The sequence below is a fragment of the Tyto alba genome, unplaced genomic scaffold (assembly GCF_018691265.1).
Source record: "Tyto alba isolate M040663 unplaced genomic scaffold, T.alba_DEE_v4.0 Super-Scaffold_16, whole genome shotgun sequence".
NCBI classification, from domain to species: Eukaryota; Metazoa; Chordata; class Aves; order Strigiformes; family Tytonidae; genus Tyto; species Tyto alba.
In genome coordinates, this window is record NW_024881278.1 from 34,802,317 (window position 1) to 34,941,954 (window position 139,638).

The 139,638-nt window shown below is 46.0% G+C and overlaps 5 protein-coding genes and 4 long non-coding RNA genes across 22 annotated transcripts; 8 read left to right on the plus strand and 1 right to left on the minus strand.

The window, feature by feature from the left end:
- Positions 1 to 10,406: 10,406 nt before the first annotated feature.
- LOC104356726 (protein PET117 homolog, mitochondrial) lies at positions 10,407 to 15,813 on the plus strand. Its single transcript, XM_032994042.2, has 2 exons — positions 10,407 to 10,559; positions 15,640 to 15,813. The coding sequence occupies exons 1-2, from the start codon at positions 10,464 to 10,466 to the stop codon at positions 15,799 to 15,801; spliced, it is 258 nt and encodes an 85-aa protein (XP_032849933.2). The 5' UTR covers positions 10,407 to 10,463; the 3' UTR covers positions 15,802 to 15,813.
- An 18-nt stretch (positions 15,814 to 15,831) lies between these two features.
- KAT14 (lysine acetyltransferase 14) lies at positions 15,832 to 35,603 on the plus strand. 2 transcript variants are annotated; one of them, XM_009963048.3, is made up of 10 exons: positions 15,832 to 16,296; positions 18,785 to 18,903; positions 20,995 to 21,116; positions 23,658 to 23,839; positions 24,364 to 24,783; positions 25,792 to 26,363; positions 26,900 to 27,036; positions 27,552 to 27,727; positions 30,896 to 31,086; positions 33,757 to 35,603. In XM_009963048.3, exons 1-10 carry the CDS (start codon positions 16,023 to 16,025, stop codon positions 33,928 to 33,930), a joined length of 2,367 nt encoding a protein of 788 aa, XP_009961350.2. In that variant the 5' UTR covers positions 15,832 to 16,022; the 3' UTR covers positions 33,931 to 35,603. The 2 variants fall into 2 exon arrangements, with proteins under 2 accessions (XP_009961350.2, XP_032849932.1); XM_032994041.2 differs by having other exon boundaries at positions 24,367 to 24,783.
- A 2,753-nt stretch (positions 35,604 to 38,356) lies between these two features.
- BIRC5 (baculoviral IAP repeat containing 5) lies at positions 38,357 to 39,938 on the plus strand. The gene is made up of 4 exons (XM_032994053.2): positions 38,357 to 38,511; positions 38,604 to 38,713; positions 38,898 to 39,015; positions 39,273 to 39,938. The coding sequence occupies exons 1-4, from the start codon at positions 38,392 to 38,394 to the stop codon at positions 39,354 to 39,356; spliced, it is 432 nt and encodes a 143-aa protein (XP_032849944.1). The 5' UTR covers positions 38,357 to 38,391; the 3' UTR covers positions 39,357 to 39,938.
- On the minus strand, positions 39,623 to 66,234 carry DZANK1 (double zinc ribbon and ankyrin repeat domains 1). 11 transcript variants are annotated; one of them, XM_042789760.1, is made up of 20 exons: positions 66,195 to 66,234; positions 64,711 to 64,885; positions 63,993 to 64,117; positions 63,182 to 63,335; positions 61,644 to 61,761; positions 61,180 to 61,276; positions 60,305 to 60,429; positions 59,645 to 59,727; positions 58,830 to 58,947; positions 57,750 to 57,863; positions 55,321 to 55,413; positions 53,272 to 53,394; positions 52,090 to 52,254; positions 51,222 to 51,450; positions 47,746 to 47,849; positions 45,602 to 45,676; positions 44,597 to 44,693; positions 43,292 to 43,380; positions 41,289 to 41,416; positions 39,623 to 40,802 (listed from the first exon to the last, which is right to left on the minus strand). In XM_042789760.1, exons 3-20 carry the CDS (start codon positions 64,099 to 64,101, stop codon positions 40,739 to 40,741), a joined length of 2,085 nt encoding a protein of 694 aa, XP_042645694.1. In that variant the 5' UTR covers positions 64,102 to 64,117; positions 64,711 to 64,885; positions 66,195 to 66,234; the 3' UTR covers positions 39,623 to 40,738. The 11 variants fall into 11 exon arrangements, 10 of the variants coding, with proteins under 10 accessions (XP_042645694.1, XP_042645693.1, XP_032849935.1 ...); XM_042789759.1 differs by having other exon boundaries at positions 64,711 to 65,152; positions 66,195 to 66,230; XM_032994044.1 differs by lacking the exon at positions 66,195 to 66,234 and adding an exon at positions 65,038 to 65,185.
- A 100-nt stretch (positions 66,235 to 66,334) lies between these two features.
- On the plus strand, positions 66,335 to 78,556 carry POLR3F (RNA polymerase III subunit F). The gene is made up of 9 exons (XM_032994073.2): positions 66,335 to 66,433; positions 68,404 to 68,521; positions 70,605 to 70,672; positions 71,681 to 71,748; positions 72,532 to 72,644; positions 74,414 to 74,557; positions 75,308 to 75,415; positions 77,150 to 77,341; positions 77,908 to 78,556. Exons 1-9 carry the CDS (start codon positions 66,378 to 66,380, stop codon positions 77,983 to 77,985), a joined length of 945 nt encoding a protein of 314 aa, XP_032849964.2. The 5' UTR covers positions 66,335 to 66,377; the 3' UTR covers positions 77,986 to 78,556.
- A 44,690-nt stretch (positions 78,557 to 123,246) lies between these two features.
- LOC122153189 lies at positions 123,247 to 124,368 on the plus strand. Its single transcript, XR_006165048.1, has 5 exons — positions 123,247 to 123,444; positions 123,557 to 123,609; positions 123,707 to 123,769; positions 123,849 to 123,914; positions 123,998 to 124,368. It is a non-coding gene; the product is annotated as an uncharacterized LOC122153189 (long non-coding RNA).
- A 3,730-nt stretch (positions 124,369 to 128,098) lies between these two features.
- On the plus strand, positions 128,099 to 129,242 carry LOC122153203. The gene is made up of 5 exons (XR_006165069.1): positions 128,099 to 128,302; positions 128,400 to 128,462; positions 128,554 to 128,609; positions 128,693 to 128,850; positions 128,967 to 129,242. It is a non-coding gene; the product is annotated as an uncharacterized LOC122153203 (long non-coding RNA).
- Positions 129,243 to 133,095: 3,853 nt separating this feature from the next.
- LOC122153204 lies at positions 133,096 to 133,739 on the plus strand. Of its 2 annotated transcripts, none has more exons than XR_006165070.1 (4): positions 133,096 to 133,160; positions 133,252 to 133,307; positions 133,391 to 133,557; positions 133,674 to 133,739. It is a non-coding gene; the product is annotated as an uncharacterized LOC122153204 (long non-coding RNA). The 2 variants fall into 2 exon arrangements; XR_006165071.1 differs by having other exon boundaries at positions 133,134 to 133,160; positions 133,242 to 133,307; positions 133,674 to 133,722.
- A 4,069-nt stretch (positions 133,740 to 137,808) lies between these two features.
- On the plus strand, positions 137,809 to 138,448 carry LOC122153208. Of its 2 annotated transcripts, none has more exons than XR_006165076.1 (4): positions 137,809 to 137,869; positions 137,961 to 138,016; positions 138,100 to 138,266; positions 138,383 to 138,448. It is a non-coding gene; the product is annotated as an uncharacterized LOC122153208 (long non-coding RNA). The 2 variants fall into 2 exon arrangements; XR_006165077.1 differs by having other exon boundaries at positions 137,843 to 137,869; positions 137,951 to 138,016; positions 138,383 to 138,431.
- Positions 138,449 to 139,638: the final 1,190 nt, after the last annotated feature.

Genomic DNA, 139,638 nt, shown 5'->3' on the forward strand with positions numbered 1-139,638 from the left:
CTCCGGGCTGGCTGTTGAACCCTGGCCACCCACCCACGGGCAAGGCCCTGGGAGCGACGGTGAGAGCTGGGGGTACCCACTCGCTCCCCCTACTCCTCTGGGGAGTTCAGAGGCTCTGCAGGTACCAGGTGAGGAGCCACCTCAGCACACCTTCGGGCAATACCTCAGCAATACCACAGGTAAAACCTTCTCTTTCTTTCTTTCTCTTTAAGGCTATGTAATTTCTCTGTTATGTCTGAGATTTCGCTCCAGGTCAAAATGCAGCTACATGGGTTTTAATTGATTTTTTGCAAGGCTTTCAACTTGAGGTTTCTTTTATTTTAACCACTCCTTGTCTTTTAAAGCCAAAAGAGGTAGCAAACGACATTAATCACAACACTCCCGAATCAAGAGCTTGCTGTGACTACTTTAATGTCGTCTGGGCTTTTTCAAATCCTGCTTTGAGGTTCCCATTTAGCAAGGTCCCGGAGCACCCACTTCACTCTAATCGGGTGCTCCAAGTCAGACGTGCACTTACAAGCACAGCTGAACAAGGAACTAAATTATTTATTATTATTATTATTATTATTATTATTATTATTATTATTATTATTATTATTATCATCATCATCATCATCATCATCATCATCATCATCATCATCATCATCATTATCAGCAGCAGCAGCTCTGGAGCCCTAACACGAGTGGTCAGGGCTGTGGTGTGCCCTGCGCCATCAGAGGCACAGGGTGGAGAGAAAGTCCTGGAGCCCTGGCAAGGCAAGAGGAGCTGGATGGAGAGCCACCATCAAGTAGAGCATCCCAGCAACGGTGGGCTGCCTTCCCCTTCTGCTAGCAGGTGGAAACACAGACTGTTGGCCAAGCCTTGATGCTGCCTGTCTACAGCCCAGAAGAAGACCACGCTGCCTTTCCTAAAAATACTATTCCTCGGTGGTTTTTACCCCAGAAGAGCCTCAGGGAGCTTGCTCACAGCACGGCCCCACCAACAGCACTGCAGGGAGCCAGGCAGCGTCCTTGGGGCCACGCCGTGTCCCGCTGGGCAGCCCACAGACACGTCACCAGGCGGCCGGCATCCTTCTTCATGCGCTGCAGCAACGCTGCACGTACAGCCCAAGCGCTGTAATTGCTCAATAAGTAACAACGCTAACGAGATAATGGCACACAAACCTCTCTGTAGGATCTTGTTTGATTTTCAGCATTAGCTGGGTGTGGGAGAAAATCCAGTATGTTAAATTAACGTTTTGGGTGTAAATCAAATTAAATGTACAAAATGCCCCGTAGGGTCAAAGCACAACGGGGACCCACCCTTACAGATTTGACTACAGAAGTATGTTTCATTTGACTCCAATCACTTGGGAGTGAGGAGGGAGAGATTGGATCAAGCAATGAATCAGCCATGTGTCACTGTCGCAATCACCCCCCTGCTCCTTCCCAAACAAACCCTGAGCAGGGGGTGGATCGCTGGCCGTGCGTGGGGGGCACAGGGGGCTCGTCCCTTCTGGAGGACTCCCCCTCACTGCCAGCCTCGCCCCAGTTGACACAGCACCTAGAAAGGAGTGGGGAAAGCATGCCTGGGGGCGGGGACCTGGGTGGAGAGAGCAAGGCAAGGAGCTAGACTTGAAAAGAGCAGAGGGAGAGATGCTTGGTAAAGGTGTGAGCAAAGGCACATGTCCACTGCTTAGGCAACAAGAGCTCAGTTTTACCCATGAACAGGGAGTATTTCAGAATATATCACCCCTCCTATGCAGAAGTGGAAGGATGCTCGCAATACATCCACAGAGGCTGTGATGGGGATGCTCTGCCTCCAAGGCTAAGAGCACAGTCACCCAGTGCCCTTTTTCTGGCAATTCCTCATGATTTGGAGCCAAGCCAGGATGCACAGAGATGAGACCCTGGCTGGTGCAGTAGCCCAGCCATGCAACAGTGCAGCCTTCGGTCTCTGGCTCCCAGCAGAGCTCCGATGGGAGGATTTATGCAAGTGTACTGACATGCAAGAGAGGTCACAGCTTCACATCCTTGGGAAGATGAACCTTCATCTTCTGGAGTCTGTGATGTGCCTGAAACACCAGGGCTGGGGCATCTGGGCTGCTTTAAGCCACCTAAACACCCAGCTGACACCCTCGTGCTGCTCCCAGAGGCATTTTGGGAGAGACGGGGGGAACCTGGGTGTCGAAACCTTGCCCGGTCGCCTGCGAGAGGCATCCTGGTGTGACACCGTTTCCCTGAAACACTCCACGTTTCCCCATGTGAGGTGGGATGGTGAGCATGGAGCCTGCGCCAGCACCCGGGAATGGGTGCCATGAGGCCACCCTCCCAGCCACCTTACAGGGAGAGGTTTGCAGGAGGGAGACGCTCCCATTGAAGCCAAGGACAAGATGAGGACAAGGGAAGGTATCTCTCCTGCAGCCTTTCCCAGCCCACTGCCTCCCTGGATTATCCAGTGGAGGTCCAACATGCCATAGGGTCTTCCCAGAAGGATTGTAGGGGCCTCTGAGAACAAAGGCAGATCCTCACCCAAAGCATGGCATCTCCTGTGCTGCCAGCCACGGGGCCAAGCCTGGCCACTGGAAAGCTCTGCTTCCAAGCTGGGTTTTGGCAGCTCCCCCGGTTAGATGAAGAACCACTTTGCCACAGTGGATGGAGCCAGGGTGGCTCCGTGCCAGTGTTATCTCGGAAGGAGGGAGCAGCGGCTCTGCAAGCCACCCTGGCTGGGAGGGTGATCTGCTTTCCTTGGCTGAGCAGGGAAGGAGGGATGGAGAAGGTGCCAGAGGGGGAAGATGGCTCCCCAGGCTGTGGCAGAACCAGCCCTGCCTGTGCTTCCTTGCTGGGTTTCAAAGCACCCCACCAGGCTGACTCACCAGGCTCCCGTCTCCCTGCCTCCCACGGACCCTGCCACTCCCAGCGTCTCCCTGTCTTTCTCCACCGATACCTCCGCTTCCATCCCGCTCCCCACTGCTGGCTCGGCGCTGTCTCCCTGGCCAGCTCCTTGCCGCGTCTCCGCACCCTCGGCGCGCCTGGCATCACCCCAGGTTGCCCGGCTGCTCCCTGCTGAGCCTCCAAGTCCCGCTCCCCATGGAAATGGCACCTGGCCACCCGCCGTGAAGCCCGGGCCGGGTGTCAGACACCAGCAGCATCCCCTGAGCATCCTCCCTGGTGGCACCCACAGCCCCAAGGCTCGGGGGAAGAGGCTGCCAGTGGACCCATGCCCCTCCATGTCCCCCACAGGTGGTCCAGCACCGCTCTGGGAGAAAGGGGTGACCCGCTTGGAGAGGTGTCTGCTCTCACAAGGTGGTCGGTAGACCCCTGGGCTTGCAGGCTCCACTGCAGAAACAGAACTGTGGGAGCATATGTCTTTGGAGGTTCTCCTGAAGCCCCTTCCCCAGCTTCGCCTCCGCTGCCTAACTTTTTTTGTTGTTGCCTGGTTTCCTGCAATCCCACTGTCTGCCCAGTGTTTCCTCCCTGGGAACTTTGGTGCGTTCCAACCAAGCCTGACACAGCAGCAGAGGTTGCAAAAGCAGTGAAATCCCACGAGTTTCCTGCAAATCAGTAGCTAAACAGAGGACAGAAAGCTACTCCCTCTTAACGTCCCCGTTGTGCTTAAAAATACATCACGGGCACCTTTATTAGGCACCAGGAAATCCACAGGGGCTTTAACCTCCAAAAGCCAAATTCACACAAGTCAGAGCCCCTGCAGCTCCTCCAGCAACCAGTTGCTGGTGGTGGTGGTCCCCAGTCCCCAGGGTTTCTCTGGTGTTTTCACAAACAGACGTCTCTCTACCAAACCCAACCGCTGTGTGAAGAGCAAAGGAACGGGGTGGCAGCCGCTCGTCCTTTTTGACTGGTGGTTTGGATTTTGGGATCTCTCTGGAAGAAGGTCACAGAAAGCTTTGGCCAGCGGGGTCCAGCCAGAGCAGGTGTTGATCCTCACGAAGACGAGCAGCTTCCCTGCCTGAGCCCAACTCCACCTCCCAAGGGGGCCCCAGCTACTGCTTGAATGCAGCGGGAAGGCTGCCGCGGGCGGTCTGCCGAAACACCACGCCCTGGATTTATCCTTGAGAGAGATGTTCTCCCTCCCTGCGTTACACTTGACTCTCAGCATCACCACGTCTCCGTGTTCCCGTTTTGCTGCCTGGCTTCAGTGGGGTGACCCATGCAAACAGGAGGCGTTGCCCTGGAAAAGACATTTTCCCTGCCATCAGGATGCACTGCATGCGAAAATGTTCTGCTGGCGGGACGTGCTGCACGTTGGGACGCACTCCACATCAGGATGTGCTGCACGTGCCTGAGAGGTCACGCAAGGAGCGCGCAAAGCCTGGGTCAAGGCCAGCCTGTCCCGTTACCTGACTGGGACCACAACCTTTTATCACCAGTTAGGGAGCCAGCAGTTTCCCAGTTGGGAAAGCTCTCCCTGAAAATGCAGGCATCGACTGGTGCTGGCGGAAAAAAGCTGGATGAGCCTCGAGCGGGGTCTGACCCAGTTGGTCCCCCCTCCCAGATTCCTAAAAATAAAGAGAGCACTTTCGGCTTTCGAAACGCCTTTAAAATCCCCACTTCCTGCAGCTGGCGGCGGCTGATAAACTGCCGTATTGCCCAGGGTGCTGCGCTTCCCCCTCTGCCACACGCCCTGCCAGCTCTGCCATCCCTCTCCAAGCTCAAACCGCGGTGGGAGAAAATCCCCTGCCCACTCCCCAAGGACAAACGGCACCTCTGGGGCCCCCGAGACTTCCTCATTCCTGCCAGATGACTGCCATAAACCCCATTGTATGCGTATGGGGTTTATGCATTTCTTTACCATTTCAAAAACCTCCAAGAGGGGCCAGCTGGGTGGTAGGTGCTGTCCCTGCCATCCCTCTCCTCTTTGGGGGTGGAGTGGGAAGATTACTAGCATGATGGACCAGTGATAAGGGCATACAGGGTCAGTGATGGGCTGGAGGAAGGAGAAACTGTCTTGGGTTGGGTGCTCCGGGATGGTCCTGCCGCTGCCATCCCTGGCCCAGCACCCTTGCAGTGCATCTCCCTGGGCTTTGGCAGCAGTAGGAAGAGAAGATTAAGTACATCTGGACTCTTCTCAGCTTCTCTCCGACAAGGAGGACCGCCAGGACAGCCTCGGCCGTCAGCACTGCCAATGCCAAGCACAAGCCTGCTCCAAGCTGGGCCAGGGTACAGGTCCTAAGCTCTATTCAAAGGCTGCCTTCCTGTCCTGGTGCCGTGGGCGCACAGGCAGGGCTCGCTCCCAGCGGGGCTCCAGGACCGCTGCCGGAGAGTCCCTGCCCGTCCCGCCTGCGCTGAGGCAGAGCGCGTGCTCCAACACGCCCAGGATGAGTTAAGCATCGGGGTACATGCCCGCTGCCTACTGAAATCACCCCGGGAGCTCAGCGGTGCTGCTTCCAGCTGGACTCCTTTCCCTGCAGCTGTGGTTTGGCAGCCGGGAGCGGGGAGGGGACTCGGTGCCCACTGCAGCACCTATGGGTGCCTCTGCCCCCTCCCCACCCACCCAGCCAGCCGAGGCCAAGCCCTGACATTACCCCTCCTCTCCGTGCTCCCTGCGTGGCTGCACTGCCACAGCCCAAGAAGCCCTCCTCCTCCCAGGGCTTCCCCTGGGAGGTTGGGTGCTGGGAGGGCATCACCCTGCTTTGGGGGCCGGGGACCCCCCACACCTCCCTGCCTTGCAGCGGCCCCAGTGCTGGGTCAGGCTTATCTTTGTCACGCAAGCTCGGAGGTGATTGCTTGCAGAATTTACTCCGCCAACATTTTTTTTTTTTTTTTTTTTTGCACGAGGGTTTTTATCTCCCAGTACCTTTTACAATGTTTGCCAGGAGAAAAAAACAAAACAAAACAAAAAAAAAACCAACATAACCAAGCCCATGCCCATAAGCGTCTCTGCCCTCGGCTCCCAACAGTGCTGCCGCAATACCGGCCTCCAGCTACCTGCGGGCAAGGGTCTGTGCGACTGCTGCCAATATAATTACAAAGTGCGGGGTTTACATCCTCCTCTTGCTGCGGCACAGGTAGACTTTGGCCTCTACCTGCATTTGAACCGCCCATCCCCGCTCTGGAGGGGTGGAAGCGTGTGTAAGAGAGGGAGCTGGGGTGCAGCTCCCTGCGTAGGGTGCAGGCTGTGGCACCCCAAAACCAAGGGGTGTGGACGAGCTGTGGGGTGGGAGAAGCGGGATGAGATACAGGGGAGGGGAGAGGCAGCACCCAGACCGCCCTCTTCGCTTCTCCCCGCCCCAGCGATGCCGGGGAAGGAGCAGGGGGTCACGAGGGAGCCCCTTCACACCCTCCGGCCGAGGCAAAACAAGGCGCCCACACCTTAGTTTATTTACCTGGAGGTGACCCGCCGGCCCCGCGGCTGGCTGGCTAACGTATAACCACCCATCGCCCGGGCATAAAACCCGCAGGGCTCGTGTAGCAGCTGCCCCTGGCTTTCCGCCCTCCCTGCTGGACCGAGCGAGTGCGTGGGGAAATTAAAATCAAAAATAAATTTTTTGCAGGCTGCCCTTCAAAGGGATGGAAAGCTTCCTTGCAAGGGAGTAAAAGAAGGGTTCCCCTCCCCAGTTTTCTCTTTTCTCCATCATTAAAATTTCAGAAGGATTGGAGTGACTTCCCTCCGGCTCCCTGAGATCTCTCAGCGGCACAGGGCTCATCTGCACGGGACAAGGAGCAGAATTCATCTGAATCTATGGTGTGAGAAGGTCAGAGGCATGCAAAGCCCCCACACAAACATCGGGGGGATGCGCTACGGTGGCTTTTGCTTCGTTCGTGCCCAGCAGAAAATAAAACTCGCACAAGTCAGGCATACCTCTGCCTGCCTGGAGAGGAGGCTAACCCCGTTGAAATAAGGCATTTTTAACACATTCATTTTATTCATTTGATTTATTGTTTTGAGTCTATGTGCACAAATAAGCCCCCCGTGACCCCACCTCTCAATGACAGAGGAGGGACACAAAAACATTGAAGACATTTCCATTTTTCCCACTGCATTTTTCAAGGTTTTGAACGCTAACAGCATGACCCCCCACCACCGTCAAGCAAACTTTTACTGCCTGGCCAGGGTGGCTGCCCCTGGGTGAGCGATGAGCCTGTGCCCGTTTCTCAAAGTGGAAAAGGCATCCCAGTGACAAAAAAGTGCCTACAACATAGAGGTGATTTTTTTTTTTTTTTTTTTTTTGCCACTAATTAGCTCTGCCATAAGAAGAAAATTGGTGCTTGCAGTGGCAGGCAGCGGGATCTTCTTTTCAACTGAGGCAGCCAAGCCCTTGCATCTCAGGGGAGCACTCCAGGTGAAAAAAAAAAAACTGGAAAAAAAAACTTGAAAGCTGTATGAAAACACACCTTTGGGATTTTTTTTCTTTTTTTCTTTTTTTTTTCTTCGTTTTATTTGTTTGCAGTTTGATAAGAGAGATTGGTTCTTTGCATTACACAGGAGAAATGGAGTGGGAGAGGGGCTGCAGTTCACGCTGTGAAGCTGGAAATGGGCTCAGTTCAAACTGTATCTATCTCCATCCCTTGTCCTACTTTGCAGGGTTTTCCTTAGGCTTTAGCACTACTGGTGATGCGTTAACGCAGGCCACAACTGAGTGCCCTGTTTTGCGGAACCTCTGGCAGATAATACAGGGGTGAGCTGACTCTGCCACTCCTTCCCTCCATGGGATGTTCCTCTGCTCGGTGTAACCATCCATCGCACAAAGCTGAGCCAGAACTCTTCCACATCCGTCATAACATTTGGAATGGGCAAATAAATGTGGAAGTTTTACTGAGAGCGGAGCTGCAGTGAGTAGGCTGGCAGATACCCGTGTAAGAGCACAGAGGGGAGGGAGGGGGCGGATGAGGTACAGAGGTTGCACAAGCTTCATTTTCTTTGGAAACCTGGGTAAAAATGCCCCCTAAGCATTGACTTAAGATGCATTATGCAAGATCATCACAGAGATCTGAGCTGTTTGCCCAGGGGAAAAATGGCCTTCAGGTTTTCACAGTCTCCTTCACTTGTGAGTCAACTGACTGGTGCTCAACCCAACCTCCACTAGAGGAGTGGGCCACTACACCCTGGCCAGCAAAGGAGGAGCCAAGACACAGGACTGGGGTGGTCAGGGTTGTGTTCCTTGGGGGGAATTCTGCAATCTCCTTCTCTCTTGTCCAACTAACCACCAGCTAACTCGGCTTTCCCCAGCGGTATCACTGCTGGGTGCTCCTGCCTCCTGCCTCCATCACTCCCCCACTTCCCTGCCGCTGCAGTGTGCCTCTGGCTAGGCTTGCCCCATCCAGCTGGAAAAGTGTCTCAGGAGAAGGAAAATGGGCTTTTCCACAGCGCTGCTGCAGGGTTTTAGGCCAGACCCAGCTGCTACGCTGGCCCACAGCTGGGCTTTCCAGGAGGTTGCCTCCCTGCACAAGCTTGCCCCAAGCATGGGAACGGGGCAACCCCCTGGAGCAGAACAGGGCCACAGCAGGGAAGGCAAGCACTTCGGCAAGACGCAGCCCTTGGGAGGGAAGGGAGGAGAGCAGCAATGCCTGAACTACCAGGGAAGAAACTCGGGCGGTGAAAACGCAGCCTGAATGCTCCCCGCCTGGGGTTTTTGCCCGCCTTGAGTGACTAATGCCAGGCTTGGGTAGAGGTGCTCAGCTTCCAGACAGCATGAGCTGCGCCCTTCCACAATGCCAAGGGTGCCGCGCTGGCTCACATCCACCCTGCATCTGGTCCGACCCTGTTCTTGGCACTCTAGCGGTGTTGGACACGTTACAAGCACTTATGCCTAAGTCTTAATAACAGTAAACACACCAATGCACACAAAACTATGAGGCTCAATTGAAATACGATCATTCCCGCTAATTTTGCCTTTCATTTTAATCATATTAATTCGGCAGACAGATGAAAAAGATTATAATGAGGAAGGACTGGCTCCACACATTTGGTTTTCCGCTTCCACTCCGGACGGGGCTGGGGATGCGCGCCTGCCATCCCCTTGCAGAAACTGCTCTGTAACTCCTCTAAGCTCTGCCTGGAATTATCCGAGCCTGGCTTTGAGACAGGGCCTGTGGTACCTGCGGAGGTTCAGATTCCTTGTGCCCCACCACCCTGCCTGACGGTGAGCGGTGGCAAGATGCTCGGAGAAAAAAAGGACGAAAAGGAGTCAGGGAAAAAGCCTACACCTTTTGCAATAAACCTCCCACCTTCCCGTTCATTGGTGGTTTCAGGGGTTCATGAGACAAAAGGAGCATCCAGACATCACGGGCGCTCCGGGAACTTGTGCGCTTCCTTTCTGAGTCCACAGGGGTAAGCTCAGCTTCTGTAGTACCGGGGACAAAGACCTCCCCAACTCACTCACATGTGGCGAGACCTTCTTTTCTCTTGGTTTAAGCTCGCTACCCACACCCCCACTAGTTACCTCTGGACTGTGAGAAATGGCAAAGGATTGCTCGTTGATGTCCTTCAGGGTTTTATAGACCTTGTGGTATATCCCGCCTCCCCACTAGACGTCCTTTTCTTCGATCCATTCCCAAGAGTTACTCTGCTGCACCTCTAGATGTGCCTGTTTGGGTGGCAGCGCGGCAGGTCGCGGCTGCTGACGAGCTCCCCGGTTTCCGGGGGTGCAACCTGAAGCCTCTGCCCGCTCCACAGCGCCCGGGGGGGAAGTCAGCGATAAAGTGTTACGGGGTGAAAGTGCCTCGAAAAGGCTGAAGCCCTCCGGTTGGAGCCTAAAGCGCATCTAAAGATGGTGGCTCAAAGTTCTTCGCGATAGGCATCTGTTGCCCTCACACAGGAGCTCTGGGAACATAATATTTTCTCTCTGTAGAGCACTCAGATACTCTTGTGAGGAGGTGCCAGGGAAAAGCCCTCAGGGAGAGGAATAATGCTGTCTTCGGACCACAGAAAACCGCCAAGCACCAGGCCTAAGGCCACACACAGAACAATGAGAAGAAACCAAACAATTGAAGGGCCGCTTTCCCCAGCTGCTTGTCCTATACAGTTTGGGTTTTCTGGGTGAGGAAAGCACGGGACTGGAGGTCTTTCACGCCATAAAAGCTATAAATCTTTCTTGACCTCAGGGGAAACCTCCCTCTCGTTTACTTTTCAGAGCCGCCACCGCGCTGGCAACGCCAGCGCAGGCCCGCGGGAAAAAAAAACATAACCACCTCAGCCCCGCGCTCTGCTCCCCGCCGTGGGGCGCGGGCCGGCCCCTCAGGCGTGGGGACACCCCAATCCCCGCGGGAAAAGCCGAGGTGCCCCGGGTGGGGGGGATGCTGCTACAGGGACGGGGAAATATGCCCCCCCCCCCTTCAGCGCTGGGGAGGGGGATGGGGAGGGGGGAGGTCGGCTCCAACCCATCGGCGCTCTGCTGCTCTGGCCTGGCTCGACACGCTCGGCACTCGGCTGGGGGCGGGGCGCAGCTCCCCCCCCTCCCCCCCCCCCCGCCCCGCTCCCCGCGGCGAGCAGGCGGCTCCGGTACAGGCCGCCTGCCCCGCCGGCGATGTCGGGGAGCTCCCGGGCGGTCCTGGCCGTCTCCGCGCTGCTCTCCGCCGCCACCGTAGTGGCCGTGCACGTCCAGCAGCGGCGGGAGCGGGAGGTGAGTGCCCCGGTGCGGCGGCGGGGCGGGGGGTGGGAGTGCGTGGGGGGGTGTGGGTGAGGGGAAGGCGGCCCCCTCAGCCCGCGGGCCCCGCCCACCGGCGGGACAAGCCACGCCCCAGCGCCCCCAGCCACGCCCCCTCACCCGGTGGTCTGGCTCGAGGTGTTTGGCCACGCCCCCCGGGCCCAAGCCACGCCCCCCGCCCGGCTCCCCGCAACCTCACCACGCGTGTCCGCCGCCAGCGACCCCTTCGCGACCTTTTCCTGCCTTGGCACCTCGTAGCTGCGCCCACCCCCTTTACCCCCATCCTGGGCGTTTTCCCTTCAGGGGCCGAGTCGCAGCGGGGAGCCGCGGCAGGCTCGGTGGAAGCGGTTTCCTCCTCCTCGCCAGCAGCCGGGGGAGTTGGGTGGGTGCGTGATGAGGGGTGCAGCGTGACACCGAGGGCGCTGCCCTGGCAGCACTCCCGGGGCTCCCCCGTGTCCAGCAGTGCAGTCCTGCTGGCTCTCGTCCCTCCGGCACTGCACGGGCTCTGCCCTTCCCGAGCTCCTCCGCAGATTGCCCCGTGGCCGAAGGGCAGACTGCGCAGTTCTGCGCCCAGCAGCCTGCCCCAGCTGCCTTCTTCTTTCTGACAGGACAGGCAGAGCGCAAGCTAACGGAAACACCATGCGATAATTAAACAGGGAAGTTTTCTGCACTACATTTACAAAAAAATGAGGTAATTCTCAGCAGGCGCTGCGTGTGCAAGAGCGCCCCACAGCCAAAAGTGTCACGTCAAGACGATGGTGAGGCCTTATACAAAGGAATTCTGCCCAGGACTAGAAGTCCTGCAGTTGAAGAAGGGATACGTTACGTGTGACAGAAGTTTAGGCAATGAGTGTGCAGGTTTAGACCCTGCTGATGGGTCAAATGGGTACTGATATGCGAGCACACATCAGATTTACTCCCCTCCTCCGCCTTTACTTACAGAAAAATCTAGTAAATGCACACAATAGAAAGCTTATGTTAAATGGCTGTCATTAAAGGCCTGAAGCAGTCAGAAGTTACAAAACGTCAGAGTTGAAGTTGCTGGTCCATACCCCAGCTCAGTTCCCTGTTGCATGGGCTTTACAATGCAGTCTGTAGTTACAGGATTACATTTTTTTTTTCCCCCTCAAGAGACCGTCTCTGTCAGTGCTTGAGAATGATGGATCTTGGAGGATGAGAGTAATGTGGGTAAGGAAAGAGGCAGGTTATTTTACTGCAGAAGTTGGAAAGCACACTGAATGGCACAGGCAGTAGCAAGAAGAGTAAGGCTGGTTCCTTGGGGTGGCAATGTATCATGGCTCTGCATTTGCCAGAGCTGACATATGCTGGGTGGATTGCTTAAGATCAGATTTTTGTAGGTGGTTGCTAGCCAATTCAGTTTGCCTGCCTCGAGCCATCAGGAATCTGTGCTAAATGCTCGTAAACTACAGTTGCACTAAGTGGGAGCTGTACTTTGAGCACGTGCAGCAGGACAACACACGCTCTGAAAAAAAAAAAAAAATCACTCCTGAAGTGTTTCAGTGAGACACCTTAACTCAGTGGATGGTTTTGACTTTAATCTTTAGTTAATTTTGGCTCTTTCATCTCAGAGAGAGACTGTGAAAATAGATTAACGTTTACCAAAAAAATCGTATCCCATAGGGGTAACAGGCATAAAACAGTCTACAGGTAAATGAGCAATGCCACTGACAGAGTGGGATCTGTGTATCTTGAAGTAAGTAATGCCTCAGGCAGCAGGCTGAGCAAGGAATGTGAAACTAACCACTGAGTACCCTGCCAGGATCGCGCTGAGCAAAGCGGCTGTCCCCTGGTGTGTACAGACCATGTTGTAACTCACGTGCAAAACACAGGTGAAGCAAGGGCACAACTGCAAGTTTACGATGTGCATTCCACCCGTGTAGGAAATAAGTCTCCAGGTCAAGGAGTGAGTGAGCTGCCACAGTTCATGTCCTCTGGTTGCTTCATATATTTCTAATGATACCAGGAAAACGGAGACCTGCTGCCCTTTGCCTGTTCCTGTTGCTCTATGCTGTAGTGGTTGCTTGGTTTGCGAAGTCATGTTAAATTGCTTTGGCTGTTACACCCGAGGTCGATGCTGCAAGCTTCTGCCTGGGGAGATCCAAGGTTTCCCAAGTGAGGCAGCAGTGGGCAGCTTGCTCCCAATGGGTCTGTTTTAACTTATTTTTCCAGAACTGGAAGCAACCTGTGCTCTGGAGAGGGGATCAGTGTCATTTCTGTCAGACTGCCAGCAGATGGGCAGTTATGCTGAGTGCCCTGGAGATGCAGGGCTCAAAGGATCCAGTTGGTCAGCGACAAAACCTTTTGGGGTTCTGGGGAGACAGATCCAGTGTTTATTCTTTGCTGTCCTTTGCGGGACAGATACTTCTTTGCTGTCCTTCCTAACACGCAGGCATGGGCAGAGCCTGTGAACTCTGTGTAGGGAACTCATGACCAGAGGTGCCTGACCTGTACCTGTGGGGAGGGGTTCAGAAACCAATCCTCTAGAATTAGAATTGATCTCCCTGAAAGCTGGATTTGGTGCTAATCTGAATATTGGCATTCCTCAAGATGCTGCTGCTGCAGAAGTGAAGCCAATATGCTCAATTCTTTTCTTCCCGCAATCAGTTTAACTTAATTTTAAATTGCTATACAGAAGCACTAAAGCTCAAAGCTTATCTTTTATAAATGAAATCTGAGATTTTCTCTTTGTAATTCTTCATGTTAAAGCCAGGGAATAATGGTTTAAGGAACCTGGTATTTAGATAATGTAATGGAAGTAAGTAATGTGGATATTTTGCAGTCTTGATGTAGGAATTACTTCAGATTTATCTTTATGCAAATTAATAAATTTTTGACTTTCATAAATTGATGTGCTAGGCACAAAGTGATTTGAACTTGCACACATTAATCTTCTCACCTTCTTCTCAGAAGTTTAGATAAACCTTTTCATAGCTCTTTGTCACTTGTGATACTCAAATTATAAAGGTATCTTTTGCAAACTGTGTATTTTCAAAGTAAATGCATTCACCCTCTGAAGGATTGTAGAATAGCTGTGTTTTGTGAAGGAAAACCAATTACATTCTTGATGTAACTGTTAAATCACATTGCATCTCCCCACATCTTTTCTTTCTTGTTGTTAACGATTAGTAATGAAATAATACGTTTATGAACTTTGTCTTTAGCGATTACTAATTTGAAACCTGAGTTCAGCTGAAGGAAGCTGATGAGAAGGAACAGTTTTTATTAGATTAATTTCCAGAGAGAGTTTTGATTATTGGCTGATGTGTCTGTGCATCTTCTTAACAAGATAAAATATTTCTTAAACAAAATCTTTCTATTTTAATCCTGACAGGAGAAATAATTGCCTTTGAAATGTGCAGTTATTGGCATTCTAGATGAGGAATAAAACCCTGTGAGAGCTGGCTTTCAAATAAAGTATTTGTAGGTGCGTTTTGGCATAATTCAAACAGATCAAATAAATTATTCATTTTTTTTTTACCATTAGGCTAAATAATTTATTCATATTTCCAGGATCCAGGAGCTAACCTTGGTACCTGTGAAACTTTCTCACTCTTGAGTCCCACCTGAGCATGAGTTGCTAAATGAGGCAGGCGGATGATGCTTTAACTAAACTTCAGTTCTCATCTTTAGTTGGGCTAAAACATGACTGCGATCACACAGCTTGATTTAGATGTGAGACAGGGCTGGGTCCCAACAATCGTGTCATGTTTTTACTCATTTACAATATTTCTGTCCTTGTGTATCATATTTTCGGAGAAGCTTATGACTACTGCTTTGAAATCTATTAACTGAATATCTAAAAGCATATTGCCTGCCCAGGGAGCTCAAGCCAAACCTCCAAAGTGGGCTGGGCACCCATGTTCTCCTTTGCATTGGCACTTGTCTTTAGTTAGCCAGCTAAGGGAGTGAAATCAGCAGAGTATGACTTGCTTTGCAAAGGGAAAAAAGAGTTGTTTTCTGCTGGCTGAGCTGTTGGACCCTGGGGTGGAATGAGCAGCATGGGGCGGGAAGTACAGCAGCAGCACCGGCTTTGGTCAGTTGAAGTTGCCAGGGAACTGTATCTCAGCTGTATGCCACGTGCACAGCTGATTAAACGCTTTGTGTGGTCCCTGTTTCCTTCCACAGTTAGTGTGAGCCTTCCCATCTCCTCCATCCCGTGCCTGATCTCATCACCCCTCCGCTGCCTCCTCGCCTCTCTCCAGAACTGCACATCTGGAGTAGAGCAGCTGGTTCCCAGCTGGTCCTTCCCCTCCTTTTCCCCACCACAATCCGTGTCAACAGGTTTCATTGCACTTATTTTGCATTCCCCTTGTGAGAGGTAAATGTCCAGGTAGCAGAGAGAGAGAGAGAGAGAAGAGCGTATGGAGGAAACAAAGAGCACCTGGGGTTTTTACGCTCATTGAGAGGCTTACTGACCAGTTTGAAAAGTGCTGGTCTGTTGCACATGTTATTTATAATGAACATTTTAAGTAAAGGGGATATTTTTTGAACGAATGCCGTGATTTTTTCAAGAGCTTGGCATAAGCAGGATGTGGGACTTCTATCAGCTTTGCAGCAAGAAGTTACAAAGTGTTTTTCTGAGAGTAAGACATGAGCAGAAACAAGCAGATGAAGACATACGGCAGTTTTTCTTAAAGTCGTTTCCAATTTGCCACCAAGTTCTCTCCAAGCAGAGGAGTTTTGGGGAGATTAGTTCGATTTGGTAAAGATTTAGGGCAGAGGTAACAGGATTTTATAGATCATGTCCATCCTGCCTGGCGTGGGAATAGCATTTATTTGTTCGGTAACTTTACTGCTTAGTAAACTCACTCATCTGAAGCGAGTACAAATAAAGCACTTCTTGGTGTAGTACTTTTAGCTTATCGATATTGGATATTAGCTCCTGTAGTTTTCGATTCGAGCCATGTTAAGTGGCGGAGGACTTGCAAAGGCAGCATGGTGAGCAGCCCTGCAGGAGGGGTTAGAGCCTGGGCGGGGGGTTAATTGCATCCAGCATCCAGCAGGCTGTGATAAACCCTGTCTCTTGTGTTTTCAGAGGCTGCACAGTGGAGTTCTCAGAGATCTTGAGCGCCAAAGTCAGAAAAAGGAGAATATTCGCCTGCTAGAAGAGCAAATTGCTTTGACAAAGCAGCTTATGGAAGAAAGAGACAAGGCGCTAATGGAAAAAGGGTCCCAGCAGTCCAAGGCACAGTCCTGAGTGGTTGGAGGTTTGATTAAAGATGTTTAGAGATCATCGGTACCTAACTACTTGTGAGTGTTTCAGCAAACAGAGGTAATCTGTGGAAGGCTGTCTTTTGTAGAGGTTATAATCCAGTCCCAAAAGCTACAGGGCGGACACAAACATTTCCCCTGTCATCTGCCCTTGGACTGTGAAGGCTTGGCTGGCACGTTCAGTGTGGGGAGGAGCAGCTCCTTGTTATGCAAACACCGTCTAGGATGGCGAATAACGTTCATATGAGCGGGCTGCTGAGCCGCCATGATGACGAAGCCACCAGGACCTCCACGTCAGAGGGCCTGGAGGAGGGTGAGGTGGAAGGGGAGACCCTCCTGATTGTTGAGTCCGAGGACCAGGCTTCGGTGGATTTATCCCATGACCAGAGCGGGGACTCTCTGAACAGCGATGAAGGCGATGCGTCCTGGATGGAGGAGATGTCCTATTACTGCGAGAAGTGCCAGAAGTGGATTCCAGCAAGTAAGCCTGTCACTTGTGCCGCGTCTCTCTTCCGTCGCTGTGGGGGTTTGTTTGCAGGGCCGTTACGCTGTCCCGATTTACGGGGCAGCCCCCGCTCGGCTGAATCCCGTCCCGTGTGGTAGGAGAGGGGCTGTCCTGGCCTCGCACGGAGCCCCGCAGCCTGATGCCGGCGGTCTGCATTAGGCCCTTCGACCCAAGGACTGTACGGGTGTCCGGAGCTTTTCCCTGTAGAGAAATGAGTCTGTCCTCTTCAGTAGAGGACAAGGGTGTGACCTCAGAAACATGCACACCCTCCTGCATCTTGCTGCTGGCGTGCCGAGGGGACTTTGGCCAAGCAGCTTGGCCTCTCTGCTCACTCAGATAAAGATAATGACCCTCGCTGTAGAGCTCTGTGGAGAAAAAGGGCTTTGGGGTGGTGTTACTTTTTTTTATTGTATTTTATTTTACTTTATTTTATTTTTCTGGTCAGTTTGTCACATCTGTGGAGCAAATGGCTAAATCTCAACCTTAACGCTTTCCTGATAATGTGAATTTAAGTTAACTTTCACAGAAGCATGTCCAGCCTGTAGCTGCTGGCTTTGGGAGGCGTTTGGAGCAAGCTGCAGAACTTGATTCCTCTGCTACTTCGGCTTGACATAAGATACGTGCTGTTAATGATGTAACAGGCTAGACTTTACTTTCTAAATTCTGGATTATTGGATGTATTATTAGATCCAAAAGCTAGATACTGCTAACCATGTGTTGTTTTCTTGTTTGATTGGTTGGGTTTTTAAAATTTTTGGTGTTCTGTTTTTTTTGTTTGGTTGTTTTGTTTTGTTTTTTTTTTTTTTTTTTTGTGACTAGAAATAGATACCTCAGAGCTGCCCTTTTTGCCATTTTAGAATTTGCTTAAAGTTACAGTGTAGAAATATCCTCTCAAGGTGTCATAGTGTTTTGATGTTAATGTAATGGAACCAGCGTTGTACTATTAAGGTAGTATGCAGTTAAAGGGAAGTATTATCTTGAAACATATTAATAAAAAAAAAACGGAGCAGAGTTAAAGGTAGCATGAGATATCTCATCTCAGAGCACTTGATTTAACACTCAAATTCTTTTATTTTGCAAAGATGTTCCTGTCTCTGGTTGCTGTGGAACAAATCCAGAGAGCAGAAAAAGCCAATCACAGAGCAACAGTAACTAGATACAAATGTGCAAAGTAAACGAGCTGGGAAAGGGAAATAGTGTTCTCTTTGCTAATTGTTCAGTTATACGGATATCAGTTGTCACTTGTGAAAATCACCAGCATGCTCAGACAAATGATTGTTTTTTACATTGAATTGCCATGTAGAAATTCTGCTCATCCACTAAGTGTGAGGTTTTTTTCCCCCATCAGACATAGGTGAAACTTTAATAATTAGATTCGGCAATAGGCTATGGAAGCAGAGCATCCATGTATTACAAGTGCTTGATCTGGTGGTGTTATACGGTAAAAGAGATGTCATACATTTAGAGAAAGACCCTTCATGTGTGAATTTTCAGAAATGCTGTTGTCTTAACTGTTTCCCTGTCCTGTGATTTTATTTTTAAATTTTTCATATTTGTGTAAATTAACCCCTGGCAAGCTTAGAAGTCCCAATTCATATGATGTGGTCTGTTCTTTTTTTCTCTGCTGCAGAAACATTGAATTAGAGCCTGTAACTCTGGGTGCATGGGGTTTTACAGTTGGCTCTACCCCACCAGATCGCTTCTGTTCAGACAAACTTTTATGCAGGATTAGCTTTACACAGCAAAGCATATGCTGAAGTGCTTTGCTGATCTAGGATCTCTTGTATCAAGTGCAGTGAAGAATTGTTTTCTAGTAATATGGTGCTGTTCTTTTGCCTCTCAGTCTCAAGTGAAGATCTTCTCCTGATAGGAAAAATAAATACCTTAAAGCTTCACACTGTGTCTGCTGCAGTGCATCCTGGAGGCTGCTGTAAACAAACAGGGACTGGCAACGTTATTAACAGTTTGTGGACAGGGAAAGCGAGAGCTGTAAAGACTTGTAGCAGTGAGTAGAAAGATGACCTGGAGGAGAATGCTTGTATATTCTGATAGCCTTTGCAGTAGCATACCTTTTTAACAGGTCAGCTTCTTTTTTTTAGGTAGAGTGGGAAAACAGTTATTTATTGAAGTGTATAGGTTATCCTACAGCAAGAAGGAATGAGAAATGCAAGGGAAACAAGGAAATCCTTGGGTTTGTACCTGCATTCACATGTTAAGTAGAACACCCCCTTTTTTTTTTTTTATGCTCGTGCTTTTCAGCTGGTCACTGCTGGCTGCTGCAACTGTGAAATAAATCTGCGCCTTCCGTGGCAGCAAGTTCTGATGCTTCCTGGGAACCGTCTGGGTCTCTGGTAAAAAGGCAAAAAGTAATCTTCTGCCTGATGTTGTAGGAAATCCAAATCTCCTTTGCAGCACTTTTTCCTATAAAAGGACCAAGAAATTGATTTTTGCCTGTTCATTTTAGGTCAACTGAGAGAACAGCTCAGCTACCTCAAAGGAGATAATTTTTTCAGATTTACTTGCTCTGATTGCTCAGAAGATGGGAAGGAACAATTTGAACGGCTGAGATTAACATGGCAACAAGTAGGTAAAGCGTTCGTGCCAGCAGAACAACCACAAGACTTTCTAAAATTGTTTGTTGTGTATGTGCTACCTAGAAAAGGAGGATCAGGTATAGGTAACAGAGACATATGCATGAACTTCAGAAATTAATTAGCTAAGGATTGCCTGCATATTAGAACTTGGGCATTTGGCAGGTAAACTGAAAGATAATCATACAAACCGCATTCCTTTTATTTATTTATTTATTTATTTTTTTCCCTTCCCCTTGTGTTACTCATGAATTCATGGCTCCAGGCAGGTTTAGAAAAGCAAAATGAATGCAATTTTGCTGCTAGGCATGAACAGTTTTTGTGTATATGAGCACATGTAAATCTAGTGAGGTGGCAACATACAAATAGAAAGCTTGCCAGCTCCCTGAACGCAAAGCTCCTGGCTGCTTACTCAGTAGCAACAGTGCTTGCTGGAATTTGCTATTTCAGTCACTTGCACATCTGAGCAATCAACATAATTTGCATTATACAGCAACCACCGTATGGGTAGACTGATGCACATCATCTTGCTCTAAGCAGGGCGCTGTAGGGACAGGCAGGCAGTGCTGGCTGCCTCTGTATAAAATGAATTTGATCAGGCAGTAGCTCTTGCTCAGTATTAAGTGCTTCCACATGCTGAGCATCGGGCAGTGTGTACAAGACCTCTAGTCTCATCCTTTGGGACAGTAGTGGTGTGTTGTCTCGTAACAGATCATTCAAAACATCAGTTGTAACTCCTGCAGTGCTTTCACATGGTGCCCAGCGCAGGGCAAAAGGTTGGTGTAGCAGCCTGTGGCTAGCAGACTGGCAGGGTTTCAGCAGGTTACAGGTATGGAGAGCAAAGGCTGCTAGCATTACATCCGGGTCTCTTTAGAGTGGCAAGGAGAAGAGACAGACAAAATCAAAACAGGTGAGGAAGAAGGTTGGCTAGTGAAGAGATTATCTCCCTAGGCTTTCAGCAGCCAGAGCTGCTGCTGCTTCTGGGTGAGTTCAGGGAAGTGGACAAATCAATTTATCTGAAGTAGGAAAAATGTGGTTGGTGATTTCTGGATTTTTTTTCGGAGTATGTGGCCTCAACAGATCCTTATCATTAGTCAGCTGAAAAGAGAATTGGTTTTGAAGTCTTGAGACACTGTCTCACTTGACTTAAAAAACACAAAATCCTAGATAAATAGTTATCAAACTAAGATGGGTTGTGAGGCACAAATGGGGTACAGATGACATTAAAGCTGTCTGTATTTCCTCATTTTGAGGAAATGCATTCCAGAAAGCTATGGCCCACTGCAAGGAGACCCATCTCTTTACGAAAAATACGTTCCAAACTTCTCTGACGGTGAAGAGTAAGTCCCAATGGGAAGTAGTATCCAACTGAGGCTGTGGGATTGTTGAAAGATGGTCCCAGCCCAGCTGATTTTAGCTGTATAAATTGGGTAAATGTAATTTACAGTTGGTCACATAGGATTTACTTACAAAGATGTGTGATATTTTTCAAACCTGCCCTTTAGTTTAGATATGTAATAGGTCAGACTGAATTTGGTTGTGAAGCACATGAATGAGCCCTCAATGGATTGTGTTTAATGAAGATCACCTGGAGACAAATCTAATTCTTGCATACCCAGAACAATTAGTAGATACATAATTTTACAGAGTTTACAGTCTGTTCAGTTTGAAATGTAACAGCAATGATCATTCTAGATACTGTTACATTTCTGATGGATTATATAGGGGGATTACTTGTGACCATACCTCTACACTATATTCAGACCCCAGTTGTGATATAATTCATTTATACAGCCACTGCAAAAGCTTGTAATCTCAGCATAAACCTGTGTAACTAGGCAGCTTGTTATTCCCCTGGAATGGAGAAATCTCAGGGAGAATTTGCGTCTAACAATAGAAAGATGAGAACGGCCATCATGAAAGCAGGAAGAAGATGGATTGCAGAGGTTGCCTATGAGATGTTGCAAACCCAAGATATTTATGAGGGAGCAAAGATTTGTGTGTGTGTGTGCGGTGGCTGTGGGGGGCATAAAAGCAGTTGAAGCAGAAGGGATTCACTTGCATCCAACACTTTCTGTTCCAGGTTGTCATGCTGGCGATGTACAATTTGTCTCTGGAAGGAACGGGCCGTCAGGGGTACTTCAGATGGAAAGAAGATATTTGTGCTTTTATTGAGAAACACTGGACTTTCTTATTAGGGAACAGGTAAAGACACGATGCTTCCCTGAAGGTTTGGTTGGTGAGCCAAAGGAATTAAAACCTGTTATACAGATGGACAAGAATCCTGACTAAGTTGGTGATATCTCTGTTGAGCCTCAGTAGTGAGAAAATCAGAGGATTTAACATTGAGAACCTGAATGTAGGCATGAGGGGTACTCTTGAGAAAGAATAAAGATTTCTTAGTGGGGAAGAAGAACCCCAAGAATGTCACACAAAAGCAGTGTAAATGCATAAATTTTGGATTATTTCTTATATTCCTTTAAGTAGTGTATGAACCTGCAAAGCCTTTGAGTCTTTCTGAATAGTCACAATGGATGGGCTAGTCCTGATGTCATTAAGCTTTAAAGAAAAAAAAGAGATTCAGTAAAGTATCATGTTACTCAGCTATAAAGCTTGCAAGCTTGCATGGACCAAGTTCTCCAAAAAGGAAAATTGGACCTAATCTTTTAGATTGTTTTGAATCTTAAGAAAGTAGCTTTTACACAGCAGGTGTTACAAACCACTGAAATGTTTGTTAGTGTGTGTAAAGGAAGAAGCTGTCAGAGTAAGAACTCTTCTCATAAAGGACAGGTTTCGTGGCACGATGAGTTGTGTGCTGTATAGGCAAACAACACATTTTTTCTGAGCTGTCAAACCCAAATCTCACTGTTAATGCATGTGCTATGGAGGCAGGAAAGGAACTGAGCAAGCCTTTGAAATTGTATGTTTGGTTGACTTCACAGCTTCTTTTCTTCCCCAGGGATTTCTCTGTTGTAAAATCTGGTCTTTCTCCCTAAGCAGATTTACTCTTTGGCTTTGCTTTCATTGCTTGTCTGTTCCTCCTTGCTCTGTTCTCAGAAATGTTAGTATTTGTCCCCTCTGGAAATCACGGGGACCCTAACAGGAAGGCAACTGATGAGCCATCACCTCCAGGGTTTGCTGCTGCCTTTTGAGACCTGCCCTGGGAACTGGGCACTCCTTGCTCTGATTAAAATTCAGATGAAGTGATTACTGGCCTCAGACATAGTCTCCCCACTTGCCTGGACAAGCCACTGATGGAGCAGGGACAGCTGAACCATATGTGTAGTGGTTCAAGGTGTGCAATGCTTGACTTCCTTGGCATATTAAAGTACAACTTACCCAGACTTACTGTAACACTGCAGACTGTTCTGGGGCACCTGAGTTTAATCACCCACATTTGAGGGTCAGTATGCCAAGGTGTGTAATTGCAACACTTGGACAGCAGCAAATACCTGCTCGGCCAAGCCTAGCCCGAGTATTGAAGTTTTTGCCAGCGGAGGTGTGCAAAGGCAAGAAGGAATCCTGACATCCTGTGCAAGTACAGGTTTAGACTCTACATCATGAACCTGATTCTTCAGTATCCAAGGGATTACCTTGGTTATTGGCTACAGGGGCAATTTTTAAATGTTTCTTCTTACTTCTTCCCTAAACGACATCTTGGTTAGCCCTGTGACCTCTTCTTAGAGGAACAAAAAGTGCTCAGATTCCCAGTAGAGTACATGGCCCTGCAGAGGGGAAGGCTTAAATGCAGTTCCCTGCCTCCAAGGGGCCAAAATGTGCTTCAAAAGTAGTTCAGTGTGTTCAGCAGACAGATATGTTGAATACTAGGGATCTTCTTGCCCAAGCTGTAGGAGAGGTTTTATGACAGAAAATCCTAAGCTGGGATAGGGATCCAAGTATATATCGCATGCCTGTGTCTGTGGAACAAGCATATGGACTCTGCTACCTTGCTGCTTCCTGCAGCTCTGTTGTCCTTGGTGATTTATTTCTCAGACTCCTAACTCTGCTTCTCTGCAGTGCCTGACAAAGCTGCAGCCATGGAGGGCAGAGTGGTCAGATCCCAACTCCCTCTGTGAATTCAGCTTTAGGGACCCTGGTCTACAGCTCTGGGAGCGTGCTTTGCTAAACGAAATCTCGAAGTAGTCAAGGCAGGCTTTTAAATTAAGTTCATCTTTCCTTCTGCATGAAGTGATGCTTTTATCACTATCTTTTCCTTGCCTCTTCCATCCTGGACACCCACAGTCCTGTTTGCCATCTTCAGAAATGGAATATGGCCCTGCCATGTCAGGTCAACACAGCTATCACTGGGATCCTGTTCCCATTCTCGTATCGTGAAATTGTTAACGAAGGTAGCAATGTCAGCACCGGGAAGCTGGGAGTTCCAGTGGCAGGGTAGAGCTCTCACCTGTAGTCTTGGCATATGGTGGCTCATTGACAAAAGAAAAATTGCGTCTCACCGTGCTGCATTTGCATGGCATTTACAGAGCGTATGTACACAGCACTGTGCGTCAGAGCCCACTAGTACATCGTAGCTTGCCCTTCAGACCGGTTCTCTCTTTGAGAAGAAATGAATTAATCTTTAGCCTCTTTGAGGATGGGGGGGGGGTGTGTGTGTCATCTCCCTGCATTGGTGCCAGTGGCAGAAGCACTCTGCCCTTTCCATCTTGGTGGAGGGAGGAGGCTTCAGGATGAAAGCACAGCTGGTAAGTGGGGACCTAACGCTTCTTTTCCCTACTCCCACTGCAGGAAAAAGACCTCAACATGGTGGAGCACAGTTGCTGGCTGTCTCTCTGTGGGGAGCCCCTTGTTTTTCCGTTCAGGGGCACAGGAATTTGGAGAACCGGGGTGGTGGAAACTGGTTCATAATAAACCCCCAACAATGAAACCTGAAGGAGAGAAGCTGTCTGCATCTGCACTGAAGGCAAAAGGTAACTTTTCCCAATGTTCTGTAGGTTCCTAGCTAGGGCCAGAGCTGGAAGACATGAGACAAGTTAACTTCAAACAGTGTGTTTGTGTGTATGGACAGTTCAAGGCATGATTTTTTTTTTTTTTCTTAGTTTAGCTCTGCTGTAATGCTTGATCTTAAATCAAGAGGACTATGTTGCATGTGCTGTAGTATATGAGTCCTGTTCTATTTTATTGCCTTTTTGCATCGTGCTAACTAATTTAAAGGCTTCTGATATTTGTTCAGATTTTTTGTAGCTGAAATCTACAATTTCTCTGCTCCTCTTTACGCTGGGGAGGGTTTTTGTATGTTTTGTCCACACTAGCAAACTCCCTTCTGTGCAGAGGAGCAAAATTGGGGCCTAAATGAGGCTTTAGTGATGTATTGGCTACCTGTCCCAGAGTTAATTTCATGTCTATTTTAAAAATACATTTTATAGTCAATGTGTTTTTCTGACTGTATAATATGGAGCTAGTGTCTGTCAGAATAAGCAAACTGCTTCTTTAGCAGCTTCAAAGCCACCTCTGGATCCCATTATTACTGTGGAAGGACTCAGGAAGCGGGTAAGCCGCAATCCAGTCGAATCGGCCATGGAGCTGAAGGAGAAGAGATCTCGCACTCAGGAAGCCAAGGATATTCGGAGAGCCCAGAAGGAGGCAGCTGGCTTCCTGGACCGGAGTACTTCCTCCACTCCTGTTAAATTCACCAGTCGGGGCCGTCGTCCTGATATTGTCCTTGAGAAGGGAGAGGTGATTGACTTCTCCTCCTTGAGCTCTTCAGATCGCACTCCTCTGACAAGTCCTTCTCCCTCCCCATCTCTGGACTTCTCTGCTCCTGGCACTCCAGCCTCACATTCAGCTACTCCCAGCCTTCTCTCAGAAGCAGATCTCATCCCAGATGTAATGCCACCACAGGCTCTGTTTCATGGTAAGAGATGCTGTGTTTTTTCTTTAATAATAAGCCATACATAGTTGTCAAGGAAGATTTTAAAAAAAAAAAAAAAAAAAAAAAAGAAACTTCCAAACTTCCAATGAGCTGCAGGATCTGTTCAAGATAAGATGGAGAGTAGCTGGTAAAATTCTGTTCATCTTAGTTGTATGTAAATCTTGATTAGTTTTCCATAGTTGTATTGCCAGCTCCTAAGGCCAGAAGGAACCACCATTATCATCTTCTGAGGGATCCTGAATAAACAGTGAGTAGAAGAGTTTACCTAGCAACTGCTATACCACTCAGCATAAGCATTTCACTGCAACACAGATTACACTGTTAGATAACAACTCTAATTTTGTCTCATCTGATTCTTAAATGGGAGAAATTTAATTCTCATGGTAACGTTCCAGTAGTTCTAGAAGTTCAAGCATCCCCAATTAACAAATGTTACATTTCAGTCAGGTTGCAAAGCAGTGATGCAAGCCGAATGCTTTTAGTTCCTTAAGGAGTCAGTCCTCAATCTAATTGGGGAAGCGGAGAATAAAGCACTTCTCATTGGAAGGAAGGATAATCAGGTTCTGTAAAGGGATAAATCCTGTGCTTTCCTGTGACTCCTAACTGTTCCCTCAGCTTCAACAGAACTTCTGCAGGGTTTGCTAGCTGAAGATATAGCTCACCAGCTTGACCATTTTGATCCCCAGTCTTCAGGAATTTTCAGCAATGTTAACACTTGTCAAAGAGCATGAATTTGCAGCTCATGAGTGCCATGTTTTTGGACACCAAACTGCAAGACGCCTTAGGAGCAGGATTGATTCTGTGTCCCGAAATTGGATTCCTTACTGTGTCTCCTGTCCAAAATCAGGAGGTCCACAAGTACATAGAAAATGAAGTGGGTTGGGTAAACCTGCATTATTTTTCCTTAGCAGAAAAGTCCTGTGACGACCTTCTGAAATGGGGCTTTGATGCTTATGTTTCTTTCTTGGATTATTTTGATCTGTTGAATAGATGATGAGGAGATGGAAGGAGATGGAGTCATAGACCCAGGAATAGAGTATGTGCCCCCTCCCAGCGGGACAGCCGGTGCTGGCACTGTGATAGCAAGTAGAAAAAAAGTGAAGACAGCTGAGCAGATCAAGCAAGAGGTGGAGAGTGAAGAAGAAAAAACAGAAAGGATGGAAGGTGACAGTGAAGATCCCGAAGAGTCAAATGCATCGCTGCAGGTGAGGGGGCGAGACAAGAGGAAGCCACAGCTGGAGAAGGATGCTAAACCCAGAGCTCCCAAGCATACCTCTGTCAGCATCTATGAGGAAAAGCTGCTGCTGAAGAGACTGGAAGCCTGTCCCAACGCCATGAGCATGACCCCAGAGGCCAGGAGACTGAGGCGCAAGCTGATTGTCAGGCAGGCCAAGCGGGAAAGAGGACTGCCGCTCTTCGACTTAGATCAAGTTGTGAACGCTGCGCTGCTCTTGGTTGATGGGATTTACGGAGGCAAAGAAGGAGGTGTTTCCAGGTCCCCAGTAGGGCAAGCAACATACAGAACTACTAGCCAGGACTTCAGGATCTTGGACAGATACCAGGTGAGTGTTTCCAAATCTACGTGAGCTCTTGGCACTGGTTATTTTAGAGCTTATGCCGCAGACAGCGGTGTCACCTTGAGGTTATCTGAGTCCCAAAGTGAGAAGGATTATGTGGACAAGACTCATTTTGACTTGAGGCTCTGTCCCCGCCAGTGCTTTCACAAGCCCCTTCCTTCTTGGGACATGCTTGTACAGCACAGCTGCCTACCAGTGTCAGCACCACAAATGTCTACGTATTTCTTCTCCAGCCCTGCCCAAACACAGATGGTAGAGGCCAAATAGGCAGTTGCTCTTTCACGCGACGTAGGAGAGAGATCACTTGCAGCACTTTTCTGAGTGATGTGTGCGGCTCATGGGTCTGGGCGCTAAATCTGAGAGTGCACAGCAGAGTCCTCTGAGGTGGGACTGTCACCCTGTGGGTCCAGTCCATCCTGTCAGATTGAAAGGCCCTTATTCTCCCTCTGCTGACGTGATTCCCCTGTGTTAAGTCATTGACTAATCTTCCTGAAATATTCTGCATTTTTTGGTACGTATAGACAATGCTGCCTTCCATGAAGGGATATCGACATCAGACAACGAAGTTTCTGTATCGACTGGTAGGCTCAGAAGACCTGCTGACAGACCACAGTATTGTCAGTCCTTACACATCCCGTGTCCTGAAACCTTACATCAGGTACAGATGGTCAGAGGTTGAATTTGCTCTTGGCTTGTGAACTGACAGCCCACGGAGAGGACACCTTTCTTGGGCAGTGCTCCTCACTCATCCTTGAAGTACAACCCAGTATACTATGGTAACCCTGAGAGGATAGTGTTTTATTAAGCTGAGTAGTTAAACTGGCTCTGCATTGGGAAGGGGAATCTCCAAGAGAGGGCAGGGCAGACAGGGAATCACTGTAGTCATTCAGTGCAGGTTGCGCCTGCTCTTGGGTCACAGCTGTGATTTCCTTGCTCCTGCTGTAAGGAGAGGTTGGCTTGGTGTGCTGTGGATCTGGGAAGTGTCCTAGCCTCTGACACACAGGTGTTTTTGCTGAGCTGGGTGCTGGTTTTCCCACATGAACGGAAGACGATTCTGCTCTTTTGTTCCAAGTTGAACATGTCAGAAAATATTTAATGGGCAGTACCCGTTCAGCTGCAGTGGCAGTTATTGTTGCTCACTCGCCTTTTGTGTTTGCTTCATGTTACTGGTAGGCGCGATTATGAGACAAAGCCCCCAAAACTCAGGCTGCTGGCAGAAATCCGAGCGTATCCACACAGGAATGATCTCAACTGGAAGGCGGAGCCAGAAGCACCCGTTGATTACTGCTACGTTCGCCCTAATCACATCCCCACTATAAACTCCATGTGCCATGAATTCTTCTGGCCTGGTAAGATTCCTTCAGCACTTGGTTTTCTAAGAAGGAAGTGGTTTTGTTCAGAAAAAAATATTCTTGGGCTAAATTTTTCTTCAGTTGGTGTCTGGCTGGGTTCTTAGAAAACCATTATCTGATGTCATAGGAATGCAGTTCAGATGGAGACATGTGTTTGGTGTCTTTGTCTTTTGAGATCATTTAGAACTGGGCAATTAGGCCCTAATTAGCACAGCACTTAAAGAAATAGGTTGTTTTGGGTAACACCATTGATGCCAATAGGAGTAGTCGGGTTACTAAAATTAAGCATCCAGTGAAAAATTTTGCAGAACTAGGGGCTGAAGGAAACAGAGATCTACTGCTCATTAGCTTCGTGAGAAAGTTCCTTCCTAGCAGCTGTAAGCTGGGTACGATGGAGTAAAATTTGAGAATTGCACTTAAAACTGCAAGCTTCACTGTGATGCCCTTTATTTCATCAAGCCTCAGTATTTGCAAGGCATGGGAAAGCTTGGGCATCGATTTTTATGTGTCATTCCTCAAACTGTAGGCTCTTTGGAGACAGTGGCTGCCCTTTATGGGGGAAGTTATGAGCCTGTAGTCTTTAGTTCTGAAATAATAACAGTGGTGTTCATCTACTGCGTGGACCAGCTTCTGATCAGCAAACAATGCAGCAGAGTAATTTAGAAAAGCCCAGTACAAACAGTACACACCTTTATTCCAAGTAACTGTTTGCTTTATGTTTTGATTTGCAGATAGTGATTCAACAGGGTTTGTCGTTCAGCGTGCTCATAAGCTGCAGTCAGGATCGGAGCTCTTTGTGCTACTTGTTGTCCAAATTGTACAATCTGGGGGGGAGATAACATGGCATACCTTCCCTTTCACAAGTTGTTTTGGAGCTCGTGAGAGACACTTGCAATCCCAACGGAGGCTGAACCCCTTTGTCATAGTCTCTCCTCTTCTGATCATGCGTTTGAAGATCTGGCCAAGTTGGGTCGCAGCTTCATTAAGTTCTTCAGGACTCACCCTGTTCTATTTAACATAAGGAGCGTGGGTGTGTTCCACCCGACTGTGAACTGTTCATCATTAAATCAGAAAGCTGACACTCCCATCTGTCTCCAAACTGGAATCAAAATCTCTTTCATAGTGTAAATTTTCTGAGGCTGGGATTGTATGATTTATTGCACTTTGGTCCTGTTTTAGGAGGGGAGGTAAGCAAGGAGGTGATACTTGAGGAGATAAAGCACAGTCTCTTTGTGGACATGAAGTGTTGAGCTTCACAATGGGTTGGTACAACTGAGGAGGGGGTGGGATATGCAGCTGGGAGGGCATCATTAAGCTAGCAGTGTTGTTCAGAGAAATAGCTGTAATTCTGCCTGAGTTCAGACATACGAAGCTTGCGTGCTTGGGGGATGCTAGCATCAGCAATGATATCGTGGGTGTGCTCAGTTGCCTTCTAATAGTGATGCTCTCATTGACTGAATTCTGAAGTTTTAGGCACTTCACCAAGTAGGGTGAGCCCAGGCCTTAGTTCTTCCACCTCTCCTAATCCTCCCTGTCAGAGCTCTTCTTTCTCACAAGGCAGAAACAAGTTTGCAGTTACCGCAAATGAGCTGATGTGAAGCAAGATTCCCCCGTGTTGTCTCTCACGGTATCTTGTGTCTTCATGCCCTACTGGGAAACATCTTCCGAGCAGATGAGCGGTAAACCATACTGAGCTAAGCATCTTCCTACAGGAATCACTGCGTGCCGAGGGGACGGCACCATTTCATAGACGCCAGTGTGCTCAGGGCAATGTAGCGTTCCTGTGCAGACATGCTGTAAGGCACTTCACAGTCAACTGCAGCCCTGAGATAATTAACGCGGCTCCCTATTGCCAATCGATTCCTCCCACGTCTTACTCCACCCAGCTTACTCTCGAGCAAGAAAATAATTCACCCGCTTGTTTGTGCCTGGTGCCTTATGAAGTCTTGCATTTCATCAAGAGTGATAAACATTACTGGAAAACTTACTATGCTATTCTGTTATCCCACGTTCCAAATATATCTGTGATTGCCAATTTGAGGCTGAAACTAACCCCTGTGGCACAGCTCTGCTATGTCTTGCACCTCATTTAGGGCCTGTCCACACAAATTACCGAGCAGTCTTCTGTGCCTTGAACTGCCCTGCTTGGTCCCAACATGCTCGTAGGCTGCAGCAGCAGCAGCAGCAGCAGCGTGATGAGCAAGGTAACAAACCACTCGGAAGTCAGCAGCCTCAGGTGTTTCTGTCCAGCCTCTGACTCACAGAAGCACCACTGCCTGAGAGGTGGTTTCACGCCCCAGATTAGGGAATTTGCATGCTAAAAGCAAACGTTTTGATAGCGTTGAAAGCTGTGGTCAGGTTCATAGTGCAGCTCCACAAGCAGCTGAGTATGCATAAGAGGAAGGAGCTCAAGGCCAGGTGGAGAAAAGAGATAGGAACCTTAGGCAGGTGATGCTACCAAAGCTGGAGTTTCATGTCTAGAGAGAGTTTGCAGGAAGAACAAGATGGTTCACCCAGTGTATTGGGCTGATACACTAAACTGCCCCCTTTTGCTTGTCTGCAGGCAGGTTCTCGGCATTTGCCAACTGGAATAGGAGTGCTGTATGCCAGTTTGGTGCTGGCCCGGCCCAGCCCAGGTCAAATGAAGGAGCAAACCCTTATCCATTAGTGTTACTGCAGCCATTGGGAGTCGTGGGCAAGGGGCGCAAACTTACTAGGACCCAATCCAGCAACCATTTGCACATGGAAGTATCTTTATCCACATGCATATTTAAAACCGGGTCCTTAGCAGAGTCTGCTAATACAGCTCAGAGTACAAACCAAGGAAAGATTAGTTGGGTGCTGAGATCATGTGATTTTTAATTTTTTTTTTTCTTTAACCAGCTGGTCTTAATGAATATGCTTTTTGAGTTTTAGTTTCATCGTCATTTGGGAGGAAATCAGCTTTATTAATATCTCTGTGCAAGAATCCCCATTAGTAAGCAGGTCTTGTTTTGTCTGTGTGTTTTGTTGAAGCATCTCGATGTCAGAGCTTTGAAATAAAGGTAAAAGGAAGCGATCAAGTCGGTGTTTCTGAAAGGCCTTAAACCCCTAAATTTCTGGGCAAGCGTGACACTTTTCTGTTGGTTTTCAATGCTTTCAACTGCTGTTTCCCTCTTTCTGTAGGAATTGATTTGTCAGAATGCCTGCAGTATCCAGACTTCAGCGTTGTTGTCCTTTACAAGAAGGTTATAATTGCCTTTGGCTTTATGGTGCCAGACGTGAAATACAATGAAGCTTACATCTCTTTTCTGTTAGTTCACCCTGAGTGGAGAAGAGCTGGGATAGCAACCTTCATGATTTACCATCTTATCCAGGTAATGAAAAAAATCTGTCTCTGCCAAAGAACTAGCTCTCCCTTCTTGTGAGCACACATGCAAATATTAGAACATAAGTAGTGCTGTGTTCCTCCTTTCAGTCTCTTTCCCATTGCTCTTTCTTTGTGTCACAGATTATCTGCAGCCTGTGTGAACATTCATGGGGGGAAATCACTTCAAAAGCAGAAACTAAAGTGTATTTAGAAGAATAACCACACTGGTCAGGTCCTCAGAATTAGTGAGATGCTGTAGACTTAAGACTATCTTGGGATTAACTTTGTGTTCTTTGGTGGTCAATAGTTCATGTAACAGTAATACTGTAAATTTGGGGTTTAAAGGAGAAAATGAGATTATAGTGGGGAGGTTCTGTAGGAAGCTATTGCAGCTTTTCTTGGCTACACCTGGAGGTTTATTCTGACCAGGGCCGTTGCATTAAATCACTGATCTTAATCATTCTCTTTCACTTCTAATATACTGGTTGAAATCTGGCTGAACTGAAGATAAAGTGTTTGCAACCTCATTCAAATTTGTTCAGACTAGCTTGTACTGGGCTTTGTTCCACATGGACACTTGGGAAGATTAATCTGAGCGAACTAAACAGGTAGTATTAAAGTAGCTAAACTTCATTAAATCTCTGAATGAATACTGTTATTCAGGTGGCCATAATTCCATTCACTTTCTTGAATTAAATTGTAGGAAAGATAGCTTAATTTGGTGGAAGGAAGTAGTCAGATGGCATTTTCAGAGCACAGCTGTGCCTCTTTAGGGCCCACAGTTTTACCACTCCCTGAACTCTGGGCACAGCTGCAGATGTGAAACATTCCTTGGCTTGCTAGTGCAGCTCATCTTCACTGAAACAAAAACTTGCCATTGAAACTGGTTTTTTTCCTCATGCTCATTTGGCTGAAGAGAGGTAGGGAGTGCTGGCAGAGCCTTGGGAGCAGTGATCTTTACCTGGGAAAAGCGGTTTCCACTCAGGGTAGCTCTTCTGGGCCACCTGAGGGTAACTCTTCTGCCTACACAGCTCTCTGCAGTGTCCACCTCTCCCTGCTCTGCATGTTGATACAGGCCACTAACCCATCTACTTTAAATTCACCCCGTACGTTCCCTGAGCGTCCCTGTGTTTAAAGTGTTTAAGTAAATTGCCCTCAACTGTAGTCTGTTGACATGGGATGTCAACGCCTAGTGAGAACAGGCGTGAGCAGTGAGCCAAGGTTTGCAGGGATCCAGCAGCGGGACTCGTGTCTCCAGCAGAGTTGGGATGTGTTGGCAAGCCAGCTGTAGAAAATCATCACAGCTTTTTGTAGGATGTATCACAGCCAATTAACCTAATTCTGCTTGCAGGTAGACTAGCATAGAATTATCATGTTGAGGAAAGCCAGGCAGGTTTGTGTCTGATTAGGCTTGCTAGCAATGAGAGATCACCGTTCTGTGTTCAGTTCACATTACATTTATTTTTCCATTGCTGACTATTTATCGGTAGTAGAAAGCATCTAGTCATGTATGAGAAGAAATGGTGGTTGTGACCTCCTGTTCCTCAATCACCAGATCGTACGTGCTGCTTCACAGCCTCCTTGGGCTGGCACCGGGATCTGCTCTCTGGCTACAGCCACTTTCATACACTGTTTGGATTAAGAATAATTCTCTGCCTCTTGGATCAGTGTTCTGAGTTTGGGGATGAATTCTTGGGAACAATATAATCTAACAGAAAATGTGTTGATGCAAATGGTGCCTTGATGATGGGTTTGTTGTCAGAAGTTAGCCTCTAATGCATCCGGCTCAGAGAACCAAACTGCATGTTCTTAATGATCTAATTTCAACTCCCTTTCCCAAAAATGGCTCCCAACTATATATTTTTTTTTTTTCTTTTTTTCCCTCCCTTAAATCCCTGCAAGAGTTTTCCCTTTGAACGATTTACCTTGGAAATTTCCTAAAGGGTGTTACTGTTCATTAGTTACAATACATTCAGTATACATAGAATGCTATTAAAACACTAGATGAAAGCAGGAAAAAATTATTCTATCACCATCTTTATCAGAGAACTGATGGTTAAAATAATCTGAGATCTTTAAGGTAACTTCAGCTATGCCATTTGCTGTCTGAACTGAATTCCCTGCCTTCTCCGGAGGAGGCGAGCGCTGTGCCCTGAAGGATGGGAGAGGAGCTGGGTGGGATAGGCAGGAATTCCAGCGTGACAGCCCAGAGGTGCTCTGCGGCTGGTAGCGAGGTCCCAGAGAGCTCAGCTCTGTTTGCTGACGGGGAGGAGTGCGGCGCCTGATCCCTTGGCAGGTTTTGTCTTTTCTTCAGGCCATTGTTAATAAGTATTTGAGATCGGTGCTGTACACCAAGATTATTTTTAATTAACAATTACTTAGCAATTGACAATGGAAAGATGACAAATTATAATCCAAAACCTGCTTTCATTGTCAGAGAGTCCATCTTTCCCAGAAACAGAGGCTCAGAGGAACAGCAGCGTTCCTTTCGCCTTGCAGCTGTTGCTATGTGTGGTAACTTCTGTGTCAAGGCCTACGATTTTCTCACATTTCCTCTGTAACTTGAATACCTAAACTGATGAATCCCTTCACCTCCGCATTCCCCCAGAGGCTGTCTCATTCTCTTGCTGTGATTTTTTTTTTCCTCTTTTTTTTTTTTCCCCCCCTCCCTTGGCAGACCTGCATGGGCAAAGACGTAACCCTTCACGTCTCTGCAAGCAACCCTGCTATGCTGCTCTACCAAAAATTTGGATTTAAGACGGAAGAATACATTTTGGATTTTTATGACAAATACTACCCCCTGGATAGCAAGGAGTGCAAGCACGCATTCTTTCTCAGGCTGCGGCGCTGACCCGCTGGAGTTGTCTGGGGTTCTGCAAAAAGCCCAAGCGAAGAACTACCACGGCTTTCAGCAGAGGACACTGGCTGCCACGTGAGAGTTGGAGTGCACCGATGCCTTTATCCCTAGGACTTCAGATATCAACAGTGGTATGTTGTGTGCTGAAAGTGCAATCCGAGGGGATTGATTCCTACGCTTCAAGGGGAGAGGCCTGGAAATGCTGACTGGGACATGCTGAAACCACTGGAAGACTGAAATTCTTTATGGGGAGTTTTCCTGCCACTGTTACTTTGGAGACCCTTCCTGACAAACAAAAAACAAACAAAAAAGTACTTGTCACTTCCGAGGGGCCCCATGGATTTCAAATTTTGAAACATTCAAAAAAAGTCACAGGTTTTCTGTTTTTGTTTATGGGAAATGAACATCTATAACTTAAATCATTCACAGTATTTCTGTGATTTGTGTGCTTTGCTAGGAGCCATGTCTTGAATCCGCGAAGGGAAGTAAGATATTGGTGCATCTAGCTGGATGTCAACATTAGGAGAGCTCTACACATGACAGAATAGCAATACTGGAACCATGTTTTAAGAATAATGAAGAGTGTGTGAACTCATATGATCCCGAATGCAAGGCTCAGAGGAGATGACTTTCTTCCGCTCCTTCCCTGCTGCCTTCCTTTCCCCGCGTTGACCCTGTGCTCGATGTGAAGTTCTTGTAGTGCGCAGTGTTTCGTGTTCAACAACAAGATGTCAGGTGGGTTTGTAGCTAGGCGAGGTAGGACACAGCGGCTGCCAAATCAGCTCTTTGAAATCTTACAACTCATCTGCCAGTTGTTTATGCTGCAGATCAGCCCTTTGGGCACACCTCTAACCACAGAGCCAGCCTCACAGGCTCCAGCATCCAACTCCTCCTGCTACAGACACTCTGGCTAGAATAAACCTGGAACAAAAATCAGTGGTGATGTTTGAAATGCAGGTTCTGGTTTATAGAAGCAATCTGTTTGGAGCTTGGAGGAGGGAGGGGGTAGAGGTGGGCCAGTTCCAGTTCTTAGAAGCATCTAGGCTGTGATTACGTGGCTCTAAGTGTAATTAGAGAGGAAACAAAGAATAAATCCAAGAATTGAAAAAATACAAACCCCAAACAATTTCTCTGGTAGTGGGAGCTAGTCCTCTTACACAGTTTAGCAACTTTACTCTCTCCGTGACTTTTATTGCAGACGAACAGTAAGTTGGCACTTTGCTCTTGCTGCCTGACTGAAGGTCAGTTCATGCATATTAAATACAAATCGCATCCACTGTGCTGTTCCTTTCACATCAAGGCCCACGGACAGCTACATTGCAATCGTCACTTCTTTGTTCTTAATGCACTGTTTATATCTGTTGGGTATGTGGCTATAGTAGCAGTTGCCTTAATGGAGTCTTCATTTTGGTAACTACGGAGAGAGGGACACAAAGTATGTTTTTGTGAGGCCAGTGTACATCACCACCAAAAAAAAACAGTGTTAGTGGGAGGGAAACAGAACCCATCCAAGTGTTGTGTGCCCTAACATCCATGCGCATTTCTGCCTGCTTTATGACTATGTGAAAATTTTCAGTGTTGCTGATGTTACAAATTAGCTGTACTGGGAAAGAAAAAATTATCTGTCTTCATGAATGGAATTAAAGCCCTTCCCTTGGAAAAGCCTACGTGTAGTCATACTGTTTGTTAAGTTGTCTCTCCATCATCTTATTGAAATCTAGCAAACTCAGGTACGCCCGATAGAGGATGCAAAGCATGCGTGTGGGCAGCAGAGCAAGGCAAGAAACTCCTTATTTCTCTACTGGGCATCCACACAGAAGCCACACACGTGCGGGCTCTTTCCTTGCCAGCCAGAATTAGGAGATAAAAGACAATTTGAAGAACATTTCCAGTTCTGCATCATGTGCTCAAAGGTGACAAGATTTTTGAGGAGCTGCTTGCTCTGTGCTCACGCCTCTGTGGCTTTGTCCCTCAGCAGGGGGATGACAAATGAAGAAGGTGCTAGAACAGCCCTGAGATTCCTGCTTGCTGCAGACCACTTGTTTTATCCAGGCGGTTCATTTAGCCCCAGATATGCAAAGGCAATTAAGTGATTAAGTGCCTTTGCACCTCAGCCATTTCGGATCTATCTGTCATCTGGAAAAATAGGAATACCAACATTTTCCTTCTTCGGGAAAACTGGTAAGAATGAACTCAGGAAAGGTTACTGGGAATGAAGATCAATATTGCTGTTCTGCAGGCTGCAGAAACACAAAATCACTTTGCAGGTCTGCGAGCATTTATGTGGACAAGGCTTGTTTCGTGCTAATTTGCCCATATTTCTTGGAAAATCAGCCGGTTAATGGCTATACATATAATATTGCACACTCCTGGGACTGTAGGCTTAAGTTTTGATCCCTTGGTGTTATCTTATGTGCTTTTGTAAACTCTACACCCTGTTCCTTAGTGCTGCCTGTGAAAATGTGGCATGCCTTTGAACTGTTGACCATGAGATCCTTCCCTGTTGATCCTAACGGCTTTAGTGGGTGCAAGCATGGCTGGGTCAAGGATCACTTTGTTGATGGTCTGGGTGAAGATGAATAGCCGTGACCCGAGAAGACCTTCCTGGCTTGCAGAGGGATCCTGGCAAACTGCATCTGAAGGACACTGGTGAAGACAGCAGTATGTGTATTATTTCCTCCTTGCAATTCAGGCTGTCTGTAAGAGACAGTTTCTTTTGCTCAGCTGCCTATATGGGAGCCACTGTTTGGTGAGCAGGAATTCACCCCCCACTTTCAGCAAGTCTTCTGAGGACAGGACGTTGAGGCCAGCCTGGTAGCAGGCATTATATGAAGTCAGGTGTGAAATCTGATAGGGGCAGGCAGCCCTGGGGAAATCGGTCGGCAGGAGAATTAGGCAGGCTTTGAAGTAGCTATAAAATATCTGCCGCAACTCCGTCTCTCTTTTGGGGCTGCACAGGGACCACTTCCAGCCTCCACTCAGGAAACATTTCCTCCCCAGAATGCTGAATAATGGGAAGCCCTAATGGCTCTTAAGCTTATCAGTTTAAGGCTGCTGCTTGAACGGTCATCTGGCTTTCTCTGCAATGGACGAGGCTTTTCCAAGGCACACGATGAAACAAACTGTGTGCTCTTAGGCCGCTGCTTCCCTCCTCTTTGTGCCTCGGAGACTGGTGCGATGAGTTATGTTAGCTGTAATTAAAAAGCCAGTGTCTTCCCGGCTTAGTGACACAATTACTCCACGCTTCCCCGGGCTGTGCAGTGGCTGCAGCAGTGATTACGGTTGCCAAACGCAGCTCAGTTCGACAGACACAAAGTTTTCCTGGAGAATAAAGGTGGAATTTCACCCTTTCCTAACAGGGCAACAAAGCCCAAGCCTTTCCACATGCTTGTCTGAGCTTTGATACTTCACAACCAGGAAGCTGTCCACTGTGGTCAGCTTATCGTGCCCGTTGATCTACAGTTGCTGAGCTGGGTAAATACTGAGATCATTCTGCATAGTGATCAGTAATTTCATAGAAGTAAGGCTTTGCAGTTTACTTTGAAAGAGAAGTCTCTTTGCTGAGAGTCCCGATGTTGCACACATGTTTGTTAAATGCTTCTCTCCAGGTTTCAGATCGCTTCTGGGGGAAGAAGCAGAAGACTGCTTGGTCCATCCATTGCTACCTGTGGTGTAAGGATGCACTTCTTTGCAGACCCACCTGCTTGTGATGATAAGCTATTAGTGAGTCGTTGAGCTAAGGGATAAAGATCATTCGTCTCTGGCTACTTTGCTTACATCACCTTGCTCCAGGAGGTAACCTGGTCCACAGGTTTGCTTCCCTCTAGCCCTGGCGCTTTTTTTCTGGAGGAGCAAACAGTGCCTTCCCCATCAGCCAGTGCAGGAGACTAAGCCCCTGCTGCTGCGGTGGATGAGCAGCCAGTTCTTCCCCACAAAACCAGCTGCCTCCTGCCCCTGCAGCAGTGAGCAGGGGCCTGGGTCTTGCTTTTTTTTTTTTTTTTTTTCTTTTCCCTCCAGGCAGGCACTAGCGGCCGGGATTTAAGATGCTCCTGCGGGAAGGGAAGGAAGGGCTGCCCAGGGTGGGAACAGGCAGCAGCAGTGGGAGCATCTCTCTGCGGGTCCCGCCTCCACTGTGCTTCTCAACACGGAAACCCATGGCAAAAAAAAAAAAAAATCCGTTTCCTTGCCGGCTCACGCACCGTAGGAGTTACGAGGGTGGTCGTGGCCTGCCCGGGGGTGCCGAGGGCCCCGGGGGGGAGGTCTGGGCTGGCGGGCTGCGTCTGATGGGGCTGTCCGGGGTTGAGGGTGGCTGGAGGCGGGGGGCTGCCGTCACCGGCCGCGGGACTCCCGGCAATCCCCGCGGCCGCGGGAACTACAGCTCCCGGCGGCCCCCGCGGCCGCCCCGCTCCCGCCCTGCCTCGCGCGCCCACCCGCCGCCATTTGAACGGGGAGTCCATGGCGGCCGGCGAGTCTGCGGCGCTACCCGAGGAATGGCGGTTTTACCTTGTCCCCGCCCGAGCCGCCACTTTCCGCAACTGGCCCTTCACCGAGGGCTGCTCCTGCACGCCCGAGAGGGTGAGCCGGGGAGGGGAGGGGAGGGGAGCGGGGCGCGGGGAGCGGTATTGACACTCCCCCGCCCATCCCTCCCTCCCTCCGTCTCCCCTTAGATGGCGGCGGCGGGTTTCGTGCACTGCCCCAGCGAGAACGGCCCCGACGTGGCGCAGTGCTTCTTCTGCTTCAAGGAGCTGGAGGGCTGGGAGCCCGACGACGACCCCCTGTGAGTACTGGGGTGTGTGGGTGTGGGTGTGTGTGTGTGTGGGGGGGGTGTGGGTCCCGGCCCCCCCCGCCACGGCAGCTCCCCCGGCGTGGGGCGAACGGCTGCGTCTGCCTTGTTAGGAGCTGCTTTTACATGTTTTTATCATTATTGTTTTTTTCTGCCCTCCCCCCCCGCCTCTTTTCAGGGAGGAACACAAAAAACACTCTGCGGGCTGCGCTTTTCTTTCCCTGCAGAAAGATCCCACTCACCTAACGCTGCAGGAGTTCCTGAAGCTGGACAAAGAACGAATGAAAAACGCAATTGTACGTACGCGGTGACGCCGCGATGTTGTCCTACCCCCACCTCTCCCCGTGCCTCTGGAAGAGTTACTCTAATTTCTAGGCTTGGGATTGATTTTCTGGCCTCTTGGTTCTTACCACGGTTCTGGCTTCCTGAAGCGCACCGTATCAGATGGCCTTTCCTGGTTCTCAGCCTTTCTCTGTAGCCCGCTTTCCCCTTGAAGCTGAACAATGCGCAACTTAGTGGCAGACAGTAATCTTATTATTTATATTATTTGTAGAAAAAAGAAATCTCTCGGAAGGTGATCGAGGTTGAAGATGCAGCCAAGAGAGTGCGTCGTGAAATAGAGAATCTGGTCTCCTAGGTAACTGTAGCTTCTCACTTGCTGGTGACATCTGTGGCGTAGGCGTGCTCTGGCACTGCTGCTGTGGCTGAGTGACTGTGTTTCCTGAGACTGCTTTCCAAACAGGCGTTTCTGAGAAGCTGACTGAATTCTCCATCACTCACCTGAGTCTGTCTGGGAAGTACCTGGGGTTTGATGCACTGCATACGTTATTTTTTTTTTTTCTGCAGGGATTTCCCTATTTTTTTTCCCATTGGTTTAATTAAGGATTACTACTTGTGGTTTTATTTGTTCTTTTTTACTTTTTTTTTAAACCCATCTGCTTCCATTTTGGAGGTGCTCATAGCTCTGGTGCAAAAGGTTGTGTTTCTTGCAAGAGCTGGCAGGCACTTCCATTTTTATACTGAATATGCTAATGCTTTTGGATACTTTTGGAAATAAAGAGGGGAAGGAGTTTTAAAACGCCTTCAGGGATTTAGGATTGTGGCTAGCAATGTCTAATACCAAATCTTAGTGTGCCTGATATCCTTGTAAACTTCTATTTGTAGTTGGCTGCTGCCTCGTGTTGATGCATGTATAAATAAAAGTTTAAAGGCAAAATGACAAAGTAATTTTACTCAAGTTTCCTAGAGGAAAAGAATCTGACCTTTAATGCAATGAGCTGCACCGAATGCGGTTTTAACTTCAGAATTGAAAATAAGCTAATCAAAGTACTGTTTGCAGTGCTATTGCTCAAGTGCCAAACTGTCTTAAGTAGCTTTCATCAGGTCTCCTTAAAATGTCCTTGTGCCTTGGAAGGTGTGGTTGGTCCCTCTCCTTGCACAAGTTTGGCAAGGAAAAGAAATCTTGCAGAACAGCGCAGTCAGTGAAGAATTGTGCTCCGAGCTGCTGGGAAGGAATTGGGGAATCTTGTACAAGAGAGTTGGCTGTTACGGGACCCGAGTTGATCGTACAGGGTCATGAAGCCTGCCGACAGAACTGGATGTGTGTGCTTAGGTGCTCCCAAATTCAAAGAACCTCCAACTGCATCTTGGGAAAAGACGGTTGCAATCACACACTCACGAGACCGATGTTCCTGGGTTTCGTAAGTTTGTCCAACATTACCTGCCCAAGCTTACTTTCAAACAATGAAATAACTTCATTATTTCCAGCTGTAACAGCCAAATCATATGCTGATTGTCCTTTTGCATTCTTTTTTATGCTTGCATTGTAACCGTAAATAAAGAACAGATTGTTTTAAGCTACTTAAATCCATTCCCAGTAACTGGAATTAGTGAAGTGACTTGTAGGTAAATGTTGATGCAGAGTCACTTCATGATTTCTGTGTGCCTCTTCCTGCAGGGACACAACTAAGAGCACCGAGCCTCCGGCAGGCTCTGTTCCAGTACTTACCATAACAGGACTCAGATGCTCTCCTCCCCCTTGGATCCAAGCAGAACTGCCTCATGGAGAGCAGTGGTGTTGTGCCTGCATAGGAGGAATGAGCAGTGTACTTCTTACCTAAGAAAATTGTCCTGGTACAGGGAGAAGTAGGCTAGCAAATTAAACTAAGCAAAATGAAGAAATGAAGAGGAAGATAGAGAATACACTAGGAGTCACAGTGATTTTTTTTTTGTTTTTTTTTTGGGGGGGGGAGTAGGCTTTAGTGTGGTTTATCATATTAGGTTGAAGTGGATGGAGGAAGGAATTTAACAGAAAGGCAGCTTTTCTAAAAAATTATGATAAGTCTTCAAAGCTGGTGACTGAAAGGACTGAATACTCTTATCTTTGCTTGGTTGCAGGTTTGTTTGTGTGTGTTGTTTTTTTTTTTTTTTAATTTGTCTTTGATAGGTGCTCCTCGACGACAGATTTGTAGAGGAGGGGTAGGGAGTTAGTCTTCTCTGAAATTGGAACACAAATGCTTTTTTGGTAAAACTGCAAAAGACCAAAGGTAGAGAGTCAGTGCTCACTTACAGCCCTGACTGCTGGTTGATGTTAGCATGTTTCTGCACAAGAAGGGAGGTTGCTTCCACATGCTTGTTAAGGACAGCAACGGTGAGAGCAGGTCGGTCCTCGTCGCTGGTGCAGTTTGGGTCAGCTCCCTAGAACATACAGGAGAGGGAAGGTAAGCTGTTAAAGCCATAAAGATTCTCCAGCTTCCACCTCGCTTTAATATTATGCCAATTTAAGTCGGCAAATGGACTTTATGCTCAAGACAGAGAAATGTTTAAATTGTGTGGTATTGTTTCTTCTGAGTTTGTCATCTCCTGGCTCAAATCCAGAGTAAATGTGTATAACGAGGGCAGTCAAATTAGATCCTAGAGTCAGGATGCACCTTACTACACAGCAAGAAGCTAGAGGTTATGCTTGATTTTGCCAGAAAGAGGGTTTGACTCTAAAATTAATATATTTCTATATGGCCTTGACAAACACAGAGGTGAATGCCTTGTACACTGGGCAAATAGAAAACCGGGGAGAACATACATAAATGTAAAAGAGGTTGTTTCTTCCCTAAAATGCTCTTTCAATCTGAAGACAGTCAGTTGTACTGCAAGGATGTTGCCTCCTAAGCATAAAGTTGAAGTTGCATACCAGGCTAATATTCATGCAGTAAATGGTCAAAGAGTTAGAAAAGGAAAATTCAGGAAGCAATAACTTATTTCACTGAGCAATTATTCTACCAAGGTGATTCTTCCTTTCCCATTTGGACCCAGTTCTTCCAGCAGTTGTTTGGACTCTGACTGTGGAAACACAGAAAACACCCAGTATCATTTCACATAGTGAAAACACAGGTAGGTGGGCCATAATCTGCCTTTGAGTAAAAGTGGAAAATGCACACGGTGGCATGAATGCAGTATAGCTGAGCCTCAGTATTACTAATCTGTGACCCTTCGTTGTGAATGTCTTTCCAAATCTGAGCAAGTGTTGGATAACCCAGGCTAATATCTCACTATTAAGAACTTGATTCAGCAAATGCATCTACAAATGATTAGCTTTACATCAGTGCAGCTCTCCAGGGCTGTAGAAAAATCTGCTCACCACAGTAAAATTAAACATAGGCATAACTTCTTTGCTATAGGATTAAAATTTGAAGTTTCCAGAATTTGTGGAAGTATTTTTATTTAAAAAATGAATATGTATTGCCTCAAAGAAGTTAGTTTACTAAATCTTAGCACAACAACCAAACAACAAAACCTAAACCCTTTTCCTTTTATTTCTTCCCAGATTCTACTTCCTTCCTCTCCCTTTTAGGAAGACCGATCACTTGACCAAGAATTTTTATCTCTGAACTCCTATCACAAAGCTCTCTTATCTTCTTCCACCTGTTCAGCTGGCTCACTGATTCAGGCTTAGATTAATGTATGTTTCCCTTTTGAAATTTTCCATGCCGTTACTGACGATCCATTTAGTAGGCAGTGCTTCTAAGATATTTGGTCTCTAGTGGAAGTAAAGCCTTGCTTCTTGCGTTCAGCTAGCACTCAGTTGTGCTGACATCTCGGCTTGATGGGAAAACTGAGTTGACTTAAAATCTTGTTCCGTAGATCATCGTCTTGTCTAGTTCAGAGTCTGTGTGAACAGTAGTTCCAGCACAGCCAAGGGTATGCCATGTGGAGTCAAACTAAGCAGTAAGGTCAAGGGAAGATAACAATGCGTCCATCTGATGTTGCTTCTGAGAGCAACCTGTAACAAAATCAGTCTGCAACAGTCTTTAGGCCTAATGATGTGTCAGTAAAACAGAATGGGTCCAAAAATGAGAGCAACAGTCTTAACTAAACTTTGTTCCTACTAAGACCTTATTTCCAGTTCTGTAATAAATGTCAGTTACCAATGTTTGGGTTTTATATTAAGTTGGACTTGTGTCCCCTTCCTCTACCCCCAATCAGTGTTAAAAGCTTTCTATTTTTACCCATGGATGCCCTCTTTCATGTTAGCTCTGCTCTATAGGTATTTTTTTCTGACTGGCAGAAGATACGTACGCAGAGCTTATCTTCTTTTTCTGTAAGTGTTCTTGACTTTGTTCTCTTTATTTTGCCTTTCGAATGGAAAAGATTATGATCATCTTTGCCTACCGGAAAGGGAAACAAGTGTTAATTCAAAGCAAAGTCAGTATCCTAACAAGAACTTGGGGGAGAGATCTGGAAGTAATTTATCCACAAAAATACTTTATTTTGTGTTGAAATCAAAGCAGTATTTATCAGTTTTCTACAAGAGAAAGTGATGAAATATTTGTTGCAGATCAGACTGGTTTTAACAAAAGGTTTGCACTCAGGCAGTCTTAAAAAATTGCTATTCTAAAATGAAGATTCAAAGAAATGTGTAGTTTGGGGATGTTTGAGGCTTTTTTTCCCCAGTTGAAGCTATTAAACAGGCTTGACTCGGGTTCTTTTTTTTTGACCAAAAACATTACAATTTTTCAGTGTTGCTTGGCTCCCAAATACTTAAGAACGAGATTAGAGGACCTTTAGTAGATATGTATGTCCATTATTTTTAAGAGACATAATCTATCAATGTGCAGGGGGGTCGGTAAGGAAATTACGCAGCGTGTAGGGACCCTTTAAATGAGTTCTGCTAGAGTGCCTAGAATCGCAGTCACACTATTGACACTACAAAAAAACAGCTCCTAGTCCAGTGGCTGCCTCTTGCCAAACCTCAGACTGGAAGCACAAAGTAGATGAAACTTATATGTGAATTGAAGTATGTCAAGTGACAGTACAGGAATTTCTGAATTCTAATGCTGACTTTACAACTAGTTGATTTAATGAAAACCTAAGTGCAATATGAGATGCCTAAGATGCTGAGCTGTTACTGATGCTAATGGGCGATGCAAGTTAAGCATCTCTGAAAACTAGAATTAATGTATTTCAGAATTTCTTATCTTTGCCAAATGTGCCAAAGCTGAAGTCCCTGGCACAGCTCAAAAGTAGAGTTAATATTGACATTTATGGCTCCTATTGTAAAAGAACATGCAAAGCATCTAAAGTTTTATCACTACAATAAAAACACTTCTGTGAGCTGTAGCTGCAGTTTACTGGCCTCTTTTCCTGTCCTCTAGGGATGAAGCATTCCCATGAGTTTTTGACAGAGTGTGTACGTTGCTTAAATTTCAATTCAGCCACGTTTTGAGATCAACTTATTGGCACATTCTGCACCTACTTATATTAGTTTGCCTGTCTCAGTGTCTAACCTTCCAAACACTGCTTCCGTATTCTTGTCTGCTATATTTATGGTCTGTCGTAAGGATGGGGGTTTGGGAGTGTGGGGGGTGTGTGTGTGAATCTCACCGAAACCAGTCCGACTGCCGTCCTGTCCATCTCTGACTTCTGTTGCGGTATTCAGGTAATGATTGCTGAACTTCACTGGTTTATTAGTATGAATATCCTGTAGAATCATCAAATACAGGCAGTTAGTAAGATTATCATGTAATGCTGTTATAATCTTAGTAGCACAAAATGGTGGTGTTGCATATGAAAAAAATATATAGGCTTTTAATATTAGTCTCAAATTAGCACAAACAAATTATTATATGTAATTGAACTCCATTTTGAGGCAAAATAGTATAGCATTTTTTTCTAAATCTTGTGTTAGGTATTTGTTTTGATTTAGAAAAAAAAAAAAAAAAAGTGACCCAACCTCATTTAATGAAATGAAGATTCTCATCCAAATGAAAGTGTTTCTACCACTCGAGAGATCTGATTAACTCCTCACTTGTGAAGTGACGTAATACACCTTCTCAGGCACCACATGGCACGGTAAGCTCTTACTAAGATTCTACACAAGAGATACAGTCTGAATTTTGGATCTTTGAAAAGCTGGAAATGAATACGCGAGTGGTTTTTGAAACATGGTAATTCTGGAGGTAGGGATTTTAAGTGTTTGAATACAGTTAACAGGAGCTCTGGCAAAAGTTATCTCCAGACTATTGAACATTACTAAGCTTGTTTCTTAAAAGCGCAATTTGCAGACTGAAGAAAAGGAGGATTTATATTCAAGAACTAAGGGGTGCTACAATCATCAAACAACATCAGCTGAAAGAAGAATGTTAATATTAATAGCAAACTAATGAAATGCAAGATGATAGCAACATAACCATGAAGTCTGGCTTAATCGGATAAAGGTACCTGTTCAGCCAGCTCCAACAGAAAAAGAAAAAGATTCCTTTCTCTGAAGTGATCTGTTAACAACCTCTGAACAAAAGAATTTCTTGTTTGGACCTGAATTTAAAATATATCAGCATTACACTGAGTGGTCTAGCAACAGCTTTAGACCACCTTATCCCTTGAACTGACCTTGTTAATAGCAAGTGCGTAATTCAATGTAATAGTGACTTCATAGTCATCCTCACGGATGGTAGCAGAATTAATCTAGAGGGAAAGAGCAGCCATTAGTATCTCTTACAAAAAGTATGCAGAAAGAGTTCTAGAAATAATTCTTGCTGATAATGTTTATTACAGAGCCAATACACAAAATCACACATGTGGCCTTTGCCTATTTGTGATTTCGTACCAACACTTTCCATCTAACTCAGCAAGGGGCAGGTGGTGTTTTGAGTAATTGGAAATATCAGAATGACTGAAATGCCAAATGAATCCAAAAGATGTAATAATGCAACGTTTCATGAAAGTTCGGTCATTCTCCACCCAGATTTTGCAGCTGCATGAAAGGCTGTGTTGTCCTTAGGACTCCCTACTCCAGGAGAACAGTTTTCTTGCTGCTTTAGTTTGTAGAAGCACAGTCTGTAGTAAAACGTGAGCACCTTTCTATATCAATTAATTGAGAGAGTAGTGCTGGCAAGAAGACTGTTGAAGTTAGACATAAATAAGTGCACAGGGATTTATAAAAAAGTGGAATGAAGCTGACAAGGTCATATTGCAGCAAGTTGAGAATTCTGAAGATAAGGTTAATTATATTTCTAATCCTCAGGAAAATTGAAAAAGCAGCATTAAATCCAGATAGTTGGCATCTACTTTGAACCGTTTCTGTTACTTTTGGGGGCAGTGGTTTCAAGACAATAGGATGACGGAAGGCCAAGAAGCAGCAGGAATAGCTTTCTCTAGGCAATTTAATATTTTTCAGGCATATCTTTTTGAATCCTCTAGCAAAGGAAGCAAGTTGCAGCGGACCTATACTTCACCTCCATCAAGCAGATATCTTTTATGTTTGTACTTGTACTACAACTTCTGAACCTATTGGTAGAACCAATAGATTTCAGCGGGTATAAAATTCAGATGCAAAGTATCTGATGGAGTGTCATACCTCCTAAAAGTGTAATCTGCCAAATGACAACTAGATTTCTGACCCCCAGTATTCATGAACTGTAGTTGCTTCTCTGTGCTAAAACTGTTTGGTTTGGTTGGTTGGTTGGTTGATTGGGTTTTTTTTGACTGGCATGTCACATCAGTCAAGACAGGCTAAGAACTAGTGACCCTGAAATGTAACAGGAGACTTAGGCACCGGCAAAAAGCTTCCCAGTAGCTATGCCAGTTCAAGGAATTCCCACCCCTACTTCTGCCTGCCTCCCACTTCCAGCTGCTCACTGCCCACCTGCTTCTGTATGAGCGCTGATGCCCCTTTTTCCCTTCAGAGCTCTTTTTAGCCTGGGTCAGTCACTGATCCAGTCCATAGGACATTGCCACAAGCAGTGTGAGGGGACGCACCTCTTTAACCCAGCAGGGCTGCCAAAGAAAGCCATACAGTACTGCAGCTCAACAGCAACGATAATTGAGCACAGAAATGGACTGCTAGGGGCAATTGTGAAATCTCTATTGTTGGTGAGTTTTAAAAGCTTCAAGGCAAACATCTGTCAGGAACAGTTTAGGCAGAGTTGATCCTCTCTCAGGACAGGGACCAAATGATCTCCCAGTCATACCAGCCCTATTTTCTAGAACACTTTAGGAAGAATCTCCAGTTTCCACATTCTTGCTATCACTCCTCGAATTATTTTAACAGTTTGGTGACATCCTGAAGACTACGTCTCCAGTATGAAAAGCAATACTCTGTTCCTATAATACTGCTATAGTTTACACTAGAAATAGACTGCCATCTGCTAGTGTAATCCAGCCCAAAGCGGAGGCAAGTGTATCATGGCATCCCACTTCTAGCAGGGCTTGTTTAACTGACCAACTACATAGATGTCAATGATTTCTTTTTCTTGCTTGCCTGCTGTGGGATACTATAAAAGCAGCTGATCAAGGGCTTCCTCGCTTCTATCACTTCTCTTCTAGCTGTGAGGTGAGAGAAAAATAGAAACTGCCGTAGGAAAGAAAGCAGAAGAAAATCTTCTGTAAAAGCAAAAAATGGAATGATAAACCAAAACAAATTACACACACAGGTCGAGAAGGGAGACATTTATTTTTCCAGTGTTTATCTAGCAGCCACAATAATCTTTTCATGAGGCTGCATAGGAAGCTATTACTCACAAGCTCCTCCCTACCTTTCCCATTTGAGGTTCTCCAATCAGTGCTCTGAATTCAAGGTTGTTCTGAGCATAACTTCTAAGGTGAGCACAGACATGATCCAGCTGTTTTCTCCAGTAACCTGATCAGAGAGAGTTAAGCAGGAGAAAAATTCCTGAAATTGCAATTAATGTTTCTTCTCCTCACGTGATGGATGATTTAAATATAGCATATTTCACAGAGACAAAAAAAAACATTGACTTTTTCTTTAGAAAATTAATCTGACCAGGAAAATGAGAAGCAAGGTACACCCTAAAAAAAGGTGAAATACTGTCTTATCCATAGGTTATAATTAATTCTTACGGCACCTCTATTCAGAACAAAACCATGTCGCAGAATTGTCCTTTGGAATCAAAACTATCCTTGTGCGAAGAAGAATCTCACGCTATTCCAGATCACAAAAAAAAAAAAAAAAGAAAAAAGTACAATGTTACAACTAAGCAACTGTGCATTATTAAACTGATTTTTTTCGTTGATTTGAGATCACTGACAGGTAACAGTAAGACAAATCTCAAAACTACTCAACCTATACAGCATTCTGGTCTGTGTAAATTATTCCCCAAATAAATGCCTTTCAATTATATATGGCAAAGCATATTAAAAGTTTTGAGCATTCCTGCTCTTTTGCTTGTCAGGATCTCTGGGAAAGAGTCAGCATTCCTTTATGGTGGTACAGGGCATGAAACAGGGGCTGAATGTGCCTGAATTCAGTACTCATCTTAAGCCATTTACAGTTTTTGAAGCTCCTGTCCAAGTATTTCTGAAGCAACGTTCTATTTTCATCAGAGAAATAAACAAAAGGACTTGTTCTCATTCTTAAGTGATTGTTATTAGGATCTGGCTAATTTTACTTTTGAGCATAGTTGTGGAAAGTACAGAGTATGATTTATTTTGTTGTAACTAAATTGCATAGGCTTGGTAACCTCGTTTAACTTAATAAAGTTACTCTGACCTTATCATTTCCTTCATGTTAAGTGAAGCCCAGAACAGTGAAAAGAAGCCAAGTCAGAAGAGGAGTGCTGCTGTCTGACTTTCACAAGAGAAGGTAAGTGCACAAGGATTTTTGTGCTTGGAGGACTCTTCCAAGATTGAACTGGTAGAAGCTATGTCAAACTCAATCAGCCAAAGAGCAGCTCTTATTTGCCAGGCAGCTTTAAAAGAAGGATAAAAAGAAGGATCCACAGAGTAACATAAATTGTTCCCTGCCATGGTCTCACATGCAAAAATACAAACTGAAAATAGTAATTAAAAAAAATCTAAGCTAGACAGCTACTTGGTGAGTGATCCCTCCAGAGAAGTGAGTATTAATTGCAATAAACTGATTCATAACTAGCCTAGATCCACAGATTCTATTTCAAAAAATCCAGATGGCCTGGAACATATTCTTGCATGTTTGACAATTTATTGCATCTAAAAGGATTTTTGGCAGCATTGATTGAACACGTGAATTCATGCTGCCAGTAGTTGATCACACCTATATCACACTGATTTTCTGTTTGCTACAGAAGAAAAGGAGAGGCTTCTTTGTAAAGTTTACCTGGTAAATTACTTGGCTTCTGTTCAAAACAGACTGAAAGTACAGCAAAAAAAGAAATACAGTACACATCAGAGGATACAGTGTTTTGGTACTGCTGTTATTTCCCCCTGCACTAAGTGGTTTTTTTTTGACATTCACAAACGAAAAGAAGGTTAGTTAATGTCTGATACGGTCAAGAAATTAAAAATAAAAAACTTATTTAATCACTTGTATTTAAAAACTTTAATATTGAATATCTGATACTATTTAAATTGAAGAAATAATGGACATATTTGGCATATATAAACAAGATTCTCCTGGATGATAGCGTATGGTCTTGTTGATACATGTAATTTCAAGCCATATATACAGCTCATCATCAAGGAAAGGGAACAGCATGAAAGACCTGACTCTAACAGACATTTATTGATTTCTAGAATGAATTAAGTTCCTCAGTCCTTGGCAGGATCTAAAGGAGAATACGTTACACAGTGCAACTTCAACAAAGTTGCCTCTGCTAAAGGGATAAAAATTGACATAATTCCAAAGCAGTTCAGAATTTCTTCTCAACCTTTCCCGGTGAATTCTCACTCACAAGTCAAGATCTGTACTTCTGATAGAGATAAATGAATATTCAATGTTACTTTTTTTTTTTTTTTTTTTTTTTCTGTCAGCACTATTATGGGCCAATCCTTTTTTATCTCTGACTAAATTAAGCTCCCTGACATGTTGAGTCAAGTGTTGTATTTCCTGCTGTGACGAGAACATGCCACATCTCAGAACAAGGAAGTAGGAAAACAGATTTCTCTAGTGATAATTTTAAAAATAAGAGTGCATCATCTAGATATTTATACACAGAGTCAAAACAGGAATTTCTAACATTAATTAGCAACTTTTTCTACCCAATAGATAAATAATTCTGATAACAGCCCAGGGAGTTGACCCCTGATTGTAGAAAAGAGCTAGAGATAGGAAAGCGGATCAAAAAAAGTAACTGCTCCTCCAAACTATGGTTTGATGCTGTAGCAATTTAAAATTATCTTATTCTCTGGACTGCACAGCTGGACTACCCTGGGAGACAAAAGACAATTTTGCAAATTGGGCCATTTATTAGGTCCCTAATTAATACTGATGGACTGCCTCCAAGGCTTTGGGATCCAGAAAGCTGAAGCTGAAGTTTTGCCAGGATAGTAAAACTTAAATCTCTAAAAACTGGAAATTTTTTAATGACAGCAAACAGTCAAGGGATTCCACAAAGAACTGACTGACCAAACCAGGGACTGTGAAACGGACAGCCTCTGCAATGAGCAATTTAGATGTACTGATACCTTTGAGGGTGGAAGATGGGGTCTATGAGAGCTCTCAAGGTTTCTACCAACCTATTTTTTGTAATCCTGTTAAGAATCCTTTTCTCTAGTTTAGTTTCCTTTGCTTCTGAAACTTCTATAATTTATTCCACAACAGCACCCCAAACAAGTTCTTCACACAGACAAGCCTCATCATATTTTTCAAGAGCTATGATCCCCTGCGTTTACCCCCAGCAAGCGCTACCGTGGTTCTGACTGAACTTCATGTTGCAGGGGGTGGAGAGGGTGCTCGGATGTGGGGTGGTGGTTCAGTAGTTTCCAATTCAAATATAGGACACCTGCTCTGATCATGTAGGATCTGAGGAAATCATACTAGCAAATTAGTAAGGCTGAATGGGGGTCAGTAACCATAATTTTTATATTGCTGATAGGCTTTCTTTTAGCTGTTGGTAAAGACCAGTGGTTGAATTCTAAGGCACTGCATTTACAAGTGGCTGGTGGGAAGACAGACTTGTAAAGATATAAATCAGTGACTACTGATGGCACGTTCCGTGGACTATAATCTTTTCACGAGAAAGCAAGGTGATACATTGCAGCTTTGTTTAGAAAACATGCAGTCAAAACTCCTAACCTTTTCCAGGACTAATGGCTGTCAGGAGAGGCTTATGATCACTTCTCTTTTCCAGCTTTTCTTTTTGTGAAATCAGCTCAAGCTCTTTCTTTTCCAGCAGTTTGCTAGATGGGTAAAAAAGTCCAATAGTTTGGGTTCCTTTATCTTCTCTTTCTTTTAGTTCTGCCCTTGATTTAGGCAAGGAAATAGGAAGAGGCTGCCAGGCAACTTGAGTTTGAAATTGTTTAGCCTGTGGGGGGTGGAAGAGAAGGGGAAGTGTAAGTAATATAATTAGATATAATTAAGTGGCTTACAAGCAGAAATTAACTAGAACAGTACACAAAATTGTAAAGGTATAAAAAAGCTAGCAGGAAGAATCATAAATAATTCTTGATTTTTAATCACCAGTCTGTAACAACGATGCAACTTATCACAAATATTCGAGGAAAAGCAAAACTCTTCATGATTGCCACCAGAATGGCATGTGTGTTTTTGTAGGACAAAAGCTGGCCTTGCTAAGCATTACGGTCTCTCTTAAAAGAGAGTTTTAAAACCACTATTATATGTGCATGAAAGAATACCTTGTATCAGCAGGAAACAAATAATTCACAAGTAGTAAGATAAAAATACTTAAAGAGCTAAGACTTTTGAAAAGCCGATTGTTTCTCACTTTGCTATTTAAAATAACACTGGATTAAGGCCTTTGGCTAAGGCTGCTTTTTGGCAGAAAGAAGTTCTCAGAATAAACATATCCTTGGTTTTGCCCTCTTCATGCTCACAGACCACAATGTTGTCTCAAAGAGGAAGCGAAGTTGTGCCGATCTAGACCTGCAGTTGACTAGCCTTTTAGCTGTGTTCAAACCTGGCTTTGTAATACTGTGTGTCTTACCTCGGAAAACCCCAGCGAGTCCCCAGTATCCCTGGGACTACCAGTCCAGGAACGCACCCTTGAGGGGGGCTCTATGTAATTACCACAGCACCCACAAAAACGAGCATATGGGTGGTTGCTTGTACCACACTTGAAACAAGTAAAGTAAGATGGAGGAGGTCCAGGCTGGAAAGATCAAAGAAACATTTATCACTATAGAAACATACATTGTATAGCTCAGAAATGATGAAAGCAGTGTCATGAATTAAAAGGAAGTAAAGTAGCACTACCTAAAGCTATTGGATTAGAAATATTAACCAGGATTCCAGACTGCTAACACACTGGCAGATGCAAGACAGTAAATCTTCAGATATCTCAGCACTGTGCTATGGAGGCAAACACTTTTTTCAGACAGGTCTAGCATTATGGTATGTGATTTTTTAACATATTCTTTAAAAAGTACTTATTTTTTGGCAAAGCAGTGTAGTTACTAGTTGGGTGCTCTGATACTGAATACTGACTGCAATTATTTCCATTTCATTTCTAACACCACCACCACCCTTTGAGTCCCCTAGTACAGGACAGGACCAATGGTTATGTGTGCGTATAGGGGAGTGATTCAAATTTTATGTAGACTCAGCTCACAGTAAAAGAAAAAATAGAAGTGATCTTAGATTGAAACACTATACCTATAAAAATATATGCCAGCGGAAATGGTGCACATCGATTGTACCCTGCAAAAGCTCTCCTGAGCAGCAGTTCAGTACTTGTCTTTACCGAAGTTAATGAGATCTTCAGCCAAAAAAATTGCATGCATCATCTCATGTCTGGTAATTACCTGTATAGGTGATCGTATCCCAGAGTATACATGGGAAAACTTGCATTAGGTTAGCCTATACTTTAACCTTTGATGGATAAGTTACTCTGGCAGAGTACACGGCTATTGCACCTCAGCTGATGCTCACTGACCCATGGTAATTTGTTTACATCTCTAAGTCTTTAAGTCACTGACTGACGAGGGGTCAGGATGTCATCTGAACCTTTAGTTTTTCTTTATATAATCCTATGTGCTCTAAACAAGTATTTTGATAATAATAAGCTGTGTACTAACTGACAAGAGTTTTGCAAAGAGAATTTTGAAATTGCTGCAGGTCACAGATGAGTAAAACCAGATTTGGCAGCACAAACACCGAGAGCACGTGCCTTGGCTCCACACCAGTCACAGAAACGGGCATCACGCTGGTTAACACGATTGCATTTTGAGCACAAAACTGTCTTCCTTTGCTGGCTGTGGTAAGGTGGGGGAGTGTCTCCTCCAAACATGGGCTAATAAAATAAAACAAGCATTAGGGATAAAATACTTCTTATGAAGAAAAGTTCACAAGCCAAATAAGGGGAAAGAGGAAAGCAAGCTACTTTGATAACATAAAGTAATATTCAGCCTAAAAGAATTATTTCAACTTAGAATAAGCAACAGACTGACTTGGAGCTAACCTGTAATTTTTTTTTTCATTACAAAACCACAGGAAAATGTGGCATTAATTAATTCTAAAATATTTTTAGCAGAATTAGTGCAAAAAAAAATTCCTTATCAATAGTGTCCTTTTACACTGAGTTTTTATTAATATGGCCCCACTCAAAATTAAGAGAGAGGTTTCTCTGCTGATAAACTTATATTTTCAAATCCAAAACACAACAGCTATTTTGGTTTGTACCTTTCTTTGTAGCAGTATGGCAGGGAGAGTGTGTTCAGACATTGAGTTTTCTCTCGGTTTGGTATTCCTACATAAGCACTTTTTTCCCCTCTTTTACCTCATACAAGTTATATATTATCTAGCTTTCCTACTACGATTAGCTGGTAAGTGTATGTAAAAGAAAACAGATTTTTCAGCTGAAACTTCTAGATGTTGAGTGTAGATCCAAGTTAGGACAAATAGGTCTTAGAAATGTTTTGTTAGGTTTTGCCTCAGGGCTTACGCAGTTACTGTTCTCTGCAAGTCAGGAACATGGACAAGGAACAGAACCCTAGGAAAATTACTTTGATTACAGACACCACACAGCAAGTAAGCAAACACAAAATAGCCCTATTTTCATATGTGGCCTGCACTGCAATTTGAACAATGTAATTTGGGGGTTCGTTTGGAAGATAAAAATTGCAAGAGCACAAGTCTAAATATGTTCTATATCTACATTATTTATAGCCATTAATAGTAATATCAGCATTATTACTAATTATTAATTATTCAGGAATTTCTATTGGTTATCACTAATTAATCACTATTATTAGTAAGATTTCTGATTACTATTAATAATTCTTAGTAAGCATTTAACTTTCTCTCAGCTACTACAGGTCTCGCCATTCAAGTCCTATGCCTAACTACATATGCAGCTACATATTAATATCTACATTCAGTGCAGCAGATAAACCTATGTTTATCTTGGGTAAATACAGATTCCTACCGAAATTCGCTTTGAAATAACACCTTGGCGGCTACACAAAAGACCTTTGCCTCTAGCTACTGACAACTTTAGAACTCAGGATGTTCCCAGTATAATCAGAAGATTTTAACTCGCACAGCATTATTCTGTTCTAATTTCTGTATTTACCACAACCTGGAGAAATGAAATGTACCATAAGGTTTTCATACAAGGCTTTTCTCTTAAGAAGTGAAAGTAAAATTCTTCTAAGGAACCAAATGAACAAGCTAAATGGGGAGTTGGAACAGACAGCAATTTTAGGGGGAACATTTATTATTGCTTGTCTCACCTCCGTGCAGTGTCACAGCCAAATAGGAGCATAGTAGCTGTATGCATGTAGGGGAAGCAGCAAATGGAGATAAGAAAAATAATGTAAAATAATGTTTTATTTTCACAAAATAATTGAAATCAATGAGACTGATCTTCCTGATGTATATAATCAAGTTTCCTATGCAACTGAAAATAATCTGAACACAGACAAGACTCCCTTGGAGTCAAGACTATCTGTTTTGTAAGAGCCTTCTCAGCTTTCAGAATGTCATTTGCAATCCTGACTTCCACATTTGAAACTTGAAGGTATTCGATACACTTATGTTTAGCTGGACATTTGTGATGCAGCATCTGTGGTAGTACTGGGCTTGAATACGGCATGGGGGTAGGAATCTCTGCTTTTGTAGCATAGGGATACAGGGATACGTCTTCAGTTTTCCAAAGAAAAAGAATGTTACGCTTTGATTTGATTAATCCTAGTGTGATAGATGCAAGAAGCCTTACCGTTTGCATTTCAGGCAGTTGGCTTTCACAAGTCACACAATGTTTATGGTGAAGAGGATTTCCTGTGCCACACACCTGACAAATTACTTTGCCCTTTTAAATAGAGAAAGAATATATTTCACGTTGTATTTGAAAACAGTGAACAATAATAATGAGGCAAGGACTCGATCTTCCAAAGTGCTGTGGTTATTCAGCCCTGCAGATGGAAGAGCTCCTTCCAAGCCTGTGCTGCAGGCTTCAGACTCTAGTTAGGTAATATTGCCTGGTCATCACAAATCTATGTATCTTGGTGACAATTTTTTTAAAAACTACGGTACAGTTCCCTCGGGAGTTCCAGCATCAATACCTCCAGATCTTTGTATATACTACTGTCAGTTTGCTTAGTCACTTCACTCACACAAAAAACAGATAGTCCAGTATCTGCAAGGAAAATTAATAATAATACTAACAATGTACTGTGATGGTGCCCTAAAAGATCTTAGCACAGTCTCTATTAATAAGCAAGTTCCCACTAGAGTGAAGAATAATGAGTGATATTTTGATAGTTGCCACCAAAGTCTGCCTTTGCACCTACGTCAGGGCTGCCATAAAACATTCAATTTGGGCCAATGTCTATAATCTTCTTTGACATCAAGGTGATAACTGCCTCAGGTAATGAATCTCCTTTGTTATCCGATAGTCTTCAGCCAGTAATTTCCTTTCAGAATCCTTCTCTTTCCAAAAATCTTCCCTTGCAATTATCACAGAATCACAAAGAGTGGTTGAGGTTGGAAGGGATCTCTGGAGGTCATCTGGTCTAACCCCTCTGCTCAAGCAGCGTCACCTAGAGCAGGTTGCCCAGGACCATGACCAGACAGCTTCTGAATATCTCTAAGGACGGAGAATCTACAACCAACCTGGGCAACCTGTGCAGGTGCTCAGTCACTCTCACAGCAAAAAAGTGTTTCCTGATGTTCAGACGGAATCTGCTGTGTTTCAGTTTGTGCCCACTGTCTCTGGTCCTGTCACTGGGCACCACTGAAAAGAGCCTGGCTCTGTTGTCTTTGCACCTTCCCTTCAGGTATTTATTTACATTGATGAGACTGCCTCTGAGCCACCTTTTTTCCAGACTGAACAGTCCCAGCTCTCTCTGTCCTTCCCCCAGACGCTCCAGTCCCTTAATCATCTTTGTGGCCCTTGGTTGGACTCTATCCAGCATGTCTCTCTTCTGCTGGAGAGCCCAGATTTGTACTCCAGATCTGGCCTCACCAGTACCAATTAGAGGGGAAGGATCACCTCCCTTGACCTGCTAGCAACACACTTTCTCAATGCAGCCCAGGATACCATAGACTTCTTTGCCCCAAGGGCATATTGCTGGGTCATAGTCATCTTGGTGTCCACCAGATCCTCGGGTCATTTTCTACAAAGATGCTTTCCACCTGGGTGGCCCCAAGTGTGTATGGGTGCAGGGGGGTTGTTCCTTCCCAGGTGCACGACGTTGCACTTTTCCTTGTTGAACTTCATGAGTTTCCTGCCCATCCATTTCTCCAGCATGTCCCTCTGGATGGCAGCACGAACTTCTGGTGTATCAGCCATTCCTCTCAGTTTTATATCAGCAGCAAACTTGCTGAGAGTACAGTCTGCCCCATCATCGAGCTCATTCATGAAGACGCTATACAGGATCAGACCCAGCCCCAACCCCCTGGAGTACACAGCTACTTACTGGCCCCCAGCTAGATTTCATGCCACTGATCTTAAGGAGATCGATCTCTTAAGGAGATGGTGATCCTCAGACAGGGTCCCGCTATCATAGAAACTAAAACCTTGTTGCCAACGCCAGCTCTGCAACCAATTGTGGGCATGCAGTATCAGTCCTCTCCTCCTCACCCCCTTTCCCCTGACCAGGGACATTGAGGAAGGCCCCTACCTGGCTCCCAATACCCCTGGGTAAGGAGCATTTTGTAGGGCAAATTTTGTCTAGTTAAGACCACCAGCACTTTTGAATCACTGACTAACACTGCACTTTAGCATTTTGGGCATATACCCACTGCCCCAGTCCTGCCACCCATCTGTGCACAGGACTGTGCTTATTTGCCATCAAATAAGGCAAGCAGAGTAATGAGGACATATTTAATAAACTTAAAATGCTGAGTAATATTAAGGCCATAAATCATAGAATCGTAGCATACCTCTCTACTGAATACAAGTGCATGAATTCCTGTCATTCACACTGCTACATCATGTGCTCTTCAGCATGTATTCCTGAGCTTATGTCGTTTTACCTTTAATGATTATTTCTATTCAAGGTGGTTTTAATCCTATTAACTCTTAAAGCTGTCATGTAATTATACAAACCCAAGCTGGATCACAATATTTGTAACTAAGTCATCTGTTAGAGAAATGCATGCCAGGAGGTAAATTGCTATTTTTAAACATTTATTCTCAATTACCTTTATGCAGATGTTCATTTGGGGCTGCAGCTGTGGAGCTATTGGTGACTCACATACAATGCAAGTAGGTGTATTCATTGGCACAAGATGTCTGCATTCAGGACACGGTGCCATCTGAAGAAAAAGCCACATCACAGCATGGTAAGGGCCATAATAAGATCGTTAAGGTTATCATGAGATTTTCAACATTTCCCTGGTTGGAGTCTACATTAGCAGCAAAGTCACTGGAAACATAGCAACTGACAGCAAGAGATGCTGATATTGATCCTTAAAGATAAAAGGCTATTGAGAAAACATGAAGACAACTGGAAGGAGAATGCTTTACTGACTACTAAAAATATGACAGAAAGGTACTGAGTTAATTTGCAGTAAAGGTAAAATGCTGCTATAAAATGCGTGCAGGTTGTTTGAAATCCTCCTAGTTATGAACCTACTCTAAAGAAGTGGTGAATATTCTCCATCATCACTTGAAACTACAGCATTGCCCCAGACAGGACATCTTTCTGATGATACAGGAAAAAAACTACACCATTGACTTGTTAGATCAGGTTATTATCTCTTGGGAAGAGCTTAAAGACAGTTACAGGTATCATTGCAAAAAACTCGGTGCTCTTACATACGCCCACACATGCCACTGCTTAAGGTTTCACACATATTAGGTGGACCTTCTACTTTTATGACATAAGCACTAGTTACTAACTAACTAGCTGCACTAGTTAGCACTGGAATAAGAGGCATATGCAGGTCCTGAATATGCAGCGGTTGTTGTTGCAGGATGAGGAGGAATCTGAATTTGGTAATGTTTCCTGACACAGGTGAATAAAACACAATTTACTTTTTCATTGTTATCCTTATTAAAATACATGGTCCTTGAAGCAATCTACAGTTAATTTTGCCAATCCTTTGAGAATTACATTGGATCCGCTGCTAACGGTACTGAACAAAATAAAACAATCAGAACAGAACTTCCCAAATGAAAGTGTGACTAAATAATGTTTTTGCCAGCACTGAGCAGGTAATTTGCTGAGGAAGCTGGCTTCTCCCAAGAGGGTTTGTTGATGGTTACAGTGTTTTGCTGACCTTCGCTCCTTCAGGGGGTGGGAAGCGACAAACTGGCACAGGTGGGATAGGAGATCCACATTCCTGACAGAAGTGAGCCAAAGGGTCAGACAGGCGAGGTGCAGAACAGTGTGCACACCTGAAAATAACAGCAAACTGGCTGAGCTTGTTTTGGTGTTGAACTGCTCCATAATAATGAATAATCTGGAACGTGTTGTGACAGGACTTAGGCCACGGATTTCTCAGTCGTTTCCAAGCTGTGGTGGTCCATCTGACCGTGCCCCAGCATCCATGAGACGAGGTTCTGAACTCTAAACAGCTCTGCAACGTAGGAAGCTCTCTGGCTGCTGTGGAGTTTCACACTTCTTCCTCATCGTGGGAGGTAAACAAGTCTCCTAACACGCAATCTGTATCAGGCCCCACTGCTGCAACGTGGGGAACCACTGATGTAGATCCCATAACCCTTTCAGTACTGATACGCACGAACATTCTGTGAGATTGCTCTGGTGAGCAGTTTTCACCTACAGCAGTGAGGGCCGTACTCTACTTTGGAAAGACAGCTTTTGCTCTGATCCTACAGGTGTTAGGAATTTTTTTTTTTTTCAAAGGATGATAAGGTAGTTGATAACTGCGTATGGCAAGATGTAAATAAAACTATATTGTAAGAGAAAGAATTTTGAAAGTCCTACCTGTATCACATTCTCCAGTTATGAACCAGTGTCTGTCTTTGCCTTCTTAATTTTTATAGAGCCCCACAGTATTATAAACTTGGTTGCAAAAGGCAGTTGCTCAGTTACTTTCCAAGGACAAATATGTTAAAAGGAGAGGTCTCTTACTTGAGGAAATCTGTTTCCTTCCGGATCCTTGCCACTTGTGTGCTTGCTAGGCTTTTCCGGCTAGTCACTACAGAACTAGAAAACTGAAATAAGGGTTACTCTTTAGCCTTAGTAAGTGAATATTTGCAAAATGAGTGTAAGAGTAACACAATCAGCTAAAGATGTTATTTGAGACAAACTACACTGAAATGCATTGTTTTAAGGACTATCAGCTACACTTGATTCCCCCATTAGCTGCACTTAGAACCCACAGCTTCTTCCAATTAAAAAAAAAAAAAAAAAAATCAGTGTCTTGCTATTTACTTCCAAGACAGCATTACTGAATAATAAGTTTTAAGTATCGACTTGCCAACATATAGCAATAAGTATTTGGTAATTGCAGATTCGGTAATATATTAGAAGAGAATTAGTAGGAATGCAGGCATTGTTAATTTGCTTTGCCTGGTTTTGCCCTTACTGGTAACTGTCCACTGCCTTGGGCATTTGTATTCTAGTGCGTCATTACCAGTAAATTTAAATTAGTACTGTATAATACAGCCAAACACATTAGTTTCTGAGAGATTATATGAGAATGGTCACGAATCTTCACATCCTTATTTTTTTAGAGCTCAGTTCTGATGACGGCCTGTGTACAGTTTTCCTCAGCACCCCTTTTCTTACCTGTAGTGACTGTGTTGGTAGTGCTGAGAGGGATTCCTCTCCGTACTCTGTTGTTTCCAAATGACTAGTGAGGAGCTGTGGTCCTTGCAGGGATCTGTGAGTAGTCTTTCCTTCTGTTTCCCAGTCTGAAAGGACAATCCTGTTATTCCACTGTCATTCATTCATGTAGTTAACATATATCTTAGGATTAATACTACATACTCGTTTTAAATTCCAATAGCTAAAGATGTATTTGACATCCAGAATTTGGGTTCAAATAAACTGCACAGAATTACAGGAAATTAAACGAGAAGAAACCTCACTTCTCTCTGAAAGACTTTATTTTTGTATTTTTCTCTATTTATGGGTTTCTTCCTTCTTGTATGCTTAAAAACCCCCCGGTTCCCAAGAGTAAACTAATGAGTAAACATTAATATGTTTCCCTGTTCTTAAACAGTCCCATTGCTTTTACCATGGAAAAATGGGCTTTATCTATAGAGATAATCTGGGTCAAGCTTCCATTTCTGCTTTGTGCATTTATTTTGGAATCTTACTACAAGCAAACATCGGCAACGAACTCTGGCAAGGATTTGCAATCCCATCAATTTAATAGCCTTTTCTGGCACAAAGGGAAATATAGACTGGGCCTTGTTATGTCGCTGAGAAATTAATGACATTTTAGTATATTTTTAAGAGGTAATGTGAAATGCATGGAAGGTAATTTTTGTTCTCTATTTGCAGTGTTGAGCAATCAGAATTGGAATTCCTGGAGGATGTTCTGTCTTCTGAGATGGTTTTAAAATTACCCATATTTTACCAGCGATATAAGAGGAAAACTTTACACTATTTTCAGCTAAGACGGAAGTCTATTTCAGTTTTACGAAGTAATACTATACCTTGAAAATCTTGAGGTGCTTCACTCCAGGCAGGCTTGATTTCCACATTCACTCTACTTTTCCTTGGTTTTGTAGTAAACATTCCACCTTCCATCTCCTAAAAAGTAATTACATTTGAATTCCAAATGAAATTTTTGTTTTTACTCTAATCCTCTCTTGCAGTAGCTATTTGCTATAATTTTAAAAGTACATGGTTAAGGTATTTATTTTCAACGCAAGAATTTGAAAATCCTCAATTATAAATGTATCGTTAAAATATTTGACCCGAACTGGTCATAAAAGACCAGTGATAAAAATAAAAAAAAATAATGTATGCCCTTGAAATTTTAATATTACAAAAAAGGACCAAGGCAGAAAACATGGTCAGACAGAGAAACTATATTAAAAGTATAGGTAGTCTCTAAGTAGTATCATACATACAACATTTTATGTTCACACAAGGGGTTACAACTGTTAAAACTTACCTGTGTAGCGATATCTTTTAGGAAATTATTGTCGTCATCTTCAACAGAGGGAAGAATGTTTGGTTGCCTGTGCTCTACCAGAAACACCTTTGTTACAACTGTACTCTCCCTGCAGTCCCTGAAAACCAATGTTCACAAAGCTATATACATGCCACAAACCCATGTGCAGCAAGTAAATCACTGATGAACACGGCTCATTTGCTGGAACATCTCTTCCAAGCTTGCAAGTCATTTTTTCAGTTAATAAGTATAATCCTGGACAATACTCTCAGGGACTGCTGCTTTCTTTTGGTGGGGTTTTTGTTTGTTTGTTCGTTCATTGGTGGTGGTGGTGGTTTGTGGTTTGGGGTGTTTTTTTTTTTTTTGTAAGTTTAAAATGTGCACAATTAGAAGTTACTGATAAAATATATGGACACCTTAATCCCTCGACATCTTTTACATGTAAAACTTTTGATGCTCCTGTGTCTGCTTTTTGGGGTAACTACTGTTTGCCATTGTTGCAGAAAATAGAGAGCAAGATTCTTCTTCCATTCATAATACCATGTTAATTTTCCAAGTCAAATAGCAGGTAGCACACTATTTATTTGATAAAACAACTGTACTTCTCTACTATTTGTTAAATTACAGAAATAACATCGAAATTGCTATAAATGCCCAAACCATTCATTTAGGATTTATCATTATTCTAGCGCATCTATTCAGCACACCTGAAAAATCTTAACAAAAACATACTGGAAACAAGTATTAATCTAGGTAGTGTTATCAGAAAATACATCTAGGCCTAGGTTTTGCATGACCCTGTGCAGGGAATGTAACGCTATTCTATTCCTGTGCAGACACAAGCAGAGGCTACCCGCAGGTGCTGATAGCAGGGAACAGCAAGCAAACATCCCCAACTGGAGTGGAAGTTTCTGCTCCCTGGGAAATAAAAGATAGTGCAACCGGGTACAGACAGAGAATTCATGCGTCCTCTCTCTAAGCATGAAGTTAGTTTGGAGAGTCAGTGGCTGTGCAGCAAAATCCAGTTTTCTTTCTATGTATTGTATTTTTACTTTACCCTTGCACATACAACATTGTACTTAAGCTGTGACGTTTAGCATTCTGTGCTCCTTTGGGAGAAACTAAGCAAATTCCTGGGAGGACCAACTTCTAGAATTCCGCTGGATCACTGGATGACCCCAGAAAACATGGTACGAGTTCCTCTGGCATTTCTGATGATCATGCTCAGCAGGATGAGCTATGAGTATAGTATATTTTATTGGTTTCTCACCCACAGCCTCAATGGATCATTGGCCTACATCCACAGCCCAGGAGATAAACATCTGAGACATAATCCAACTGCACAAACACTTAATGGATAAAAAGCATTATGAGAAAGTGAAGTCGGGGAAACCCATGAAGATCACTCAGATTGCAATCTGGATGGGGAAAGGGACATCTCTCATTTGCGAGGTATAGAGGGTGCTTTAAACAACCAAGCTGTGACTGGGATATCTGTCCCTTGCCAAAATATGACTAAAATAAACCAGGACACTTACTTTGTAACTGCCAGTGCCTTGACCATTATTTTCCCGACTGGTAATATGATAGGACCCTTATACTTAAAAGTGTTATGCTCTCCATAGCCAGGTTTCCTAATGAGTTCTGGTTTACTTCCATCTAAAGTGTAATAAATAGAGACCTCAGGTGTATCTGAAAGACACAGAGAAAGTAATTAGCCAAACTGTACCTAACCTGTGAAAAACAAGCTCTACTCTTCAAAATACTCACTACTGTGCTTGATTTTTCTCACGTAAACAAAATACATCAGTTCCATAAATGACTGATTGTTTGGGATCAAAACTGTTTCTCCCATGAAAAATTAGTTAATAAATGCAATTTCATTGTAAGCGATATTACTCTTTATAAAGAAGCTGTGCAATGGTTTTGTATGAAAACATTGCAACAGATTGTCCATTCTAATGACAGAAAAGATATTTTCTCCTAAGGTGAAAGATGACTTTTAAAAAATTGTAAAAAGACCTTTTGTGGTGAGAACTGGTACAAGATACTTTCAAGCCCTGTTTTTGCATTCGAAGCGAAATACAACAGTTTAAGTGCTTGATCTTGGAAGCAATTAAGACTGCTTTCATAGATGAAATTACTCATGTCAATATTATTGTTTGAATGCATAAAATTAAGTGCAAGTATTTTTTGTGTATCAAAACATGTCAGTTACTTTTATAGGTTCCTTAAGGAAGTGGGCCTCATAAAAATCCTAATTAAAGGCAAACAAAAGTATAGAGGCTACAAGTTTCAAATGAACATGTAAGCACAGCTTTTACGTAGAGTCAGAGCTCTTATTCATACCTGATTTTATTTCTACGAGAGTATTTGTGTCTATTTCATGTTTAGCCTTCCCTGGAAGAGGGATTCGAAGTGGTATGACCTGAGGAACTGAGACAGCTCCAGCTGCCATTTTTCTCAGCAGTGATCTTCAGAAAAGAAAAACAAAAGGCAGACGATAATTCTTCTCAACAGCAAAATGCATTGAGAAATACAGTCTTTTAATGTCTTAATTTATCTTAAAAAGAGAAAACACCAGATTTTTAAACTGTTAGTTCTCATTAATATCTGCATGATTTTCACGTTGAAAAGGAGCAAGTTCCTGATGACCATCACACTTCTGACTTGTTCTCCTACTACAGAACTGTGAACAAAGCTTGAGATGAGCACTGTCGCTCTCGTTTCACTTTGGTTTTCCTTGCTCAAAGCTGATTTCCATGTATTCAGACTTTAGCATCATACATCAGTGATACACTGTAAGAGTGAGTAACAGCAAAGTATCTCCACCCTAACCGTGGCAGATGTGGAACTAGCATCTTGTTTTATTGTGTCCATCTGAATAGATACAAGATACCCTGAAAAGGACTAAAGCAAGACAGTTGTTGCTTAAGCTTATCTCTGCTATCATGTGTATTGAGAATATACCTATCAAACAGGCACCAGGCATGATTTATAATAATTATCACGTCACACAAATCAAGAATGAAAAATTGCATTTGGATACGATAACATTTTACAATACCAAAAGATGTACTCCAGATCTTGGGAATTGGTACTCAGGGCCAGGAAACACGTCTACACTAGAAGGATTCGGTTTTGTGACCAATCCTTCAGTCCTCCAGAAACGTCTCTTAAGCTACTCATCAGCGCAGACGGTCGTGATCGAGCACCGGAGGCGTTCGTTAGCCTCGCTGGAGCTGTGAGGAGGTAAGCCGCGGTGGGTGGAGGAGGGTGGGCAGTTCCCAGGCAGACCCCCTCGGGCTGCACGCAGTGGCATGGGAGCCACAGCCACCGGTGGGTCAGCCCTTTACCCGACACGAGGGGGCAGAGGGTGTTTTCCCTCCAGGACCTGCCTGCTCTCGGCGTGCCCGGGCCCAAAGCACTGGTCCCAGTTCCAGCCCCCCGGGAGCCCGTCACCCGTGAGACACCGTCGGTCCTGCTGCCACGGCCGGCGTGCCCGGGCCCTGCCCCAGCATGGGCTCCCTCCCTGCCTGCGCTTGCCCCGCCACGACGAGCCCCGATTCCTGTCCCCCCACCCCTCAGCCCACCCCACCCGATCCCACTCCACAGCCCCGCCCACCCCACCCGATCCCACTCCACAGCCCCGCCCACCCCACCCGATCCCACTCCACCCCGCAGCCCTGCACACCCCACCCGATCCCACTCCACTCCACAGCCCTGCCCACCCCACAGCCTCGCCCACCCCACTCGATCCATGCTACTGAGCCCCTTGCCCAACCCACAGCCCACCCTGCCCCACTTGATCCCAGCCCACAGCCCTGCCCACTCTACTCGATCCATGGTACTGAGCCCCTTGCCCACCCCACTGGATCCCACTCCACACCACAGCCCTGCCCTCCCCACTCGATCCCACCCCACAGCCCTGCCAACCCTTTTTGATCCCACTCCAGCCCACAGCCGCGCCCAACCCCACTTGATCCCACCCCCCAGCCCTGCCCACCCCACTTGATCCCACTCCACAGCCCCGTCCACCCTACTTGATCCCTGCCCATCCCACTCGATTGGTACTACTGAGCCCCTTGCCTGCCCCACTGTATGCCACCCCGCCCTACTCGATCCCACCCCACTGCCTTGCCCACCCAACTCGATCCCACTCCACCCCACAGCCCTGCCCACCCCACTCGATCCCACCCCACTCCACAGCCCTGCCCACCCCACTCGATCCCACCTCCCAGCCCCGCCCGCCCCACTCGATCCCACTCCACAGCCCTGCCCACCCCACTCGATCCCACCCCACTCGATCCCACTCCACAGCCCTGCCCACCCCACTCGATCCCATCCCACTCCACAGCCCTGCCCACCCCACTCGATCCCACCCCACTCGATCCCACCCCACAGCCCTGCCCACCCCACTCGATCCCACCCCACTGCCCTGCCCACCCCACTCGATCCCATCCCACTCGATCCCACCCCACTCGATCCCACCCCACTCGATCCCACCCCACAGCCCCGCCCGCCCCACTCGATCCCCAATCCCCCCGTTACCACAGACGCCGCGCGCCCGGCCCCGCCCCTCCTCCCTCGGCCCTGCCAGCTCGGCTGCCCGTTGGTCCGCGTCTCGCTGCGTAGCAACCGGCCCCGCCCCTCACCGCCGCGCCGTTCTGACGTCCTCTTGGCGCGTCGCTCGCTCGCTGGCGTGACGTGTGTGTGGGTGCGCGCCGCTGCGCCATGGCGGAGGTGAAGGTGAAGCCGGAGGTCCTCGACCCCATGGAGATAGAGAGCAGGTGCGGGGCGGAGGGCGTCAGGGGGTGCCCCGGCGGCGGCGGGTGTGCTGGGGGGCGGCTGCCGGGCGGGCGGGGGGTGGGCGGGGGGTGTGAGGGGGGCTGAGAAGGGGGCGGCGGGGGGGCTGTGAGGCGGGCGGGCAGGGGGCGGCGGGGGGCTGTGGGGGGGCGGGCGGGGGGCTGTGAGGCGGGCGGGCGGGGGGCTGTGGGGGGGGCGGCGGTGAGGGGGGCGGCGGGGGGCTGTGGGGGGGCGGGCGGGGGGCTGTGGTGGGGGCGGGCGGGGGGCTGTGAGGCGGGCGGGCGGGGGGCTGTGGGGGGGGCGGGCGGGGGGCTGTGAGGCGGGCGGGCAGGGGGCCGTGGGGGGGTTGTGAGGGGGGCGGGCGGGCAGGGAGGCGTGAGGGGCGCGGGCAGGAGGGCTCTGAGGGAGGCGGGCGGGCAGGGGGGCGTGAGGGGGGCAGATGAGCGATTTAGATGGCTTGAAGAAGCGCCATCAGAGGTATTAGCCAAAAGGGGCTTTAACAGGAGCTTACAAAAATGCAACGTAACAAAGTTCTATGGCAAGGCTCACTCTGTTACGTACAAGATGCAAGAAGCATAGAAAGGAAAATGGAGTTAGAGTTGAGCCAGAATGGCTTAGAGTTTGGAATCTGTAAGGGAGACCCTCCTGTTGAGTCCTAAGGTTCAGAGCGGACCCCCTCGCTCTCTGAATGCGTGATGGAGCTTAGGGGCAGCTAGGTCCAGTCTTAGTCTCAGGCTTGGACAATGCTTTGTGTCTAATGGGATTAGCTATACAAAGTTTATGATAATTAACACCAAGAATCAATTTCACTTGTATTAACTTAGCATGCTCTCAGTCACTTACTGGGGGTCTGGTGCAAGTCAGAGGTCTCTCCACATTGGGTAAGGAGGGTTCTCTTAGTCTCCGGTAAGGAATCTCGAACCTGGAGAGGTGTGCCTGCTCAAGGGGAGAGTCACCTGTCGTGCAGTCCGGTTGGAATTTAGTGAGGCCTCTAATTAGACTCATCCAAAGATCAGCCGTTGCTAAAAGGTGTCTCTGCCTCGAGGAGCAACCTTGAGAGGCATCCCAGCTGAAGGGGAGGTCACCGCCACGCAGGGGCAGCTCAGAGAAGGCTCACTTAGGCTGTCATATTTCTGGAATAAAATGGTTGGCTTGTAGTCAAATTGCATACAGTGGGAAAGGTATGCGTGAGACTCCTTGTACCCACAACTGTCTTTGTTCCTTGATGAATGAGTCTTGGCTAAGCCACGTTTTTTTCACGTTTCATGTGTTAACTGCATGATTAGTGTTCCAAGCTCAGGTCCACAGACGCTCGCTGTCTCTCTGCTCCTTTGTGGGTTTCCTAGAGGAGTTCTTGGCCTGGCTACAGGTCAAGCCTTTACCTCCTTTAGAGCCTGTACCAAACTATTGCAAGTGTGGTTAAGGAGTCGAGTGCATCCATCGCAGGCTGGGAGGTGCTGAGGGGGCAGTGAGGGATGGGGTCAGGTTGCCTTTGGCTGCCCTAGTGTCCTTCTGTTGTTGGAAAATTTCACAAAGGGGAATTGCAACTTTTCTGCATGAGGTTATTGCTTTCTAAATGGTATTTCACCAGTATTTGCATTCACTGACTAGCTAGCACTTGCTTCCCATCAGAACCTTTTGTACAGTGAAACTGTACAGGGAACTCTAAATCCATGTACTCAATAACAAGAGCAACGTAAAAATAAAATGGAGCACCATGTTCAGTGTTACCACAAAGAACAAAAGTAGTTTGTCCAGCAGTTGCTGAGGCATATTTTTCAGCACGGAAAGTAGATTATAAGTTCCCTTAATAGATATGACTGAGAAACAGTTCACGGGTACTTTTTCCTTGAGTTGTTCTTTTCCCTCTCTTTTATTCTGACTTTAATACTGTTTGGATTTGGTTTTGGATACAACAGAACATGATTTTAAACTTGCTTTCATCTTCCCCCAGGATCATTGAGCTTTGTCATCAGTTCCCTCATGGTATCACAGACCAGGTGATTCAAAATGATATGCCTCACATGGAAGCCCAGCAGCGAGCCATGGCGATCAACAGGCTGCTCTCGATGGTAGGGGTGATCTAACCTTCCTCATGTTACTTCAGCCAGCCCAGAGCACTCTTCATACACACAGTCTGCATGGCAGCAACCTGTTAGGCAGGTCTAGCAAATTAATCTCTTTGGATTTAGTGGCATTTGCCATAATGTACAGTTACCATATCTTACTTCTGGTTGCCATAAGTGCTTATGATTGCTAAAGCCAATTAAAACTTATCTCAGTTTACTCTTTCCATTCTGCAATACAAAGCTACCATGAATGTGTATATCCCTGTGGGTTTCTAAGTGAGGAAGCTACCACTGAGAAGTACGACATTTGTTTTTTTATATGTTTAAAGTTCTTTGGTCTACTTTTCTCTGTGTATTACTTTGTAAAGCAGAATGTGATACAGTGGTGTAATGTAACAGTCGGGTGCAAGTGTAGTTGCAGTGGTTCAGTGGGTGGCGAGAGGATGATAACCACAAGGCCCATTAATGATGGAGAATGAATTAGAGATAAAAGAATGGATGTTTATCCTATGCTCTTATATGTGAAGGTCTTATCTGAACCAGTTACAAAATCTCAAGGTTGTGGATTACTCTGATAACAAGCAGAGGAAAGATCTCAAGGGATTTTTTTTGCATCTTCTATAAATTTCCTACATCTCACTGGGCGTTTTCCTTTATTGTATCGAGTCAACCTAAGGTAGGAGCAAGGATCACTGTCACCTACTTCTGCCACATGTTTAGGAACAGAGTAGCTGATTAGACTTGTTGATTCAGTGTGGCATAAACTTGAGTATCAGCTAAACATCCAAGGTCTTTAAAGATCAAGAATCTTTTTGGTTCCCTAGCTAGCTGCTTCATGGGCACGTGAAGTCGACAGATAACACAGACTGAGTGGTACAGTGGAGAGAGCACTGTTGAAAAGAGGGGTGTTGGAAAGTATCCAAAATGAGCTAGGTGTGGTGGTTGGTTGGTTTGTTTGTTTGTTTTTAATAATTGAAACTTCTTAGCTTGGACCATACTAGGTGGCACTTGAAGTAATCTAAATGCTTTCTTTTTGGTCTTTCTGTTATAAATATGAGGTTTATCAGCACATTGGACATGAGCTTGTGTGTTCACTAACTTTTGAATGACTTCCCTACATTTCACAATGAGGTTTCAAAGATAGTTAAGTCTCTAGAATTTGTTTAAAATAGATGCCTTGGGGCGTGGAGCGTGTGTGGGGGAGATGTAGTAAGTTCCTCAAACATGGGGAAAAACTGCAGTGAGAGGTCAGCCTTAATAAGCATCAGGTAATTCACTTGAGATAAACTGCAAGTAATTAATCTGTAGAAAAGCATTGAAGGGGGTCATCTTGAGGTGTGAGCTTCAATCAACCACATCATGTAAATCTATAAAAAACAAGACTGTAACTATGGGGAAGGGATTAGCTGGCAATGAAAGTATGAATGTTAGTTAATGCTGTTATACACAGTTATGCTCTTGGGCTTGTCTAATCGCTGCCTTTTCAAAATAGAAAATAAGAATTTGCCTGGCCTAGGCAGAAGTGTCAAGGACAGAACCAATGTTTTGTGTGCAAGAGATCCCAGTAATTTGCTTATGAGAGGCACTGTCAATCCTTGCTGGCAGTTTTCCAGTGGTCTCTACTTAGTAAAAAATGGAACTTTGCTACTAGAACTCATAATTGTTCAGAATTTGTATAGTAGAGCTCCTATGTGATTTCTGGGTAGCTGTGTAAATGAGTGTTGGGGTGGAAAGGAAGAGCAAAGTATACAAGATCTTGATGTCCCTTGTGCAGTGGTGAAAGTTAGGAGAACTAATAGGAAGTGCATAGATATTGTGGGAAGGGGCGGGAACTGTATTTGTTATTTCCGATAGCTGCTGATAAATGGATACTTGTAGGGGAAAAAATGTCCTCAAGGGTATTACTGTACTCGCTGGGAAAAAAAATATCCTCATGGGTATTATTATTTCCAGTGGTTAGTAATGTTTTCCCTTTATTCAGTTGACATAAAGTAAGGTTTTTAATTTAGAATATCAGAGGATTCTTGCCAAGTTCTGAAACAAGGTCTTTGAGGGAAAGTAAATGCATTGTGCCCATCTCTCCTAGGGGCAGCTGGACCTTCTCAGGAGCAATGCAGGTCTCCTGTATAGAATCAAAGAGTCTCAAAATGCAAGGTAAGCCTCGTATTTGCTGGATAAATGTATTTGGAACGCCGTTCTGCAACTCACATGGCAGCATTGCTGAGAATACACTCAGCAATGTAATATGGATGCTGGAACATGGATGTTACTGCTTGTTTCTGGAGGGTACACTTAACTCCCCTTGAGCTGATCCTGAAAGCTGTTTTAGGTATAGTGTTTTCTACCGAACAGAGGGTGCCGTGGGGCTACAGTTCTAATTTGCTGTCAGAGTTCCTGGTCCAGATGACAGCAAAGTGATCTGTACAAACATATGTATGTGCTGAGGTGAAATCCAATTGAAGCATGACCATACCATCTGCGAAAAGTGGTTCTGTGGTCTTCTTCACTGCTGATGTTACAGGATCAGCGCTCATATTTACAGCTGTTCCAGGAGGCCACTTGGACTACTACTCATGCTCTTTGATTTATTAAAATGTGCCTTCAAAACACGTCTTGTGATGCTTAGGTAAATCTGAGTAAAAGGTCCCTAGACATAAGTCTGGAAAGAAATATCCTTCAAAATTATGCCCGGTGCAGGCATGTCATCCTACCTTTCAAATGCTTTAGAAAAAGATTGCTGAGTTCAGGCTATCTCAGACCAATGAAAAGGCGTGTCTTAGAGTTGGGAGCACGCTACTAACCTTCTGTAGACATTTTGTCTAGAGACAGATTATCCTAAATTATGCTTCGTGCTGTGTTTGACCTTTCACAGTTGTGTTAGTACGTGACTCTGAATTCCCCATTGTTATGACAAGTTGAGTGACTCCTTCTTAGTCACTTTTCTTTCATACTGTGCTCTTTTCTCTTTACTGTGGCTTCTCACTGCCGAGCTTGGTTTGATCTTGAGAGGTTTAGTGTCATGTATTATATTTGCCAATGGCTGACTTATTGTGTAGGATTTTTTCTTTTCCTTTGTGCATTGTTATTTTCAGTTTAAAACAAATCCAACTTCTTTCAAAATTTGGACCTTTCAAAAATCCTGATGTCTGTCTTATTTTACAGTAAAATGAAAGGCTCTGACAATCAAGAGAAGCTGGTTTACCAAATTATAGAAGATGCAGGCAACAAAGGTAGTTTCAATAAATTATAATCGTGAATGGTACTAACCCTGTTTACCTGAGGAACTGTTCCTGTCCAAACTTTTAAATGCTTGTCCAGACAATACAGATATAAAATTTAGTCTCCATACCAGGTCTGTAGCTAATGTTCCACGTGTCCACTTCTTAAAAACAGAAGATGACCTGTTTCTCTATTAAAATAACAACCTGTCCTGGTTGACTTTTGGAGTGGGCTCTTTCAGAATGTATGGAGTATGGATTACAAGTTATTTATGGGATTGTTAAACTGAGGAATCCACAGAACACTGACTGCTATCACTAGATAATCCAATATAGAGAACATATTTTTAACGGGTGTATTGCCAGCAGAAGCCACTAGTAACTAGGCTTTCTCAGCATTCATTGCACACTGTGGTTGAGAGATGGCTGCTAGAATTGGCTGTTGTATTTTTTTGAAAAAACACAAGTTACCTAAAAATGCAAAAACATTTCTGTGAGGTATTCATGTGGGCAGTGAAATGGGGTTCACCTGTAAGAGCTCTTGGAGGAGAGGTAAAGGGCAGAAGGGCAGTGTGGTGATTGTGGTATGCATTTCTTGGTTTTGTCAGTTGTTATTTTTGTTCCATACCCTTCTGTTTTCTCCCTCCCTTTTGCTGGGAGTGGTAGAATCGAGGGTACATCCTATGGTTGGCAAGCGAGTCAAGCAATGTTGTGATGTGACTTTGGATTGTGAGTATGTACAGAAACAAGTGGTTGCTTCTATTAATTTCTGTTCACTTTTCTGATTTTAAACAGGTATTTGGAGCAGGGACATTAGATACAAAAGTAATTTGCCTTTAACAGAGATCAACAAGATACTGAAAAATTTGGAAAGCAAGAAACTAATTAAAGCAGTTAAATCTGTAGCAGTGAGTATTTTGTGACTTTCTTTTTAAAGAATTTCAAACATTTGCTGCATGTTGTATGTGTTTGAACGTAGGACCGGGAGCAGAGAAACCTCGCTCTCTCTCCAGCTTTCTCACTGACTGTGCACCAGTGTTTGACTCTCTGCCTTTAGTATGCAGGTTTGAGGCGCAACAGATACGAGAGGTTGTAATGTTTATTAAATAATCAACATACTACTAACAAACTGATTAATAATCAAATTAATAGACACATCACTTAATATACAGTTCTCTCACTCTTTCCACCACTACTAATCACACACCATTACTATCAAATTGCAGTTTTAGTTCTCTTAATTCTTTATTGCACACAATTTGTTAGAGTTCTGGTACCCATTGCAAGCCTCTCGCGCTGCTTACTACTAATCTGCAGATCTGTCACCATTTTTGCTGTGCTTCCATACCCACCCGGTCTTTAGGACATAAACCTAGGGAAGAATCCGGTAGGTTTTCCTCCTGCATTGCAGTGGGCTTGTGTCCACAGGCCATCTTCTCTGCTGTCTGTACACATTCACGCTTCTGCTGTCTGCAGATCCTGCCCTCTCTTATTCCCTGATTTTTATACCACCATCTTCTTTTTTGTTTCTTAACCCTTTTTTTTCTACCACCCTTTTCTCATTTCTCCAATCAAATAAGCAACCTGCCTGTAATTACTTCTTCTCCATTGGTCCCAGTTTTGCCATACCTCAGTTTGGTATTTCTGACACTGAAGCAATCTCAGCCTTTTGTATGGGATTAGTGATGTAGATACCTAGCTGCAAGTGGCTTTGCAAAATTCCTCTCTCCCAGAGATCCTGAAACTCCCTTCAGTTGTGCAGTTCACGATGGACTTGTACTGTTTACTTTAAACAATTTCTAAGACACTTGATTCTGTTCTAGTCTTGGTTCCTCTACTTTGTTCCAGCTACTCAAGTCCTTTCTTATCTTACGTGCAAACAGTCCACATACCAGAGTAGGGCTTATCCTTTCCCATGCTTTTTCTCACACTGTTATAATGCTCATGCAGCATCCTGCTCTCCCTGACCTGCTTAATTACAAATCATTGATATTAGCATGTTCTTTGGACATTCTGCGGGTTTCCAGCAGAGATTCTGGCTTGTTGCAGGGTCTAGTACACCAGGAAGACCATTTGTTTATGAACTCTTGGAAGTTTTATGTTGTGTGCCTTTTCTGTGTGCCAGTCTCACCTGTATCATGGAGGCAATACCTTTGCTTGTGTGCGTGCATGTTTTGGGAGGGCAGGGGAGGAGTGAGAGATGAGGGTAACTTCCTAAAAAATAATATGGAGATAAAGAAGTTAAATGTAGAGAAGCAGTAGCGTTTTCATGTTCGTGTGAGAGATGCTGGCTTCATCTAGTCATACAGGGGATGGAATGCCGCTAAAGTTGCCTCAGCGGTTGCTGAGTAGCCCTCTGTCTGACCACTAATGTGAGGGCAGAAGCAGCATTCCCATTCACCTTGTCTAGGTGTGGCAGTAAGGAGTGGGCTCGCAAGGGCTAACTTTTAGCTGCAGGATTTAATTACGTAAGGATCCTCCTATCATCAGTGCACGGGTTGAATTCTGCAGAAATAGTCGAAAGCTTCTCTGTTAAGTTTGTATTTGCTGTGTTCTAAAGGCATTTTCCTGCCCTCCTTTGACTGTTGAGGGGGATTAGAGTCTTTTGCAGATACCTTCTTAAATCTTCCTTTCTTAAGGAAGAATTTCCTAAGAGCTATGTACTTTTCTCTAACAGGCATCCAAGAAGAAGGTGTATATGCTATATAACCTGCAGCCTGACCGATCAGTGACTGGTGGAGCTTGGTACAGTGACCAAGACTTTGAATCTGAATTTGTGGAGGTGTTAAATCAACAGTGTTTTAAATTTCTACAGAGTAAGGCGAGTGCCACTACTAAAGCCACCTTCCATTTGTTCTGTGCAAGTAATTATTTTCTTTATAAACCAGTGACAGGCAAGGCTTAAGTTTTCCATAAGTGTTGGCCATTGTTATAACTGGATCAGCAAACCTGCACTGGACTGTGTTTGTCACAGCAAGTGTGTTGCATTTTAATAATGCATATTTTCACACCCTGTGCAGGGAGTGATGCTTTCCATCTCAAGCTCCAATGACAAGCGAGGCAGCAAAAAACAGAGGACCAAACACATAAAAAAAAATCACTGGTTTTCCTGCAGAGCTGCTAATTTGTGAGAGGGTGGAAGGCACTAGTCAGTCGGCTCTGCCTAGAAGACAGTTTTCTCTAGTAGAACTGCAGGAGAAGCTTGCTCTCCTTTAAGTCCTATGTAGATATCAGCATTTCTCTATACTATTAAAATGTATTTTAACTGGCACTAGGTACAGCAGAAATTTCTTTTGTGTTAAAATAACCACCAGATGCTCATATTCCTTCAAATGAATCTAAATCACGGTGTAGATTTTGTGTCATATTTAGTATAAAATGATGTTTGGTTGTGCATTGCATTGTCTCACGTGGATCAGTCTTAAGGACATAGCTGTAAATGCTGAATAAAAAATATATCCTAGAAATGGTTTAGAAATCAACTTTTATACTTTAGTCTGCCTCAAACTGAACCATGAAGGAGGTTCTTGGCAGTGAGTACTGACGATAACTCATCTCTGCTTTTTCTCAGGCAGAAGCAGCTCGAGAGAGCAAACAGAACCCCATGATACAGAGGAACAGCTCATTTGCCTCATCCCATGAGGTGTGGAAATACATCTGTGAACTGGGTATCAGTAAGGTCAGAATAAATTCATCTTACCACTCTGAAAATTCTCAGTGCATGACTGGCTGCAGGAGTTGAGTCCTGCAAAACGGGTAGGGGTTCAAGAAATGCTTTAGTACCTACAGTTACTGCATTGGAAGTGGGCTTTGCTGCTTTATTGCTGAGGGTCATTGGTGCTGCACAGGATTCCAGGATAGTTTGTAAATGTGGGTTTTCAAGGTGTATAAGAGAACTTGCATTCACATCCTTGTTTATGGAAACTGGAGTAAGTTTTCCTTTAACAATCTCAACTGGTTTATATTTCATAATTTCTCTCAGGTTTGCCTATGCACTTCAAGCAGTTTTAGGGGAGGAAAAAAAACCCCTGAAATTATTGGTCACTGTGCTGGGTTTGAGTGGTGGGGTTTTTGGTAGCAGGGGAGGGGGCTGTAGCAGTGGCCCCCTGTGAGAAGCTTCTCGAAGCTCCCCCGGCTCCAAGTCGGTCCCACCTCTGGCCAGGGCCGAGCCAATTAGCGATGCTGGCTGCGCCTCTGTGATAACATATTTAAGAAGGGGAACCTGGGAAGGGGTTGGGACTGGTGAGGAGGAGTTACGAGAAGGACACTGATGTGAACACCCCGATCAGTGGAAGGAAGGAGAAGGAAGGGGGGAGGTGCGCTGGAGCAGAGCCCCCCAGTATCCCGTGGGGAGACGGCAGGGCCACCCCCCTGCCACCCATGGAGGTCTGCGGTGGAGCAGAGGCCGACCTGCAGCCTGTGGAGGAGCCCACGCCAGGACAGGCGGCTGCGCTGAAAGGAGGCCGGGACTCTGAGGGGAGAAGCAGCCCCCACTGTTGTAGTTCGGCGCTGGGAGGGCTGCACCACGCCGGGGGGGGCCTGGGGAATGGCTGGGGCCCGTGGGGAGGACTCATGTTGGAGAAGGTTCCTGGAGGCCTGTCTGCAGCGAGAGGGGAGCCCCGGGGAGTAGGGGAGGGCTGGGCGGCGTTCCCCCCAGCTCCCCAGAAGGAAGGAGCGGGGAGCTGGCTGTGACCCCCATCCCCTGCCCCTGCGCCGCTGGGGGAGGAGGGGGAGAGATGCGGAGCAGGGCTGAGCCTGGGGAGAAGGGAGGGGTGGAGGGAGGTGTTTTTGGATGTGGTGGCGCTTCTCACTGTCTCACCTTGTCTGTTAACTGTTGTATATTTTTTTTGTTAGTGTTTGAATTAGTGATGTTCTTTTTTTCCTTCTTCTAATGAGTGTGTCTTTTCCCCATGACCTAAATGGGTGAGACATCCCTCCCTGTCCTTATCTACATTCCCAAGCCTTTTACTTCATTTTTTCCTTTCTCATTCTTGAGGGGGAAGGGGTGAGTAACGGCTGCATGGTGCTCAGTTGCCCTCTGGGCTCAAACCAGAACAGTCACCATCAACAGGTATATCTTCAGCAGTCTTGTCTTGTTCTTCTTTCATGATCATTTTCCTGTAAAACTGGAAACATATCATGCTAGGATGATGTGGACACTTGAGGTGCATAGGGAAGTTCTTTTTGATAAGCCAAGGCTAGTATAATCCAAAAGTGGTTGGGAGGTATCGGTATTTGCTTTTCTTTTTGTATCTGCACAACCCTGTAAAGTACCCATCGAGAGTGGTTGCCTTTACCTGGGCTAGGTTAGAACTCTAAGGATCTGTTACTCGTGGTGTTTTCTCCTTTCATCCTTGCAGGATTTATTGGCATGCTTCTTTCCTAATATTTTATTTTACAAATTGTTTCTTAGGTAGAGTTGTCAATGGAAGACATTGAAACCATTTTAAATACACTAATATATGATGGGAAAGTGGAGATGACTATTATTGCTGCAAAGGAAGGGACGGTAGGCAGTGTGGATGGACAGATGAAGCTGTACAGAGCTGTTAGTCCTCTCATACAACCCACTGGATTAGTCAGGACGCCCTGTGGACTCTGCCCGGTAAGTAACCAGTTCTGTATGTGAATAGGTGGGTGCTTGCAGATTTTGACTACAATCCTGCAAAGTGCCAGCTGGCACATTGCAGGGTGATGCCTGTGAGTGATCCTCGTGGCTTTCTACTGAGTGTTACCCATGATACCTTAGCTATGGTGTAAGAGGCAGGTTCTTTAGTTTAGACCAGGGCATTTACCACTTATATCCTGTCTCTTTACTGGCCTGTATGTGAAAGAGTGCTGTCAAGTGTAGCCCATTCCAAATTATATTACAGTATTTTCTGGTCCCAAGTTTGCCTACTTATGGTTTTTAGCAAGCTAACTTATTTCCATCTAGCTTTGGTCTCTCCTGTTTGTATTGTAAACTGATATGTAGGTGAAACTTGCCAATGTGTCTGTTTTGCGTTGTTGTGCTTACATTACTCTTCCTCAGTCCTGGTGTTGGACATCCTAGAATTTGGCCTCTGTTAGACTCCTGCTTTTCTACTGGGGAAGGAGCAGAAAACATGTGAGCATATTATGCAAGTTAGATTGCACTTGCTGTATATACTGACACAGGGCTTTCTTTTGCAGGTTTTTGATGATTGCCATGAAGGTGGTGAGATTTCTCCATCAAACTGTATTTATATGACAGAGTGGCTGGAGTTTTAAAGTGAAAGAAAACTGTAAACTGCATTCATGCTTCACAGCCAAGGTGACAAAGCAGCAACTTCAGGACATGGAGTGACTTTGTTTTTAATGAAACATAAAGCAGCACTATATCAGTTGCGTGAGCAGTCCCGTGAGTGGGCTGGAAATAGAGTCAGCACTGAAGATCAAGGCTGAAGTGGAAATGTAGATCCATTCTTGTACCAAAAATTGGTTGTGTGACTTGAAAAGTGCCATAGAACAGCTGGGTGGTGATGCATCACATCCAAGGATTGTGTCGAGTACTCCACAGATGCTTATTCTGAGTGAGAGAAAATAAGTCATTAGCTCATCAGAAAAAATTGCTAATGTGTGTTACCAAGAATGAGATCCCAAACTTTGTTTTCAGACTAATGCTACTGGTGGGTGCTTGAGTCCTAAAGCTGACATTTTTCTCCTGTGATAGCTACCATCTAATTGAAGACTAAGAATCTGATGTGGGAAAGATCCTGAATATGTCAGACAGAACTCACCGATTCTTTAATTATCTTTCTTATCTGCTAATTTATCATTAAACCCTGATTTTTCTCAAGTACATCTGTGATTCATTTCCTCTGTTGCTGCCACTGCTCGGTGATGCACCTGTTGTATTTATTCTTCCATCTACAGATGCAAGATCATCATCAAGTCTGTGTTGGTGTGTTCTGGCAGCTGCATCAGGTACATATGTTAACTGAAATTTTGAGTAGAAGTATTCTGGGAAGATGTTTTGCAGAAGAGGAAGAGAGTTCCTCTGGCCTGATGGTACAGGGAAGATTTTTACAGATGATCTCAATACCCTCAGGGTTGAAAAAGATGCCAATGGCAGTTGTTTGTACATAAATATAGCCTCTGGCCTTGATTTGTGATCTGAGAAGGGCATGATCCCAGTACACCATCCAAAAGCATGGTTGTCTTTTCCTGTGATGTGGAGCCAATTTGTGTTTCTCTTAAGTGTGACCTCTCTGGCTCCTTCTCTGTGTGACTGGACTGATGAATTGGTAATAACACACAGACTGTGGTGTTGTCATAAGCCTTGTGCCCAGTGTAGGCCAGACCATGGACCTCCAGAGAGCACTGTGTGTAGTTTCCTCTGGCTATCATTGTCCCATTTGGCAGCGTTAGAGGTGTGATACTGCCTTTGGAAAATGTAGGTTCAAACACCACTTGGGAAGTAAACAGATTTTTGTACCAACTATGTTATGTTAATTAGTTACTTCACCTCTTCCTTATCCTATAATCAAGTAACCTCCGGGGGGGGGGGGGGGGGGAGGAACCCAGCTCCCTTTTTATAAATGAGAATATTGTGCATGTATGGTACATATATTTCTACCACCCAGCATAACGGAGGGCTGGAATAACGTACTAGCAGGCAGGGCGGTGTAGACAAATGAACTGTGCAGAGACAGTCTGGTCCCAGTACAACTTGGTACCTGTGGCTTAATCTTGCTGTGTCCAGTCTGGATCTCTACACCAGTACTCGGTATCTTCATGATGGCCTCCCAGCCCTGGGAAACAATTAGTGGGTCAAGCACAACGTGGGATCTGTTGCATCTGGCTATCTTCAAAATTCCCTGTCTGAAAAGAAGCCCTACTGGACACTGGGGGGGGGGAGGGGGGTGCGGCGTGGTTAAGCACCTCTACACCTGAGTTAGTATGCCAGGTAATCTGACCATGAGTAGTAAACAGTGGGCAAACAGGGAGAGATTTTGGGAGGACAGTTTACCTAATAAGGGTAGTAGACTTTACATCAGTTATTTTATTATCATCCAGGAATTTGTACCTTCTAAAAGCAGTCTGGATCACATACAAAAGTGTTCAAATCGTGCTCAATTCCTGTTTTCCTACTAGTGTGGGTTGTGAACGAAAGGCTAAGGATGGTAAGTGCCGTACAAAGAAGAGGAAAAAAAAAAACATAGGGAGGGTACAGATACAGAGGCAAAGGCTCCTTGTTTGGGAGCAGCTAGGCATGCTGTCTCCACTGGAGCAAACAGCTAGAACTGATAAGCCAGCATGTTGGTGGAAGGCATTGGATTGTATCAGCTGGTGTGAGCACCTACAGCTGGCTCACTCTGTAGTTGCAGCGATGCGTATCTCTACAGAGGCAGAAGAGCCCTTGCCCAAGAGATGCGGGGGTGAAATGATCAGAGGTTGGTTCTTCCTCTGCCCCCTTTAACCACACTTTGAAGCCTGAGGAAAATGCTGCTCACTTCACCGAGGGGAGCCTTACCCTCAGCCTCAGACCTCTGCTCTGGGGCCAAAGGTAATTCCTTTCAGGTGTGGGGCTGGGGTTGCCTTTGTCTTCCTGCTTTCAGAGAGGAGCTCACACAATGGAGTCCTGAATCCTGCTGCTGCAGAGATAATGCGTCGTTTGTGCTGTACTGCAGCTAGCAGATAGCTTTCAGGGCAACACCACGTCTTTATCATGCAGGTATGTCCCTTTATGCAGTATAACCATATTCACTGGCAGTCAGAGAAAGGAGAGAGAGCTTGTCATCAGTGGACAGCTTTAGGAAGCAGAGAACTGGTTTATTAAGCTCTTTAAATTCTGGCTCATTTGTATCGGGTTTATCTGGTTTAGTTCACTCAGAAGCTTCTTAGTGTTGCAGCTGTAATAAGACTTCTCAAATTTGGGAAAAAAACCTTGCCTACAGAGAAAAGTGAAGCGATTTCACTTTCCTGTTTAAACTAGGAAACCGATCTACTTCTAAATGAATTAGAGGAATGATCTTTCTGTAACTCTGGTTCTTCATGAGCCTGGCTTATCTATCAGCCCGTAATTCTTTTTTTTTTAAAAGGGAGTAAATGCTACAAGGTAACTAATAGTCTAAGATTTTTCTCCTCCCTGAGTCTTCCCTAAGTCTTCTACCTGTTGAAGCTGTCCCTTTTACCAGCTGGTATGAAAGGTAACTACTAGCTTCAGTACTGACTATGAAAACACGTGTAGAAAGCTGAGAGCTGAAGTTAACCCTCAAAACACGAATGGCCCTTTGGAAGCATGATCCGGATCCGCTCATTTCTTTCTGCACTCTTCTTACGGTTGAGGTGCTGCTGCAGGGCGCAGAGGTGCCTCTCTGAGAGCTCAGCCCTCTTTCCAAGAACCCTGCGGTGTGTAGAACCCACCAGGCTGCTTTGAGCGGTTTCCTCAGTGGGAGTAACCAACTGCCCAAAGGCGAGTTGGAGGGTGGTAACACCCAAACGCCGTTTTCACACGGAATCGAGTACGAGATTGCCTGTTTTTTTTTTTTTGTTGTTGTTGTTGTTGTTGTTGTTGTTGTTTTTTGGGTTATTTTTTGCCCCAAGAGAAACATTAACTACAGTACCAGGCTGTATTGTGAACTGAGAGAAGAGTACAGCTAGCAGGCACTGTTTGACATGTCTAGCCTTTACAGTCCAAAGTTTAAAGCGTTAACATTAATGGCAAACTTGTAGCTTGGACAGTAAAAACATTTACCCTGCAGCTGAGTGGCTGTTGGGTTCCCCCTTGTTTCCTGCCCTAACGCTGGCTCCCGTTGGGGGTGTGAAGGGGAATGGCTGCTCGTCTGGTGCTGTTCGAGTGCCATCTTCTGTCTCGGCCTGGTATGGCTACCTTGGGGCTCAGGCTGAGAGCAGAGAACCCTCTCAAACCCTGCTCCGGTTTCCTGGTTTGCCTCCAGGTGCAGAGCGGGTTTGGGGGAGAAACAACAGCGAGTGGGGCCAGCTGGGTCTCCTCTTGCTGCCAAACACCTCATGCTTTGAAACGGGATAGAGACACCTTAAGCAGGGCTGTCCTCCACCGCGCAGAGACCATCTTCCTACTCTTGCTTCGTGTGGTTGGGACTTTCTATCACTTCAGCTCCGGGAAATGGGCAGCCAGGCTCTCCGGTGCACTGAGCCCAGCTTAGCCTGCAGCCTGGAGGGGACAGAAAGGTACTGGGAGAAGCTTCACGGATGGGGTCTAAGTTCTTGTTGAGCATGAGAAATTTTCTTGTTGAAAATTATCTCTCCTCCCTGAGAAATAATTCTTGCACTTCGTGTGCTCTTCAGGAGATCCTGGGGCGAATGGGGAGGAGGGGAAGCTGAGCTCAAAGCATTCTCCTCTTTCAGTTGTTAAACACAAAACAAGTTGGGGCTTATACAGGTAGCCTGTGTTTTTCCCCCTTTCTCTTGCTTTTTGAGCAAGCTTGCAATTCTTCCAGGAAAACAGAAGAATGGGAAAACTTCTGTTTCAGTTATTTGGTCTAGAAACACAGGGCTTTATGATTTTGCTCCTCTTGCAAACTCACAGTAGTCACTCAATGTTTTAATTAATCTAATGCTAGTAAGGCGAGTGCTGCATGGCATTGAAGCCCTTGGTCCCAGTAAGGTGCCGTGCTTTGCTTTCGAGACACAGCAACGTCAGGAAGATGTAAAATGAGTGATAAACTAGCAACTCCAATAGGGCAGATTTGCTTTGCCTCTTACTGATGTTTCTTGGAGAGCAAGTCCTGGGTCTGAGGACGTTGACACCTGTAGTAGTTTGAATTTATATACTTTAGCATATAAGCATAGGTAGCATTCTTCTACTTTATTATTCCCACCAAATTTGTGATACTTCTGCTCACGTTCAGATTTTATGCAAGCATATTTAACCCCTGCAGAGCACACAATTTGCCTTATGTCAGGAAGCAGGGAAGGCAATATTTATATTCAGCTCGGACAGCATCTCATTTTGCTTTCTTTTGGACCTGGAACATTGTTCCCTAGTGTTAGATGCTTCAGTAGAGAATACACCTTTTCTGCCCTGGGAAGAAGAAACGAATGGCTCTTGGTTAAAGCAGTTTCCTCAAGCATTCCGCAGAGAATGCCAATCTCCCCGTGGAGTTCAGTGTTCTGCAGATGGCCCCTATCTGTGCACTTACACAGTTCTTCTCCATATCTGTCAGCCAATTCCTTCTGCCACTCCCTGGGAAGGGAAGAAGGACTGCTGATGGATCCAAACTCTGCAATAGCCCGATGGCAGTTTCATTGGATCTTCTTCCACTGCCACGGTCTGTTGAAGTCTCTTGAGGGGCACAGAGGACTGAGTTGAAAACCTTGTCCTTCTCTCCTCAATGGTTTAATTTCTTGCTGTTTCTAGTGTAAACAAACTCTTGGCACAGACTCTGAAAGGGGAGCAGTTACAGAGATTCACAAGTGCCTGAAGGCTGAGACAAGATTGCCCCCTGTATTTTTTTTTTTTCCTCCAAATAGCCAAACATTCCATTATAAACTGTGCAGTTTAAATCTTATTTATATTTCTAATTCCTTATTATATGTCAGAGCTGGCCACGTTTCCTGTGCATGGTTTTACTAAAACCTTCATATACCTAAGAAAAGTGTCACACAAAGGTCATAGAGAAAGAAAGAACATCACCCTGCAGTTGGTCACAACAAAGAGCTTCTACAGGCAATCTAAGCTCCACTGTTTGACCAGGAGGCGATGCCACCCATACCAGTAGACCTCCAGACCATTGGGTCTCTTGTTTTTTTCATCTGCTGTATCAGAGCTGTAGGCAGACACCAACATGATAACTGGGTGAGTTCTGACATACCTGAGAAAATCAGGAGCCTGCTGATCAAACCTGCATGGAGGACCACACTGCTGCACAGCATTTCAGACATGTTGCTCCTTTTGTTTTAGGCTGAGCATTACCAAGCAATTTCAGAATGAACTTTAAAATTTCTTCTGACTTTAAGAAAAATACAAAATAATAAAATATTCAAAACATAGATTTATATTGCATTTAAAAGGGGAAAACCGAAAAACCCCCAAAGCTTGGCAGTGCATGGGTGAGCGAACTTGATCACGGGGCATTTATTTCCTTCAAGCAAAGGGTGAGTAATGCTCTCACAGAAGCCTGGGGAATATTTATAGTCTGACCACTACATGAATTTAAGGTGAGTACCCAAACTATTAGAAGTCAAGGTGGTTTACTACACCAGCTTTGCCCCAAGAAGTACGTGTGAAAGTTTGCAGTGTTCTGCAGTGGATTTATGTGCATACATTAAGATAGGATAAATCCCACTTACATGGCATTACATGAAGCTGCAGTGGAGGATTCATGTCATCAGTCTCACTAGGAACAGGCTTTCCCTCTTTGGCTTCAGAAGAGATTGTGGGAAGCAATAAGAGAGGGAAGCCATGAAAGAGGGAACATACTTGCCCAGATTTAAGGCACAGGCAAGTCAGACTTGGTCAAACTTCTACCACACGTCCACAGGCAGCATGTTCCATTTCTGGATATTGTGGCCACCCCTGGATCTCTCCTCATTAGAGGGTCTGGGCACCAGGGTTTTCCCAGTGGGCTGGGGTGCAGGTTTTCTTGCAGAATGATGAACCAGTGTGGTCTCAAGCCAGCTGTGAGGGTAAAGCTGGCTCCTGCTTATTTTCTGGAAACAGTGAGGGAGGAAACTCACATTTACCCAGGTCAGGCATATTTGCAAATAAACACCAGCAACCAGGTATGTGAATGCCGGGAGATGTGTGGTTGAAGGGTATGTATCTGATACTGTAAAATTAGTCAAGAAACCCCTCTAGGACTTAATTTGAAGTGTTAGAAGGCAGGCATTCCTTTTTGCAGCGCTGCAGTGCTGGATGCAACGCAGACTCATGTCTCAAAAGTGTGCACACCGAACATCTCATCACTCAAGGTTTGTATTATCCTGTTATATACGTGTGCGTTCCATTTCCTGGAACTCGTCTGCATACTAATAATATATATGCTTACAGTCCTCTGGGATTTTCTTCAGGGGTCCTTGGTGATCTTCAGGAGCATCCTGGGCACTTGCAGTATGCTCTTACTGGTCTTCTTACTTCATAATCTGCTGTTTCTTGGCCACAAGTTCATTTTTCTGATAAGTTCCTTTATTTCATTTGTTAAGCCTATTTTTACACCTTGCTGTCTTAAAGCAGTGTCTATAATATCTTAGTTTGCTGAGACAAATTCTGTAATACTCTGTTGTGCTTAGGTAATCATAAAGTTGTCTCTAAATTTTTAAATTTACAGTTTTTACTTTGGTACAATATATCACTGCCTCTCTCTCTAGCTCCCTGCCCTTGGTTTTACGCACAGGTGACAGGGCAGACAGGAAGGAATTCAATCTTTTCCCTTTTGCCATCTCTCTCTGGCCAGCTCTCTGTCCCTATTCATGAATTCCTCCCTCTCTGTCCTGTAGCCTGTTGCTTTTGTCCTTTCTCCATCTCACTGTCTCTGGCTCCATGATGACCTCATTTTAGAATGCAATCCCTCCTTTCTGTATGCATTGGTATTCTTTTTCCTCTTCAGCTGTCTGTCTTTTTCTGGTTCCCCATCCCTGTTTCTTAATTCTTTCCTCTCTGCTCTTTAGTGTGTGGTTATGTGGTTTGTTTTGTATTATTCCCTCTCCTTGCCCTTTCTCTCCATTGTTTGCTGTCCTGTCTCCCTGTCCCTGTTATTTATTTGCTCCCTCTCTGCCCTGTTTTGTCACTTTTTTTGCCATTCTCCATCTCTCTTGGTCTGGCTCCTTGCCCCTATTCTTTCTTTGTCCCACTGTCCAGCTGCCCATCCCAGGTTTCTTCTGCGTCTCCATCCTGCTCCCTGTTCTTTGTTGTTCTGTCCTGCTCCTTCTCTCTCTATCTGCTGCCTCTCTTCCTGCTGCTTCTTTCTCCATATCCATGTCGGGCTCCCTGTCCCCGTCCTCTTACTGTCCCATTCCCTGCCTTGTGCTTTCTCGTAACACCCCCGCTGTCCGGCTGGCTGCCGCTTTTCTCCTTTTGTCACCGAAACCAGGAATGAAAACTCCTTAACTCTGGGTTGAGCATTAACAAGCAGGCATTACTGTGTTCGGCCAGGGACATGAGGGAATCATTCCATCTAACATGTCCACCATATGTTACAATAGCCGAAGCTTATGTCACTCTGTTACATACATATTTATCAAATTTCCTAAACCTCACTATCATATTTACATAATTATTACACATGTGGTTTAAGTCCCTGAGGGGCTTCCATGGGGTTCATTGGTGGTCTCTAGCAGTCTCTGGTGCTCTTTAGAGAGGAGACCTTCTTGAGCTTTGTCTGGACTTTGGAATTGGCCTTTCTTTGGTTCATGTCTGCACTTTCTTATCTCCTGCCTAGCTTCAGCTAGTTCATTATTTTTCAGAGGGCCTTAATCTTCAAGGACAGGGGCTTCTGATTAGGAGTCTCCCAATTTACACACTGAGCCTCTCCATTTACGCATTCCCCAGGAGGTGTTTATCACGCTTGCCTAGCTCAAGGACCGCTGTGCAATGGACAACATGTTGCAGGTGTTTGTCTGATTGCTTAAGTTCTTATGCTACCCTAAACATTTTTTTTTTTTTCCTATTCTTTTTCCAACAATTCCCCCCTTTGGAAGTAGTTAGATTTTCTTACTACTGCCATATATTCTTCTCAGTAGTCCTTTTAGTACAACATATGCAGATTCCTACAACAATTACAATTATAATTATATAAATCATTCCTTCCAACAACGTGGCCAACCTTCCTTTTAGAGACCATCCACCTATTCCTTGGAGAATTTTATTAAGCCAATTATTTTCTGCATCCCTGATTGCTCTGCTCTCTTCTGCTACTTTTCTCATTTTATCTAATTGTTCCTGCAGGTTGTCATGGATGTTTGGTATGTGAATACAGCAATGTTCTTTATCCAGTTTAAGGTATTCACAGACCCCTTGTTCACTAACTAACAGCAAGACTGAGGCTAGTCTATTTTGTAATATCATTTTAGTATTGGCTTGGACCTGTTTGTTTATTATTTGGAATCCTTTTTGAGTGGCTCTCAACAAGGTTTCTACTTGCCAAGTTAAATTCTCTATAAATATTTGATTTTCTGAAGTCATTAGTCCTGGTCATTAGCCCATTTAAAGGCTTTTGTGATATTATCATATTCTATTAGTATGATTCCCCATGGAATAGGTTGACTGGCCGAATGAGGAATTGCTATACGTGCTGTGATACTGGTAAGATTGTGCATCCTACCAAACCCTTGTATTAAAGTTATAATCAAATTTTCTTCTAAATCTGTGTTGACCTCTTCATCAATTATGGCATTTATCCCTGCTACACCCCACCCCAGAATACACAATACTGTGAGAAATGTCCTCATCTTTTTGTTAGTCTCATTCCTAGACCCTCTGCTGATCCCACTCTCCACTGAGGCTCCTCCGGTGGCGGGGCTGGTTTCACTCCAGTGAAAAGTATCCATGGCTCAGTCCCTTCAACTTTGACTGTCATGTGGGTGCTCAGGAGGGCTTGAAATGGTCCTTTCCACTTTTCTTTAACAGGTTAATTACTCCAGGTCCCGATGTACACGGAGTCTCCTGGGTGATAAGGATGTGCTGAAATGTCTAGATTCACCAGAGAGGATAAAACAACAAATCTGTGCAAAGATGAGAGTACTTTCCCTAAGAATATTACATATTCCCTTAAGCTATAGTTTCCCATTGTATGTCTGGAAAAACATTTATTTGATAGGGCCTTCCGTATAGGATTTCGTAAGGGCTCACCTTTTCTTTAGAATTTGGTTGAATCTTGATTCTTAACAGGGCTAAAGGAAGAGCCGTTGGCCATATTAAGTAATGCTTCCTGACAAAATTTACTAATTTGCCTCTTTAGGCTCTGATTTATCCTTTCCACCTTCCCACTAGATTGTGATCTCTATGGGGTATGTAGGTCCCATTTAATTCCCATTATCTTGGATAAATTCTGCACAACCTCTGCCATAAAATGAGGTCCTCTGTCTGATGACACTCCCAATGGAACTCCAAATCTCGGTACTATTTCTTTTAATAGAACTTTTGCTACTTCCCTAGCTTTGCTGGTGTGACAGGGAAAGGCTTCAGGCCACCCTGAGAAGGTATCGACCAACACTAGCAGATGCCAATATCCTTCTTGTCGAGGTAGTTCTGAAAAATCTGTTTGCCAGTAGTCTCCATGGCAATTGTCTTTCTTTGTGTTTCCTTACGGGGGTCTCTTGTATGAATGGGGGTTATTCTGTAAACAGATCTTACACTTCGTAACCGCACTTTTAACAATTTCTGTCATCCTTATGCCGAGCATTTGGCTGTCTGTAAGAGACTCTGCCCCTCAGTGTATTGCATTATGTTTATCTTCAGCTAACTGTTTTATTACAGCCTGCGGTACTATGACTTGCCTATCTAAAGTCACTCACCATCCATCAGAATTTCAATGAGCTTTTAATACTCTAGCTAATTGATTATCCTGGTTCTGATATTCAGGTGTCCCTTTCAGTAGGTTTACCCGTTTGGATGGTACAACAACTAGGATGCTTTTCTCTGCCACCTCCTTTGCTGTTTTGTCTGCTAATTGATTTCATCTATTGACTGAGGTATGTCCAAACCGATGGGCTTTACAATGTATAATAGCTACTTCTTTTGGTAACTGGACACTTTCTAGTAATTGCTTGATAACGTCACCATATTTGATTGGCGATGCTTGGGCTGATAGTAATCCTCTTTCTTTCCATATGGCTCCAGGAGCATGTACTGTTCCAGATGTGTATTTTGAGCCCGTCCAGATGTTAACCCTTTTCCCTTTTGATAATTACCCAGCTCTTTGTTTTCTTTCGCGCATGTAGCTACTACCATCTGTAAATAGTTCTTCCTCAGGGTCCTCTATCGGAGTATCTCTTAAGTCTTCTGTGCTTAAGTATACCTGTTTAATGGTTTGGAGGTGATTGTGTTATAGCATTCCCTCCCCTTCAGACACAGGATGTAAAAACATTGCGGGGTTAAGAGCAGTAGTTATTTTTAATTCCAAGTCTTCCTGTATCAGGAGAACTGCTTGATATTTTAGCATCCTTCTTGGGGATAGCCAGTGGCCCGTCTTTCCCTCCAGTATGGAAACCACCATGTAAGGCACATAGCCATTTTCTTTCCCAGTGCCTGTTTCTGGGCTTCTTGAATTAGTAGGATGGTAGCAGCCACAGCTCTCAAACACACTGGCCATCCTCTGCTGACATTATAGAGCTGCTTAGAAAAATATCCTGCAGCTCTTTTCCACGGCCCCAGTCTCTCAGTTAGCATCCTGATGGAGTCACTCGTGTACAAATGATTTGAATAGTTTGGTTAAATCAGGCAAGCCCAGGGCTGGGGGAGCCATCAAAGCCTTTTTTAGAGTTCGAAAGGCAGATCTGCACTCAGGAGTCCCATGTAGTATCTCCTTTGACTCCTTAATTATTTCATACAATGGCTTCACAATTAGTCCATAATTAGGAATCCACAGTTGGTGCCACCTGGCCATTCCCCAAAAGGCAGGTAGCTCCTGCACCGATCGTGGTTCTGGTGTTTGGCAAATCGCCTCCTTCCGCTCTGTTCCCAGGCTCCGCTGTCCCTGTGAAATGGTGAACCCCAAATACAGGACCTGGGTCTTTTCTATCCGTGCCTTTTTCTTGGATACTTGGTAGCTTGCTTGTTCTAGAAAATTTAACAGGCTAATAGTTATCTGAATACACTCATTCTGGGAGGAAATGGCTATCAGAATGTCATCCACATATTGAAGGAGAGTTATATTCTTGTTCTCCTTTTTCCATAGTTCTAGTTCCTCTGCCAGTTGCTTTCCAAACAAGGTGGGACTATTTTTGAACCCTGGTAGCAACACAGTCCAAGTGAGCTGTGTCCTTCATCCTGTACCTGGACTTTCCCATTCAAAGGCAAAAAGAGCCTGACTGTCCAGCTCCAGAGGTATGCAGAAGAAAGCATCCTTTAAGTCCAATACTGTAAACTGTTTACCATTTTCTTTAATCGTGGTTAATAGGGTGTACAAGTTAGCTACTACTGGGTGTATGTGCTGCACTATCTGATTAATAGCTCTAAGATCTTGTACTAGTCTGCACTCCTCTGAATGGGGTGTCTTTACTGGCAAAATGCAAGTACTATAAACTGATGGATATTCTACTAGTAATTTATATTGCACAAACTTATTAATCAATTTTTCTAATCGCCCCCTCACTTCTAATTTTAAAGAATATTGCTTCTGCCTTACTGGTCTGGTGTTAGGTTTCAGATGTATTCTTACTGGTTCTGCTGCTCTTGATCTCCCTGAAATATCAGTAGCCCAGACTAATGGTGTGACAGCGTTTTCCACCTCCTCTGGAATTCCTTCCTCCACTTTAGGCTGCTGTAACATAAAGACTTGGGTTCCCAGTACTTTACTTTCTGGAATATGTACGTATATTTGACTTGTCAAAAGTTACTCGAGCATCCAATTTACTTAATACGTCCCTGCCTAGCAAAGACATCGGATGTTCTGGCATATACAGAAATTTATGCGTCAACCAGTTCTTACCTATCTTAAATTTCATTGGTTGAAAGAATGGTCTGTTCTCCCCTTTTCCTGTGGCACCAACTACATTTACATTGTCTTGACTAAAAGCTCCCTTGCAAGTATTTAAAATAGAATATTCAGCTCCAGTGTCTACCAGAAAATCTACATCCTCATTCCCCAGCACCAGTGTAACCAGGGGTTCAGCTGGGGATGACTCCCCCGCTCTTCTTCATGCCTCATCCAGAGTCATCAACCTTGCAGCATGTTCAGGGATTGCCCCACCAGCTCTTTCCCTTCTTGGGCATTCTCCTTTCCAGTGTCCTCTTCCCTTGCAAATAGCACACTGATCCCTATCTGGGGCTGGTTCTTATACTCATCCTTTCCAATTCTACCTCGGCCCTGTCTTCTGTAACCCCCTCTCTGTATCCCCTGTTCAGTTATTATGGCTATCAATCTTTTCTCCCGATGGTTTTCAATCACCTCCCTGTTATTATACACTTTCCAGACTGCTTCCAATAGCTTATTAAGGTTCCTCAAATCCTCCCCATCTAGCTTTTGAAGTTCCCCTTGGATATTAGGGGCTGACTGCCCCACAAACAAGGTAACTATTTGCAAAGCATCCCCTCCCCTCTCAGGATCCAGATTTATCTGTCTCCAGGCTGCAGACATTAATCATTCCTGGAAATCTGGGGGAGACTCCTCTTTTCCTTGTATTACCTGACATAATTTGGACAGATTTATAGCCTTTGGGATGGCATGCTTTATACCAAACTATTAATCTCGTATCTGGCTAATAATTCTCTTTGAGATGGGTTGTTTGGATCCCATCAGGGATCCATCCACTGGTGGGAAGTGATCATTTACATTTCCCGGTTGAGCATTCTGGGCATGTATTTTCTCAGCCTCCACTTTTGCCTTAGCTATTACCACAGTTCTTTCATCAAGAGTTGACAGAGTATCTCACACTACCTGGATGTCATTCCAATCAGGATCTTGAGTTCTTATTATAGTCTCAAATACCTTTGATACTTTCTCCGGATCCTCCATGTATGTCCCTGCTAATTGCTTCCACGACCTCAGGTCAGTTACTGAAAACAGAACTTGAACTGTAACTGGCCTGATATTCCCTATTGCTTGTCAAAGAGGGGCTTGCAATACCTCCCCCCTTTTCTCCTCACAACATTCCATCCCCCTCCTAGTTTTCCCTGCTATAGGAATAAACTCTTCTTCTTCAGGACTTGAATCACCTTCTCTTTCTTCCCCCAACCTTTCTCGCCTTGGTGGCTCCTGCCCCCCACATCCTGGAGACACCAGTAATTCCACATCCTCCTCTTCTGGGTACCCATACTTCACACAACACTTTCCAATGGTACATGCCAAACATCTCTTTTCCTTCTTTCCCCAATCCTTATCTAAAGCTAAAACCATAGGATCACTTGGAATCGTACCGCAACCCTTTTGCCATTCTGAATGATTTCACAACGAAAGGAACAAATCAACATAAGGTACTTCTTCCCATTTCCTTTCCCTATGACAAAACAACATAAATTGTAACATAGTATTATACTTTAAGGTCCCATTCTTTGGCCATTTCTCTTGATCTTCTAAAATGTATAGTGGCCACCGATGGTCAATTAATTAACTCCCAAATTATTTGTTTCCTGGTAAGGGAGTCATTTCCTACCTCCAATGTTTTAATATACATCCCAGAGGTGACTTCTTTAAAATATCACCCTTAGACCCCTTAGACTGACTGGAGCCCATATTAAACACAATAAACAGTTATGCACACAAAAACTTGCAACAGTGTCTAACAGAACAAACGAAACCACTCACACAAAATAATAATTACAAATGTACATTGGCCAATATCCTGCAATACCCTGGCTGGCACCTTACGTGCAATCAAGCCTTTTTCCAACCCTGGCTGGCAGTCTGGGTGTCCCCATAGTAACGTGCAACCTAGACTTCCTCCCCGGGTTTCCATTAACAGACTAGTTCTGTGGGAATTTTTCCCATCCCATCTTATGGACAGGCTTTTCCAGTCTGGGTTACCTTCAGTAATGCCTTAAAAAGAACAGGGATCTTACCCCAAACTCACCAGATCAGGCCATCGGAGGATCTCCCCGAAAAACACTTCAGTGGTGCTGGAGTCCCCACAGTCCCATGACTCCCTTGAGCTTCAGAGGCAGAGTCCCATCTGGGTCACCAACACTTCTCACCAAAATGGGGAATAAACCGCTTAACACTGATGTAGTATTAAGAAGCAGGTATTCTCTTTATTGCAGCGCAGGGGATCACTCCACCTAGCGTGCATGCCCTAAAACAAAAGTCCATTCTTTATATACCTTAAAGACATTAATATTCACACATTTTCTGAGAAATGTCCACCTCTCTGCCTATCTACTACATTTAAATGATGCTGGCGTTGCAAAACTACACTATGCATATGCAGGGGTCTCAGGTGGTCGCCAGTGGTCGTTTGGGGAGTTAGCCCCCCACTCCTTTTTCCCTATTATGGTTACGAGTCTCCTGAGGACAATTTCTTTTCCTTGGATGTTTCCCAACGCTGGCCAAGCTGTTTTTCCTTATCAGCCTTGCTTGAGTCGTCCTCTGAGGATGTTTCTATGCACAAGGTTAGGGCTTGGGCTTGTAGAGGGTTGGGCACAGAGGTATGTAGCCAGACCTGCACAAACTGACTTCTGAGCAACTTTGCTTTAGTGAATCAAATTGAGTTGGAGTTCATGTTCTGCTAAGAATCTGGAGCCTCACTCAGTCCTTCCCCAACTTCTAGGCACTTATCTTCAGATTCAGATCGGAATACAGAACGCGGCATTATTTTTATATTAATATACGGGAAAAGTAGGTACCTCAGAGTGACATCTGTAAGAACTGGTGAAGAGTTTAGCTGAAAATGTGCAAGCTTTGTAGAGAACTGAGTGAATTAGGAAACACTGAGGAGTGAAGGTTGCACTGAAGACTCCCTTGAGTTGTGCCAGTGCGCCAAAAACTCCACTTCTCCATGAGGAGAGATGCAGCAGTAGCATTGAGATTAAGTCAGCCAGCTAGAGGAGAATTGAGTTTCAGCCCCTACTCCAAGATATGCAATACAACTTTAGATAAAATGCATGTAGTCCTTGAACTGGGGAGTTGTATTGTTTAACATTAGTAATTTTAGATGGGGGCAAAGGTATAGCTATTTCTAGCAAATTGATACTTTTAGGTTCACCTTGCCCAGCGAAGCTCCAGATTGATCCATCAGGGAGTTTCCACACTCTGCCATACAATAGGTCAAATCCTAATATGTTACTGCTGGCAGCCCCTACCAGAACTTCAGCTCGGGTCAGCCTTTTTTCCCCAGGGAGCCACAGAGTAATTTTTGCAGTCGGACACATTTTTATGATGCCATCAATTCCTGTAACAGCTACTTTGCGATGGCAAGGTTTCATATTTAAATATTCTGCAGTTTCTTTATTGATTACTGACACTTGTGTACCCGTGTCAATGAGAAAATCTATGCAAATTTTCTTTGGGGAAACTGGAATACTGATAATTGGGTCACGACACTTGTTCAAGAGCCATTGCGAAGGTAAAACCTGCCAGGCAGAGTGCCTCACTGCCATCCCTGGGAATGCAAGTTTTTTGTTGGGGGATCTTTTAAATCAATCGAGTCCTGCTGCAGGGTTGAAGGTACAGTCCTGGCAGCGGTGGACTTGTGTCCAGCCAGAGGGCTAGGTTTATTTCTTTCTGTTTTTTGTTCTAATATTTGGATGAAAACTCCGTGGTCCGCTATAGTCATACCTTTTAAAAGGTGACATGATGCTCCTAAAGCTAGAGCTTGTCACCATAAGGTATTTCGGTCTGGATTAAATTGTTTTTTAGATTCTGGCCTCTGGGTGTCAGCATGGAATTGACGGATTCGCCGGGGAATTTCAGGTGGCTTCCCAGAGGTCAGTCCGACCTATCCCATGCAGCTCCCATAATTTACTAATTCCCGAACAAATTCACCCCACGTAGGTATGCAAATTTGCTCCCTAGGTGGGTGCACTGTTGCTGCAGCAGCATTAATGGCATGATGCGTGTGAATACGATCCTGGACATTTGATACGTATATTTTTAGACTATCTGGAAGGCCACAAATGAGAGGAGTCAATCTGTCTGGATGGATGGGTGCTAGCACTGGGGATTGGTGAAATACATTTCTCTCATACATTGCTTGTATACATGCGGCCTTTTGTACAGAGGCTGCTAGGTCTGAAAAGCCTGAAGTTGTAATTATGAGAGGATCTCCTCTCTCCTGTGGGTCTATGCCTCCAGCCCAGTAAGCGGCTTGAGTGGCTATTGAGTAATAGTGATTACCTGGAGTGGTAGTTAGAAAAAGTCCAGGTCCCCAATAACCTTCTACTTCTTCCTCACTTAACGAGACCCGATCTCCGTCCATGAGGGAAACTGGCCATACATACTCTGTTTCTGTTTCATTCGGGCGTCTAGAATATTTTTCTTGCAATTTAGCTAAATTAGCAGGGGACCAGGGTACAGTACGTATGGTAGTTTGGACTTCCCCATCCTCATCAATTAACTCTGTCTTAATTAATGGTCGAACCTTTACTGGTTCTGAATTAAAGTCAGTGTCTTCTCCTAAGTCACTGTCACTATACCAGTTGTTTCCATCCCATGACAGGATCGTCACAACGTGTTACTTTACAAATATGTTGGACCAAAATAGAACATGTACAATCAATTAATATATCGAACCTTTCTTGCAGCTGTTCCTCTCTTTTCTCAGCTGCAGCCAGTAGTTTTTCCAGCTGTTCTGTTTTACTTGGCAGTTCATCTATTCATTTTTCCAGTTTTTCCCGGGTGTCCCTTTCAAAATTCAATGATGCTTTAAGTACCTTATTTTCTGACTCCATAGCTTGATATTCTACATTTGCAGCCTGTCTGGGGGGAGGTGGCCTTTTGATTTCCTGTTGCGCGCATGATAGACAGGCCCCCAAGATTGCACAGATAACTCCTTTACCTTTTCCTATTTTTACTTTTTGTCGACTCATACACTGTATTATTCCGTCTACTATTTTGTCCTCATCTTTCCAAAATTTCTGGGCCCATTCTATCCCTGCCTGGGATGGTGCACAATCATGTTCCTGCAGCAGTTTATCCATGGCATTCCTCTCCGTGACGCCAATTTAATGTTGCATTTAAGGTGCTGAATTAATTTGGTCAGAGATGAATCCCCTTGCGTTCTAGCCAGTCCTCAGAGATTAGAGGGGCTAGAGGCTGCTGGATTTATCTCTTAATAGATGTGCCAATTAGCACCGTGACTATAGGCCTGACACCAGATGCACAAACAGACCATGCTCTGTAGGTCCGGTTGCATTCAAAAGAAGCGGTCGGATTCACTAGTAGTACGCTTTTGTCTTATGCAACATCTACAGATTCTTTGAGATTGCCTACAAGAAGTGCACAAACTACAGTTGGCTACGCAGCACTACACACAAAAATGATTACAATCACACACATAATTCCCTCAGCATAATTCACTCAGCATAGCTGAGGGCATAAATCTTTCCAAAAGGCGTCCCTTCTGGGGTGGGGCGTAGACCACAAACCCGTCGATCTGTCCCTCCGATTTGGTGTCGGATTATCGTCTCTCCGAGTTGGATACAAATTTAGGGTAGTATTTATCTCAATGGATATGTATGAGTGGGTGGGACTGTGGTCAAGCCATTGTTTCTTGAGTAATGACACAGCACATTCCTTGGTGCAATGTGCACACAGTCGTTGTGGAAGAAGCAGGCAGTTGCGTGGAAAAGAGGAAGCACGCGAGATAGTGTCTGTAGAGTTGTGCAAAACATCCCTTAGGAAAAGGGGAAGAGCAGGAAATAAATCTATACGGTTGTGTCAAAACATTCCTTGAGAAAAGTGGAAGAACAGGACTGCGTGGCCTCCACCTTGGTTCATATTCCTCATTGGTGGCATGACAACACAAATCACTGGATCTCCATCCTGCCCTGTGTTCTGGGCACCATGTGTTAAGGAAATGTATATGTATGTCTTGCAGTTTCTTCATTTGTTTTGCTTTTCCCACATGTCCAACACTCCCACCCTGTGACTACAGTCGCACCCATGCACTTGAATGTGGTCTCTAATTAAGGTCTTCAGGACCAGGGACATAGACAGGGTTATCCTCTTCTAAAGGGATATAATCAATTTGTTGAACCATTCTTATGCTAACAGTTTTCATTATAGCTGATTTTATACAAGTTATTGCTATACCTATGACAATCATAATCACAATGAACATTAACACATATGGTAATAAACCTTGGATCCAATCAGTAATACCAAATCCAAACCAACTAAACACTTTTGAAAGCCAGCTGTCATACATTGATTCTCGTAGCTCACGGGTGTTTTCTGCTACTTGTCGTATCTTTGTTAGTTTGGTGTTGAAGTCCTGTGTAACATTAGGGATGTAAGTGCAGCAGTCCAGTACTGGAGAGGTTTAAATAGCCACAAAGTCCATTTTGGTGTGTCAGCATTAAGTCCAGTGCCATGTGGTTCTGAAGGGCTAATTTTGAGGTAGCTTGTAATTGAGTGTTGAGCAGCTGAAAACCGATGTCAGTAGCATTAGCTAATTTCTCTACTTGATAAGCTAATTTCCTTAACCATAATCGCGTTCACACGGTAGCAAACCCAAATCCCCCAAATCCTTCCATTCCCCAGGCTAAGCGGGTAGCTGCTCCTGGGTCTTGCCATCCTTCTACATTACCATCTAGTGTTATTTTTGCCCGCTGCACACGAGTTACCCAGTGGGGTCAGATGGGAGTCCTTTTCCACGTAGGACACAAAGTCAGAAGTCCTAAGGTACACTGGAGTTCAGGCAACCCAGCCCATAAAGAGGTGTACATATTACCATCATTGCAGGCCCAAATCAAGCCAGCTGGGGCATCACCAGAGGCAACGCGGCAATCATTATGAGGTGCAAAATCTGCACTAATCTCTTTGTAAGCTATGCTATGATTTCGGCACAGACAGCCCATTTTTAGGGTGATGTAAACTGGCCAATAGTATTTAACCCAATCATGTTGTTTCCAATTGAGGCGATTTATTACTTGTTGGCAAGACCACAATGCTGATTGGTTTGATACTGAGCAAAAAGAGAATTTCTGGTCAAATGGTATAAAACCTTGAAGACCATTATCAGACCCAAACCAAGAACAATCATGACTACAGCCGTTTCTTTTGGAGCAATTTCATCCTTTACTCCACTGTATACACCAGGAAGCTTTGACGGGTTGATTGTATTGTAATATATTGGTTGCTTGTCCCCAGGGTTGCACATCTGTGGTACCCCATATGATCCAACTACCGGGGAGAGTTACATTTTCCTCCGCATAATATATACAACTTGTTTTGTCAATGGTGGAAAAATTGAATGGTTGCTTAAGTTGCATAGCAACTTGCTTTCTATCTGAGGAATAAGGATTTATTACGTGGAGAACACCACTTGTATTCCACAGTCTCAGCAAGCTTCCTGCTATATCTGTAGGCAGAATTCCCATGGGCAGGGGGTCTTCTACAGATTGGGTAGGGGCAAGCAAGCAGCAATACTAGATTCATTGAGGGCAATTGCAAATCTCTTTACCAAGGTTAAGACTAAGTTATCTAAACCATGGGTGGCTCAGATAGGTAAAGTTCGCCTATTCTTATTCCGAGTACATTCTTGAGTCCAGGGGGGTGTCATCCATTTCCATAATACATATAAACATGTTAAACTAAAACATATCTTCCAAATGCAGGTTATAAATGTCATGTTTGCTAATTCTACCTATAAACATTATCTAACTAAACATGTGAGCGTGGAAGTCACAATTGACAACCTTGTTCACAATAAAGAGTTACATTTCCAAAAACATTTGGTTTACAAGCACATATACAAACTAAAAACAAATTCACGCCACATATAAAAATTAATAACCCTTGTGTACATTCGAGATCGGTGTAGGAGAGCCCTTCATTCCAGGTGCAGTTGTTCGACATCTGAGGTATTGGCAACCTGGGAAAACAAAAAAAAGAAATCACTCGGTTTCTGTCTAACCGGCGCACAGTGGGTTAGAAAGAAGGCAGTATCTATCTGGTATTGATTCGATGGATTTTTCCAGAACTATCTTTTACTTCCCAAGCATAAAGATTCTTTGGAGTGGTTAATACCATCCATTGCTACCATTCCAATCTGTGGTAACTTGACTAATGCAGGTTGTCCTGTGTCAAAACCTATAGCGTATTCTCCAGGTTTCTTAGGCATGGCATTGCGGCCGAGTGTTTTATGTCCCAGCTTTGCGGCAGAGTGATTTACCTCCTGCCTTTGCAGCCGAGCAATTTACATCCCGGCTATGTGGTCGAGCAACTTATGTCTCGGCTTTGCAGCTGAGAGTTTTACCTCTCGGCTTTGCGGCTGAGCGTTTTACGTCCTGCCTTTGCGGCCAAGCGATTTACCTCTCAGCTTTGAGGCCGAGCATTTTATGTCCCTTCTTTGCAGCTGAGCGATTTACGTCTCGGCTTTGTGGCAGAGCGATTTACCTCTCAACTTTGCGTCCAGGCAATTTACATCTAGGATTTGCGACACAGCGTATTTAGTCCCTGCTTTGCAGCCGAGCGATCTACCTCTTTGCTTTTCTGCCGATGGATATAAGTCTGAGCTTTGTGGCTGAGCGATTTACGTCATGGCTTTACTGCCAAGCAATTTACGTCTCGGCTTTGTGGCCGCGCTTGTTATGTCCTGGCTTTGCAGCCGAGCGTTTTACGTCTTGGCTTTGCCACTGAGCATTTTATCACTGCTTTGCAGCCGAGCAAATTTCCTCTCAGCTTTGCGTCTGAGCGGTTTACCTTTGGGCTTTGCAGCTGAGCATTTTACATCCCTGATTTCAAGCTGACCAATTTATCTTTTGGCTTTGCACGTCCCGGCTTTGCAGCCGAGCGACTTACCTCTTGGCTTTTTACATCCCAGCTTTGCGGCCGAGCTTTTCACATCCTGGCTTTGTGGCCGAGTGATTTATGTCCCGGCTTTCAGCCGAGCGATTTACGTCTTATGTCCTTACTAACACTGAACACTTTAACATCTTTCCTACTTCTTATTTCTTCAAGAAGATCCAGTGGCTTTCCCTTAGGTATTGGAATAGTTCCAAGCACCATGGTCCCTGAACCAGTCAGTGTTTGACGAACAGCTTGAATAAAAGCCTGGCCAAAATGGTCCATTTTACCAAGCTCATCTTTGACACAAATTTTTTTCTCTGCATCACTGCCATGGTTTATATTTCTCAGCGTATGTAGAACAACTGCTGAAATGAAACAATGTCTACAACATATTGTCCAACTCGATATTCACGTTAAGATTAACTTGTGGAAATTTTAGTATGAAGTGCTAACACTACATTGAAATTAAGTGAAACTTTTGTTACCCAAGGAAGTTAACAGTACCTGTCCTTTTCCTTTAGGTTGATTCTCATCTTGAAAAAACATTCACATATCCAAGGGTAACAATCATCAGCCCCCAGGAAAGTGAAAAAAATGACCAGACCAATGACTACGCTGCAGTTGCCTCGATAGAAAAAATGTAATGGGCAGAAAATGAAAGATTATAATACTTTAAATAAAAAACGTTATTTTTTGTGATTGATGGGAAGATGGGTTGAGTACCCACCTATTGAGTCTTGAGATGATAATGCCATATGGACTGGTACAGAAAACAAACATTAATAGCTACTAGAAGAACACAGAATTATTTTCACAAGGTGTGATTTTCTGAGAGCATTTGAGAGGGGCAATACAAAAGTACTGTAGAGAAGTATTAGAAAAGATATTAACTATTCTGTGGTGTAAGATGGTTAGCAGTAATAGAATAACCAGTAAAATAACACTGTTCCAGAAAAAGGAAAAAAAACCACCCAAATTTAATGTCAAAACTTCTTTGCAGATTTGTTCAGAAAAGAGAAAAAACTTTTGACTTTTACTGAGGACATACGTAGTTTTTCCTTCCAAATTTCATGTTACAGACAATTTGAAGGCATAACTTTCAGGTATAATGAGAATATGTTCCTCTTGCCCACAAAAACTGGTGTACTGTAATGAGGTGTCAGTCCTAATGTTACTAAATAGTGGATTTTCAATATATTAATTAGAATCATTAGTTTATAAATTCATAAATAGCACTTATTTAGCATTATAAATGTAAGTAGACAGCCTACAATCCTACTGCTTGTTCCCATTTACAGCAAGTTTTACTGATTATCTTGCACCAGTTCACTAAACGTGAATTGCTATCACAGTGAAAAAAAAGTAAAGGAAGGATATGTAGAAGAGTAGTTTCAAAAGTTGAGTTTGGTTGGATTTGTAATTCAGTCTATGTGAAATCTAATTTATTATTATTAAAAAAAAAAATAAAATAACAGGACTGGATTCAGACTGAAATTGCCACGAAACCAGTGCTGTCAACGGAGCCATTTTAATATGAAATATGTTAGGATGTGCCTACCAGTTTTCTCTAAAAGTCAGCAACAATCGCTGCATTGATTAATCCTTTACATAGCCTTAATGGTTGGAGGTGTGTCATCATATTTTTGAGCAAGCTGGCTCCTGGTAGGCTGTGGCTTAATTTGCCTTCGTAAAGAAGGCGTTGAACCACAGTATTAGTTCTCTTAATGACACCAATTCCATTGCTCTTATTGTTTCTCTGTTAGTAATGGGAGTAATTTGTAGTTCATAGAAATACAGCCCTGAGCATAGTTTCATTATTATACAAAAGAAACATTGGGGTTCCTTATTTTTAATTCTGGGAGATTATTACTATGAGACACTAAATGTCATTTTTATTGATTTCACACCATTAAGACAAAAATTACATTTATGAACAAATTGAACTTGAAGCACTGCTTGAAGTATGTGAAGAACCACCGGTCATGACTGAAATACATACAAATATCTTCCTTTTTTCTGCTAACCATGAAATATATTTTTCCAATGGAATAGAAATATGTAGAGATCCTTCAGCATATTTCTGAGTATTGGCAATGTAAGTATAAACCCCATAATGCTAAAACCCATCTGAACAGGGTTAGTACAGTCTGCCCTGTGGCATCTCTGAATTGTCTGTGATTAGTGTGTCCTTTGTTGAACTGTCTGACAAAGATCTGAGGGAATAATACATTTGTGATCAGTTCAAAGTAAGCTCCTAATGTAGCCAAGCTCTTAAGCAAGTATGCATGCTTCTTTTATTTGATACAGCAGTTAAACCCATGCTCAAATATTTTGATTTCATTGGGATTTAAGAAGACATTTGAATTTAAGCGGAAGAGAAAACAACTGACCGTCCTCCCTCTCCGCCCTCCCAAAAACCAAAAAGCAAGCAAACAAACAAACCAAACCAAAACAACAACAACAAAAAAAACCAACACAAACCCCAGCATTAATAAAATAACTGTACGTGCTAGCGTGGAATGTTGGCACACAGAAATCCTATAGGTACCTTTAGAGTTAATCCTGCACTGGAATAATATAAGCAGTAGCATTAAAAGCCCTCAAACAATACTTACCCAGCCAGAGAAGGCAGGTGTGTCTCCTTGGGTAATTTCGGGGAAGTTACGTGCTGAACCTTCTATGCAAAGCTGAGCAGGGAAAATGGCTAATGCTTGCTCAGAGCTGAAGAGCTCGTGTGCTTCCCAGCAAGCCTGGGCTTAAATGTGTTGCTGAATCAAGGCCAATGACAGTGATCTGGTGTTGATGTTCCTGGGAATTGGCTCCTTGCTGGAAGTTAAGGGTGGACCAAAGACAGGACTCTGCTTGCCATCATCTTGTTGCCCATTAAGACTTGAACAACCACCAAGGTGTTCTGTATCCTCAAAAGTTTGAAGTTAAATTGACACCCAGAAGTATCTGATGGAGATCGTTTGGAGAACGTTTGCCTCAAAATGTTGTTCCTAGAAACGCGATTTAGGAGAAACTGAGGGATGTGTATGGTGACACTTTTCTCCCCTTGGTTTCTATTTACAGCTGCTGTCTGCCAACAGTTTCTGTAATTTCTTCCTTCTTCCCCAACTGTTCTCTGTCTTCCACGCTTAAAAGGCTTGCAGATATCAATAAGAGTAATTTAAAAGCTTAAACTATTTTTTTGTTTTCCCCATGGGAACATGAAATCCCTATGAGTGTTATTCAGACTTTAGAATGTTTTCTTGTAAGAAAGACAGGATGTGTTTCTTCAGAATAGCAATTTGGAAATGGAGAGATAACCATTTTGTCATTCACTTGACAGCACTGACAACGTGAACTTTGTATCGGGTTCTTTTATAGAGAGAAATTAGTTTATGCATAACAAATAATTCTGATGTGAAAGTAGAAATTAAACAAGGAGCATACAGGTGCTCTTGCTGATAGGTTTTCCACCTGGATTTCCTGTGTGTGATAGCTTAACTCAGTTTTACACGAGAAATACATTATTTTGTTAAGCTTATATAATGTTATTTTATTAAGCTTATATGCAGCAGTTCTGAGGGGTTTTTTAAGACTTGTTTTCTTGGTTTGGTTTTATTTTTAAAAACAATTTGATATTAAAGAGAACTAGCATGCAGATATTCCTGTGTTTTGTCTCATATCAAGGTGTGTTTGATGTTAAGTCTATCTTTGGCTGACTGGCTTTATAGACCCGGTGATTTTGCAGCTGATAGGATTCTTCCATAACTAGAAATAATAAGGGAAAAAAAAAAAAAAAGGCATCAGATTTGGTAGTTTTGGTATTGCAACTGTGAAATAAAATACGCTGACAATGTAGCTGTTAGGTGTGAATCAAAGTTACAAATCTAAGAATGACAGCACAGTCAAACTGGCCACTGGTTTTTAATGTAATCACTCAGGTTAGGACTAAATGATTGGTATGTATGTACTGTTCATCTGATACTCAGCAAAGAACCTGAGTTTTATCTGTTCACAGGCAATACTTGAGAAAAGTATAAGAACTTTTAGATGTCTCCCTGCTGAAATTCCTAATTTCATCAAAGTATTAAAGCATATTCTGAAATCCTATAGGACTGTAGTTTTCATTAAATTTTATCTCATGCTTTGGAGCTTTGACACATCGGAGCCAAAATAAAGTTAGTTTCCAGAACAAAAAAGGTGAAAACGAGGAAAATATAATCCCTGCCCAGTCTAATCCAAAGACAAGTGAAATAAACCTGCATGCCGAAGAAAAAAAAAGAGTAAGTATTCTGATGACTTGAAAATATGGGGAAAGGATTGTTGCTTGGTTATTTGCATTGATTATCCCAAAGGCACATGAAAATAACTGCTAGATAATAAATGTGAATACAAAATGAAGTATCTTGGGGAAGGGTGTATGTATTGAGTAGTAGTCAATCAGAATGATTGAATGGGATGTGGCTCAAGGATTTATTGTTTTGGGTGGCTGATGGCCTTTGAGCTCAGTTTTAAACAAAATAAGTGCTTTAGGCATGGCAACAGACAGTCAAGCTGTCTGCTATTTTTAGATTATTGTGCACGTGAATATTTGTATGCATGAATTTACAGGCATGTGTGTGAACACTGTAACTGAATGCATTTGCCGCATGTTCACGGGTACTGCACGTGTAAATAACTTGCATATATAATAATCTAATCTTGTTATATTGCTTGTGATGGGAAAAAATATGCTTGATGGTAGCCGAAAGTTGCTATAATTATCCAAGGAAATGTAGCTAAATCTAGTAATAACCGACCTCCTAAAGAAGGTGACGTATCTTTTGAAGTTCTGTGTCTTCCTCGGTGCTTTGGTGAGCCCCAAGGGGGTGGAGCTTTTTTTGGAGGGGGTGCTGGGTCTGGGGGGAGCACCCCCCAGCCCCTCAGGTGCCTCAGCTCCTCCTGAATCCCAGCAGGAGCCTCTCAGGGCTGATTTCTAGGCTCTCCCCAGGTGTGGGGGGCTCTGCTGAGCTGCCCAGGTCTCCGCCCAGGGGCTGGGGGTGGGCTTTGGACAGGGGCCCTCCTGCTCCCCGGCCCCCCAGCACCACTGCAGCCCCCGGGGAGACAGAGAGGGCTCCATCGCTCCCAAACACGGTAAGGAGTTGGGGGGGCCGCTGTGTGCCCCTGCGGCAGGACACGGGGTGCCATCGCCCTGTGCCAGCCCCGGCTCTGCCACGCTGGGGGCTGCTGGGCCTTGCTGATGGGCTGAAAAATCCCAATTCAAGCTGGCTTGTGAAGTCGGGGGTGGGAATTGGCCAAAGTCAAAGCTGGATGAGCAGCTGGAGCAGAGCTGGCATTGTGCAAAGGCCGCTGCAGTTCATCTCTAGCTGTCTATCTGTCACTGGGTGGGTGTGGGGTGCTGTGGCAGGGAAGTGAGCTGGGGAGGGGGCTTAAACTCCCCCAGGGCAGGGGGTGTCCCCTCTGTTTCTCTGGGCTGGGAGGATAGCAGAGCTGCTTCAGGCTGGCAAGGCAAAGGGCTCTTCATTAGCCACAGAACCAGAGGGAAGGCAGCGCTGGGTGCCCATGTTTGTGCCCGCTTGTACCCAGCTTCGCTGCTTTGGGTTCTCGGTAATAATCCCGGAGTCGGGAATAAAGCTTTCGTGTTTCTGAAAACAAAATCAACAAGCACTGTTACTACCTTAATCATACATCTTCATTGCATACTTACAATGTTTTTATCCTATTCATAACTTTTCTGGGAACTCATTAGCATATGTCAATGTCTCTTGTGCATGTCTGTTGGAGGCTTCAGGTGGTTGTCGGGGATCTTTAGATGAAGGCTCATAGTCTTCTTCACCGTGTCTGCCAGTTGACCCTTACTTCTGCACAAACTCTGTCCTGTGGTCACGTAGATCTTGTCCTTTGAGGCTGGCCTGGTCTGGTTTTGGTGCTAATTTGCATGTTCTTTATGTTTCTTTGCATTTGCTACTACAAGGCCGAATCGTCTCAAGTAAGATTATTTATGAGTTCCTCATCCTACAGTTATTCTAACTACTCTGCAAAAGATCTGTATTTGTTCTGAAGCACAACGGTTAAATGGTTAAAACGACTTAAATAGATCTTAATAATTCTATTCCACAAATATCTATTTTCTAATAATCTTAGCTCACAGGTATCAGTAGCCATAACCATTTTCCTTTGAAAGTCTCATTTAATAAAAGATGGAGAGAAAGGGCAGTTAGGCTACATTGGGAGGAAGGAAAGCATGAGGTGTAAAAGCTGGCCAGTTCAGTTTTTGAAATGCCACTCAAGAAACCTTTTCCAGCGCTGCCTCTTCCCTTGCCTGCACACATCAGAGTGTATTTGCTCACACCCAGCAAATATCACCATGTCAGGATGTCTGCCCAGTAATCTCTCTGGTTTCACCGAGAGGTCAGAATTCACCCAAGAGCATTCCTTTTGAGCCGAAAACATCCCCTATTATACATATTTGGGAGTACATTTTACTTATGTTTTTCCTATGAAAAATTTCCTACTTAAATTTGCTCATTGCTAGCTTATACCCAATAGGTACGCATTTGATGCTTTCTTATAGCTAAACACATTGGTTTTACTTCCTGTTATTTGCTTCTGAGATTCAAGAACACCGAAAAACGAGATCCTGCCTCAGCGTGTGCTGTCCAGGCTACACAACGGGGAACTCTTCGCAGTTTCTTTCCTACAAAGGGCATCTTCTTCCAGTCCTTCAGCAGCATCTCTGTGACTTTGCTTCAAATTAACCTTTCCTGAACGTGTGGGCTTTGACTAATGCAGACTATTCTGGGTGAAGCCTTTCTAATACTCTGGGGAACTTTGAAAACCACCAGCCCCATCAGAAACACTTCCTGTCCACCAAGATCCCACCAAGTTACTAACTCACTCTTCTTTTCCTTGGGGTAATAAACCCAGAGCTTCCTTCTTCCCTGGTGTTTCTAACTGACACGGTCCCAGAATTAACAGGCAGAAATCGCTGCTGTGACATAAATCACAGCCTTATGCTCAAAAAGCTAAAACTATGAAGCTTTCAGATTGGGAGAAGTTAGACCACAAGACAGCCCCACAAGGCGTCGCCGCTTTGTGAGCCATTCTGAGGAAAACAAAGCAAACATTCACCCCATCCCATCCGTGAGCAACTCACCCGGGAGACAAATCTGAATCCTGCTCTGCTGGTCACAGCCTCCCCCCAGCCAAGGCAGCAGCACATCTCAGTGTAGGCACGCACACAAAACCAGCACTTCCAGCTGAACAAGGACATTTCTGTTTTTTCCTGGTAGAAAAGACTTCTTTTGAAGGAGGTGTTTCAAATCTCAGATGACTTTTTTAATTTCCCAAGGCTAGATGGGACTGTTACAAGCCTCTTGATATATTCTGAAGGTGTATAACAAAACATACGTACCTAATAGAAGTGTGAGATTGATCCTGCCATGTACAGACTCCATAGAGACATACTCGCTTCTGCTACAGCCATCGGTGCTACTGGCCGCAAATCCTGACAGCCTGGTACTTGCACTTAGTGGGCTTGGGATGAGTCTGGTATCTGGAAAAGCTGATGAAAAAATGTTTCTCCCTTGTCTATCTGTCCCCACATTGATTATTTGAAACGGCTCCTTCTAATTTCAACTGTTGTTGATTGATTTGAAGGACAGGAAACAAATCAAGTAGGAAACACTCAGTTCATTGTCTGTTCCCCTCAGTTGTTTTCCTACTAACATGAGAAAACAAATGACCGAACTCACCACGTAGTCAGACCTAGAGGTCTGGATCCCAAAGACTGTCATGTGTAGGGCGAATCTGTTAACAGCACATACACTGCACATATGCTTCTCACCACTTCACATCACCACAGAGAAGACACCTGGACACATCATCCACGGAGATGATGTTTCTGCTGGAGCTGAGTGGAGGTATCAGAGCTGCTCAGGTTCAGGTGCTGATATTTGGAGTGCCCCAGCAGGTCCCTAATCTCCCTGACGGCCTCACCTGGAGCCTCCCCTTCCCCATTGGCCCCAGCTCTGCATTTAAGGGGGCCTTCAGGCCAGGGGCGCTTATTTCCTGCTTCAGGAGTAGCTGTCTTATAAAGCCTTCTTTTTTCCTGGGTAGTAGTGATAATGTCTTGCTGTTTTGCTTTCTTTTGTTTGGGTAGTGTTCTTGGAGTGGTTTTGATTTCTGCTTAAGCACTGTAGGGCTATGTGTATGGGGTGGGCAGCTCTGCTTTCCTGCTGTTCTTAGGTTTCAGTCTGGTTTCTGGTTTTATTGCAATCTGTTTTAGTTAGTTGGTTGTTTTGGTTGTTTTTTAACCAGTGTTAGTGACAATACATGACTTTTTTTTTTTTTTTTTATTTCTTCTGTCTGAAATTATAAGGCTGGAACACGTTCTTTTTAAAGCACGTTGCTGAACATTCACCTTCTTTCTAATGCCTAGAAGTGCTTAGTCTGGTTATAACCTGATGGCAGACCTCATTGTTCTCCTGAGCTTTGGTGAGGTTTCTGTTATCCGTTTAAGCCTAGTTCAGGTAAAAGGGCTGTTTTGGTAACTTGTGCCTATGGAGGGGTACTGTGGGGAACCATCTGAGAGCAAGGATGCTCTTTCCACTTGAAGTCAGAACCCTAAAGCTTCTTTTCTTGCTTTGGATCTGGAGATGTAACTTGGCCTGGAACACTCATGGGTCTTTCTGAGATTCCCTTTCTTCACCCTTTAGCAATAGGAGAAGAGAGAAAGCTCCTAGCGATCCCAGTGGAATAAGTATTAGCAGCTTTGGCTGTGGGGTCTGGCTGGGAGATGGATTCTAGGGAGGCAGAAGCAGGTAAGGCAAAACTGTCATCTCTGATACAACGGCCAACTAGTTTAACCTGAGTGATACAGGCTGTTCTTCCCCCCTCCACACCCCTCCCCATCCCCAGTTCCTGCTGCTGATTTCAAAGCTCTCCACAGGAGCTTGATCTAAATGCTGTAGCTCAGCAGACAGGACAAGAACCTGAGAGTTGCAGGCTGTGCTGGGGAGCACTCGGTGACTGGGGGTTGGCTCTGGGTTGCTGCTCCCTGCAGCAGTGATGGTTGAGGGGGCTGTCAGAGGGTGGTTGTCTGCAGAGGGAAGTGTTAGTCCCTGGCCCTGAGAACAAGCTTCCTAAGGGAGGCCTCCAGAAGGGGAGGCTCTCCAATGATACTGAGGTCAGAAACCCAGCCCTGCTGTGCAAAGCAGGCATCCCTCTCCAGCCCAGGCCCGGGGTGGCTGCAGGTGCCAGCCCTCTCACCCCAGAGCTTGGCTTTGGGCTGACCTCTCTAGTCCCTCCTTTCTCCTCTCCCTCTGCCCTGCATTAGGCATGAGCTGCAGGGTCTCTTCCTCTCTGCTGCACCTGGGGCTGCAGCCTTTCTCCTCTCCACATTGAACAAGCGGCTGCTGCGGGAACTCTGACACCCGTGAGTGAGGTGGAGGGAGCTGCTTTTAACTGGGGTTGGGCTGTTCCTCCCTCTGCTGTAGCTGGGAGCTGAGCTAGAACTGCAGGTGCTTTGTTAGCAACAGGTTTGTGTGTGAGCTGGGATGCTGATCCTGCTGTTCTGAGGTGGAGAGGGTGTATGTGTGCACCCCAGTTTCCTTGGGGACATAATACTGCCTGCGTGAGGCTCCTGGTGATGGCAGGCATCTGCCTTCTAGTAAGCAAACCCTCTCGCTGCATGCTGCTTGAGTTGGTCCCAGGGAGCGCAAAGCTGCCATACTGACCAGTTCCTGTCCTGGGAGCAGGGAAGGGGTTGGCAGTAGGTGACTGCCCCAAATTGCTTTGTGCTTCAAAAGCAAGAGGGACACAAATGACAACACTTCCTCCAACAGTAAGGACCACTGTGTGTGCTGCGAGGAAAGCAACTGTGTTGCTGCTGCTGACCATGCCAATCAAAAAGGGCTGGCTGCTTAATCCCTGTGCAGAGCTCTAGGGTTTTTTTGAGGAAGAAAAGCCTGTTGCCACCAAGAGCCCTGCTGTGGCGGAGGGGTGAGTAGAGCCATTTATGTATCTTGCTTTGCTTTTTGGAGTGACTCTACAAATGGCTGTCAATTGGAAGGAGCTGAAATAATGTTTAAGGCCCAGCGTCGAAAGTCAGGCATTTTTGGCCAGGCATTTTCGGTGGAGCATCGAACGCAGGTTGTTTTCAACCGAGCATTGAACGATGGGTGTCGAACATTGTGTGTGTTCAGCTGAGCGTCGCACATGGGGCGTTTTCAGCAAAGCGTTTTCAGCTGGCTGACGAACCTTGGGCATTTTTGGTCGAGCCTCGAACATCAGGTGTTTTCAACCAGGCTTTTTTGGCCAAGAGTCGAAAGTCAGACGTTTTTGGCTGTTTGTTGAATGTCGGGCATCTTTGGCCTGGAGTTTTCAGCTGAGCTTCGAACAATGAGCGTTTTAGGCTGGACGTCGAGCATCGGACGGTTTCAGCTGAGATTTTTTGGCTGACCGTCAAGCACTGACCATTTTTGGCTGAGCAACAAACATTGGGCGTTTTCAGCCGGGCACATTCGGCTGAGCATTGACCATTGGGCGCGTTTGGCAGAGCGTCGACTGTCGGTCGTTTTCAGCTGGGCATTTTCGGCTGAGCTTCAAACATCGGGCGTTTTCAGCTGAGCGTCGAACATCGAGCGTTGAACGACAATCATTTTCTGAAATGGGCTATGATTTTACGTAAATACACTGAATATAAGAAAAGCTGCAGTAATGAAAAGTTTCTGGCTCAGTTCACAATAAGATACGTGTTAGCTTTAAAACACTGGTATTTACATTTTTGCACCCACATCTTATCGCTCCACCTCCGAGCTGTGTGTCCTACTTTGGTAACGTAAAAGCTGTGCTTCCACATGACAAGAGAGGCAGTGCATCCCAGTGCAACACCCTTTTCTCCGGAGGGGTCAGGACTACGTAATTCAGAGGAAAATACAATGTGTCTTGACTCTACTGAAAAGATAAGTAATGATAACGTAAAGATACGAAATAACTGTACAGGAAATTTCTGCTTGGTCCGCTTATCTGGTTATTCTGTGTAAATATATATATATATATATATATATTTTTTTTTGATCTGTTGAAACCATATGGTTGAGGATCTGGTTCGATTGCTTTTTATTCTAACTGAATCTCCCCTTGTCCTGTAATTCTGCTCAGGGTGAGTATAGATGAGTTGCTACATGTGTCTTATATCTGTATTACTTAAGTCGGTGATTTGTTCATTCCTTTGGCACTTCTCCCTGAAACCCTTCCCTCTCTCTCACTGGTATTTTTTTTTTTAGCCCGTAATTTACACTGTCAGCATGAGCGTTAGATTTACTTTTGAGAACTGCAGAGATGTGGACCTCTCTAGCAATAGCAATCTATGAGAAGCTGGAGGGAAAGATATATTGGATAAAAAATTAGCAGGTGGTGTCATTCCATCCTCTGATATTTATTAAAAGTTGCAAATACTTTTAGTTAAACTACAGCTGGAGCTGATTCTTCAGGTGTTATGTTCACACAGCAGCACCTCACTGATGGAAGGAGGAAAGAAGAAGTAGAGGGAAGAGTCTTCCCCACTTCTAGGATTTTTATTTATAAAGCGCTCATTAAAATAATGAGAACCTGGAGGCTGCAGTGTTCGTTCCTCTATTAAGTATTGATGAAAAATTGATTTTGAAGCTGAGGACAGGTGTGAGACTGAACGGGGTCTTGTCTCCAGCAGTTCATGTAGTTATTCTTGTTTTCTGATGGCTGTAGATGGGAGATGGTGGGTACTGCACCAGTGTCTGACAGAGCAGAGCAGATCCTACCTCTCCATCTTTTGCGTAGCAGGCCTGTGTGCAAAGCCACATGCAAACGTAGACAGATGCGTTTGGTGAAATACTGGGAGCCATCCTCTGCCTCTGGAAGACCTCCACAACTCTCATCTCTCCAGTAGGAAATCAGACAAAAGTTTCTAGTTTTCCAGTAGAAAAAAAGTGTATGGATGCTTGTTTGGACAAAGTAGTAATTTTCTGTAATATTACTAGCAAATAAGACTGTTGATTTCTGAGATTAAAATGTTAAATCAAGTTTAACTCTCCTTGAGTGTCTTTCACGGTGGTTTCTACTGATGTTACAGAGAACCGCTCCTCTTCCCATATTTTGGGTGAAAAAGGGGGAAGGCAGCATATGCTGCAGTATAGGCTCACTCAAATTTGCTGAGTTTTCAAGGAACTTCATACTGTGTGCTTTTTTTTGAGTAACCTAATTTTACTATGTGTGCTAGACCTATTTGCAGGTGTTACTGTTGAATGTTCTGCCTTTGTCTTGAAACTTCCTACCTCAATGGCAGAAGTTTTCCAGCGGTTCAGCAGGGCTGAGAGGAACAGATAATGCGGTTTTGGATTTTGCTTCATAATTTTCTCTAACTTTCCCCTTTCGGTCACACCTTTCTACTAATAATGGACAGATGAGGGAAAGCACTTACCGGAAAAAGTTTCCCATGATGCAGGAAGAGTTGTGAGCATATGCAGCCAGTTCAGTTACACCGATCCCAGAACCTGACAGTGGTTTCTATATAATCAAATGAATGAAAGCTCTGCCTAAACCTGAGTTCATCCCAGCTGTTCTGAACATCCATATGCCATATTTAATTCTAGTTGAGCATTCTGTTATCATACCATCTAAGGCATGGGATGACTTATCAGATAAAATGTTCATAGCTGCTGTTGTACTTCACTTTTATTGTAAAAGATTTTATTTTTCTTTCCATCAATTCAAAGAAAGGGTAGGAATATGGAAAAACTAATTCTATTTCCTGGGATGGGAAAGAGTTCAGACCAGTGTCTCAAGATCTCCACTGCCTCTCTTAGTGTTTTCTTGTTCTCTTGTTCTTAGCCTTGACAGTATGGTTTGGAGAGCAATACCTATAGGCTTTGTGAAATACTCCAAGAAAAGCAACTTGCAAGCAGTCAGAGGTAATGGAGAAAAATGAACTCTCTTGTTTGCTTTGAAAGCCTATACAGGGGGAAAAAAAAAAAAAAAGAAAAAAAAAAAAAAGAAAAAAAAGGGGGAAAACCAAAGCATAATGCAGGTGGTATCTTTTAAAAAAAGGCGTTCTAGGCTCAATACAGAGAGAAATGTATCTAAGGCAGAACTGCTATTTTTTAATATAGTAACGAGAGAATCGCTCTTTGATGATGGTTTAAAATCACAGAATGCAGCTTTAGAGACCTATGCCGGGACTTCCAAAACATCCATATGATTTTATGAAGCATTTCTTAAGTATTTGGAAGTGCCTGAGGAGCTCTCTGAAGTGCTGTATTCGTGCAGGGTGAAAAAAATCCTGCCTGTGTTCCTCAAAACACTGCAGTGTTGATAAATGTGGCTGAGCGTTAAGTCTAAGGCTCTGAATGACCTTCGCCTCATAGCTGTTCAGAGTCAGCGAGTTGTTTTGCTTTGTCAGTGAAGAAGGCTGAATCGCACAGCTAAGTCCCCTACGTCAGTCATTCCTCAAGAGACTGTTGTCGCTATGAGGACGAAGTGGTTTTATTACTGTATTTGAAAGTCTTCCTCTCCATCCCGGAACTTCTGATTAATCATCTAATATCACAGCAGCACACCCGAGCTTGGTGATCTTTCCTCTCCCAGAAGTGCTCTCCCAAATATCAAACAGCAACAGAAAAAAGCTGTGATGAAAAATGAAATTAATAGCCCTAATGTATTTGCATCTAGATATGCAAATACAATCAGTTAAGTAAATTATAAGTAGGAGGTTTTCCTCACAGAATCAGAAGTCATTTCTCAAACCGTCTCCCTGGATGAAAATGATCTCCCTGCTCTAAAACTGTATTTTAAATTGTATGGAAGTGCTAAAACACAAATTATGCAGCAAGACTAAATTAGTAGGTGTCTTCTTTCCCTATTACAGGCACAGATTTTTCCTGTCTACATTTTTCTCTTCTCCACACGTTTGTTTTCTTTGCAGATTGGTTAGGAGATCAATGCCAAATAGATTAGAGAATATCAATCTGTAGCCAATCAGAAGTCCAGACTTTGAACATCTTTATGTGTTTGAATAACTATTTCCTGGAATATAGGTGAAGAAGTAGAAATTTGAAAGTGGAAGGGTGCGGCTAGGCATAACAAGAATAAAAAAGCCATAATTTTACTAAAGGTATACCTCCTATGAGATATGGAGCATATAAGGTAAGAGCAGTATAGCACATTTGGGGACACCAGTAATCTCAGCAAAGATAATAGAATATTATCAGTTTGACTTTGCAGTTTAAAAACAAAGCAGCGAATCCTTGTAGTCATACTGACAGCTTATTAAAAAAAATATGTTGTGGTAGAGTTTTTCCCTCTTGAAAAGGAAAGACCCCGTCTCTTTGACTTGGCTGGCACCTGGAGAGGGTGCGTGCCTCGGCCGGGCACGGGTCGGCTCCCCAGCCCTCTGCATCTCCTGGCCTGGCCAGAGAGCTCGCATCTGTTCGAAGGGAAATTCGACACGTACAGGGAGAATTACAAAATGAGAGACATGAACTATTTACTGGGAGCCAACGGTATTTTATGTTGTGTGTTTCACACCTGCTTTGTACATGTTGGATTCCCCTGGGGCTAGCAGAATCAGGCTAAGACAGAGGCAACATGTTGCATACAGTCTTGGAAATGTACAAATAATGATTCTCAAAAAAAGCGTCATCTTCTAGAGCAGTATGTCTGTAAAGAGTTTTTTTTATACTACAGGATAAAACCTTAAGAGCTTCAAAAATGTTCTGAAGATTTGCTTCGTAAGCCAAACAAATGTGAGATGTGGTGGATCAGAGTTTTAGAGATGTTCACCAATAAGAGATTTCATAAAATAAGACTATTAAAACTCTCAAGTTTTAAATGTAAACCTTGTGTGAAAAAGCCGGAGTTGGCTACCTGTTGGAGCAATGAAGGGGATTGCAAGGAGCGATGCAGATCACGACAGCGCTTGTTTCGTGACTTGTGTCCAGCTTTGCTGGGCTCTGCTCGATGAGACAGGGAGGCAGAGGGTGGCTGCTCTCAGCTGGGTCCTGTCCCCTTCCACCGGTCAGCAGCCACGGTATAGCTCCAGGCAGCCTGAAACAGCACTGCATTTTGCAGGACCTTGCTGCACACTGAGCCCAGCCAAGAGGGATGTTTAAGATGGCAAAAGAGACAAGAAGGCCGCAGTGAGAATTTATGGCCATGAAAATCCCTGAGAGCGATAAAATAAATCACTTCTTCAAGCACCGCCTAGGTTGGTCTTGGATCAGAAAAACGCCCATATGGATGTCTCAGTGCTGAACCCACGGTGTCTTGCGTGACAGAGGGGGTGGCTGTGTTTCTGCAGGGAGAGTGGGGCCGGGCAGAGGAGACTCGGGTGCAGTGCCACTGCCTTGTGCTCGACCCCGGTGTCTGCCGTGGGATGGAGCTCCCGGGACACGGGTGCACTTGCAACGTCCTTTTCCCCGATCCTTGCAACTTTAAATAATTATTTGCAATACATTTCAGTATTTTTCTTTGTATTTTTCTCTTCTTTGTAGTTAAGTGACTTACCGCTTTTAATATCAGGTAAGATTCTTGCGGCTGAATTTTTTGGAATGGAGAAATCTTATATTCCTGCACTTACTTCAGCTTGTTTCTCACATTAGAAGAGAGCAACATCTTGCTGGGTCCTTATGGGCAGGCAGTTCTAACTTTCCAAATGTTAAGCAGGCACAGATGAGGATTTAAACATTTTTGAGGAGATCTTGCGCACCTCTTTCTTACTGTTATTATTGCATTCACAAAATGTAACTTTGCATCTGTTCCTATATTTCTTTTTTTTCCTGAGTCATCTTTGTAGCCTTTTTAAATAGTAAGGGAACACGAACAAGTGTTCAGCTGTGTCTTCATATACATATGCATATTTGGGTTTGTTTTTTTTTTTTGTCACATGAATTTTGCATTAGTTAATGGCCTTTTGTGGTTGGATTGGGGTTTGTGTGTTTTGTGGTTTTTTTTTTTTTTTTTTGTAGTAAAAATCTGTTTGAGTTTTAAGCACTTATACTGACAGTAATGCTAATAAGGGTCATCACCAGGTCTATTTATTATAGCTCATCACTGCTGGTAGCATTGGACCAGAGTACTGCAATAGACTTTATGCTTCCTTTCACAACTTCTTTAGAAGAAAAACAAAACAAAATAAAACAAAACATTTAGCTGTTGCTCTGAAGGCAGAATTACCAGCATGACAGGACCGCATGGGACCACGAAGGAGGAGGGAAAGAGAGTGGTGATCTCTGCTCCTTTGATGTGTAGGGCTGTGTCCAGAGCAGATGCCGTAGAGAAGTTTCCAAGGGGGAGCCTGTTTCTGGATGGTAGGCTGTCCAGAGTGCTGCTGCTTCGGTTGCCTCTGGCCCCACCTCGATATTCAGAAATATACAATGGTCAGCAACGATTACAGCAGTCAATTAATAGTTTCCCGTTAGGGGGTTCACTTCCCACATCCATCCAATATTTTAATATACATTCCAGAGGTGACTTCTTGAAAAGACCACTCTCTGATGGGCTAGACTGATCGGAACCCACATTAAACAGAATAAACAATTATGTAGACAAAACTATGACGCTGCCTAACAGAACAAACAAGAGTGTCCTACAAGATAGAAGTTAGAAATGTACATTGGCCAATACCCTGCGATATCCTAGCCTGTACCTTACGTGTGATCGAGGCTTTCTTCCGACCCCAGGCAACACTCTGGGCGTCGCAGTAAAAACATGCAATCTCATCTTCTTTCCTGGCTTTCCCTTAATAGCTGAGTCCTGTGGGAATTTCTTGCATCCAGTCTTACAGACAGGCTTTTCCAATCTGTGTTAGCTTTGGTAATGCCTTAAAAAAAAAAAAAAAAAAAACCAACCCCCAAACCCCCACAAAAACAAACAACAAAACCCCCCCAAAAAACAACAAACCAAAAAAAAAAAAAAACCAACAGGGCTCTTACTCCAAACTCACCAGATCAGGGGATCGGAGGATCTCCCCAAAACACACTCAGGCGGTGCCGGAGTCCTCATGATGCCATGGGTTCATGGAGCTTCAGAGGCAGCATGCCATCCGGGTCACCGAAATTCTCTACTGAAATCGGGAACGAAACCTCCTTAACGCTGGGTTTAGCATTAACGCGTGGGCATTACTTTATTGGGCCGGGGACACGAGGGAATCGTTCCGCCTAACGTGCCTGTCATATGTTACGATAGCCAAAGCTCCTATCGTCCCATTACATGCCTATTTATTAACTCATCATCGTAGTTATAATTATTACCTGTGCGGTTTAGGTCCCTGAGGGGCTTCCACGGAGATCCTCGGCCTATAGGGGTTTCTGGAGAGGATCCTTTCTCGAACTTTGTCTATGTTTTAGAATTGGCCTTTCTTCGGTTTACGTCTGCGCTTTCTTACATCCCGCCTACCTTCAGCTAGTTTGTTCTTTTTCAGAGGGCCTTGACGTTGAAGAACAAGGGCTTCCAATTAGGAGTCTCTCAATTTGACATGGAGCCTCTCCACGTACGTGTTTCCGGGGAGGCGTTTATCACACTCACCTAGCCGAAGGATCTCCACGTGACAGATGACACGTCATAGGCGTTTGACCAATCGCTTAAGTTTTTACGCTACGCTATGCAATTTAGTTTGCTTGGCCATTTTGCAACAGCGGTGTTTCCGTTTGCCATCAGTATTTTAAAATTCTTTCGTCTCTTCATCCCTGGGCTTTTACAATTGACTTGTATCTCGGTCACCGCATTTGTTTTTAAATTATTTTGTCTCAGTTTTCCTCGTTGCTGACCCCTAAAATTTTATTTCTACATCTCCTCTGTAATTTGCCATCAATATTTCTTATTTATTTCATTATTTCTTTATTAACCATCGCTTTTAATGTACCCTGGCTACCTGTATTCCATTCGTGGTTTTTTTCAAATTATTTTTTGTCCTTTGTTTGTCTCCACGCCCACGTTCCCTCTGCTCCTCGGAGCCCTCTCATTCTCGTCACAACGTCTCTCGAGACAATCCTCGTGTCTGACAGCACCGTTTGAGCTCCACAGCTCTCCAAGTACATCTCTTACGCAGACAGATCCCTTCCTCGGGCTTTGTCCGCACCCCAGAGCCGTCTTACTTAATCACCGCCATTTCGGATGCATCCGTTTGGTCGGTCGTCCCCCGAGAACATCTGTACGTCGCGGGGATGCCTTCTCTAGTTAAGCATCCCATGTGAGAGCCGTCTTTTATGTTTGGCTCTTCTCCCAATGTCAACGTGCCTCCCGAGGCCATCCTCGTGCTCCGCTGCCCTTTATCGGCTCTGCCGTCAAAGTACCGAGGCCTGAACGACAGGTCTCAAACCAAAGTCACCCTCTAGATGAATCTCACAACCAAACGTGTTATATAATGACTGTATCCAATCATTAGTGACATACGTAGCTTGGATAGAACATCTCATTATCGAGATAAGTAACTTAGATAAAACAATACATGAATATACCGACATTTCCTAGTTTAGGAGCCAATTATTGAGGTTGATTACGCAAACTCCCTCGGTTCCTCTTATGTTGACATTTCCTAGTTTAGAAGCCCGTTATCGAGGTCGAATACGCGAACTCCCTCGGTTCGTCCTTGAGCCTCGGCCAGGCTCGGGAAAGAATCCCAAAGGAGGACGACGAGGTGACTCAATCCTGATGTCTTGCGTGCATTTTGTCAGTTCTACAGATTTACAGATTTGTTTGTTAACCCATCTAAAACCGGAACCCTCGCGCAGCAAAGACGGAGACCTCGTCCATGAGTGGACGCACCGTGTAGGACTTGCTAGTTGCCGGGAAAGTCTCTCCGATCCTTCGTCGTGACGGGGCTCCCCAGCTGAAGCACGGATCCAGGTGATGGTTAAGCACCAGGACGATCGGCGATGTATCTTTCTTAATCGCTACGACTCATTTGGTATAGTAAGGACTGGACACATCGCCTTAATTTTTACACACCTCGTTTCTTACCTATCGCTTATTACCTCGAGACAGCCAGCAAAATAAGCCTATCTCTTTAGCTCAGCCTTTGCGCCCTTTGCGTTAACCCCATCGATCGGCAAAACAGCGGCGCGCTTTGTGCCCTCCGCGTGCCAAGAGGACCTTTCCGGATGCTATAGTTTGTCTGCAGAAAGTTCACGTCTTCCTCTATGGTAGCTAGGACGCGTCTGTTCCATCCCCGGTGCTCAGAGAGCACGCGTAGTCCATTCAGATCCCCTCCAGACTTCCCAGAGGAGGGATTCTCGTAGGATCTACCCCCGCTTTGTCATTTAGTTCCATCCACAGCATAATTCCAGTAGAAGCTAGGTAGCGTGTGGAGTCTTGGTAGAAACAAAGCGTAACCCTATAGCATTTTGGTTGTTTTCTTGGAAACTAAAGCACATCGTTGTCGATAAGAGTATCGCTATTGCCTTTATTCAACTCTTTTGTTACAGAGCCTAATCAAATACCCATCTTTTTCTATGTAGACCCTGGAAAAATTAAGCAGAACTCCCTACCAGGTCGCATCGCCAACACAACAGGCCCAGTAAAAGAGCGGGTATCATCATTTCTGGTAAAAGTTGCTTTCTCCACAGAGCGTTATGCGTGTTGTAAATTTCAGGCAGAGGAGAAAATTCCCCTCTGCTCCTCTGGCTGACTTTATACCTGTGGGGGTTTGGCCCCGCCCCTTTCCCAGGGGATTGTGGGCGGGCTGGTGGGCGGGGCCCGGGGTATATGAGCCCCAGCCGCTCAACAGGGAGCTCATTCCACTCCTGGGTTTCTCAGGTGTCAGTGCTCTCTCAGTCCTTCAGTCAGTAGCAGCTTTTGAGCCATTTAAGCTTGTGAGACAGATGTGTTTTGATCTCTAGAGGAACAGAGTCATTTGAGGTAAGATATTTCTGGACCGGTCAAGGTTCAGCATCATATATAGGAGATAGAACGTTTATATGTGGCTTGCTTTTTTAATTTTTTTTTTTTTTTTTTTTTTTTTTTTTTAAGTTTACATTAGTAATTTTCTTTGGGAGGGCAAGATAGTTTAATAAGACAGTTTCACCTTTGGGATCATCTGAGCATCCGAAAGCAGCAGGGTAGTAGCAAGGACGAGCACGGGGCCGGTGACTTCTCACAAGCGCAATGGTAACTTTCTCGCTCGGTAAGCTAGGTACTGCAAGCGGCAACGGCTGCAGCATCTGACTCCAAAACGAGCAGGTGACCGGAACACCGCAATGCTTCTTAGGACGGGGGCGGGTTGTGGAAGAGGTAAGCAGGGAGCAGCGTAATACTGACCGGCAGCTGTGCCCTTCTGTGCTTTTTTGCAGGTGATAAAGGAATCTGGCCACTGCAGGAACGTGCTAGTTAGCCGCTGCGCTGCTTTTGTCGAGGATGGAATAGGACCTCCGGCCCTCTGAAAGCTAAGTCGAGTGAACGGGGCCGAGAGGAGGGGCCGAGGCTGGGAATTGCAGGGAAGTGTTTGAAAGTTAGCACGGGGAGAAGGCTGTATGGGAGCAGGGCCCTACAGACAGGTAAAGGGAACGGATTACTCTTCCCCTCGATGTTAGCGTGTCCCGGGCAGGGCAGTTCCAGCCTCTGCGTGTGTCAACGTGTAGTTTTGTTTCTTCTGTCTGCCGTGTCTTTGCCCTTCCTCGGCTCTAAAGGTCCTCACATCTCTTTGGGCTCGAGGAGCACGGCACGTGCCTCGGGCACCATCCCTAGGGTATCGAACGCCCATCTTCATCGGCACGGTGCCGACCGGGTGCTTTTTATTCTTGCGTTATAAGCTTAGAGCGTGGGTAGGTCTTGGAAGTTTCCGGTCGGGAGTCTTTTGCGCAGCGTCGTCGCGGGGTCTGGCGTCAGCTCTGCTATTTAGGCATCCGTTGTTCCTGCTGGTGACTTCTTTCCTGTATCCTGACATCCTTAGGTCTTGAAGCCCATCTTCTTGCATACCCACTGTCTCCGTTTTGACAGTAGCTTCTAGTAAGGGGCCATTCTGCTTACTGCTTCTTGTAGGCTGCCATATAGCTTCCTCACATCACCATCGTGGCCCTCCGAGTCTTCTTGCCTTATGGCATAGCCTTCTGGGTGTCCTTATCTCGCTTAGTGTTTAGTCATCTTTAACTTGTGTCATTTGAAGTATTTTGTGTGTGTCTGTGTGGCTCGGAGCTGCTCTGCCTGGGGGTGTGGAGTCAGGGATAGGTGGAATAGAGTTCACAGGTATACTGTATGGGTTTGTTTTAAATGAGAAAACAAATCCTCCAACTGGGTGACATCTTTGTCTCCCCGGTGGGGTTTATTTTCACCCAGTCGCAGATGCTCTTGGAGGGTGACGGTCACAGTCAGCGTCTGGGTGAAGGTCAGGTTTGGGCCGGGATTTCCTCAGGCTAGGCGCTCGAGTCCCCCAGGAACAGTCTTCAGGGGGTGACTGCCTGTTGTGACAGTTGGGCGGAAGGACGAGCTAGTGGAGAGTGGGGGTTGGTTTTGGCGGTAGGTGGAATAGCGGTATGTTTAGAATGTGTCTAGCTGTGTATGAGTATTTGTCGTCTCTTTTCTTCCAGGATGTAGGCGGGGCTCAATTGGACTACGTAGACTGGATTTAATGAAAACCTCTGTCAGGGGAATAAACTTCTGTTTTTCCCGTCTCCTGGCTGGGTAGTTTTTCCCTGGTCCCGGCGGGTGTGCAATGCAAGGATCGTTATCTAGCTTTGGGCGCGGGTCAGGCTCAGGCTGGAGTTTTTTCAGGCAGGATAATTTTTTGAGGCCCCCGTACCTGGTGATTCCGAGGATCACGGAGGGTGATGGCTTGTGTCGGTTTTGTTGGTAGGGTGGCCAAGGGGAGAGCAGGTGGTGGTTTGAGAGGTTGTTTAAAAGGTGGCTGTGTGGCGTTTAAAATGTGTGTAGCAGTGCCTGTATGGTAGATGTTTTGTTTTTTCCTTACGGGCTGTAGGTTGCGTAGCTTTGTTTAGAGGCAGTAGACAGACAAAATAGAAATTAAAAGAAAAAAAAAAACAAAAAACAAAAAACAAAAAACAACACAAAACCAAAAATCCAAAAAACCCAAAGCAGCTGGGGGACAAAAAATTTTTCCTTTTCCTGTCCCCTGGCTGGGTTTTTACTCCCCGGTCCCGGCCGGTCTGCGAGGCGACTGTTGTCGCCTATGTTTGGGCGCGGGTCTGTCTCAGGCTGGCGTTTTTAAGGCAGTGAAACAAAAAAGGGCCAAACAATAGGCCTCAAACCAAGGTTGACTTCTGAGTGAATCCCCCGACCAGCAACCAGCATCTTATCAGCGTGAAAATGCACCCCTGGGAACGATCCCTGGGAACAATCCGTAAACAACAGGAAGTAACTATAAATCCCAAAGGTACAGAAAAAGAGTAACTCCTCAGACAGGCCCGGATCCTGGCCAGATCTGGACGTGCCCGAGTGAGGCATATCGACCTCCCAGATATCTCCTGTGCATTTTGTATAGACTTGTTTGTTAAACTGTATAAAAGCCGGACCCTCTCGCAGCAAAGACGGAGACCTTACCTACGAGTGGACGCACTGCGTGGGACTTCCCAATTGCCGGGAAAGGCTCTCCGACCCTTCGCTGTGACAAGGCTCCCCAGCTGATGCACGGGTCTGGATGATGGTAAAGTACGAAGGCGATTGGTGATGTGTCTTTCTTAATCCCTAGAGCTAGCTTTATGTAGTAATTGCTAGGTGCGTTACCTCGCTTATTCTTTCTGCTGCTTTAAACTAAAGTAAAATAAGCCTATTTCTTTAGCTTGGTGTCTGTGTCCTTTTGTGTTAACCCCGTCGATTGGCAAAACAGGCAGGCAGAAATTTTTTTGTGTGGCCTCCCCGGGACCAGCCGGTTTTGTTCCCTCCCGTTTGTTTTTTTTCTTGCGGGTGAAGAGGAAGGCGGCAACTGCAGGAACGTGCTAGTTAGTTGCCGCGCTGCTTTCGTCGAGGACGGAATCGGACCTCCGGCCCTCTGAAAGCTGAGTCGAGCGAACGGGGCCGGAGGAGGGGCCGATGTTGGGAATCGCAGGGAAGTGTTTGAAAGTTAGCACGGGGGAGAAGGCTGTACGGGAGCGGGGCCCTACAGACAGGTAAAGGGAACGGATTACATATCCCCTCGATGTTAGCGTGTCCCGGGCAGGTCAGTTCCAGCCTCTGCGTGTGTCATCGTGTAGTTTGTTTCTTCCGTCTGCCGTGTCTTTGCCCTTCCTCGGCTCTAAATGTCCTCACTTCTCTTTGTTCTCGAGGAGCACGGCACGCGTCTGGGGCACCATCCCTAGGGTATCGAACGCCCATCTTCGTCGGCACGCTGCCGATCGGGTGCTTTTTTATTCTTGCATTATAAGCTTAGAGCGTGGGTAGGTCTTGGAAGTTTCCAGTCGAGAGTCTTTCGCGCAGCATCGTCTCCGGCTGCGGCATCAGCTCTGCTCCTTAGGCATCCATTTTCACAGACTGCGACGTCTCCCCTGCATCCCTCCATCCTAGGATTCGGACTCGTACTTCTCATCCAGCGTCTCGGTTTTGACGGTAGCTTCTTATAACGGGCCATAACGTGTGACTCTTTCTGGGGCTGCCGTATAGCTTCCTCGCCTCCCGGTTGTGGCCCTCTAGGTCTTCTCGCCTGACATGGTATCTTGTCTGAGAGTCCTTATCGCTTAGAGTTTATCTTGGAATCAAACCTTTCGTAGCGTTTAGCGTTAGTGTATGCGTGTGCCTGTTTGGCTCAGAGCTACCCTGCCTGGGGGGCGTAGAGTCAGGAGTAAATAGAACAGCAGTAGAAGTCAACGGTTTAAATGTTGATACGCTTAGACCGCCTAGGCGACAGACGTACGGTCACCTCATAGTAGCCGTCCGCAGGCCGTGCGGACGGTCGTTTCTAGAGCGTTTTATGGAGACTGTTGGAGCGGTGTGGGAGCGGCTGTCCGGCAGTAGCAAATGAGATGGAATCTCAAAGGTGTTTAGGCTCGTAGGTGTGGGAGCGTACGCTTTGGGGGGAGGCGCGTGGTTTTCTTTTTAACAACAGGCTGTAGTTGGATGCCGGCTAGTATCCCTAGCCGGAAGTGACACCTCCGGATTTGTTAAGCATCGGGGTGACTCGCCTAACTGCTTTCACATGCAGATCGATGAGACGCGCACCGAAGAGTGACGGAGGAGGCGAGCGGAGGGCTGTGAGAAGGTGGGTCACTGAGCGGCGCGGGAGGGAAGATGGCACCGGTGCTATCTGAGGGGATGATAGTGGTGTGTGGTGTGTTTTGTGGTGTTTTTCATTTGTTGTTTTTGTTTTTTAGATGGAGAGCCACAAGCAAAGTAGGATTTTGTCACCGGAGGCAGCTTGGGCGAGGTGAGCCACGACTGGGGGGGTTAAAGTAGCAGTTCTTATTTTAGGCATCAAATTGTCGGTGAAAGTAGAAGCGTCCCTTGCGGTCCGTGTGTTACAGGTGGCACGCGAGCCTTGACGTGACAACTGGAACCAGCAGCGGCAGGGCAGGTGAAGGGCCGAGGTAAGGGAGCGGGAGATGGGAATCGGTGCGGGCAGGCCCCAGTTTCAGGCGGTAACTCGGCACGTGTCTTTTCCTCGAGTTTTTTGCAGGTGCCGCAGATGGCCGCGGAGGGGCCGAGCCGCACGCAGACCGACAGTGTGAGAAGGTGAGGCAGTTGTCATCCAGGTCGTTGTCTAATACGGAAGTCTCGTACGACCGCTCAGTTGAGCGCTCGCCTTGTTTTTGCAGGTGCTTTGGGAGCCGCCTTTGGGATCGGATGAGCGTTTGAAGCGAGCCGGGGTAGTCGCAAGGAGGATCGTGGGTGACTCGTTGGAAGCGCAAGGGTAACTTTGTCTCTCGGTATCTTAGGCGACGACGGCTGCAGCATCTGACTCTGCAAAGGGCCGGTGAGCGGAACCCCGCGACGCTTCTGAGTACAGGCGGGTGTCGTGGAAGAGGTAGGCACGGAGCAGCGCGATGCCGACGGCCGGTTGTGTTTTCTCCCGTTGGTGTTTTCTTGCAGGTGAAGAGGAAGGCGGCAACTGCAGGAACGTGCTAGTTAGCCGCCGCGCTGCTTTCGTCGAGGACGGAATCGGACCTCCGGCCCTCTGAAAGCTAAGTCGAGCGAACGGGGCCGAGAGGAGGGGCCGAGTTTGGGAATTGCAGGGAAGTGTTTGAAAGTTAGCATAGGGGAGAAGGCTGTACGGGAGCGGGGCCCTACGGTCAGGTAAAGGGAACGGATTACTTTTCCCCTCGATGTTAGCGTGTCCCGGGCAGGGCAGTTCCCGCCTCTGCGTGTGTCAACGTGTAGTTTTGTTTCTTCTGTCTACGGTGTCTTTGCCCTTCCTCGGCTCCAAATGTCCTCGCGTCTCTTTTGTGCTCGAGGAGCACGGCACGCGCCTGGGGCGCCATCCCTAGGGTATCGAACGCCCGTCTTCATCGGCACGCTGCCGATCGGGTGCTTTTTTATTCTTGCGTTATAAGCTTGAAGCGTGGGTAGGTCTTGGAAGTTTCCGGTCGGGAGACTTTTGCGCAGCGTCGTCGCGGGCTCTGGCGTCAGCTCTGCTATTTAGGCATCCGTTGTTCCTGCCGGTGACTTCTTTCCCGTATCCTGACGTTCTTAGGTCTTGAAGCCCATCTTCTTGCGTACCCATCGTCTCGGTTTTGACGGTAGCTTCTCGTAAGGGGCCGTTCCACTTACTGCTTCTTGTAGGCTGCCATATAGCCTCCTCGCGTCACCGTCGTGGCCCTCCGAGTCTTCTCGCCTTACGGCATACCCTTCTGGGTGTCCTTATCGCTTAGCGTTTAGTCCTCTTTGAATCGCGTCATTTGTAGTGTTTTGTGTGTGCCTGTGTGGCTCGGAGCTGCTCTGCCCGGGGGTGTGGAGTCAGGGATAGGTGGAATGGAGTTCACGGGTATACCGTATGGGTTTGTTTTCAATAAGAAAACAAATCCTCCAACTGGGTGACGTCTTTGCCTCCCCGGTGGGGTTTATTTTCACCCGGTCCCAGATGCTCTCTGAGGGTGACGGTCACGGTTGGCGTCTGGGTGAAGGTCAGGTTTGGGTCAGGATTTCCTCAGGCTAGGCGCTCGAGTCCCCCAGGAACAGTCTTCAGGGGGTGACTGCCCGTCGTGACGGTTGGGCGGAAGGATGGGCCGGTGGAGAGTGGGGGTTGGTTTTGGCGGTAGGTGGAATAGCGGCATGTTTAGAATGTGTCTAGCTGTGTAAGCGTATTTGTCGTCTCTTTTCTTCCAGGATGTAGGCGGGGCTCAATTGGACTACGCAGACTGGATTTAATGAAAAACTCTGTCAGGGGAATAAACTTCTGTTTTTCCCGTCTCCTGGCTGGGTAGTTTTTCCCTGGTCCCGGCCGGTGTGCAATGCAAGGATCGTTATCTAGCTTTGGGCGCTGGTCAGGCTCAGAATGGAGTTTTTTCAGGCAGGACGATTTTTGGAGGCCCCCGTACCTGGTGCTTCCGAGGATCACGGAGGGTGATGGCTTGTGTCGGTTTTGGTGGTAGGGTGGCCGAGGGGAGAGCAGGTGGTGGTTTGAGTGGTAGCTGGCTGTGTGGCGTTTAAAATGTGTGTAGCAGTGCCTGAATGGTTGATGTTTTGTTTTTTCCTTACGGGCTGTAGGTTGCGTAGCTTTGTTTAGAGGCAGTAGAGAGACAAAATAGAAATTAAAAAAAACCCAAACAAACAGAAAAAAAAAAAAAAAAAAAAACCAAAGAAAAAAACCCCCCACAAAACCAAAAATCCCAAAAACCCAAAGCAGCTGGGGGACAAAAAATTTTTTCTTTTCCTGTCCCCTGGCTGGGTTTTTACTCCCCGGTCCCGGCCGGTCTGCGAGGCGACTGTTGTCGCCTATGTTTGGGCGCGGGTCTGTCTCAGGCTGGCGTTTTTAAGGCAGTGAAACAAAAAAGGGCCAAACAATAGGCCTCAAACCAAGGTTGACTTCTGAGTGAATCCCCCGACCAGCAACCAGCATCTTATCAGCGTGAAAATGCACCCCTGGGAACGATCCCTGGGAACAATCCGTAAACGACAGGAAGTAACTATAAATCCCAAAGGTACAGAAAAAGAGTAACTCCTCAGACAGGCCCGGATCCTGGCCAGATCTGGACGTGCCCGAGTGAGGCATATCGACCTCCCAGATATCTCCTGTGCATTTTGTATAGACTTGTTTGTTAAACTGTATAAAAGCCGGACCCTCTCGCAGCAAAGACGGAGACCTTACCTACGAGTGGACGCACTGCGTGGGACTTCCCAATTGCCGGGAAAGGCTCTCCGACCCTTCGCTGTGACGGGGCTCCCCAGCTGATGCACGGATCTGGATGATGGTAAAGTACGAAGGCGATTGGTGATGTGTCTTTCTTAATCCCTAGAGCTAGCTTTATGTAGTAATGACTAGGTGCGTTACCTCGCTTATTCTTTCTGCTGCTTTAAACCAAAGTAAAATAAGCCTATTCTTTCTTTAGCTTGGTGTCTGTGTCCTTTGTGTTAACCCCGTCGATTGGCAAAACAGGCAGGTAGAAATTCTTTTGTGTGGCCTCCCCGGGACCAGCCGGTTGTGTTCCGTCCCGTTTGTTTTTTCTTGCGGGTGAAGAGGAAGGCGGCAACTGCAGGAACGTGCTAGTTAGTTGCCGCGCTGCTTTTGTCGAGGATGGAATCGGACCTCCGGCCCTCTGCAAGCTGAGTCGAGCGAACGGGGCCGAGAGGAGGGGCCGAGGTTGGGAATTGCAGGGAAGTGTTTGAAAGTTAGCACGGGGGAGAAGGCTGCACGGGAGCGGGGCCCTAGGTCAGGTAAAGGGAACGGATTACTTTTCCCCTCGATGTTAGCGTGTCCCGGGCAGGGCAGTTCCAGCCTCTGCGTGTGTCATCGTGTACTTTGTTTCTTCCGTCTGCCGTGTCTTTGCCCTTCCTCGGCTCTAAATGTCCTCACTTCTCTTTGGGCTCGAGGAGCACGGCACGCGCCTGGGGGGCCATCCCTAGGCTATCGAACGCCCGTCTTCGTCGGCACGCTGTCGATCGGGTGCTTTTTTATTCTTGCGTTATCAGCTTAAAGCGTGGGTAGGTCTTGGAAGTTCCCGGTCGAGAGTCTTTCGCGCAGCATCGTCGCCGGCTGCGGCATCAGCTCTGCTCCTTAGGCATCCGTTTTCACGGACTGCGACGTCTGCCCTGCATCCCTCCATCCTAGGATTCGGACTCGTACTTCTCATCCAGCGTCTCGGTTTTGACGGTAGCTTCTTATAACGGGCCATAACGTGTGACTCTTTCTGGGGCTGCCGTATAGCCTCCTCGCCTCCCGGTTGTGGCCCTCTAGGTCTTCTCGCCTGACATGGTATCTTGTCTGAGAGTCCTTATCGCTTAGAGTTTATCTTGGAATCAAACCTTTCGTAGCGTTTAGCGTTAGTGTATGCGTGTGCCTGTTTGGCTCAGAGCTGCCCTGCCTGGGGGGCGTAGAGTCAGGAGTAAGTAGAACAGCAGTAGAAGTCAACGGTTTAAATGTTGATACGCTTAGACCGCCTAGGCGACAGACGTACGGTCACCTCGTAGTAGCCGTCCGCAGGCCGTGCGGACGGTCGTTTCTAGAGCGTTTTATGGAGACTGTTGGAGCGGTGTGGGAGCGGCTGTCCGGCAGTAGCAAATGAGATGGAATCTCAAAGGTGTTAAGGCTCGTAGGTGTGGGAGCGTACGCTTTGGGGGGAGGCGCGTGGTTTTCTTTTTAACAACAGGCTGTAGTTGGATGCCGGCTAGTATCCCTAGGCGGAAGTGACACCTCCGGATTTGTTAAGCATCGGGGTGACTCGCCTAACTGCTTTCACATGCAGATCAATGAGACGCGCACCGAAGAGTGACGGAGGAGGCGAGCGGAGGGCTGTGAGAAGGTGGGTCACTGAGCGGCGCGGGAGGGAAGATGGCACCGGTGCTATCTGAGGGGATGATAGCGGTGTGTGGTGTGTTTTGTGGTGTTTTTCGTTTGTTGTTTTTGTTTTTTAGATGGAGAGCCACAAGCAAAGTAGGATTTTGTCACCGGAGGCAGCTTGGGCGAGGTGAGCCACGACTGGGGGGGTTAAAGTAGCAGTTCTTATTTTAGGCATCAAATTGTCGGTGAAAGTAGAAGCGTCCCTTGCGGTCCGTGTGTTACAGGTGGCACGCGAGCCTTGACGTGACAACTGGAACCAGCAGCGGCAGGGCAGGTGAAGGGCCGAGGTAAGGGAGCGGGAGATGGGAATCGGTGCGGGCAGGCCCCAGTTTCAGGCGGTAACTCTCGGCAGGTGTCTTTTCCTCGAGATTTTTGCAGGTGCCGCAGATGGCCGCGGAGGGGCCGAGCCGCACGCAGACCGACAGTGTGAGAAGGTGAGGCAGTTGTCATCCAGGTCGTTGTCTAATACGGAAGTCTCGTACGACCGCTCAGTTGAGCGCTCGCCTTGTTTTTGCAGGTGCTTTGGGAGCCGCCTTTGGGATCGGATGAGCGTTTGAAGCGAGCCGGGGTAGTCGCAAGGAGGATCGTGGGTGACTCGTTGGAAGCGCAAGGGTAACTTTGTCTCTCGGTATCTTAGGCGACGACGGCTGCAGCATCTGACTCTGCAAAGAGCCGGTGAGCTGAACCCCGCGACGCTTCTGAGTACAGGCGGGTGTCGTGGAAGAGATAGGCACGGAGCAGCGCGATGCCGACGGCCGGTTGTGTTTTCTCCCGTTCGTGTTCTCTTGCAGGTGAAGAGGAAGGCGGCAACTGCAGGAACGTGCTAGTTAGCCGCCGCGCTGCTTTCGTCGAGGACGGAATCGGACCTCCGGCCCTCTGAAAGCTAAGTCGAGCGAACGGGGCCGAGAGGAGGGGCCGAGTTTGGGAATTGCAGGGAAGTGTTTGAAAGTTAGCATAGGCGAGAAGGCTGTACGGGAGCGGGGCCCTACGGTCAGGTAAAGGGAACGGATTACTTTTCCCCTCGATGTTAGCGTGTCCCGGGCAGGGCAGTTCCCGCCTCTGCGTGTGTCAACGTGTAGTTTTGTTTCTTCTGTCTACGGTGTCTTTGCCCTTCCTCGGCTCCAAATGTCCTCGCGTCTTTTTGTGCTCGAGGAGCACGGCACGCGCCTGGGGCGCCATCCCTAGGGTATCGAACGCCCGTCTTCATCGGCACGCTGCCGATCGGGTGCTTTTTTATTCTTGCGTTATAAGCTTGAAGCGTGGGTAGGTCTTGGAAGTTTCCGGTCGGGAGACTTTTGCGCAGCGTCGTCGCGGGCTCTGGCGTCAGCTCTGCTATTTAGGCATCCGTTGTTCCTGCCGGTGACTTCTTTCCCGTATCCTGACGTTCTTAGGTCTTGAAGCCCATCTTCTTGCGTACCCATCGTCTCGGTTTTGACGGTAGCTTCTCGTAAGGGGCCGTTCCACTTACTGCTTCTTGTAGGCTGCCATATAGCCTCCTCGCGTCGCCGTCGTGGCCCTCCGAGTCTTCTCGCCTTACGGCATACCCTTCTGGGTGTCCTTATCGCTTAGCGTTTAGTCCTCTTTGAATCGCGTCATTTGTAGTGTTTTGTGTGTGCCTGTGTGGCTCGGAGCTGCTCTGCCCGGGGGTGTGGAGTCAGGGATAGGTGGAATGGAGTTCACGGGTATACCGTATGGGTTTGTTTTCAATAAGAAAACAAATCCTCCAACTGGGTGACGTCTTTGCCTCCCCGGTGGGGTTTATTTTCACCCGGTCCCAGATGCTCTCTGAGGGTGACGGTCACGGTCGGCGTCTGGGTGAAGGTCAGGTTTGGGTCAGGATTTCCTCAGGCTAGGCGCTCGAGTCCCCCAGGAACAGTCTTCAGGGGGTGACTGCCCGTCGTGACGGTTGGGCGGAAGGATGGGCCGGTGGAGAGTGGGGGTTGGTTTTGGCGGTAGGTGGAATAGCGGCATGTTTAGAATGTGTCTAGCTGTGTAAGCGTATTTGTCGTCTCTTTTCTTCCAGGATGTAGGCGGGGCTCAATTGGACTACGCAGACTGGATTTAATGAAAAACTCTGTCAGGGGAATAAACTTCTGTTTTTCCCGTCTCCTGGCTGGGTAGTTTTTCCCTGGTCCCGGCCGGTGTGCAATGCAAGGATCGTTATCTAGCTTTGGGCGCGGGTCAGGCTCAGAATGGAGTTTTTTCAGGCAGGACGATTTTTGGAGGCCCCCGTACCTGGTGCTTCCGAGGATCACGGAGGGTGATGGCTTGTGTCGGTTTTGGTGGTAGGGTGGCCGAGGGGAGAGCAGGTGGTGGTTTGAGTGGTAGCTGGCTGTGTGGCGTTTAAAATGTGTGTAGCAGTGCCTGAATGGTTGATGTTTTGTTTTTTCCTTACGGGCTGTAGGTTGCGTAGCTTTGTTTAGAGGCAGTAGAGAGACACAATAGAAATTAAAAAAACCCCAAACAAACAGAAAAAAAAAAAAAAAAAAAAAAAAACAAAGAAAAAAACCAAACCACAAAACCAAAAATCCCAAAAACCCAAAGCAGCTGGGGGACAAAAAATTTTTTCTTTTCCTGTCCCCTGGCTGGGTTTTTACTCCCCGGTCCCGGCCGGTCTGCGAGGCGACTGTTGTCGCCTATGTTTGGGCGCGGGTCTGTCTCAGGCTGGCGTTTTTAAGGCAGTGAAACAAAAAAGGGCCAAACAATAGGCCTCAAACCAAGGTTGACTTCTGAGTGAATCCCCCGACCAGCAACCAGCATCTTATCAGCGTGAAAATGCACCCCTGGGAACGATCCCTGGGAACAATCCGTAAACGACAGGAAGTAACTATAAATCCCAAAGGTACAGAAAAAGAGTAACTCCTCAGACAGGCCCGGATCCTGGCCAGATCTGGACGTGCCCGAGTGAGGCATATCGACCTCCCAGATATCTCCTGTGCATTTTGTATAGACTTGTTTGTTAAACTGTATAAAAGCCGGACCCTCTCGCAGCAAAGACGGAGACCTTACCTACGAGTGGACGCACTGCGTGGGACTTCCCAATTGCCGGGAAAGGCTCTCCGACCCTTCGCTGTGACGGGGCTCCCCAGCTGATGCACGGATCTGGATGATGGTAAAGTACGAAGGCGATTGGTGATGTGTCTTTCTTAATCCCTAGAGCTAGCTTTATGTAGTAATGACTAGGTGCGTTACCTCGCTTATTCTTTCTGCTGCTTTAAACCAAAGTAAAATAAGCCTATTCTTTCTTTAGCTTGGTGTCTGTGTCCTTTGTGTTAACCCCGTCGATTGGCAAAACAGGCAGGTAGAAATTCTTTTGTGTGGCCTCCCCGGGACCAGCCGGTTGTGTTCCGTCCCGTTTGTTTTTTCTTGCGGGTGAAGAGGAAGGCGGCAACTGCAGGAACGTGCTAGTTAGTTGCCGCGCTGCTTTTGTCGAGGATGGAATCGGACCTCCGGCCCTCTGCAAGCTGAGTCGAGCGAACGGGGCCGAGAGGAGGGGCCGAGGTTGGGAATTGCAGGGAAGTGTTTGAAAGTTAGCACGGGGGAGAAGGCTGCACGGGAGCGGGGCCCTAGGTCAGGTAAAGGGAACGGATTACTTTTCCCCTCGATGTTAGCGTGTCCCGGGCAGGGCAGTTCCAGCCTCTGCGTGTGTCATCGTGTACTTTGTTTCTTCCGTCTGCCGTGTCTTTGCCCTTCCTCGGCTCTAAATGTCCTCACTTCTCTTTGGGCTCGAGGAGCACGGCACGCGCCTGGGGGGCCATCCCTAGGCTATCGAACGCCCGTCTTCGTCGGCACGCTGTCGATCGGGTGCTTTTTTATTCTTGCGTTATCAGCTTAAAGCGTGGGTAGGTCTTGGAAGTTCCCGGTCGAGAGTCTTTCGCGCAGCATCGTCGCCGGCTGCGGCATCAGCTCTGCTCCTTAGGCATCCGTTTTCACGGACTGCGACGTCTGCCCTGCATCCCTCCATCCTAGGATTCGGACTCGTACTTCTCATCCAGCGTCTCGGTTTTGACGGTAGCTTCTTATAACGGGCCATAACGTGTGACTCTTTCTGGGGCTGCCGTATAGCCTCCTCGCCTCCCGGTTGTGGCCCTCTAGGTCTTCTCGCCTGACATGGTATCTTGTCTGAGAGTCCTTATCGCTTAGAGTTTATCTTGGAATCAAACCTTTCGTAGCGTTTAGCGTTAGTGTATGCGTGTGCCTGTTTGGCTCAGAGCTGCCCTGCCTGGGGGGCGTAGAGTCAGGAGTAAGTAGAACAGCAGTAGAAGTCAACGGTTTAAATGTTGATACGCTTAGACCGCCTAGGCGACAGACGTACGGTCACCTCGTAGTAGCCGTCCGCAGGCCGTGCGGACGGTCGTTTCTAGAGCGTTTTATGGAGACTGTTGGAGCGGTGTGGGAGCGGCTGTCCGGCAGTAGCAAATGAGATGGAATCTCAAAGGTGTTAAGGCTCGTAGGTGTGGGAGCGTACGCTTTGGGGGGAGGCGCGTGGTTTTCTTTTTAACAACAGGCTGTAGTTGGATGCCGGCTAGTATCCCTAGGCGGAAGTGACACCTCCGGATTTGTTAAGCATCGGGGTGACTCGCCTAACTGCTTTCACATGCAGATCGATGAGACGCGCACCGAAGAGTGACGGAGGAGGCGAGCGGAGGGCTGTGAGAAGGTGGGTCACTGAGCGGCGCGGGAGGGAAGATGGCACCGGTGCTATCTGAGGGGATGATAGCGGTGTGTGGTGTGTTTTGTGGTGTTTTTCGTTTGTTGTTTTTGTTTTTTAGATGGAGAGCCACAAGCAAAGTAGGATTTTGTCACCGGAGGCAGCTTGAGCGAGGTGAGCCACGACTGGGGGGGTTAAAGTAGCAGTTCTTATTTTAGGCATCAAATTGTCGGTGAAAGTAGAAGCGTCCCTTGCGGTCCGTGTGTTACAGGTGGCACGCGAGCCTTGACGTGACAACTGGAACCAGCAGCGGCAGGGCAGGTGAAGGGCCGAGGTAAGGGAGCGGGAGATGGGAATCGGTGCGGGCAGGCCCCAGTTTCAGGCGGTAACTCTCGGCAGGTGTCTTTTCCTCGAGATTTTTGCAGGTGCCGCAGATGGCCGCGGAGGGGCCGAGCCGCACGCAGACCGACAGTGTGAGAAGGTGAGGCAGTTGTCATCCAGGTCGTTGTCTAATACGGAAGTCTCGTACGACCGCTCAGTTGAGCGCTCGCCTTGTTTTTGCAGGTGCTTTGGGAGCCGCCTTTGGGATCGGATGAGCGTTTGAAGCGAGCCGGGGTAGTCGCAAGGAGGATCGTGGGTGACTCGTTGGAAGCGCAAGGGTAACTTTGTCTCTCGGTATCTTAGGTAACGCCAGCGACGACGGCTGCAGCATCTGACTCTGCAAAGAGCCGGTGAGCTGAACCCCGCGACGCTTCTGAGTACAGGCGGGTGTCGTGGAAGAGGTAGGCACGGAGCAGCGCGATGCCGACGGCCGGTTGTGTTTTCTCCCGTTGGTGTTTTCTTGCAGGTGAAGAGGAAGGCGGCAACTGCAGGAATGTGCTAGTTAGCCGCCGCGCTGCTTTCGTCGAGGACGGAATCGGACCTCCGGCCCTCTGAAAGCTAAGTCGAGCGAACGGGGCCGAGAGGAGGGGCCGAGTTTGGGAATTGCAGGGAAGTGTTTGAAAGTTAGCATAGGGGAGAAGGCTGTACGGGAGCGGGGCCCTACGGTCAGGTAAAGGGAACGGATTACTTTTCCCCTCGATGTTAGCGTGTCCCGGGCAGGGCAGTTCCCGCCTCTGCGTGTGTCAACGTGTAGTTTTGTTTCTTCTGTTTACGGTGTCTTTGCCCTTCCTCGGCTCCAAATGTCCTCGCGTCTCTTTTGTGCTCGAGGAGCACGGCACGCGCCTGGGGCGCCATCCCTAGGGTATCGAACGCCCGTCTTCATCGGCACGCTGCCGATCGGGTGCTTTTTATTCTTGCGTTATAAGCTTGAAGCGTGGGTAGGTCTTGGAAGTTTCCGGTCGGGAGACTTTTGCGCAGCGTCGTCGCGGGCTCTGGCGTCAGCTCTGCTATTTAGGCATCCGTTGTTCCTGCCGGTGACTTCTTTCCCGTATCCTGACGTTCTTAGGTCTTGAAGCCCATCTTCTTGCGTACCCATCGTCTCGGTTTTGACGGTAGCTTCTCGTAAGGGGCCGTTCCACTTACTGCTTCTTGTAGGCTGCCATATAGCCTCCTCGCGTCGCCGTCGTGGCCCTCCGAGTCTTCTCGCCTTACGGCATACCCTTCTGGGTGTCCTTATCGCTTAGCGTTTAGTCCTCTTTGAATCGCGTCATTTGTAGTGTTTTGTGTGTGCCTGTGTGGCTCGGAGCTGCTCTGCCCGGGGGTGTGGAGTCAGGGATAGGTGGAATGGAGTTCACGGGTATACCATATGGGTTTGTTTTCAATAAGAAAACAAATCCTCCAACTGGGTGACGTCTTTGCCTCCCCGGTGGGGTTTATTTTCACCCGGTCCCAGATGCTCTCTGAGGGTGACGGTCACGGTCGGCGTCTGGGTGAAGGTCAGGTTTGGGTCAGGATTTCCTCAGGCTAGGCGCTCGAGTCCCCCAGGAACAGTCTTCAGGGGGTGACTGCCCGTCGTGACGGTTGGGCGGAAGGATGGGCCGGTGGAGAGTGGGGGTTGGTTTTGGCGGTAGGTGGAATAGCGGCATGTTTAGAATGTGTCTAGCTGTGTAAGCGTATTTGTCGTCTCTTTTCTTCCAGGATGTAGGCGGGGCTCAATTGGACTACGCAGACTGGATTTAATGAAAAACTCTGTCAGGGGAATAAACTTCTGTTTTTCCCGTCTCCTGGCTGGGTAGTTTTTCCCTGGTCCCGGCCGGTGTGCAATGCAAGGATCGTTATCTAGCTTTGGGCGCGGGTCAGGCTCAGAATGGAGTTTTTTCAGGCAGGACGATTTTTGGAGGCCCCCGTACCTGGTGCTTCCGAGGATCACGGAGGGTGATGGCTTGTGTCGGTTTTGGTGGTAGGGTGGCCGAGGGGAGAGCAGGTGGTGGTTTGAGTGGTAGCTGGCTGTGTGGCGTTTAAAATGTGTGTAGCAGTGCCTGAATGGTTGATGTTTTGTTTTTTCCTTACGGGCTGTAGGTTGCGTAGCTTTGTTTAGAGGCAGTAGAGAGACACAATAGAAATTAAAAAAACCCCAAACAAACAGAAAAAAAAAAAAAAAAAAAAAAACAAAACAAAGAAAAAAACCCCCCACAAAACCAAAAATCCCAAAAACCCAAAGCAGCTGGGGGACAAAAAATTTTTTCTTTTCCTGTCCCCTGGCTGGGTTTTTACTCCCCGGTCCCGGCCGGTCTGCGAGGCGACTGTTGTCGCCTATGTTTGGGCGCGGGTCTGTCTCAGGCTGGCGTTTTTAAGGCAGTGAAACAAAAAAGGGCCAAACAATAGGCCTCAAACCAAGGTTGACTTCTGAGTGAATCCCCCGACCAGCAACCAGCATCTTATCAGCGTGAAAATGCACCCCTGGGAACGATCCCTGGGAACAATCCGTAAACGACAGGAAGTAACTATAAATCCCAAAGGTACAGAAAAAGAGTAACTCCTCAGACAGGCCCGGATCCTGGCCAGATCTGGACGTGCCCGAGTGAGGCATATCGACCTCCCAGATATCTCCTGTGCATTTTGTATAGACTTGTTTGTTAAACTGTATAAAAGCCGGACCCTCTCGCAGCAAAGACGGAGACCTTACCTACGAGTGGACGCACTGCGTGGGACTTCCCAATTGCCGGGAAAGGCTCTCCGACCCTTCGCTGTGACGGGGCTCCCCAGCTGATGCACGGATCTGGATGATGGTAAAGTACGAAGGCGATTGGTGATGTGTCTTTCTTAATCCCTAGAGCTAGCTTTATGTAGTAATGACTAGGTGCGTTACCTCGCTTATTCTTTCTGCTGCTTTAAACCAAAGTAAAATAAGCCTATTATTTCTTTAGCTTGGTGTATGTGTCCTTTGTGTTAACCCCGTCGATTGGCAAAACAGGCAGGTAGAAATTTTTTTGTGTGGCCTCCCCGGGACCAGCCGGTTGTGTTCCGTCCCGTTTGTTTTTTCTTGCGGGTGAAGAGGAAGGCGGCAACTGCAGGAACGTGCTAGTTAGTTGCCGCGCTGCTTTTGTCGAGGATGGAATCGGACCTCCGGCCCTCTGCAAGCTGAGTCGAGCGAACGGGGCCGAGAGGAGGGGCCGAGGTTGGGAATTGCAGGGAAGTGTTTGAAAGTTAGCACGGGGGAGAAGGCTGCACGGGAGCGGGGCCCTAGGTCAGGTAAAGGGAACGGATTACTTTTCCCCTCGATGTTAGCGTGTCCCGGGCAGGGCAGTTCCAGCCTCTGCGTGTGTCATCGTGTACTTTGTTTCTTCCGTCTGCCGTGTCTTTGCCCTTCCTCGGCTCTAAATGTCCTCACTTCTCTTTGGGCTCGAGGAGCACGGCACGCGCCTGGGGGGCCATCCCTAGGCTATCGAACGCCCGTCTTCGTCGGCACGCTGTCGATCGGGTGCTTTCTTATTCTTGCGTTATCAGCTTAAAGCGTGGGTAGGTCTTGGAAGTTCCCGGTCGAGAGTCTTTCGCGCAGCATCGTCGCCGGCTGCGGCATCAGCTCTGCTCCTTAGGCATCCGTTTTCACGGACTGCGACGTCTGCCCTGCATCCCTCCATCCTAGGATTCGGACTCGTACTTCTCATCCAGCGTCTCGGTTTTGACGGTAGCTTCTTATAACGGGCCATAACGTGTGACTCTTTCTGGGGCTGCCGTATAGCCTCCTCGCCTCCCGGTTGTGGCCCTCTAGGTCTTCTCGCCTGACATGGTATCTTGTCTGAGAGTCCTTATCGCTTAGAGTTTATCTTGGAATCAAACCTTTCGTAGCGTTTAGCGTTAGTGTATGCGTGTGCCTGTTTGGCTCAGAGCTGCCCTGCCTGGGGGGCGTAGAGTCAGGAGTAAGTAGAACAGCAGTAGAAGTCAACGGTTTAAATGTTGATACGCTTAGACCGCCTAGGCGACAGACGTACGGTCACCTCGTAGTAGCCGTCCGCAGGCCGTGCGGACGGTCGTTTCTAGAGCGTTTTATGGAGACTGTTGGAGCGGTGTGGGAGCGGCTGTCCGGCAGTAGCAAATGAGATGGAATCTCAAAGGTGTTAAGGCTCGTAGGTGTGGGAGCGTACGCTTTGGGGGGAGGCGCGTGGTTTTCTTTTTAACAACAGGCTGTAGTTGGATGCCGGCTAGTATCCCTAGGCGGAAGTGACACCTCCGGATTTGTTAAGCATCGGGGTGACTCGCCTAACTGCTTTCACATGCAGATCGATGAGACGCGCACCGAAGAGTGACGGAGGAGGCGAGCGGAGGGCTGTGAGAAGGTGGGTCACTGAGCGGCGCGGGAGGGAAGATGGCACCGGTGCTATCTGAGGGGATGATAGCGGTGTGTGGTGTGTTTTGTGGTGTTTTTCGTTTGTTGTTTTTGTTTTTTAGATGGAGAGCCACAAGCAAAGTAGGATTTTGTCACCGGAGGCAGCTTGGGCGAGGTGAGCCACGACTGGGGGGGTTAAAGTAGCAGTTCTTATTTTAGGCATCAAATTGTCGGTGAAAGTAGAAGCGTCCCTTGCGGTCCGTGTGTTACAGGTGGCACGCGAGCCTTGACGTGACAACTGGAACCAGCAGCGGCAGGGCAGGTGAAGGGCCGAGGTAAGGGAGCGGGAGATGGGAATCGGTGCGGGCAGGCCCCAGTTTCAGGCGGTAACTCTCGGCAGGTGTCTTTTCCTCGAGATTTTTGCAGGTGCCGCAGATGGCCGCGGAGGGGCCGAGCCGCACGCAGACCGACAGTGTGAGAAGGTGAGGCAGTTGTCATCCAGGTCGTTGTCTAATACGGAAGTCTCGTACGACCGCTCAGTTGAGCGCTCGCCTTGTTTTTGCAGGTGCTTTGGGAGCCGCCTTTGGGATCGGATGAGCGTTTGAAGCGAGCCGGGGTAGTCGCAAGGAGGATCGTGGGTGACTCGTTGGAAGCGCAAGGGTAACTTTGTCTCTCGGTATCTTAGGTAACGCCAGCGACGACGGCTGCAGCATCTGACTCTGCAAAGAGCCGGTGAGCTGAACCCCGCGACGCTTCTGAGTACAGGCGGGTGTCGTGGAAGAGGTAGGCACGGAGCAGCGCGATGCCGACGGCCGGTTGTGTTTTCTCCCGTTGGTGTTTTCTTGCAGGTGAAGAGGAAGGCGGCAACTGCAGGAATGTGCTAGTTAGCCGCCGCGCTGCTTTCGTCGAGGACGGAATCGGACCTCCGGCCCTCTGAAAGCTAAGTCGAGCGAACGGGGCCGAGAGGAGGGGCCGAGTTTGGGAATTGCAGGGAAGTGTTTGAAAGTTAGCATAGGGGAGAAGGCTGTACGGGAGCGGGGCCCTACGGTCAGGTAAAGGGAACGGATTACTTTTCCCCTCGATGTTAGCGTGTCCCGGGCAGGGCAGTTCCCGCCTCTGCGTGTGTCAACGTGTAGTTTTGTTTCTTCTGTCTACGGTGTCTTTGCCCTTCCTCGGCTCCAAATGTCCTCGCGTCTCTTTTGTGCTCGAGGAGCACGGCACGCGCCTGGGGCGCCATCCCTAGGGTATCGAACGCCCGTCTTCATCGGCACGCTGCCGATCGGGTGCTTTTTTATTCTTGCGTTATAAGCTTGAAGCGTGGGTAGGTCTTGGAAGTTTCCGGTCGGGAGACTTTTGCGCAGCGTCGTCGCGGGCTCTGGCGTCAGCTCTGCTATTTAGGCATCCGTTGTTCCTGCCGGTGACTTCTTTCCCGTATCCTGACGTTCTTAGGTCTTGAAGCCCATCTTCTTGCGTACCCATCGTCTCGGTTTTGACGGTAGCTTCTCGTAAGGGGCCGTTCCACTTACTGCTTCTTGTAGGCTGCCATATAGCCTCCTCGCGTCGCCGTCGTGGCCCTCCGAGTCTTCTCGCCTTACGGCATACCCTTCTGGGTGTCCTTATCGCTTAGCGTTTAGTCCTCTTTGAATCGCGTCATTTGTAGTGTTTTGTGTGTGCCTGTGTGGCTCGGAGCTGCTCTGCCCGGGGGTGTGGAGTCAGGGATAGGTGGAATGGAGTTCACGGGTATACCGTATGGGTTTGTTTTCAATAAGAAAACAAATCCTCCAACTGGGTGACGTCTTTGCCTCCCCGGTGGGGTTTATTTTCACCCGGTCCCAGATGCTCTCTGAGGGTGACGGTCACGGTCGGCGTCTGGGTGAAGGTCAGGTTTGGGTCAGGATTTCCTCAGGCTAGGCGCTCGAGTCCCCCAGGAACAGTCTTCAGGGGGTGACTGCCCGTCGTGACGGTTGGGCGGAAGGATGGGCCGGTGGAGAGTGGGGGTTGGTTTTGGCGGTAGGTGGAATAGCGGCATGTTTAGAATGTGTCTAGCTGTGTAAGCGTATTTGTCGTCTCTTTTCTTCCAGGATGTAGGCGGGGCTCAATTGGA

What these genes read in the sequence shown, in the direction of transcription:
- LOC104356726 (XM_032994042.2), top strand. Translation starts at nt 10,464, where the DNA reads ATGTCGGGGAGCTCCCGGGCGGTCCTGGCCGTCTCCGCGCTGCTCTCC. An exon ending in AGCAGCGGCGGGAGCGGGAG is followed by an intron (nt 10,560 to 15,639) that starts GTGAGTGCCCCG and finishes TTGTGTTTTCAG; the next exon opens with AGGCTGCACAGTGGAGTTCT.
- KAT14 (XM_009963048.3), top strand. Translation starts at nt 16,023, where the DNA reads ATGCAAACACCGTCTAGGATGGCGAATAACGTTCATATGAGCGGGCTG. An exon ending in CCAGAAGTGGATTCCAGCAA is followed by an intron (nt 16,297 to 18,784) that starts GTAAGCCTGTCA and finishes TGTTCATTTTAG; the next exon opens with GTCAACTGAGAGAACAGCTC. An exon ending in TGATTTACCATCTTATCCAG is followed by an intron (nt 31,087 to 33,756) that starts GTAATGAAAAAA and finishes CTCCCTTGGCAG; the next exon opens with ACCTGCATGGGCAAAGACGT.
- BIRC5 (XM_032994053.2), top strand. Translation starts at nt 38,392, where the DNA reads ATGGCGGCCGGCGAGTCTGCGGCGCTACCCGAGGAATGGCGGTTTTAC. An exon ending in GAGCCCGACGACGACCCCCT is followed by an intron (nt 38,714 to 38,897) that starts GTGAGTACTGGG and finishes GCCTCTTTTCAG; the next exon opens with GGAGGAACACAAAAAACACT. An exon ending in AACGAATGAAAAACGCAATT is followed by an intron (nt 39,016 to 39,272) that starts GTACGTACGCGG and finishes TATTATTTGTAG; the next exon opens with AAAAAAGAAATCTCTCGGAA.
- DZANK1 (XM_042789760.1), bottom strand. Translation starts at nt 64,101, where the DNA reads ATGGCAGCTGGAGCTGTCTCAGTTCCTCAGGTCATACCACTTCGAATC. An exon ending in TACCAACACAGTCACTACAG is followed by an intron (nt 59,728 to 60,304) that starts GTAAGAAAAGGG and finishes CCCTTATTTCAG; the next exon opens with TTTTCTAGTTCTGTAGTGAC. An exon ending in GTGACTGGTGTGGAGCCAAG is followed by an intron (nt 52,255 to 53,271) that starts GCACGTGCTCTC and finishes TGATCTTTCCAG; the next exon opens with CCTGGACCTCCTCCATCTTA.
- POLR3F (XM_032994073.2), top strand. Translation starts at nt 66,378, where the DNA reads ATGGCGGAGGTGAAGGTGAAGCCGGAGGTCCTCGACCCCATGGAGATA. An exon ending in AGAAGATGCAGGCAACAAAG is followed by an intron (nt 71,749 to 72,531) that starts GTAGTTTCAATA and finishes GATTTTAAACAG; the next exon opens with GTATTTGGAGCAGGGACATT. An exon ending in CGCCCTGTGGACTCTGCCCG is followed by an intron (nt 77,342 to 77,907) that starts GTAAGTAACCAG and finishes TTTCTTTTGCAG; the next exon opens with GTTTTTGATGATTGCCATGA.